Here is a 144,179-nt window from a genome sequence, read left to right as displayed (position 1 = left end):
GGGATAATGTTCAGTTTATCTACAGCTCAGAAACAAAACCCACCCAGCAAATCCTTAATCCCTAAAGTCATTCGGCCACCCCTTAGCACCCACAGACACATACAACAGAGTAGGACTCTGGACATCTGCTCCAGCTCTGGTTATTTGGATCTTTTAAAGTTGTTGCTACTTAATATTGAGTCCTGATAGAGTCTTCCTATAGCAAAAACAAGTCATATGTTATAAGCATGATCCAGATCACCAATTTCTAGCGCACATACGTGTTCACTTTTCTTTCTTTTTGCTCATAATAACTTTAAACCCAATTGCCTTTTTTTTTTTGGACAGGCAGGGTGGACAGTGAGAGACAGAGACAGAGAGAAAGGTCTTCCTTTGCCGTTGGTTCACCCTCCAATGGCTGCCACGGCCAGCACGCTGCGGCCGGCGCACCGCGCTGATCCGATGGCAGGAGCCAGGTACTTCTCCTGGTCTCCCATGGGGTGCAGGGCCCAAGCACTTGAGCCATCCTCCACTGCACTCCCAGGCCACAGGAGAGAGCTGGCCTGGAAGAGGGGCAACCGGGACAGAATCCGGCGCTCCGACTGGGACTAGAACCCGGTATGCCGGCGCCGCTAGGCGGAGGATTAGCCTAGTGAGCCGCGGCGCCGGCCCCCAATTGCCCTTTTTAAGAGTCCTTTTGAGGCCTCACTCCTTCCTGCAAACTATTGAAGATCTCCTAGGGATTATCCCTGCAAAAGGAGTCCGTTCTCTTCCCAGCTCCACACAGAATTCTCTCAGTGCTGCTATGTTCATCACTGCCACATGGTGCCGCTGTGGAACACGGGTTCTGCTGAGTCCAGAGGCCAGCGGTTGACTGCTGGGATTTCACCCTGCTAGTACTGTCATTTCAACAACAAAGTAACAGTTCCTTAGTTCACTCCAGATTTCAGCAACTGTTTTTTAAAGCTATGACAGGTTAGCCAGCCCCCACGGCCTCAGCAAACTGTGTGTCAATTCCTCTCTTTTTCACTCTCCCTCTCCTGTTCTCTTGGATTTCAACAGTATTTGGACTGCATATATGAGTGTACTCCAAAAAATTCACAGAAAATGGAATTAAAACATGCTTATTTTGGTGTGAAAACTTAAAAATCCATGCATAGTGTTTTCATTATATGCATTTTCATCAACTTTTTGAAGACCCCTCATAGGTACAGGTTTCATTTTTTTTTCATTTTTTTTTTGTGCCAAAATGAGTTAACCTTTTAATCTTACTTTCCATGAACTTTTTGAAATACTCTCATATATCTTTCAAGGATATTAAGCTTCCCATATCTTTTCACTTATCACTTCATGCTAATAAAATAGTAACTTTCAGTGATACAGCATCTTCCCATTTCAGAATTCATTCATCATCAACAACCGGTCTAAGAGGGCAGCACTGAAGCCCACAGGAGGGGGGAGTGACTTTCCCAAGGGAATTCTACACAGTAAGGAAAGAGCTGGAATACAGTAGCTGGGGAATCTGTTCTACCTATACGTCAATTATGCAACTAATCTGATGTCTTATGGTTATCTAGATAATCTGTAATTAGGAATGTCTGCATTCTTTTTTTTCTTTTTTTTTTTTTTTTTTTGGTTTTATCCATTGTGTCTCAGGCTTCTTTACTTAAAAACAAAACAATGTGGGGAATAGAATCAAGGGCATCACTGAACTTCACCTTCCCTCCAGTTCCCCCAAAACTCCTAACCCCCCCATTGTGTTTCCAATGCCTTCCTTTGTGAATGAAGAACTGAATCCCCAACGCCCGGCATCATCGCCCCCAGGTTCTCGCTCCCTAGATTCTCCCCTGAGCTCTACCTCCAGGCTCCTGGGAAGGGCAGGCAGCTCCGTTTGAATGCATGGGGAAGCCCAGAGCAGGGACAAGCACAGAGGGGAAGGCTTCGCCCTCAGGGAAAGGGACTGAGGAGTACAGGGTAGTGAGGTGAGGGCTGCCATAGTCTGGGGTACCGAAATGGGACTCCAGTGCCAGAGAAGACACAAGTCCCCCAGAGAAGGGAGATCCAGCAGCCTCAAAATCCTCTCATCAGGTACAGTCAATGTTTGATCGCTTGCCCTTCCAGAGCCGGGTGCAGAACCACACTCGCCCTGCGTCCTTCTCCAGCGTCAGCTGCAGGGCGATGTGGCCGATCGGCTGCAGCGTGGGTTTTGGGTCCTGCAGGAACACGTTCTCCAAGCTGCCCCTCAACGGTTCTCGATACTCGTTCACTTTTCTTAGGGCCTGCAGAGGGTCTCTGCTTTGCAAATCTCCAGAAGGTTCTTGGCGTTGTCGGCCTCTTCCGTCCACTTCGGCCATTGGAGGGTGAACCAGCGGCAGGGGAGGACCTTTCTCTCTGTCTCTCTCTCTCACTGTCCACTCTGCCTGTCAAAAAAAAAAAAAATTAAAAAAAAATCCTTAAAAAAAAATAAAACTAAATCATTATAGGTATATGAAATAAGGAGAAAAATAAAGCTATGTACAGATGAACTTGAAAACAAAATTAAAAGATAAATGTATGGGCCCAATACTGCGGCATATTAGGTAAAGCCTCCAGCTATGGCACCAGCATCCCATATGGGCTCTGGTTCAGCTCCTGGCTGCCCCACTTCTGATCCAGCTTCCTGCTCATGTGCCTGGGAAAGCAGCAGAAGATTGTCCTAGTCCTTGGGCCCCTGCACCCACGTGGGAGACCCTGGAAGAAACTTCTGGCTCCTGGTTTCAGATTGGCCCAGTCCTGGCTGTTGGGGTCATTTAGGGAGTGAATCAGCAGACGGGAGATCTATCGCTCGCTCTCTCTCTCTCTCTCTCTGCCTCTGCCTCTCTGTAATTCTGCCTTTTAAATAAATAAAATAAATCTTTTTTTAAAAAGTGTATTTTGGTGCAAAAAAATTTTGAAATCCATGTGTAGGCTTTTTATCATATGCATTTTCCATCACATTTTTGGAGATCTTTCTTATAGTCTTTTTTTTTTTTAAGATTTATTTTATTTATTTGAAAGAGTTACAGAGAGAGGTAGAGACAGAGAGAGAGGTCTTCCATCCACTGGTTCACTCCCCAGTTGGCCACAACAGCCAGAACTGCGCCGATCCGAGGCCAGGAACCAGGAGCTTCTTCCAGGTCTCCCACGTGGGTACAGGGGCCCAAGGGCTTGGGCTATCTTCTACTGTTTTCCCAGGCCATAGCAGAGAGCTGGATTGGAAGAGGAGCAGCCGAGACTAGAACCAGTGCCCATATGGGGTGCCGACGCTTCAGGCCAGGGCGTAAATTCGCTGCGACACAGCGCTGGCCCCAAGATCTTTCTTACAGTCTTAATAGTCCATGTCTGGTGCCAGCACAGTGGTGTAGTGGTAAAGCCGCTGCCTGGCCTGCAGTGCCGGCATCTCATATGGGGGTCGGTTCAAGTCCTGGCTGCTCCACTTCTGACCCAGCTCTCTGCTATGGCCTGGGAAAACAGTAAAAGATGACCCAAGTACTTGGACCCCTGCACCCACAAGGGAAGACCTGAAGGAAGCTCCTGGTTCCTGGCTTCGGATCGGCGCAGCTCCGGCCGTTGTGGCCAAATGGGGGAGTGAACCACTGGATGGAAGACCTCTCTCTCTCTGCCTCTGCTTCTCTCTGTGTGTAACTCTGACTTTCAAATAAATAAATAAATAAATCTTTAAAAAAAAATAGTCCATGACAGGGTGTTCTGTTTTATTTCTATTTTCTTCCTATTCCTCCTTTTTACCTATTTATTCTCTATGTTGCAAGTTTAGATGTTTAAGCAGCATAAGGTGGAAAAGAAAGAAAAAGAATATTTGCTGGGTGCTTATTATCAACTACCATGTTCCTAGCATAGAATAAATGCTGAACATAATTCATTGAATGAAATGTTAAATCTGATATTCACATTGACATACAAGGCATTTATGATTGCTTCCTTCACAGATGGGGAAAGGTGAAATTACCTTCTCAGTTCACCAAACCAGTAAATGGCCACCCAGTATTTAAATGCAGGTCTTTGATACACTAGAAACCCATGATGGTTTCCTGAGGCTATGCTGCCACTTTGAGAAGTTCAAGGGAGAGTTGTAATACTGGTGCTATAGGCTATTCAAATAGTGTCCAGAAATTTGTGAAGTGATTTAGTTTGTCCATGCCAGTCTAGGGAGGCCTATGTTCGAAATAATTATTGCATTAAGTGTGAGAAGCCCAAAATTGCTGTATTTGAGTTGAACTTCAAAAGCTGACATTTAAGGGGAAAATAAAAAAGTCTATTTTGAGACTTTATTGCTCCCTGCTGTCTTATAAGACTGTAAGTACAGCAAGTCCCATCCATCTGTTTTGTGGTGGTTGCTTGGAGTCAGTCTGTGGCTACTGCGTGACTTGACAACTCTATAGTCACCTCCTAAAAATAGTATTTATTGCTTGATCATAAGCCTGTCTGAAAGAAGTGCCCATATATATTATTGACATGTGATTGTCTGTTGTTTTTATTGCAACTAAGGCACATGCAATATGAAAGGCTTAGCTCACTAACACTCCTTTCGTCCAAATCCCTTCTTAGAGTCTTGAAATCACCTCTTGTTAAATAGTTCTGAGCTCTCATCATCTGCTAGCTCTCTGTCCCCAGTATTAGAGAAGAAATTCTCATTAAGGAATGGAAATCATGCATGTAAAATTTGCTCAGCAAAAAGCTGATTTCAGAAAAGGAGGATCTTTTTAATTTTAGTCTTTCTGAGGTTACAGATGAGTGTTTGTTGGGGTGGCAAAGTGTTCTAGTGGTTTGTACAGCATTTAACCATTAGACCAAATGTCTGCCCCTGTTTCTCAGTTTTAATGTCAAGTCTCCCGCTTTTGTCCTGCCTATCTCAGATGCTCTTCTATCTTTGAATTATCTGAACTGTCAGCTGCAGTTTCTTTTCCCAGCTCTGTCTCTTGGATCCCTGTGTTGAGCATGTGTTTTCCTCATACAGAATAGTTCTGGGACAGGGCATCTTCAGGGCTATAGCACCTGTTCAAGGACAGATCCTAGAGCCAATTAGTTTCCAAACGCCCATGGAAATGTCTCAGTCTTGAAAAAATATGGATAGGCTCCAAATAATATAAGAAAACCAAAAAATTAAAAGCAACAAATGTTCATTGAATTTTTACAAACACAGTCAACTGTACTAACTGACAAATTTAGTAGTAATAACAATTTCATTGCCTCTGAAAATAGTTTGGGACATTGCAATTTCTTAGTTTGAAAGAATTCCTTAGTATACAAAGTGATGGATAAAAAATCATAACCAATCTTAAGTTGAAATCTATTTTTAGTCAATAATTTCAAAAGCAAATTTATAGACATTCTTAAAAATTTATAGCCAAAAGTCATATGTAATGTGGGATGATAGTTTAATATGTTTTACATGATATGAGGTGAAGCCTTTGTAGTAAGGGTACTCTGTGCCTTCAAATAACCCTATAAACCCTTCCCTCTTTGGTTCTGTCTGGTCTTTTCTTTCCCTGGGATGAGCACCCCCACCTCCTGGGCAGGACTCTGTCAGCGGAACATCACTGGACATATCAGTTTCTAGCAGTGACAGTTCGGGCAACTTCATCAGCCTCTCAGTCCTTCCGTTTATTTCCATATGCAGAAATTCCTGGAAGGATTACAGAACAGACTTGAGCAGAGGAAAAGGTTTGAATTCAGGATCTGCGGAAGGCTTAGGAATCTTGAGCATTATGAAACATGGGACAGCTGACTGGGGGGAAGGGTGTACTTAAGAAGATGGTCCACTTTGTTCTTGTGGCAGATCACATTATTGTTCCAGATAGTCCATCTCCTCCCTGTCTGGCAATGATGCATTTCCATCCATTGCATGGTACTTGCAGAGCTGCTGTTTGGCAGAATACACCTTGTGCAACATGGCAGGTTGGCCGTGTGACATGTATCAGCCCTTGGAAATGCAGCGTTGCCACCCACCTCCAAGCGGCAGCTTTAAGGGCAATTCTGTGCTCCTGCTCTTTTCTCTGTGCTTTGGGAATGAGGTCATGTCCCAAGCAGGAACTGCTCCTGGAAGAAGGCAGCTAGTACAAAGCCACAGAAATAGAAACAGAGGTATAGCTGCTAAGGTGTACTTGTGCTAGAAATACTTATTGTTGTAAGAGGAGTGTTTCTATAGGAAAGCTTACGAGGGATTGGAGGAAAACACATAGTCCTTCCTTGATCTAATTTTAAAAGAGCATTTTTTGCATTAGCCATAAAAACAATCAGCATGTGTTACTCTCTCCCGAGTAGTGTTGTACCTTCCTCAGCACTTTAGCAGAACTAAGAAGTTAACACCATATGAATCCTTGTGCTGCCCATATCACATTGCCATGAGGGTCCATTATAGGGTCTCGGGAGTGAAGCCATGGTGATACTTGACTGACCTATAAAATTACATATTTGTACCTAATGACACCTGCAGGGATTTACTGCGGCAGATAATTACAATTATAAGTGTGAAGTATTCTTTTTTTTAAAGATTATTTATTTATTTGAAAGGCAGAGTTACATAGAGGAGAGGCAGAGAGAGAGAGAGAGAGAGAGGTCTTCCACCCACTGATTTACTCCCCAGTTGGCCGCAATGGCCAGAGCTGCGCCGATCCGAAGCCAGGAGCCAGGAGCTTCTTCTGGGTCTTCCACGTGGATGCAGGAATCCCAGAGCTTGGGCCATCTTCTACTGCTTCCCCAGGCCATAGCAGAGAGCTGGATCAGAAGTGGAGCAACTGGGGCTAGAACTGGCGCCCATGTGGGATGCCAACACTTTAGGAGGTGGCTTTAACCACTACACCACAGCGCTGGCCCCTGAAATATTCTTGTTGGCAATTTTGATAGTTAGGAATTCTTTGCAAGGCACTTTCTGTATTCCATAGAAAGCCAACATTATACACAGAAACTCATTTCCCAATGGCTTAATTTAGCACACTACTTATTTCTACATGGTGTGAATTTGTTCTTTCTTTCCGAAGTACCTTGACTTGGAACAACATAACATTTTATTCATTACAGCAAAGTAGCAAGAGCTAGGATTTTGTTTTTTGTTTCTAGTTTATTTTTATTGATTTATTGAATGCTGCTTTTAAATCCTTCATGCAGACAGCCTTCTATCCAACAGTGAGACTTTAAGAAGAAAGATTGTCTTTAGCTTGGAACCTTGAAAAATGTGGCACTGTTCTGAACACTTCTGCCTTATCCCACTGTCTATTTGTGCCTTGCTTTGTCTTATTACATATGATTCATTTACTCATTCAGCAAAGAGTTATTAATTATTTTCTGCTATCTGTCAAGTGTTGTTTAGTACATTAAAGACAGTGGAGAACAAGAGAAATAACATCTTTTTTTTTTTTTTTTTATTTGACCTTCTTAGAAATTCTTAGGAAAGGATCTAACTAAGCAGTTGTAATAGAAAGTCCAAAAGCCATAGGGTAGGGCTGGGCTTAGTGTGACAAGGAGTGCACAGAAGGCCATGTTGTTGGGATAAAGTTTAAAAGAGAAGGGAGTTGGGGCTGATGGAGTCTTGATCACAGGGGCCAATGAATCACGGTGAGGAGTTTGGGTTTTGTTCTAAACATGAGATGTCACAGGTGAACTTCGACAAGGGGATTTCAGAAAGTTTATAGAAAAATGGAATTAAAAGATAAACCTATTTTGCTGCTAACATTTTGAACCATACAAAGTTTTTTCATCATATCCATTTTCTATGAGCTTTTCAAATTCTCTTTGTATTTGAGAAGATTACTCTGGCTATTGAATCTAGAAAGGATAGCCAAGGAGAAAGAAGGAGGCAGATTGTGGGGAGAAGTCCAGAAAAGTGATGTGATGATGTAGACGGGAGTTGTACTACTAGGGAGAAGTGGTCAGATCCAGCGCAGCCATCCCTTGAAATACAGAGGGCCTTGGTTCTGCGTCCCCTAAGATAACCAAGTCACTTACATAAAGTGATGCAGTATTTGCATACAACCTGTGCACATGCTCCCATATACTTTAAATCATCTCCAGATTAATTATAATACCTAGTACAATATAAATCTCATATAAATGCTTGTTGCACTGTATTGTTTATGGATTAGTGACAAGAAAAAAAAGAGGCCGGCACCGGGGCTCACTGGGCTAATCCTCTGCCTGCAGTGCTGGCACACCGGGTTCTAGTCCCAGTCAGGGCGCAAGATTCTATCCCAGTCGCTTTTTTTCCAGTCCAGCTCTCTGCTGTGGCCTGGGAGTGCAGTGGAGGATGGCCCAGATGCCTGGGCCCTGCACCCGCATGGGAGACCAGGAGAAGCATCTGGCTCCTGGCTTCGGATCAGTGCAGTGCGCGGGGCCGCAGCAGTCATTGGAGGGTGAACCAATGGTAAAGGAAGACCTTTCTCTCTGTCTCTCTCTCTCTCACTGTCCACTCTGCCTGTCAAAAAAAAAAAAAAAGAATCTGTATCTGTACATGTTCAGTACAGACACAATTTTATCCTTTCAAACATTTTTGATTTGTGTCACAACCTGGAGATACAGAACCAGCAGATATGGAGGGCTGAGTGATACAGCACTTCCAGACAGGATAGCAATGGGATACAAGTAGAAAAACATGAAGAATGGCACCTCACATATTGTTCTAAATGACTGGAGCAATTGTGGTGCCATTGCCTGACACAGAGAAGACTGGAGAAGAAGCAGATTATTGTGGGGAGGGGTAGGAGATTATATATATATATATAAATTATATATATAAATAATATATATATATATTAACCAATGAAAATGTATCTTAAGACAAATGATCTATTTCTGGAGCTGCTACTGCTCACAGGCTTGTGACCATGAAGGTTGTCACATTTCCTCCTGGGCTGCAAACACTTTCAAGAGCCACCTGGACGCTTAGTAGAGTTTGAGGCCAATGAACTTTGGAAGAAGAGTCTTCTAAAGGCTAAAGACCCAGAAAAACAGGCATATCATTATTGCACTACGCTTGTGGTGAACATGTGTTGTTTGTTTTGGTTTTAATTGCCTGACTCTCATTCTGATAACTGTGCTCAATTGATGTCTCCCACAGGGGTTGGCAAACTATAGTCTATTTTTGGCCAAATCTGGCCAACTCCTGGTTTTCTAAATAATATGTTATTGGTTCATAGCCATGCCAATGGCTGCTGTTGAGCAACAATGGCTGAGTTGAATAGACAGAGACTGTATGATCTCCTAAAAGCTAAAGTATTTACTCTGTGGCCCTTTACAGAAACAGTTTGCCTGTCTTTGTTCCTGTGGAGCAATCATTCCCCAGCTTGGAGCCCAAGTGCTTTGCGCGAAACTGGCTGTGCTTTGGGCTCCAAGGTTTGTCTAGGATAAATAGTCTGCCCACTCCCTTCCACAGGTTTAGGGTCAGTGTTGACCCTGGCTTGTCTAATTTGGGATGAGGGCTGGATCATCTCATACTGGTTCTGAGTCTGGAAGAATGCAGCTCTGGGAGTCCTCAGAGCCACCTGGTGCAGCCAGAGACTGAAGTTAACATGAGAGAGGAGGAAGATCTCCGCAGAGAGGGAGAGGATTAAGTTGTGGTGATGTATTTTGAGCTCCTTTATCTTTCCTGAAGCCAGTGAATCCCTGGACGTTCCCATTACAGTTTCCTTTTCCCTTCTTGTTTAACATGTATTAGTTTGACCTTTAAAAAATCATTTGTTACTGAAGGGAAGCCGATAGACATGAATGGATGTAATGCTGGATATTAATCTATGTGATGTATTGGCTATTGAAATAAATCAAGAAATTCATGCCTTGTGACATCCTATTTTCTATAAATACCAGCTGAAATGGTTCCTTTGACATAAGGTTGCTGCTGGAAGTGAATTTTTATTCTTTTATCCTTGTAAAGGATTTTTCCTCACACAACACTCAGTATTTTTAACATGTTTTGCCTTTTTTCATGGATGTTAGAGGGGGATTATTTCTAATCTACATGTTGTAAGATTTGTGAGAGCAGAACCCACATTTTTCTCGCTTTTGCATATCCCCACCACAAAACACCATGCTTGTCCTACCCTCCTAAATACTAAAATGAAGATAAGGATATGATTGAGTGTGGATAGGAAGCTGTTGAACTTAAAAACTCAAGACAAAGATGAGTCAAAATGAGATAGAATATAAAGATTAAAAGAGAACATTAGCCTTCCTATTCCTTTCAAAATTCTCAAGGAGGAAAGAATATTTAAATTAATGCAAGATTGATATTTTGATTTAGAGTGTACTAAATTCTTTTAATACCTGAATATGAAAATATTGAAATAGTCCAAAATATCTCAAGGCTATGGAATCTGCCTAAAATGTTGCCAAGAAATGGAATTGACAGAATTATCAAAACATGTTAAATGGCTAGAGTTTAAGGGTGGGTGGGAAATGAAACTATTTCCTGAATTTATTCTACTGAATTCAGTCCATTTCATAAATTCTTTGTATAATCTATGCCTAATTGTGTTGACTCTGAATTTTTGACTTTAGAATTTAAATACAAAAATACTAGTTATTTTAAAACGTATTTACATTATTTAGTTTATTAATAACATTAGATTATTTATTAATAACATTATTTAGTTCATTAATAACATCAGATTTGATAGATTTATTTTTAAGAGATTATCCATACATTCATGTGAACATATAATTACATAAGCCACTTAACATATATTTACTGAGAATTTTCCATATATCAGATGAGTTTGTGAACTTAAGAACTTTGGAGCTGAAAGGGAGAGAGATAAAGTAAATTCATAAATGACTAAATCAATGCTTTTAAGTATATCCTTCTGTGATGATGCAAACTCTCTACTGGAGGTCATTAATTTAAGTGAAATAACTTAAGCTGAGAACATTAAGTACCACATGATCCCACTCACATGTGATCTTACAAAACAAGAAAGTGACCTAAAAGTATAATGATTGTTATCAGAAGTGGACAGGCAAGGGAGGAAGGGATTTGGGAAATCGTGAATAATGGGTACTAAGAGATAGATAGCAGGAAGCAGTTCTGAGGTTCTACTGCAACGTAAGATGACTATATATAATGTGATGTATTGTATTTCTCTCAAAAAATAAACTAGAAAATAGGATCTTGAATGTTTTCAGCATAAAGTCACATTGAATGCCCAAAGAGATAAATATTTTTACCCTGATTGGCCATTACACAATGTATACATGTGTGGAAACATCACATGTATAATATGTAGAATTCTTATGTTTGCTAAAGCATTTTTTAAAATAAAATGTTTTATATATTTTCCATCCAATGTGTAAGCCACTACCTACATGTTGTTTTTGAGCATTTGAAATGTTTGCTAGTGTGATAAAGAGCTGCATTTCATTTTATTTACTTTTAATTCATTTACATTCAAGAAGTTAGTGGAAAATGTAATTAAATGATAATGCCTGATGTGTTTGGCCTAGCAATTAAGACTCAGGTTAAAACACCTGCATCTCACTTCAGAGTAATTGAGTTTAAGTCTTAGCTCTGACTTTTTTTTTTTTTTTTTTAAGATTTTGTCGCTCCCCCTCTTCGCGGAGGAACGACACAGGACCCTGCGCTGTTCTTTTGTCTGCTCGGCCCTCCCCGGGTTTGCTGCTGGTTCTTCCCGGGTTGGCTACCGTCCCTTCCACCTCCGTGGAAGGGCGGTTCCCCCTGGCCACTTTCCCCACTTCCACGGGGGAGCGGCACACTGCCGGCCGGCTCTCTGGGGGCTGCACAGGTGTTCCTCTTAGATGTTCCCGGTGCATGTTGTCTCTCTCCTCCTTTATAGTCCTCTTCCGCCAATTCCAACTCTGCTACCCACACGCCGAGTACACTGCTCTCCTCCAATCAGGAGCAGGTCCTACAGTTTATTGGTTGAACTGGAGGCAGCTGTGTAGAAGCTGTTTCTCCCTTCTCAGCGCCATATTGTGGGGGAGCAGATGCATAGAATAAGTCTTAATTCCAGTAACTTAGTCTAGTCCGAGTTGCTCCCAGTTGCTCCCCACAGATTTATTTTCAGAGAGGAAGAGAGAGAGAGAGAGAGAGAGAGAGAGAGAGAGAGAGAGAGAGAAACAGATATGTCTTCCATCTGCTGCTTTCGTTCATCTGCTGGTTTCTTCCACCAGCTAGTTCAGTCTCCAAGTGGATGCAATGGTTGGGGCTGGGCCAGGCCAAAGCCAGGAGCCAGGAGCTTCTTCCCAGTCTCTCAAGTAGGAGCAGGGGCCCAAGTACTTGAGCCATCCTCCACTGCTTTCCTAGGAGCATTTTCAGCAGGCTAGATAGGAAGTGGAGCAGCTTGGACTTGAACAAGTGCCCATATGAGATGCCAGCACTATAGGCAGGAGCTTAACCCACTATGCCACAGCGCCAGCCCCCTGCTCTGGCTCTGGCTCTGGCTCTTGACTCAGACTTCCTGCTAATGTGAGAAGTCTTGAGTCCATGTCATTCATGCGGCAGACCTGGATTGAATTATACAGTTTACATGAATTTAAATGTTTATTTATTCATTTTATTTATTTGGGAGGGAAAGAGAGAGAGAAAGGAAGAGGAAGGGTGAGGGAGAGGGAGAGAGAAATCTTCCATGTACTGACCCACTCCTCCCCATCACCAAATGACCACAAAGGCTAAGGCTGGGCCAGACCAAAGGGAGGAGTGTGGAACTCAATCCAGGTCTCCCACATGAGTGGTAAGGACCCATTCACTAGAGCTATCACTTCCTGCCTTCTAGGAGGCACATGAGCAGGAAGTTAGAACCTGAAGTGGAGCTGAGACTCGAACTCAAACACTTTGATGTGGTAGTGAGCATCCCAGGCAGCATCATAACCACTGCTCCAAATGCCTATTGCTCTGTAAATTTTATAAAGACCCCTGGTTTTTAATAGTCACTTCTTGGGATGGCATGGCTACCACAGACAGCAGAAAGGTAAAACATACCTACAACTGACATAAGTGATATATTGAGTCATAAATGGGACATTTATCAGAGTATATTCTAAAGAAAAGAGTGGGGCCAAGCCTGAAGGAGAGTCAGATACAGGTTCATGGATTCATGGAAGTGGCTTCTGGGAAGGGCTTTAAAGAATAGGTAGAGCTGATTTTTATATAAATGTGTGCATACTTGTATACATTCACATGCACCACAATTTTATGGAGAAATAGAAGTTTTTTGATGCAAAAAATTGAAATTCATGCATAGGTTTTTCATAACAAGCATTTCCCATGGATTTTTCTTTTCATTTTTGTTTGAAAGGCAAAGAGAAAGAGAAAGGGAAAAAGAACGAGGAAGAGAAAGAGAAAGAGAGATTTACTCTCTGCTGGTTCACACCTAAAATGCCTGTGAGAGTTAGGGCAGAGCCAGGCAGAAGCCTGGAGTCATTGACTCCACCCAGCTTTCCCACAAGGCTGGCAGGGACTCTACATTGGCAATGTACTGCCTCCCAGGGTGCACACTGGCAGGAAGCTGGAAACAGAAGTTGACCTAGCACTCTTACCCTTGCACTTCTGTATAGGATGGGAAACCTTTAAGGGAGCTTTTACCGCTGTGCCATGTGTCCACCCCTCCATGGACTTTTTGAAGTTCTTTCACATTATGGAAGGAGCAGGGTAAGAATTTTTTCAGGCAGAAGGTTTAGATGGAAGGACATGACTTGGGAAATATAAGTCCAGTTTGATTTTCACATAAAATGTGTGTACAAGAGTAATGTTAGATTATTTTATTTGAAGAATATTTTGTGGGAGATCTTGAAAGTCATGCTGAAATCATAGTAGTTAAGGAGTCATTACATTTTATGAAACAAAAAAAAAAAAATACATGTGACCAGAGATAGTAATCTAGTGACAATCATTAAGGAGAGTTCCAGTAGAATAGGAAATTTAATTATCAGGCTCATAAATTCTTAATAAACATTAGTGAGATCTATAATAAGAATTACGGAAAAGGAAAGATGGAGAAGGCTTGTAAGAAATTTTCTGACATCAGAGACATGTTGATTTGTAGATAGAGTGGTCACTGAGACTGCTGGTTGCGATACGGACACAGCTTATCAGAGTTCTGGTTCCAGAACCTGCTACTCCACTTCCGATCCAATTTCCTTCTAATGTAATTGGAAAGGCAGTAGAAGGTGGTCACTGCTACTTACATGAAAGACTAGGATGGAGTTCCTAGGTGCTGTCTTCAGCCTGGTCCAGCCCAGGCTGTTGTGGCCATTTGGGGAGTGAACCAGTGGATGGAAATCTCTCTATCTCTATGCATCTCTTCTCTTTCTGTAGCTTAAAAGTAAATAATTCTTAAACAAAGAGTGATTATTCCTTCTTTTTTGTCTAGAAATTTCTGAATCCAGGATGGCTTGCTGTGGTAACTTCCACCTACAGTGAGAAGGCATCTTGGTGCTTGAGAATAAGGTGCAGGTAACAGAGATTGAATCTCAGCTTCATGAAGCCTTCTGAGAAAAAGGAAAGAAGACCTGAGCAGCTTCCATTGTTCGCCAGGCCATTTGAGAGGTTAGAGAAAGGACACAGGTGACAAAACATCCATCCAGGGGGGCTCACGCTGTGGCATAGCGGGTAAAGCCATCGCCTGCAGTGCTCGTATCTCATGTGGGCACCGGTTCGAGTCCTGGATGCTCCACTTCTAGTCCAGCTCTCTACTATGGCCTGAGAAAGCAGTGGAAGATGGCCCTGCACCCACGTGGGAGACCCGAAAGAAGCTCCTGGCTTTGAATCAGCTCAGCTCTGGCTGTTGCAGCCAATTGGGGAGTGAATCAGTGGATGGAAGATCTCTCTCTCTCTCTCTCTCTCTCTCTGCCTCTCCTTCTCTTTCTGTGTAACTCTGACTTTCAAATAAATAAATAAATCTTAAAAAAAAAAACAGTGATGACCTGACCATATAGGAAATGCACAGAGGGAAAGGTGGCAGTCTGGACATCAAGCACTTGAAATTGTCCCTCTGTGGAGCCATAATTGTCCCTCTGTGAAGGATTTCTCAGTAAGAGAATACACTAGAATAAAGTTGAACACCAGCCCAAGGCAACTATCCTGGCATTTATGAAGATTCTTACTAGCAGGAGTCACACCAGCAGCCAGAAGATCCCATGTGAAGCCAACAATGCTTCCTTTCCCATTGACAGGAGAACTGCTGCTGTCATCTCTCCAGGGCCTCCTTCACCCTAGGACTTGAGGTGAAAGAAGAAGGAGGTGAGATTTGGTCACACACCCGCAGGAAATAGGTTAGTGTATGTTACTCCAGAGACACTGTTCATGTCCTCCTGTTAAACACCTTGTTGGCACCACAGCTTTGAAATTCCCATGTTTAGAAAATTAATGAATTTTATTTTTTAGAGCAGTTGCATATGCTCGTGTGTGTGTGTGTGTGTGTGTGTGTATGCATTCATGTATGCCTGTTTATAAGTTAAATGAATGACAGGAATGATAAAAGAATTAGGAAGGAAAATTTAGGAATGTTTTGTTCTTATAAAGTACTTGCTCCTCCCTTAATTTTAAAGTGGACTTCAGTTGGTTCTAATTGTCTATTGAAAATTCTAGGGCAGCCACTAAAAATGGTTTAAAAAAAAGAAAAGAAATACAATTAATAAGCTAAGAAAGGAGAGAAAATTGATTCATATAAAAATATTCAATTAGTAGCAGAAAAGATGAAAAACATGGGCAAGGCAAATAGGAACAAAGAGCAAGATAATCAAATGAAAACAATAAGAAATAAAGTTGTTATTAATTCAACTAGATCAATAACCACTTTAAACATAAATGGTCTAACTACACCAACTAAAAGAGATTTCCAGAGTAGATAAAGAAATAAGCTGCAGTTATCTGTTGTATACAAGAAACCCACTGTAAATAGACTGCACCTTGACAAAACTCCAATTGGGCAGGCTCTGATAAAAGAGCGTCTTTTAAGGACAGGCTCTGTTAAGAACAGATGACAGACGTATTTTAATATAGTTTCCCCACCCCCTGCCCCGACACAGACACACACATACACACCAACCAACCCCACCTTGCTGGAATCGAGAAGGGATTTTTCTCCGTTACTCAGTGTGGGGACCTGGTAGACCCCTAGAAGATATAACTCTCCCAACTGTGCATGTAGGAAGCAGGGAGAGTGCTGTGTGATTATGTCTGTGTCCACTTTTTATATCAATGACCACCTAAATTGAAGGTAAAGTATTTGAATATAGGTGAAAGGGAAGTGGAGTGTTCCTACCTGGGTAACAAGTTGGTTGACACTGTTATTAATAGAAATGCAAGATCACACGGAGAAGCTGGTTTTGAGGGAAATTATGACACTCTCTTAGTGGGGAGAGTAATAAGACCAAAAACCTTTTCCTCCAAAAATAAAAGATGATTCACCTAAGCATGTTTAAACAGAAAAAAAAAAACCCAGAAAACAAAAACAAACAAACAAACAAAAAGTCCTCCACCCAAAAAGCTGTAAATGGTACCCAGACCTAGCTCTCTATTAGATACGCCCAGTGGTGCTTCCTGTCAACATCTCTCTGTGGAGCCTCTCGGCTGCTGCTTCTGGCAAAGACAGCTTCCACTGGTCACTACTTCCAGCGGTGGTTAACATGGGTTTCCATAGCTGCAGCTTCCAGCCGCCACCCCTATTGGCCTGGGTGCTTCCCAACAGCAATATCTCTAGCAGATCTTCCTGCTGGTGAATGCTTCTCCAAGTGGTTATCAGCAGCCCCTGGCATGTCACTGCCTTCTAAAAGGTCTAACTTTAAACTTCCTCAATCCCAAACACCTTCTCAACACAAGCTTCTGGATTCCTTCTGTGGTTGGAGAGAACATTACATTTCCAACACGCCAGTCTTCAATAGGCTCCCTTGAGAAGCGGTTACAATGCCACACTGTTGTTTCAAAGTCCTTTACGTCTCCATTAGCTACTCAATGTGGCTCTGGTAGGAAATTCTCATAGGCAGTGATGCTGGGCTTTAGGCTTCAAGGACTGATGAGTGTTTCTCATCAGCCTTCTTTTCTTTCAGCTGAGCAATTTGTGTATATGTGAGATCACTAAGCAACCAGGTCTGGAAAGATGTAAAAAAAAGACTACCATAACAGATGGCAAAAAATTGACACAGACTCATACGAAAAAGGGTGAAGAGCACCAAGAACTGTCTGAATGAACTCACAATGTGTATAATATTAGTCAGTCCCATTCTTCTTTTTTTTTTTTTTTAAAGATTTATTTATTTGAAAGGCAGAGTTACAGAGAGAGGTAGAGACACAGAGAGAGAGAGGTCTTCCACCCTTTGGTTCACTCCCCAAATGGCTGCAATGGCTGGAGCTGGGCCAATCTGAAGCCAGGAGCCAGGAGCTTCTTCCAGATCTCCCACATGGGTGCAAGGACCCAAGGACGTGGGTCATCTTCTCCTGCTTTCCCAGGCCATAGAAAAGAGTTGGATCTGAAATGGAGCAGCTGGGACTTGAACTGGTGCCCATATGGGATGACAGCGGCGCTTACCTGCTATGCCACAGCACCGACCTCAGTCAGTCCCATTCTTAACAACCTTTCTCACTTCTGTTCAAGGCTGACTACAGAAACTGACTTGTGCGCAGGCAGAGCTGCTGTTCTTGAAGTTGTCTCCCAAGGTTCACCCTAGAAAGCCCATAATTCCTTCCCCAAAATCCAATTCTAGGGAGCTACAGTGTTGTCAGTGACCCCCATGCCTCCCTTCTGTCAGCACATCCTGATATTGAGGCATCTGTGCAAATAGAGTCCTGGGAATTGTCCCTGACCTCTCGGAGCTCCTGAAAATAAATATGCAAACTTGTCTAATAACGTTGAGCTAAAAATTATGAATGATGTAAAATAATCTTCATGATGGGATTTAGCATCTCAAGTTATGTGTAAAATTTAAAAGCAAACAAACACTTTTATTTTTAAAAATAAGAATGTTATAGAGAATATTTCTTAAGCCCATAGATTTAATGTCAGTGCTTGATGATACCTCTCTAGGGAGGGTAAAACAAATACTCAACAAGGATGACACAGATCAGAAAGAATTTAGCTAGGGAGGAATCCAGATTGGGAGGAAAATAAGGAGTTGGACCAACTCTCATTAAAAAAAAAAAAGCCTTCTGGAACAACATAAAAGAACGTTTTGTAAAAAGACTAAAAGAATAACAGCTTATCTTTTATATTTTAAGTGCTAAGGGTTTCAGTTTGAAAGGAGTTCAATCCCAAACATAGAATAAATCATTACAAATTGGATTGAAACATGGAGAATGTTCAACATTGTTAATGATGAATGAAGATTTGTAGGTTCACAATGTGGGTCAAAATTTCTCAATTCCAATTGCTTTTCTGAATTTTGGATACATATGGTTTGTGTTAAATCTGTATTTTCTAGTTAAGTGCCTACCACATCAGCAGTTAAATTGGGATTTTTTTGTGTTTTCTATATTGTTTCTATAAAGATGATGATAGACTTGAAATACAAGATAATGTATACAGGATGATCCTCAATCAATAAGATTTATGGGCCTTGTTATCCTTCTCTTCATCTTTATTACATCTTGGACTACAAGTGCAATCATTGTATATTTGTTTATAGCCCAGCCTTTCCAGGATTTAAATGCCCTAAGTGAAATCTATCAAGCGTGCTTCTTGTATGAAAGTGAGTCTATCAAAGTAAAATTTTCTATTCTAATATCAAACAACTGGGGTTGGTTTAAAATATTTATTTATTCACATGTGAATAAAAATGATTGAAAGTACCCTCCCTTGTTTTAATTCCCTGGTCTCTGACCCAGGATGGTTCATGAACTAGTGTGTCTAATTTTTGGTTTTGTTAGCTTTCGTATTTTTATAAAAACATTTATTTATTTATCTGAAAGGCAGAGAGAGAGAGAGAGAGAGAGAGAGAGAGGCAGGCTGAGGAGAGATCCTTCATCTGTTGGTTCATTTCTCAAATACAGCAGCCAGGGCTGACCCAGGCCAAAACCAGGAGACAGAAACTCAGCCCAGGTGTCCCATGTGGGTCCCAGGGACTTTAGTTATTAAGCTATAATTACCTACTGTTTCCCAGGGTGTGCATTAGCAGGACACAGGATCAGCAGCAAAACTGGGATTTGAACCCAATGACTCTGATATGGCATGCTGGCATCCCAAAGGTCAAATGTCTACCTCCATATGTATATTTTTTAAATGTTAGGTAAAGGCAGAGTGGATAGGGACACTTTCTGTTATTTAGAAAAGTGATTTTTTGGTATATGTTTCTCCTGCTAGTGTCCTGTTGAAATGCATATATGCATAATGTAATGTGTCGATAACCCTGATTGCTGGAGTGGAACACACATAGTCAGGCGCACATTATTTTCCACCTTGGGACTCAAGAAACCATAAAATCCTGTCGTGCTCTTTAATAAAATGATGTTTATTGGGTCCTATTAAATATTCAACGAATATGTGTTTCATAGTTGTTATTCATTAGTTTCAATTTGGAATTATGTTTTAATGAATGGACTCTCTGGGAAGGTAATAAAAAAGAATGCCAAAAGAGATCCATTAAGATTTAAATAAAAATGGACATATATGTGTATCTTGAGGGACTTTCTTTGTACAGGCACTTTTAGCTTTGAGGTTCTACCTTGTTTCTATTGTTTATCTCATTTACTGCACACATGATGTGCTAGTTAATTAGGCAGTGAAACTTGTTAGGTGCACTATGTGTTGCCGTTCAGATATGTAATGTATACATATTAACCATACTGACAAAAAAGTATTAGAATTGGTTGACTTAACGCAAGTCTTAACATGTTGATATTGAGATAAGAATTCTGATTAATAAAGGATACTCTACATTTCTTGCCAACTCTTCTTTTATATCTTTTAATCGCTCAATATAGAAGAAGGGTCTATATGTCTGTTGCTTTGGATCCTATATTTAGATTTGGAACCTGACTTACTATTGTAAGAATATATTTTACTTTGTTCGCTTTATTCTTAGTCCTAGTAATAGTCTGTATATAATCAGTATGACTCATGAGGTAAAGAATAGTTATAAATTTACGGAGAGGGGGCCGGCTCTGTGGTGAAGCAGGTTAAAGCCCTGGCCTAAAGCACTGGCATCCATATGGGCACTGGTTCATGTCCTGGCTGCTCGTCTTCCAATTCAGCTCTCTGCTATGGCCTGGGAAAGCAGCAGAAGATGGCCCAAGTCCTTGGACCCCTGCATCCACGTGGGAGACCTGGAAGAAACTCATGGCTCCTGGCTTCGGATCAGTGCAGCTCTGGCTGTTGCCATCTAGGGAGGGAACCAATAGATGGAAGACCTCTCTCTTTGCCTCTACATCTCTCTGTAACTTTGTCTTTGAAAAAAATAAACTTACAGAGGACAATCTTCCATGATTTTATTTAAGGCATGGGAAATGGGACAAGAGAATGCACGGAATATGCAATGAATATCTGGCTTTCCTCAAGTTTATATTGTGTTGCACATACTTTTAGGCACATGGCCAATTGAAATACAATGGCTTGGTTTTCTAAGCCATTAATTTATGTATTGTGAGCTACCTCCAAAATCATGAAAAACTCTATTTGTTAGTGTTTCTTCCTGGAATATTCTTGGATGTTTTTAAAAGAAGAGATGGCATATTTATTTTAAATGTCTTTTTGATTATAAAATGATGCATATTAATTACCCAAGACATGAAAAATCTAGAAAATCATTAAAAGAATATAAAGTTATCTTGACCTTATCATCATAAGATGAACTATTTGCTAAAACACTTATTCTTTTTAGAAAACATCTCTGGATTGTATTTAAGATTAGGGTACCTCTTCCTAGACAGAAGGAGATTTATAGTGTTCCAAAAATGTAATGAAGTCATCAGAGAAAAATTATACTTTGTTTGTGCAGAATCAGAAGGTGACCTGATCAGCCTCTAACTATCATTGTGAACTAATGAACGTTAGTGTAGTCAACAGGCTAATGCACATCCTTCTTAGCCTTCTTGGAGCTCAGTTGCTTCATCTTTAGTAGAAGTCTCTCTTATTTGTGTCCTGTATCTTTTTGACAGGACCTTAATGGTACTTGTTAACTTTCTTATTATTCAGTCTGAAAAGATGTCCTGGGGCTGGCTCTGCAGGGTAGCAGGTGAAGCCGCTGTCTCATTCCATGTAGACACCAGTTCCAGTCCTGGCTGCTCCACTTTGGACTCAGTTCCCTGCTGTGGCCTGGGAGAGCAGTGGATGATGGCCCACGTCTTGGGCTCTTGCACCCACATGGGAGACCAGAGAGGCTCCTAGCTCCTGGCTTTGGATCGGCCCAGCTCTGAAGACACATTCTTCTTTTTTCCCTTATAACTACCTAATGAAAAGGCTTAGATGGAATGGTTACTCAAAACAATGAACATCCTTTGGCTCAGGTAGCACTCTTGAAATCCAAGTTTCCAATAAAGAAACCAGGGTTGTTGGAGAATGATTGATTCCAAGTCTGGATCAAGAAACACGAAGAGACAGAGATATTTAGGACATCTTTTCCTTTTTTTCCCCAAGATGTATCCATTTATTTGCAAGGCAGAATTACTGAGAGAGAGAGAGAGAGAAAGAGAAAGGGAGAGAGATCTTCCATCCGCTAGTTAACTCTCTAAACGGCCGCAATGGCCTGAGCTGGGCCAGTCCAAAGCCGTGAGCCAGGAGCTTCTTCCAGGTCAAGCATTTGGGCCATCTGCTGCTGCTTTTCCAGGCGCATTAGCAGGGAGCTGGAACGGGAGTAGAGCAGATAGGTCTTGAACCAGTGCCCATATAGGATACTGGTGTCACAGGTAGAGGCTTAACCTGGTATGCCAAAGTGGCAGTCCCCCTGTGTCCTTTTTCTTTTCTTTACTTTTTTTAGGTTTATTTATTTATTTGAAAGTCAGAGTTACACAGAGAGAGAAGGAGAGGGAGAGGGAGAGGGAGAGGGAGAGGGAGAGGGAGAGGGAGAGGGAGAGGGAGAGGGAGAGGGAGAGGGAGAGGGAGAGAGAGATATCTTCCTTCTGCTGGTTCACTCCCCAATTGGCCACAACGGCCAGAGCTGCACCGATCTGAAGCTAGGAGCTAGGAACTTCCTCCAGGTCTCCCACGTGGGTGCAGGAACCCAGGGACTTGGGCCATCTTCTACTGCTTTTCCAGGCCATAGCAGAGAGCTGGATCTGAAGTGGAGCAGCTGAGACTCAAACTGGCACCCATATGGGATGTTGGCAGCTTTACCTGCTACTCCACAGCGCCAACTCCCTGTGTCCTTTTTCTCAAAAAGTCAATTTTGAGGATAAAAGTTCTTTGGCCCATATTATCTTTTCCTTAAATATGTTATTGCATTATTTTCTGTTATTGTTGTAAAAAAATCCAAATCCAATGATGAACTATTGTCCTTTTGCTAATGATTTTCCTTTTGTTCATGTTCTTTATGCCTTTTCCTTTTCTTTAAATTCCATCAATTTTACTAGATTGTCTTACTGTGGTTGATTTTTGTTATGAACATGGAATGCTCTTTCAATAAGTCTTTAAAATAATTTTTATGTAAGTAAAGTTTATTAAATAATAATTTTTTTCCTCAATAATTCATAGTACTTATATATCAGTTTTTTGTGATTGTCTACAGTATTATCACTTTTTCTTGAAACATATTTATTTCTTCTTTTAAAATTTTTTCCCCTTCTCTGTTGTGGTTATTCATTCTTGTGCTCCTTCTGGTTTTATATATTTCCTTTATGTCTAACTTCTTATAGTTTGTCACCATATTTCTGAATTTTGCTAATTCTGATATATGTTGCTGTTTATGCCATTATTTGTTTTCTTATTGTCAAATATACCTAATATAACTTTTTTGAATGCTCTTTTGGAAGAGTGATCATTTTTCTATGTTCTGTGAACATGTATTTCATGAATGCTTTTACTACCTGTGGGGATGCTATTGTGCCCTTTATTTTTTCATTTTTTTTAAATTCAGAGAGCAACTTTTGTGAGATTTGGCTTTGATAATTTCATTTAACTTCAATGACATTCATTTTCCTGAACTTTGTTCTGGTGGGAGGCTTGATTTACATAGGATTTCTAAATTTCTTCTCTTCCTGCAATATTAAAACATGGCCATTTATTTCCTTAGATTTGAATCTCCGTTTGCCTCATTTGTGTATGGATGCTCTCTTTCAATGTCTCCATTATCCCTGATCTATTCAATTTTTATTCCACTCCCAAGTGTGCGGGGGTCCTGTCTTGGAAAACAGCCCTGGCTTGTAAGTTTGTTTGAAGTGGCCAACACCGTGGCCAGTTCCAGCTGCTGTTCTCAAAGTGGCCTCCTCTCTCACTAGCCAACACTTGCTGGCTGCTTTGGAGCTCCCCTGTTTTCAAGAGCCTTGGATAATATCTGGACTCGCTCTGCTTTTTCCCACACACATGCAGACATAGTATAGGCCTTATGGTACTCGATGGTTTGCCCTCATGCATACTTGGGGAAGGGGGTCAGCGAGTTTCCTGATTTTGTTTCAAATATTGCTCTTTGGGTTATGATTTGCAATGTAATCACTCTATTTTTCTAAGGGGACTTAGAAAATCTGAAATCTGTGCTTCTACTACTATTTCCATCCTTCTACAATGCTCCAGTTCCTTTCAGAACAATCAGGCTCGTTTACCATGGTCTTTCATCTTTGCAGCTTGAAGTCAATTGACAGAAAGTAATTGGAGCTAGCAATGTGTTCTGTGTGTGTGTGTGTGTGTGCCTGTGTATCTGGGGTGGGGAGGTTGCTACTATTGACAGCGTTGCTATATACATAGTTAGGTATATCCTAAAACAATGTTTTGACCAGAAATACAGTTCACATTTTGAATACGGAAGTTTTCCCTTTGATTTGTGGCATGGGCACTGTTTGTAGAACTAGTCTTTATTTTTCAGGTGTATTTTTGTCTCTCGGAATGACACTGGCACTACAACATTGCCAGTTACCCTGGGACACGCTGATCTGTCTGCAACTGTTTTTTTCCCTTGGACTTAAGTTGTTCTCCTCACCTGAAAAAAGCAGGGGCTCCTAGTTACCATTTGATTGTTTCTTTTGTCATTCACTTTGGTTCATTTTTCTTTTAGAAGCCTGCATATATTAAATATAATTTCTATAACAGGACTATTGAACAACTTCATTGGATCACTTAGAAGCCACTTGGTAAGCAGGATCCACTGATCTGGAGACTACTACTTATCATTGCTTATCATGGCAACTGAACACAAAACTATCGAAGGAAGACTTACTAGTTGTCCCATTTATTGTAGATTTCATTTTATACTTTTCGGATTTAGCAGGAAGATACCAAACTTCAGAAGCAGACCTACAGTACAGCCTACAAATTAAAAAAAAAATTCACGCATTTTCCATGTGCAAAGTTCATAGACTAGTTTATGATGTGAAGGATTGGAAACATTAACCTACAGTGGTCAGAGAGGCACTAAATGTAGAAGGTGCCCTTGTAGATGATGGAGATAGAAGTCATCTAGAGTGCAGAAAACTATGTATGTACTCCATGTGACGTGCATGCCTTTAAGTCTATGATGCGTAGTTAGTGTGAAGTATGTTTATCAATCCTATTGATTCATCAATTTAAAAAAGATTGGGAATTATCTTAACATAAATGAACCAAGTCCTCTATAGAAAAAATATATACTTTATTTTCAACTAAAAAGGTGCAAACATGTAACTTTTGGTCACACTCTCCAACAAATAAACTGTCCAGAAACAGTCATAGTCAAAGTAGAAACAAATGCTTCCAGGTGGAAAGACTGATCAGCTACAACATAGAGCCACTCATTTTTAAATAAAGGCCATTTGTGCATGAAGTGAGGCTACCACATTTCCTACATAGAAATCAGACTTCCAAGGACATCACTGCCTCACCTTCAGCAAATTGTCTGTTTGGATGGACTGTTACTCTGAACAGAATTTCCACGAGTATCCATTTCATGCTTTGAGTTATCAGACAAGCTTTACGTTCTACTTATGGTGTTCAGAAATTGAGGCTAACATTTGAAATATCAAAGCATTAAAAACAAAACAAAAAGGCACAAACAATTTTAAATTAACTTAGATAACTGTACAAATATATATATATATATACACACACGCACACACAATATTTACAATATCAATAAAAAATTCTGGCTTGTTACAGGCAAATTAAGTTGCCACAAGCTGTCCAGTCTAATAGACAGGATTCTGATTCCTGAACACTCATTTGAATCAGAATGTCAGAGCTGAATCTGCTGTTCCAACTTAAAGAACAACTTGACTCAGTCTCATAATGGCTGCAGAACGCACATCCTAGCTGTCGCTGGAGCTAAAGGCAGGTCAGCGAGCATGCTAAATATTTCCATCTATAATCACACTCCAAATAGCTGGTATATTACTACTTTCAGAGGCCATCTGATCGTCCTAGCTGTTCTATTGGTGCCTCTCTGTGCTCCTAAAGCCACACCTTTGTACACATTCTGGCGCTGTGCGCTAATTTAGTCTCACTGTCAAGTCTAAGCTTTCTTCAAACCAGTGTCTGGGGTTGATAAGAGTATTTGTCTGACATGGCACAATGTTTTGAATTTGGTAGGAATTGTTTCTCCCCCAGTTAGAAAAACGTATTTAAATAGCTTGTGCTACTGAAATCATTTTTTACATAAAAATGAGATGTGAGTCAGTTCAAGTTACAGCCTGATGAATGAGTTCATGTCTCTCACTCTCTGGCTTTATGCCATGTCTCCATACATCTTCCTGTAGTACAGTGACTCAAAGATGTCATTGTCCCCAGGACAGTTGTAATGGCAGGCACAGGTCTTGATGAACATCATGCTCTTCTTCATGAGCTCGCCGTCAGGACACTTGAACTCCACCGGCAGGGTGGTGGTTCGGTGTGGGGTGCAGCATCGGCCATCGGTGCATACTCCGCAGAACTTAGCCCGGTACGTCTTCACGCTGGTGCAGCCAGAGAGCTCAAACTTGACCGGCTTGGAGATTTTGGGGGTACGGATGCACTTCTTGCCCTTCTAAGGAAAACAAGGGGAGAAGAGAAAAGTCAGTGGCGCCACTAGGAAGTGGCATTCTTCTACTCTGAGCTCTGGTCTGTTGTATTTTGAAAAGAGAAAGCTTGTGAAGTGCCAGTTTTCCAAAAATAGCCACGGCCTCTCTTGGAATGCCTTGAATTAACTAACACTATGGAGGGTTTTGTAGCGGAAAATTTGTGGCTCCTATTACACAATCTCTCATTCCAGCCAAACAGCTCCATGGTTAGATATTTTTGGAGATAACGCTCCTATTGCAACAAGGACGGTGAGAGGAGACCTAACTTTGGTGCTACCCACTATCATCGTCCCACGAACACGAGTTAACAGGAAGCGGACAGGTACCTTAATGTTCTCTTCCAGGTCAGCTTCGCAAGGCCTGACCATGCAGAGGCGGCTCTGTTTCTCCAGCCGACAGAAGGCGTTGTCATTGGTAACCCGGGTGGAGATGCCCATCCCGCAGGTCTTGGAACAGGCGCTCCACTCTGTGGTCTGGACCAGGCAGTTGGCTCGCATCATGGTTGGGTCTGGGCCAAATGTGTCTTCCAGTCGGTAGGCTGTGAGAACAGAGCACGCAAACACAAGGTGAAACGCCAGCAGAAGACATTTCCCCTGGCACTTGGCATCCTCAGGACTCAACCTCCCGTGGCCGGGGTAGGGGTGGGGGTGAGGCATCACACTGACTTAGAGGAAGACTCAACTCACCGGCCAGGGCAGGGCCAACCACGGTGTGGTCCTTGGGCTCGTCACACACCCACTCCTCGCAGCATTTCCCGGGCAGCTTGACCCTCCTCGGGAAGGGGCAGTCCGGGCTGGGCAGGCGGACGTCCATGCTGCACAGGGGCACACAGCCCACCGCGCCATCCAGGCAAGTGCACTGGTATTTGCAGCTGCTCTGGAAGGACTCTCCGCTCCGGTACACCGTGCCACCGAAGACGCAGGGAGCTCCATCTTTGGCTGAAGGAGAGGAAGGAAAGCAGGGAGGGGGTGATGCAGAGGTCAGGTACCCGTTCCCAGACTTGTTAACTTATAAACGCGCAGCTGGGATGCAAGTTAGGATCCGGCTGCAGGGGGCGGGCTGCAAGCAGCTGCAGAAAGGGGCTCCAGTCTAGGGGTTTTTAGGTCCAGCGGGCGAGCGAGCGGGTGGGCTTTTGAGGGAGGAAGTGACCGGGCACCGGCGCGGGGGTCTTACCGGTGCACACGCCGATCTTGCGGTTGGCCGGCGAGCCAAAGTCACAGAAGAGTCCCTTGTGCGGGTCGCAGGGGTCGCGCTCCGTGCACAGCTCGCCCAGTTGCTTGGCGCAGACGCGGCAGCAGCCGCAGCCGTCCAGCACGAGGCTCACGCCCGCCGGGCAGCGCGGCGCCGGCGCGGCCGCGCACTGGCACTGTCCGCCGCAGTCCTGGCCGGCGGCCGGCTGCAGGGAGGAAGGGGCGGTCAGCCTGTGCTCGGCTCGGTGCGCACGCCCCCGGCGTCGCCCGGCCCCGAGTCCCTCCCCGGCAGCCGCTGGCTGCGGCGGAGGCTCCCTGAGCTTACCCGGCTGCAGAGGGCGAGGAGGAGCACGAAGGCGAAGCGGAGAGGGCCCACGGCGGCGGCCATGGTCTGGGTGCTGTGGACGGAGCGGGCGGCGGGGCGGAGTGCGCGGCGGCGAAGTGGGCGCGGTGCGCTGGGCCGGAGCCGGGACGCAGGCTGTGGCCGGAGGTGGGTGCCTGGACGTGTCGGGCTGTGGTCTCGGGGGCTGTCGGCCGGGGCGGCTGCCGTCGGGCTGGAGGCGGTCGGTCGCCTGCGGTTGGAGTTGCACTGGCTGCCTCCTCTCAGCGGGGAAGAGTTGTTGTGTGAGGCTGGGGCGGGCGGCCCGAGGCTTTTATACGCTCAGAGCGGCCCCGGCTCGCCAATGAGCTGAATGGAGTCCTACACAAACAGGGACATTCCTCGCATTCCTCCCCACCTTCCTGCCTCATCAACTCACACCGGATTGATCCTGACCCCTTGACACTCAGCATTCCTCCGTCTGAAAAAGCTGGCACACTCCGGCTCGCCAGGAAAAAAAAAAAAGGCGCAGTATTTCCAGCACCAAATAGGATTTTTTTTCCCTCTAGCCTCTTCGCACCACTCCTGATTTATATCACTGAAAACACATCGGCAGTTATTCGATTTTAGACCAGTTCTGTTTCTAAGAGCTTTGCCTCGCGCTCTCCGCTGACATAAATCCCTTTTGAGGAGGTAGGTAGGTAGCTGAAGAGGCAAACGGCAGGGAGTCCTCCCAAAATGCGAAAGGGTTTCCTTTTTACGATTTTTTCTGCAAGAGTTTTCGCTTTAGAAGCTATAGGCCCTTGAAACTCTCCAGAGAGCAGAAAGCCAGGACCTGGCTTTGAACCATGTGAAATCCCCGAGATGTCTACCTGCACAACCCTGAATTTCATCTCCAAAGTGTGGGAATTCCATCCTTTGTCATTGCAGTTGACAGTTTGGTCGCCCAGGGGCAGACAAGAAAGGGAACAAAGGGGGAGTGGGGGTGGGTGGGGGCTCTGTGTATGGATGCGGTGTCCTGGGGGAGATTTCTAGCACTTTTGCTTTGCTTTCTCTTAATACTTGTAGGAGTTGCATTGTTAGGGGTGTGGGGAGGGAAAGGGGATGAATGGACATCAGTGTTTCCAGAAAAATGTGTCTATTGTTACCTCCCAGCAAATGATGATGTGTTGGGAAGTCGCAGGCTCTGGGTGTCAGGATGGGAACACAGCAATGGGAAGAGTGGAACCGACAGCAGGAGGCCAGCAGGAAGCTTGGGTTTCATTGGGGGTATTTTAAACACTGCTGTTCTGGGGTCTTGGAGAAGTGATTTTTCTTGCACTGAAACTTGTAATCTTCAACTGTGCATTAGACTTGGTTTGACTTGAGGTAAAAAAGGCGGTTATGTAACAACAGTGCACCCGGTCATTATATCCGGTTAGAAGAGTGTCTGTGAATAATTATATTTTTAGTGACTCCTTACATATCTATAAACAGGGGTTGTGACTTCTGGTTACCCAAGGAACAGGTAAGCTAATGGGTAAGGTTGGAGCCAGGAAAGAATAGGTTTTGTCCCCCCTGCTTATGTACAGATGTCAAATATGACCCGTAAACTGAAGCATATCTCCAATTTCAAATTGCCATTTAGCTTCCCCAGTGGTCCAGTTAATTCAGTGTGCTTCCATCTAGAATCTGTGATGTTTAGTGGTTGTTTGCTAGTATCTCCAGTTACCATTTTATATAAAGACAGTGATCCTAGGGCCAGGCCATTTTTGTCTTCCCTAATGCCACATGGTATGACACTGGTGTTACCAAGGAGTGCATTCCTCTCAGTTGTTGATACTTCAGGATACAGGTCTAAGTATGCCTGTCTTTGATGGCACCAACTTTAGCAACAATGCATAATAAATTTATATGTTGAATAAAGCCTGTTTAAACTGGGCAAGGTTTTCAAGTTTGAATCCATGGATTAAAAAATAGCCAAGAAAAAAAAAATAACCACTCCAGCTTCAGTGTAGACCACATCATCTGTGCACAATTACCGCCTTAAGCAGCCACATGTTGTACAGTGTAGTTGCATGTCAACAGTGTGAATGACTGGCCAAGGGGGGGCCTGTGGAGCTCTGGAAGAATTTTCATCATTGTTATTTAATGTTCTTTCCAAGCATTCCTCAAAGAGAGAAGGCCTGAGAGTTCCTATTTAAAGAAGGAACATTCCAAATTATGTTAATAACCACGTGTGTATTAAAGGCAACTTGGCCCCCAACTGTTTCTTCCTTGTGGATGATTTTAAAAGTCCAAAATATGTGGGAAGCCACAGTGAAATCTTTCAAGACCTAAACCTCCAATTATTTCTACCACTAATGGTTGGAAAGGTGGGGATTGGATGGGGCAGTGTAGGGATCTGAAGCTTGAGTCTCACCTAGGGTGGGATGTGGGCTCCTTGGCAATTTTTCATGGCTTGCAGCTTGAGATAGGTGGGAGAATGGATGGGGATTTTTGTTTTTTTAATCCTCAGCCGTGTCTGAATGTTGCCATTACCAGCTTCATGCATGCAGGGGGAGACTTTCATTCATGGAAGGAATAAATTGCTGAACTGGGTGACCAGGGTTGTGTTCTTAGAACTGCCATTCACAAAACTTAAGCAAGTCACAAATAGGAGCCATATTATTCCCAAGCTTGCATTTATCAGATGAAGGGGAGAATTTTCTAATTTCATAATGATCAATGAGGGTTGAGTAGATTGATTTCTCAAGGAACTGGTCCTTTATATTCTGGGTCTTTCTTGATTTTCTCTATATACATAGTAGGTGTATTAGCATTCTGCTCTGTTGGTAAGAATTTCAAGACATATTATAAAGAGTTTGAAGGACGATGTGAATTTTATAGTAAAACCAAAGTCTCAAAAACAAGTTCCTGGTTAGTTTCAAGTGAGAGATTTTAATATTGACTAAGAGAAAATAAGCATCTTGAAATATATCAAACATGTGAAATCCCACTAAGAATGTGTTGTGTATTATGTTAGGTTGAGGCTTTATGATCACAACTGTTTTGAAAGGGTTAAAATAGAAGATTATTAGGAGAGTGACACACAGACAGAGATAGATCCCCTCCACCTCTACAGAGAAAGAGAGAATGAATATACGAAATGATATCCAAGACATTCATAGACTCAAAAGTATGTTTTTGTTGTGATACAGACTATCAAGTGCCAGGAAATTCAAAGGGAAATGCTTACACTCTGTCCTTAATTCATGCCATGGAATCTGAATTCTTGTGCTATTATAAATGACTCAGCAAATGTTTGCGTGGGCCTGGGTGGTAAAGTGGAAATAGTGGCTTCTAACTTTGTCCAATTCTGACTTATCCCAACTCTTTTGATTGACAGCAGGTCAGAATTGGGAGAAAAAGGCCTTTGAATGTGTGTGCAGAATGGTAAGATGCACTAATTTTGACTTGTAAGCAAGTGTTGAACTAGCAGATGCTTTTTAGAGGCATCCCAAGCCACCCCCCAAAATGAGGAATTCACTAAGTTGGCTACTGAGTCCTGTTTACCAAGCTAAATAAGGTATGTGTGTGTCTACTCAGGCATCATTTTTACAGGTCGTTTGGTTAAGTCTTGTAAGATGTCAACTGTGGGTGCTCTGCATTCCTTTCCTTCTGTTTTTTGTTGTTTTATCCCCCCTAAAAAAAGATGACTTGATCAGGTATCAGACATTGAGAAAAACTGGCAGGCTTACAGGAAAGTGGCCAGACTTGGAGTGTTTGTGTACTTAAAGAAGGAATCTTGCACATTTTCAACTTTCAGTTGTAGACATTTTCTTATAAGAGCAAGTAGGAGTCAGAGCCAGCCCTCAAAGCGGAAATCAAAGCTCCCAGGGAAACATACCGGAGGAATGTGACTCAGAGCCAAGAGCCATACGCAATGCATGCATAGAGCTGTCAGACTTATAGGAAATCTGGCCGTATATGGGCATCTGGACAGTGAGCGATTTGTCCCTTCGGTGGATCGGCAGTGGGCTTCTAATGTTTCTGATGTGCCTCAAATTCAATCATGTAAATGAATTACACCAAAAAAAAAAAAAAGTGGTATGCCAGAGGCTTTTGAAGATAGTAATAAATATTCTAAAATCTGCAGGGTCCCTGGTTTGGTTTTCATGACCTTCTGTTTGCTTGAGATGAAGGTTAAGGAGAGGGCATACTTGCTGGGAGTTCAGAGCAGGGAAAGAAGTGCGGATGTTTACTATCCAAATTACATTCATTACCTTCATGCTTTTTCCTCCTTATGATTAATTTTCTGGCTTTCTTGGGATATTTCTGATGCAAAGATATTTGTCAGGAGGCAGTCAAGTTCCATGTGGTTTATGGTTTATGTTTGCCTGTTCCTTTCCCTGCTTGCAGATGAATTTGGTGCTGGAGGAGTGAGATAGGAAAAACAAATTTAATTAGATATTTCCTTTATAATTTTCCACTTACATTGTTAATTTAATTAGTGTGTGTGTGTGTGTGTGTGTATATAAATTTCATGTAGAATTCTCTGTTTTCTCTAGCTGACCTTTACTGATTTTAATTGGGGCCTGAGAACATAGTTGCTAGTGCTGGACATGGTGGGTTCTACCACTTTCTCTAGAAATTCACACTCACTATAAGTTAGTAGCCAGGAGTATTTACCACACTTTGTTTTATCATACTGAATGTGAGATCCCTTGATGATACTTAAGGTGATAGTTAAGGGACTGGGAATAAAAGGACTTGCAGGTAACTGTTCTTTAAAATGTGTGATTTGGAGTGATCTATTCAAGAGGGTGGAGGGAGGACTAAGACCAGCTCACTTGTTTTGAAAAATGGGAGTAAATGAATGGACAAATATTTTAAAAGAACTGATGTAAAATACCAAGATCCTTCAACAAGGTCCTGGAAAAAGGGGATTAAAAGATAAGTTTATTTTGTTGCAAAAAATTTTTGAAATCTCTGTACTAAGAGATCTGTACTCTCCTAGCCTTGAATGTGTCCTCAGGGAGTCTGCATAGGGTGGGGGGCTGGGATAGAATAAGCTAGAACCCATTTCATCCTTGGAAAGGTGCCTCTCTAGCCAAGAGACCCGAGGCCACCTTTTACAATGCCAGGGCTTCCTGGCACACTTTTTGAAAACCATTAGAAAGAACCTGGGAAGACAGGCTGTAAAACTGAAGACTAAGTTCCAAACCTGCTAGGTGAGCTCAAGGACAGCCCTTACTCCTCTGAGCTTACAATGTCCACCTGCTCACAGTTGTAGGGCAGCTCAGGGAGACCCTTTTAATGAAACCACTTCCGTAGAAGGCATCAGGGTTTTAAGATCACTCTCTTCTTCCACTCTTCTGTGGCTCTTCCTTACCCTTAAGACTAAGTCCAACTCTGAGTGGCTCTCTGCAGCCCATCGCAGTCTGACTTTGTAACACCGTCATTCTTTACAGGGATTTTAATGTGTGTCTTGCAACAAGATGAGAGAGAATCCAATCCCACTTCTTCATTTTTCACGGTAGATACTCAGAATTGATAGAGGCTAGTGAACCTTTGTTTTATGCCTCTTGCATTTTCTTGCATGTCATCCCATATGATAAGAATATGATAGTGCATTTCTGCTTTAATCATAGCTTTCAGGACACATATAAGAAACCCTATCTGGTTTATTTTTGTCACCACATGACATCTACAGCTTTCATTTCCACTATATCGTTTTCATTTACTTTTTGGGAAGGATGGAATTAGAAAGTTTCAAATAGTTTTTTCCTCAATGAGAAATGTGTGGGCTTCACTAACAAGAATATGGAGTATACATGAGAAAGAAACAACTAAACTGTATCATTGCCTGTGTACACGATATTTTCTGTGGATATACTTCTCAGGAGTCAAGGTAGTGTTCTTTGGCTTAATATGCCAAAGACCTTTATACTGTACATACATTGCTTTGGCAGTTTTGTTTCATGCATTTTTTTTTAATGTGAATTTTGCTACCATGAGACGGACAAGTGAGTTTTCAAATCAAAAGAAAACTGGCAGCCAGTATGCTTCAGTGTGCTGAAAACTAAGTTCACATTGTCTAAAGAGTTTCTAAACCATTTTCCTATGGATGAATTTTTATATAACTATGCTTATGGAAATTATGTTTTGAAATTTGAATGCGTGGATAAAGCTTTTTTGAGTAATGTATCTTATATGTGAAGAAAGTAATTTTCTGTTTATACTCTTGACACCATCAGAGCTGAATTCAAAGTAAACTAATGCTTTGTGTAATTTGACATTAGAATGTACAATGCCAATTTTGTCTGATTAAACATGAATGCTTCTTAGTGCTCTGAGTGCATGGAACAGAAACATGGTTTTGACTGTATCACCTTCTGTGTATGTAGAAATCTTTAATTTATGAACTCCTTTGACATGCACTATTTTTTTTTTAGGTTTTATAACATGAGATACTACCCTCCCCATCTGGAAGGTCATGAAATTGAGGTGCCAGGATGCTACTTATAACATGGGCTTGGCCACAGGTGCAGCAGGAATGTGTGAATCAGTTCTTTGTAAGTGAACAATCTTGCTTTTTCTTCCAAACTTCACTGCTGCTTTTCTTTATATTCCGTACACAGTGTTCAGAGACTACTGTGTGTCCTCAAGGCAGTTATAACAACTATTTGTAAACTCTTTAGAAATTTTTAAAATAATTAAAACTTTTATTATTTGAAAGGCAGAGAGAAGAGAGAGAGAGAGATCTTCATCTACTGGTTCACTCCCCAAATGCAGGCAACAGAGTGGGTTGGGCCAGGCCAAAGCCAGAAGGTAGTCTCTCCTGTGCCATACAAGGACTCAACTAACTGAGCTATCACCTGCTGCCTCCCAGTGTGCACATTACCAGGAAGTTTGTGAAGCAGAGTCAGACCTTGAACCAAGGCACTTTGATTTGGGGTACTGGCTTCCCAAATAGCAGCTGAGCTGCTGCACTAAATATCCCCTTCTTAAACTCCTCAAGAACATACCCCTGAAGGCGTATGGAATGTCTATGGGCTGATTGAGAGTCAATATTATGATGTGATCTGAGAGAAGCATGAATTAGAAAGATAATGTTTACTGATCTGTATTAGGAGAGAGACATGGGTGTAGACAGATTTTTTTTTCTTAGCAATTAAAATTTTTACAATTTTTTGCTGCAGACAGATGTGTTGTTTCTTACCCACAAATGAACTGATGTTGCTATAAAAGGAAAAGTGAATCAAGATGACGGCTATGTTTGGGAGGCTTCCTATCAGGGCGTGCTCTGGGGTGACATCAGCTTCAGCCCACACTGACAGGCTTCAGTCTGACGCTGTGCAGTCTTGTTTAGGTTGAGACTGGGACCAACCACAGACATTGTCAAATCTTCTTGAATAATTGCATCATTCACTGATAAGCTTATGAATAATATTGTGAGAGAGTCTGGGACAAGACATCAGCACTGAAGCAATATCTACACTACATGTAGGTTTTTCATGAGGATCCCTTAGTAAACATGTCCTAGCCTGTTACCAGCATAGTGTTTGTTTAATGAACTGACAGTGCAGTGGATATATTCTGTATTTCCGGCTTGTAGCTTTCACCTTGTCATTAGCCATGGAATGACTTGATGTGAATCATCCTTAGTTTCAGGTTGTTGAAGGAATGTGATCTATATCATAAGTATGCATGGAATAGCCTGACAGTGTTGTCTAGGAATGGCAGGTTCTGAAGGAATTCCCAGTGTAAGTGTGGGGAAGTTAACAGCTATAGGATGAAGTTTCACATAACTATAGACTTACCAGTGCCTGGGAGTATTTCACCGTTATGCAGGTGTATTTTGTCCAAGGGAATCTTTGGTGGTGTTCCCTACATTTTTGATGGCTCTATGCTCCTTTTCCTTGATTGTGTTTGGCCCTGTGGTTTACATATATGGCTGATTGCTGAGGCTCCAGCTGCTCCCTTTCAGCTCAGCAGGTAAACAAGCAATCGGAATTCCGGTCCAGCTTCAGACAGACTTTGAACCAATCTTATTTTGAAGTGGGGCCGGGCACTGCCACGACCCAGTGTATCCTCTGTTGGCTTTCCAGCCATGTCCCTCCCTCACCAGTCAAGCAGGGTTTTCCTGGCCAGCTTCTGAAGTAGCTGCCAGAGTGGGGAGGGGCCCACAGCAGGGGCCTCTCAGACGTTCTTGTTTTATTCCCCAAAGCCTGGCCTTCGTCTAAAGAGGACTCAAGATCTCTGAACTCTAATATTCCTCATCAGCACTTCCAACTTTCCAAGAAGGGAAAACAACCTTACATTGAGCAGAAATGGCCATCTGGAAGCCATTGTGTCTATAGTAAGTGCCAAGGAGAAGAGGAATTCTTAGACTCTGCATGTGAGGACAGGGGGCCACAAGGCTGCAGCACTGCCCCAAGTGCATTGACAGGCACATCACCTGGTGGCCTTCAGAGAAACGTTGCTGGGGTCGTTTTTGCTTGAGGTTCCTCATTTTTCCTGACTGGGTGGTGGTAGGGAAACATGACTGTTGGAGCAGCCCAACTAGCTAAACAAGTGCAGAAAAGCAGAGGAGAGGGAGAGACACCCATAGCTGGGTTTTAAAACAACTTTGATGTCTACATTTCATCAATGAGCCTGATATACTTAACTAAGCAAACTTTTTAGCAATATTAGTTTGATATTCCAGGGTGAAATTTCATAACTTAAAATAAGTTAATTCTATGGTTTACAGAATTTCATAAAATTAGCTATTACTTTGGATTTATTGAGGCCAAACTTTTATCTTGAATTCTAATGTCCTATCAATATATGTAATGATAAATTTATCTGAATATAGAATTTTCTGGGCTTGATATTTCTTTCTCACTGTTTAAAAAAGATTTTTTCCCTCTGTTTCACCACTTAGCTGTGTTATTAAATGCATGGCATTGAGCCAAGTAAACTACTTAGTCTCACTAAATTTCCATTGGTTTTTCTTAACCTGAAGATAATAATAGCACCCAGTTGGTAATATGGTCATAAAATTGATGTGGCAGTTTTCAAGGATTAAATTCCAAGAATCTGGTCAAGAACTTAGAGCAGTGTTCATCACAAAGTAAGCACTCAGTAACTCTTTGCTAAGTAAAGTAAAACTTACTTTATAGTTTACCTTTAAATATTTCCAGATACTAAATTTCTACCTTGGCACATTTGCCCTTAGCCCCAAAGGCTTTCCAAGTCATATGTTATGCAGATTACACTGAAAGAAAAGAGTATTGTGGCTGTTCATCTGGACAGGCTTTTTCTAGCGAGATACATACCATTATTTAACTTGTGAGTGATTTATTTATGAATTGTGAGTCTATCTTTAGGATACTGTATTTCTGTTTTTTTTTTTTTTTTTTTTTTTTTTTTGTCATCAGATTGCCACAGGGGGCAGTAAAAGTTCTTGAAAGAGAGAATACAGTTTAAAGAATTTGGTATCAATTATTATTTAAGGTATCCATATCTAAAGTATCTAAACACATTATATTAATATTCACAAAAATAGAACTAGTTATATATAAATAAGAACTAGGATACTGTTCAATCTTGGTTTAATAGTTTTTGTGATAGTTGCAAAAGCAGTGTCTGGAAAGCATCTGTGTGTGACATGGACATGTGAGTGTATGTGTGTGTATCTGGCATGCGCACACAGGCAGTGTTGACACTGTAGGAGAAAGGAAACATCTAAGTTCCCAGTTTTAGCTATTAAAGTCCTAAAGTGTGTGTGTGTGCGTGTGTGTGAGAGAGAGAGAGAGGGAGAGAGAGAATGCTTGTCTTTAGCTGTATAAGCCACAACCTGATTTTATAATACTGCTAATGGAAATTGTAGCTATTTGTTCTCCCTCTGTGAAGAAAGTGAGACACAACACAAACCCTGAGTAAACCAGCTGGAGGATCTTTGAAGTTGACTAATTTGATTGTGATACCAGCGGGAACTTCTCTAAGGGTATGGGATCATCTCTGTTGATGGTTGACTACCTCTGACTCTCTGCATCTCCCCCAGAAGTCCTCCTTCAGGGCCTCCTGGTCTGTCTCAGTTGACTCACACTCTTCCGGCCTGCCCAGTTTGGCACTTTGTGACCTGGCTCATATTCTTCCATGGCACCTGTGATTGTTAATTTCCTGTGTCAACTTGACTGGGCCATGACATAGGCAGATCTGGGTCTGTGAGAGTGTTTCTGGAAAGAGATTAGCATTTGAAATAATGGGCTGAATAAAACCCAATGCTCTGTCCAGTGTGGGTAGACATCATCCAATCCACTGATGGCCTGACTACAACAAGTAGGTGGAGAAAGGCTGGATTGGCCCTCTCTCTTCCTGGCTGCTTGAGTTGGGACCCCGCCTTCTCTTGTTCTCTGAACTATGGCTTCTAAAGCTTCAGACTGGGATCCACCATTACCTCTTAAGCTCTTATGCCTTCAAGCTGTGTGTTGCTTCTCCTGGGTCTTCAGCTTATAGGTGGCAGATTATTATTAGTCTCTCTGCCACATACCTGTTATCCCAATCCTACACAGATGGCTGTCCAATCTCATTTCTAGGTTACTACTGCTAAGCCTTTGGAAGTTGAGCTAAACCTTGCCATTACATAGAGGGACTCCATCCTTTTTGGTCTTAATTCATCCATATACTCCTGCTGTCTCTCTCTTATTTATCCCCCCACCTTTTTTTTTGTTTTAAAGATTTTATTTATTTATTTATTTTGAAAGTCAGAGTTACAGAGAGGAGAGGCAGAGAGAGAGAGAGGTCTTCCATTTGCTGGTGCACCCCCCAATTGGCTGCAATGGCCGGAGCTGTGCCCTTCTGAAGCCAGGAGCCAGGAGCTTCCTGTGGGTCATCCCACATGGGCACAGTGGCCCAAGGACTGGGCCATCCTCCACTGCCTTCCCAGGCCACAGCAGAGAGCTGGATCAGAAGTGGAGCAGCTGAGACTCGAACTGACACCCACATGGGATGCCGGCACTGCATATGGCAGCCTCACCTGCTATGTCACAGTGCCGGCCCCTCACTTATCCTTTACATCAGTTCTTTGACCTATTTGAGACTTTGTTTTCTTGCCTCTTGCTTTTCTCCTGAACATATAGCTTGGTTTCCTTCTAAGTCCATGGCACAATGTTTGATGTCAACAATCTCTTATTAACATTTCTGTCATTCAGTTTATCAACTTTGGTTTCAAGCCAGCCACATGTCTTAGCTGTTCCTGTACTGTACTACCTTAGTGGTCTTGCGTCTTAACTGGGTCCTTAGTTCTGCAGTTCTGTTTTTTAATTGTTCTGGTCAGTTCTTTGTGTCCATTGGAAACCTTACAGCTTCTCTCCAGGGTCCTATCTTGTCACTACTCCTCTGCCTTTCAGTTAATCTGCCTTTCTACATGAGACCATCAAACATGAGCCCAGCCTTTATCTCCTAAATGATGGGTCCTCAACCTCATGTTCATTCTTCTAGTGAGGACCTGTAGTATTCAATTCTGTAGCAATATGCACCTATTTAAATTCAAAAGTGCAGTTCCTCAGTTGTACTACTCGCATTTCAAGGGCTCAGTAGCTGCATATGAGTACAGCTAGTGGTTATCATACTGGGCACCACAGAGAACCATTCCATTGCTGCAGACCATTTGACTGGACAGGACCAGTTCAGACCTCTGCTTTTCTTTTGATCCAACTTCCCTCTGCCTTCTAAGAAACACTGTTCTCTCTTTACCCCTTACTCTTCCTGCCTTTCAATCTGTTTTCTAATGCCTTCTCAGCACAATCCTCTCATATAAATATTAAAAAAATTACTTCAAACAACCAGAGCAACCTTCCTTTTAGCCTTCACAACCCTCTAGACACTGCTTTTTTCACACTGAAGTTCCTAACACACACACACACACACACACTCCTTGTATTTACTGTCTCCAAATATTCACCTTCTGTCTAATATTTCAATGCACTGTGATAAAGCTCCTGACTCTACCATTGGAAACTGCCACCAAATAACCTCTTCATTGCCAAGTCCAACAGATTCTTTTCAGAACTCATTGAGCTTGATCACTCTGTGGGCATTGTAGTTGAATTGTATGCTTTGTCCATCTCATCTCCTTTAGTCTCTATTGCATATTCATTTCTCTCTACCTACCCCTGTAATACGAGAGACTTCATAGTCTTTTGTCCTTGGTCCTTCTTACTTAATTGCTTTTTAGTGGCCACATTATTGATGGTTCCGTGTTCCCTGTCCTGGACAGAAACTGTTCTGAGTTCATTTGTATTGTTACCAGGACATTAATCTGGACATCTTACACAGATCTTAAAGTAAGCCCTGTCTGCACCAGTCACGTCTGCTCCCTTTATGTGAGTTCCTGCTCTTACTGATGGGAACCACTGGTTTTCCACTCACTTCCTACTGAAGAAGGTGCATTGTCCATCATTCTTATTTCTCTTTCATTCCTTATATTTAGTTGACCATCAAGCTCTTTGAGCTCATCTCTCATTGTATCTCCCAGACATGTCACATCCTTCACATCTTTGCCTACACGTCATTTGTCTTCCTGTTGTTAACTTGTCTTTGGACCTGCCTTACTGCCCTCCTTAGTTCATTCTTTCCATTGCTGCCTGAAGAATCTTTCAATGCAAAGTGCTTCGTTCTTAGTCACTGCTCCAGACTGCCATTTGGCTTCCCTTGCCTCTATGATAAAGCCCTTTGTCTGGTTCCCATCTTCGTTCTTACCTGTCACTAGCCACCACTATCACCTCACTCCTTGTTTTTCACCTTGTGTTTGGCTCCATTCCAATGAGTAACTTACCATGTTATATTATTTCATGTCTTTTTACTGACATAGTTATTCTATTAATTGGAGGAAGTGTGGCATATATTTATACCAAATAAACTTTTTTTAAAAAAATTTACTTGAAAGGTAGAATTACAGACAGGGAGGGACCGAGAGAGAGAGAGAGATGAAGAGATAGATCTTCCATTCCCTGGTCTACTCCCCAGATTGCCAAAAATGCCAGGGCAGGGCCAGGCCAAAGTCAAGATCCAGGAGCTTCCTGCAGGTCTCCCATGTGGGTGGCAGGGGCCCAAGCCCTTGGGCTATCTTCCACTGCTTACCCAAGCTCAGCAGCAGGGAGCTGGATTGGAAGTGAAGCAGCCTGGACTCAAGCTGGCACCCATGGGGGATGCTGGCATTGCTGGCGACTTTACCAATTACACCACAATGGCGGCCCCCCAAATAAAGTTTTATTTTATTTGAGCAAATGCAGTGACACTCACACATATACATGTATACAGTGAAACACATACTTATGGAAATAATTTTTATCATTACTATATGTTTTATAGTTAGTATCTTTTTTTTTTCTTTTTGACAGGCAGAGTGGACAGTGAGAGAGAGAGAGAGACTGAGAGAAAGGTCTTCCTTTTCTGTTGGTTCACCCCCCAATGGCCACTGCGGCCGGCACGCTGTGGCCAGCGCACCGCACTGATCTGAAGCCAGGAGCCAGGTGCTTCTCCTGGTCTCCCATGGGGTGCAGGGCCCAAGGACCTGGGCCATCCTCCACTGCCTTCCCGGGCCACAGCAGAGAGCTGGACTGGAAGAGGAGCAACTGGGACAGAATCCGGCGCCCCGACTGGGACTAGAACCCGGTGTGCCGGTGCCGCAGGCAGAGGATTAGCCTATTGAGCCATGGCGTCAGCCTATTGTAAGTATCTTAATATATATTCCATTGTATTAAAACTTTGATCTTTATCTCTAAGGTTTTTTTTTTTTTTCCATGCTGAACTTAGGTATTGCAGATGAGATCCATCTACACATACATGTGCACACAGATAGTCTTGGAACCAGAAGTGGTCAAGATATGCAACCTGGTAAGCAGCATGGGCAAGTGGTGTGAGGATGTGTGGTTTTGGAGATACTGTGGGAATCTGGGGAGTACCTGTGTTCTAAGAGACCAGTGTGTGGAAATCAAGGATGAAAGTACCATAGTGAGGGGCTGCCATCGTGGTGTAGCGGGTAAAGCTGCTTCTTGCAGCGCCAGCATCCCATTTTGGTGCCAATTCAAGTGCCAGCTGCTCCACTTCTGATCTAGCTCTCTGCTATGGTCTGACAAAGCAGTAGAAGATGTTCCAAGTCCTTGGGCTCCTGCACCCACGTGGGAGACCCTGAGGAAACTCCTGGCTCCTGGTGGCAGATTAACGCAGCTTCGGCCATTGCGGCCATTGGGGGAGTGAACCAGTGGATGGAAAACCTTTCTCTCCATCTCTGCCTTTCTCAACTCTGCCTTTTAAATCAATCAGTCAATCTTTTAAAAAAATAAAAGAAAGTACCATAGTGAAATGCAGAGCAGGTCACAGAGAAGACCTGGGTTCTTCAAGCTGACTCAGGTCTTGCCATGAGGTGGTCCATCTTGCCAATGATCAGTTTCGTGATCCAGTATGTTTTTCTCCCCTTCTTAATAAACAGTTTCTTAATATTGTATCACAAGATGTCATAAACTGATACAGACGTCACCAGCCTGAGAGATGGTTTTACTTCCACATAATATTTTCTGATGCAATTATTCATAGCACTTTTTAATTCAATTACAGTACTAGAATAAAACTGATTTTCCTAGTTTTTGCTTCCCCCTTTTTTTAAGCCTCATGGAATATTTAGAAAATCATAACATTTTTGGGAATTTTGAGGGAGAGTCTTTCTGTAAGCTCTCAAATTTTGGAAGGGAAAGGTTATAGAAATTCTTTTTTGATTTAAAGATATCAAAGATCACAGGGAAGTTTACTGGCAAGTTGCTACTTTTTTAAAGTTTTTAGGTAATTTAAAGTGTTTCTTGGAAGTTGACTTCTGAGTATTTGTGAATAACCTCTCACATAGCATTGAGTATAAACACATGCACCTTTGAATGGATTCCTTATGTAAGTCTGGGAACTAACTTCAACTTTAAAATATTCTATAAATAGTCTATTTTTAAATAAAATTGTATAATTACTAAAGTCTTAGGAACCTTGATGATTTATAGTATGTTTATATCAGGTCATAGGTCAGTATTTTATATTTATTGATTATATAAATCAAAGTTCTGAGGATTATATATTCATACCTGGTAAGTTTATGTTTTTAAGGATACTAGAGGAATACAGTGTTTGTTTTGCTTAAGCCATAATTTGCTAAAGTAAATGATTCTCTAGAATATTGGATAGAAATACTGGTACGTATTTAGGAAAAGTTAGTGATTGACTAACTGCTGCTGATGGAATTTTAAAAATGAATGTGGTTGTCAAAGTTGCCTGACTGTATTTTTTATTTTTAAAAATGTATTTATTTGAAAGTCAGAGTTACAGAGAGAGAGAGGGAGGGAGAGAGAGAGAGAGAGAGAGAGAGAGGTTTTCCATCCATTGGCTTACTACCCAGGTGGCCACAATGGCAAGGGGTGGGTCAGGTGGAAGCGGGGGGGCCAGGAGCTCTATCTGGATCTCCCATGTGGGTGGCAGGGGCCCAAACACTTGGGCCATCTTTTGCTGCTTTCCCAGGTGCATTAGCAGGGAGGTGGATCCCAAATGGAGCAGCCAGGACTCAAACCAGCACCCATATGGGATGCTAGTGTTACAGGCAGTAGCTATACCTGCTGCACAATGCTGGTTCTAAAGTCACCTAACTTCAGACATAATAAGATTTTAGTGTGAAACTCTCAGATTAATAAGTTTATTTAAGTGTCTATATTAAAACTCAACTAGTTATTTATTGTCATTTACTTCCTAAGGAAATAAGTAATTCATAAATATTTTAAGCAGTTGGTATATTTCTACCACTTGTTAAATATGGTGAGTAGTAAAATGTTCCCTGGTTCTTGTTCACGTGGAGGTTGTAATCTGTGTGCAGGAGGAAGGCATCTATGAATCAAAAGTTTAATTGATGACACTTAATTTTGTATGAATTTAGAACAGTTGGGTTAAAGACTTAGGAGGAGACTGGCAGCCTGGATGTCCCAGACATCTGGAATGGTAATTAACAGTCTTGACTCTGGGAATACCTGACTCCTATGGAAGAGAGTAGAAGGGCTGCTTTGATGTGAAACAATATGGGGATGAGTTGTAAGATTTAGGAAGGGACTGCGTTTTAGGAGCCAGATTCCTAATTACTGTTATATTGATGCTGAATATATTACCCTTCACTCAGTCCTCTAATCTTTTGGAATACACACACACACACACATACACACACACACACACTCTCACAATTTGCTTTTTCATAGTTTTCAGTGCTTAGAGAATATTTGGAAGATGATTGCCACTATATAGGATAAAAAAAGACTTAATGCTTGTGTTTTTGTGATTTTTCTGTTCATCCTCTTGCTTTAATAAATACTGTATGTTATTTTTTTCTTTTTACAATTTGCCACATGCCAGGCATGTGAAAAATCCACAAAGCACAGTAAATATGTGTTGAGTTAATGAGGCAGTGATGATATTTCTTCATCTTTTTATGATTTTATCTACAGAGGACATCCAATAGCAATGAAGTATTAAAACATCTTTTTATTCTTGAAGAACAAACAGGTCTAAGAGTTTGACTACAATGTGTTGTGGTGAAGATCTTTTCTGATCACATCTATTAGTTCTATGTGTTTCCTGTAGTTGAACGTTCCTTTCATTCCCCAAATTATGGAAGTTTTCTGTAATTATTTCACTAAAAAGGCCTTCTAATTCAGTCCATCTTTCCATGCCTTTGGGAACTCCTAAGACCGTGTGTTGGGTTGCTTGATAGTACCCCATAAATCTCCGACACTGTTTTTTAGTTTTCTAATTTCTTTTTTTTTTTTTTCTGGTCTGACAGTAAATTTCCAGAAATTTGTCTTCCAACCCAGATATTCTTTGTTCTGCCTCACCAAGTCTGTTGTCAAGGCCTTCCACTGCATTTTTTATTTGATCTATGGCATTCTTCATTTTCAGTATTTCTATTTAAAAATCTCAATTTCATGGGAAAAATTTTTATTCATGTCATGTGTAGATTTCTTTAATTCATGGATTGCTTCTGATTACTTCTAAGTAATCTTATGATCAATTTTCTGTATTACATTTCCGGCATTTCTTCAGTCTCTTCATCTTCACATTCTAGTATTGAAGTGTTGTAGTTCTAGTATTGAAGTGTTCCTTTGGGGTATCATGTTGTCTTCCTTATTCTTTTTTTAAAAGATTTATTTATTTATTTGAAAGACAGAGTTACAGAGAGGGAGAAGCAGAGAGGAGGGAGGTCTTCCAACTGCTGGTTCACTCCCCAAATGGCCACAATGGCTGGAGCTGGGCATCTAAATCCAGGATCCAGGAGCTTCTTCCAGTTCTCCCACATAGGTGCAGGGACCCAAGGACTTAGGCTGTCTTCCACTGCTTTCCCGGGCCATGACAGAGAGCTGGATTAGAAACGGAGCAGCTGGGACTTGAGCTGGTGCCCATGTGGGATGCCAGCACTGCAGGCGGCAACTTTACCCACTACACCACAGCACTGGCCCCTGTCTTCCTTATTCTTTATTCTTGAATTTCTGTGTTTATTTTTAGGCATTTGTGGAGATACTTTTTAAAATTTTTCTCCTGTAATGGCTTTTATCTTTGTACTATGCCTCTGTGACTTAGTGGAGTGTCTGCTTTCAGTGAATAGCCAGAGGTGTGTGCCGGGTGTGGCCTGGGAGCTCTGTGAACAGAGCTCCAGGGTGAGAGGATTGTATAAGGTGGCACCCAAGTTGGGCATGTTAAATCTCTCTTTTTTAATCAAGGGGGAGGTTTGATCATTTCTGTTGACATAGGCTCACACTCACCTCCTCTCCTCCAACCAGTGATTGGGAGCTAGCCCCAGTGGGTATAATATTCATCTGCACTGCTGCAAGAACTACACAAAGGATCTGTACAGTCCTCAGTGTGAGCCCAGTTCCTGCAGCAAAGACTCTCACCCAGGCAATCAGGGAGCCCTGAGTGTGTGGAGCCACCTACAGTGAGTGCACAGAGACACAGCATACCCTGTGTCCTCCCATGCAGCCATAGTGTTTTCACAGTCTGTCCCCGAACACAGGGCTGTCACGGTCATGAGTGCCCAGCCCCCTGTCAATTCTCCCAGTCAGACTCAGGCATCTCCTTTTAGCTGGTTGCTGGGCATGCAGATGCAAACTAACACAGCTGTTACATATTTCCAAAATGGTGTCTGCCCTCTCTCAGGTTGTCTCACAGGATGCCAGTGCTGAGTAGTCAGGGAGAGAGAAATGTGGCTCCCCTCAATTTATGCCCTCTAGATCGGCAAGTACACTCTCCCACTTGGCTCCAAGCCAGACCCACACCAGGGTCTTCCTGCAGCTTTATTGCCCGTGGCTTGGGCTGATGCAGTCTGGTCTCACCTCACTCTCCAAAGCTGGTGCTGAGGCTCTTAGCTCTGCTGGGGTCCTGAGTTGTGTGTGTCTACACCCTCCACATAGATGCACAGTGTCCCTCTAATTTGTGAGGTGTTTTCTGCAGTTTTCTCCCTAATTCTTTCCTGAAATTGCACTCTCTCTACTTTTTTTTTTTTTTAAACTAGCTCCCTCCCTATTCTGCCATCTTGGAATTTTCCTTAAATTGTCTTTTTCTTAAAACAAAAGGTAAGGCATCTGTCCTATAATATAAATAAAATTTAAATGATATTTGCCAATCACTCTATCTTCTGAAGTTTGTTGCTAAATTCCTTTGGTGTGGTTACTCCTCTGGAATTTGTAGAACAAAAAATGATCATACAGGAAGTATTGAGCATTTTATTCTTATCTAATATAGGATAAGTCCCACAAAACAAAGAAAACCATTTCTAAATTAAGTTCAGTTTAGGACTGTTTAATAGAAATTAAAATAGAAATACTACATATAGTTAATCCTTTAATGATAATCACTCCAATGTTATTTGGTGATTAATAATATGATTGATATTCCCTAAAACTCATGTGAGTTTTCATGTAGACAAAATTTGGGATTTTTCCTGTTAAGTTGTAGACTGTTTATTTAAGGACATGTCCAAAGCTACATGACTAGGGAATGGTAGAACTAGGATGAAGTATGGCTCTCTTGATTTTAATTCAGTCTCTATTGCTTTCTTTTCTGATGTCATCCAGCCTTATTTATAGTGCAAAAATATACTCGAAGGAAACGAACATAAATGAAAAAGAGTAAAATGAATACTAACTTATCACTGTTTTTTGTGGCTATCACCATCGTGGTTGGTTTCATTCATAAGGCATCAAGTACCTGTAGTGGCTGCCGACGTACAAAAGTGGGGCACAGTGCATTCCAACATGGGCTCTGGAGACAGATCTCTTGGTCAGCCTTGTTCTACCCCTCACACCCCTGAGAGCTTTGTCTTTCTGAAGAATGAGGAATTGTAGCAGAACCTGTTTTGGGGGATGGGTGTTTTGAATACTGTTGACATATAGACAGATTGAGCATCCCTAATCCAAAACTTCGAAATCCAAAATGTTCCAGCAGCTGAGTCTTTTTGAGCACTGGCATGATGCTACAACGAGGCAGTTCTAGACCTGACATCATAGGATGAATTGCTGTTAAAATGCGAAGTTATTAAGAAATATTGTGTAGGGGGTGGGTGTTTGAGCTTGTGGCCGAGAAGTCAGTTAAGATGCTTGTCTCCCACATCAGAGTGCCTGGACTCAGTGTTTGTCTCCAGCTTCAGACTCCAGCTTGCTACTGATGAGGCAGCTGTGATGACTTAAGTCACTGGGTTCCTGCCACCCATGTGGGAGATCTGGATTGTGTTCCTAGCTCCTGGATTCAGCCGTGCCTAGTCTAGGTTATTTTGGGCATTTTAGGGAGTAAATCAGCAGATGGAAACTTGCTCTTTCTATCTACCTACCTACCTACCTTTCTGTTTTTCTCTTTGTCTCGCTGCCTCTTAAATAAAAATTTAATAAAATATAGAATTGCCATTAGGCTATGTATATAAGATGTTTATGAAACATAAATGAATTCATGTTTAGACTTTGGTTCCATCTCCAAAATGTCTCATCATATATAGTATATGCAAATACTCCAAAATTCTAAGAAAAAAAATCTGAAACAGTTCTGTTCCCAAGCATTTTGGATAAGGTATACTCATACAGTGAGGGCCTTCAGAGTGTTAGGTATTATTATACTTTCTTTAATGATAAAATATTATCAATAAATATTTACTGTCCCTTATTAAAATACTAACAAAAAACAAATATTAAGTGGAAACTTTCTTTTTTTTTTTTTTTAAAGATTTCTTTATTTTTTACTTGAGAGTCAGAGTTACACACAGAGAGGATAGGCAGAGAGAGAAAGAGAGAGGTCTTCCATCCGATGGTTCACTTCACAAATTGGCCGCAATGGCCAGAACTGCACCAGTCCGAAGCCAGGAACTTCTTCCGGGTCTCACACACGGGTGCAAGGGCCCAAGGACTTGGGCCATCTTTTACTGCTTTTCCAGGCCGTAGCAGAGAGCTGGATCGGAAGTGGAGCGGCCGGGACTAGAACCGGTGCCCATATGGGATGCCGGCACTTCAGGCCAGGGCGTTAACCCGCTGTGCCACAGCGCCAGCCCCGGAAGCTTACTTTCTAGAGAGGGGTATCTCTGCTCTAATGATCTTTCTTTTAAATGTTATTTAACCATGTTAAGGATCATTAAATGAGAAACAGGGCAAATATGTTTTAACCTTGTAAAAACTTCATAAACTTCATAATTAGCAGGTTAGTTACTAAATTATTTTGCTTTGAAACAGGATTTATGCAAAAATGTTAAATAAAGTAAGGCATTCTTTTAGATGTGGCATTAGTTCTTAGAAAATAAGCATGGTGATGAATTTAAAACATACATATTAAATATTCACTAAGTATGAGAATTAAATTATGAAGGTCTTAGGAATTTGTGTTTGAAGATCTGTGAAAAGTAAACACCATGAAACTACTTCCATTTGGGACTCGATTGTAAAACTAGATGGTTTCTTTCTTTTTTTTTTTCTCATCTAGTTAAATGTATACATAGAGTATGTCATAGGGTTGGGGAAAAAGTCTTTGGAATCATGTAGTCTTATGCTTTCCAAATGACTGACTATGGGACCTATTGCATAAATGCAGTGCCCAGAAGGCAAGAGGAGTGGCTATGGTTGTTGCAAGGAAGAGGCCTGGATGTGGCCTCAGCATTTCTGCAGCTCTTGGAGCTCTACAGAGTACAGGGTGCCTTCCTCTCCATTTGTGGATGAAGAAGCTGACTGTCTAGGCAGTGGCTGCCTTGCTTAGAGACACAAGTGCCAGACCTGGTCATTGAACAATTACACTCTGTTACGTCTGCTACTTTGTTTCCTCACTATATCCTTCCTGTATAGAATCTATAATTGAGAGCCCTGAAAAATTCAGGTTTTAAGCCGGCGCCGCGGCTCACTAGGCTAATCCTCCGCCTAGCGGCGCCGGCACACCGGGTTCTAGTCCCGGTCGGGGCGCCGGATTCTGTCCCGGTTGCCCCTCTTCCAGGCCAGCCCTCTGCTGTGGCCAGGGAGTGCAGTGGAGGATGGCCCAGGTGCTTGGGCCCTGCACCCCATGGGAGACCAGGAAAAGCACCTGGCTCCTGGCTCCTGCCATCGGATCAGCGCGGTGCGCCGGCCGCAGCGCGCCGGCCATGGCGGCCATTGGAGGGTGAACCAACGGCAAAGGAAGACCTTTCTCTCTGTCTCTCTCTCTCACTGTCCACTCTGCCTGTCAAAAAAAAAAAATAGTTTAGGGGCCAGTGCTGTGGCATAGCAGGTAAAGCTGCCACCTGCATTGCTGGCATCCCATATGGGCACCGGTTCCAGTTCCGGCTGCTCCACTTCTGATCCAGCTCTCTGCTGTGGCCTAGAAAATCAGTGAAAGATGGTCCAAGTCCTTGAGCCCTTGCACCCGTGTGGGAAACCCAGAAGAAGCTCCTGGCTCCTGGCTTCGGATCGGCGCAACCCCAGCTGTTGTGGCCATTTGGGGAGTGAACCAGTGGCTGGAAGACCTCTCTCTCTCTCTCTCTGCCTCTGCCTTTCTGTAACTCTGCCTTTCAAATAAATAAATAAATCTTAAACATTAGTTAATAGTTTAAATTAGCAACTTAATATCTAAAATGCTAATATATATAATGTGGATTACTATTTCAAAATTTAATAGTTATGAATTTTGGATGTTTTGAGCAGCAAGGTGAATTCATCAGAATACGGGATTGCTGCACTGGAATATAGGTCCAAATGGAGCAAAAGGAGAAAAAGAGCACAGAGGTAGCTGATACGCACGCTGACTTCTGGCCTCATTCTTCTCCAGAGGAGAAGCTCTATAAATCAATTCTTGTAGACCATTAGATGCTTTAGAAACGTACCTGTACAAATCTAGTTCCAATACTGATTCAAAGCATTTGAATTTTTAAGGGAAATTAGAAATCTTTTCTCACTTTTATTTTTATGGAAACATTTGCTTCTTTAAAGTAGTGTCTTTGCCAAAATTTGAAAACTGGAAGAGAACTGAATACAAGATTCTACTGGAGAATCTGGATTAAATTTTTTTCCTAAAGGAAATAGCACAGTGTCATAAGAATATATTAATATTTCCATGTTTTAGTTCTCTTTTGTTCTTATTCTGGTTTTCATTTCAAAACTATTTGGATCAGTGGCAGATCCCTGACCTTTCACTTTCTCTTGTTTTCTTTGCTTTCCATTTTTGATCTATGAATACTTATGTACCTTGTCCCTTTACTCCATTAAAAATCCATAAGGTTTTTCATTGCTGGAAAGTTAAGCAGAAATCAGAGTTTTGGATGTAGGTCTTCACAAATGTAGCATGAGACCTGTTTCACCAGCTGCAGTACATCTGTTCTGGGTCTTGAACTCTTTCTCTTGAGACTTCTGTACATTGTCTGCAGAATCACATTGATATCATTGGTGAGCAATACTATATTCTGACAGTAATGGTTTCTTTAATAGAAACACACACAAAGATAGATAGATAGATGGATAACCTTCTTGGCTACTGTAATAGAAATGGATAGAAAGAAGAGAGAGAGAGAAGGCATATTTATAAAGATTAAGGAAAAGTGTGTAGGGCTGGTGTTGTGGTGTAGTAGGAGCCTCCACCTGCAGTGCCAGCATCCTATATGGGTGCTGGTTCGTGTCCCTGCTGTTCCTCTTCCGATCCAATTCTCTGCTATGGCCTGGGAAATCAGTAGAAGATGGCCCAAGTGCTTGGATTCTTGTACCCATGTAAGAGAGCTGGAAGAAGCTCCTGGCTCCTGGCTTTGGATCGGTCCAGCTCCAGCTGTTGGGGACATTTGAATCTGCAGATGGAAGACCTCTCTCTCTGTCTCTTCCTTTCTCTGTCTGTAACTTTACCTCTCAATAAATAGGATCTTTAAAAAAGTGTACAGTATTTCTATCTCTTTCCTAGTTCCTGATTCTCAACTAAACATTCTCATATATTGTGTTTGTATCATAAAACTTTTTCCATTCTATATGTAGGTACTTCTGAGAGTTCATGGAAAAGTGTAGCTAAAAAAGAAGTTTATTTTGGTGTAAGGAATTACTGAAATCATGTATATGAGAGGTCCTCAAACATTTCTTGGCAAATGCATATCATGAAAAAATTATGCCTTGATTTCCTTTTTAATTAAAACCGAAAATAGATAGCATTGAGTTCTCATCAGGTTATAAATTATTTATGATATCTGACAATACCTGCATGACAAATTACAGAGCAGTGGTGACATATATTATGCTGGCAGCTATTTTCCAAAACAGTGTGCATTATCCAGGAAAATGAGGTGCACACCCTATAGTCAGCTTTTAATTTTAGGACATGATATTACATAAACTATATTGTTATGTACACCTGGAGAAATGAATAGAGATGTTTATACAGTAGCATCATTATTAACATGATCAAAGAAAAACTATGCAAATGTTTAATAATAGGAAAATGGTTAAATTACATATGTATGCCTGGATTTCAAAATGTTTTGCGCTCCCCCCCCCAAAAAAAAAAAACCCTCAGAAACGAAGTGTTCTGCACCAGAATGAACTTATCCTTCAATTCCATTTTCTTACAGCATTTTAAAGTACACTTGAATATCCAGAAATGCCTTCTGATCTCGTAGTAATATTCTGTTTCTTCCCTTCACCTGTGCTTTCCACCCCTAACCTCCCCCCAAATTATTGATGATAAAGAAATGACCACTGGACCTCCAATACCACATGAAGCCAATTGCAAATAACTGATTAACCACAACTCTGCCCAATACACTAGTATAATCCGGTTTCCAAGGGTAAGAAAAGTCTAAGTTTGGTCTCTAAATGTCCGCATCACAAGTATCCATGAAGGCACAGCAAGCTGAAGCAAATACTAATTAACCACAGAACTAAAAATATTAAAAAGATTGATTTATTTTATTTGAAAGGCAGTTAGAGAGAGACACACACACACACACACAGAAAGAGAGTGAAAGACAGAGAGAGAGAGAGAGAGAGAGATCATTCATCCGCTGGTTCACTCTACAACTGGCTGTAACATCCAGAGCTGAGACAGATTGAAGCCAAGAGCTTCTTCTGGTCTCCTATGTGGCTAAGGGGCCCAAACACTTAGGCCATCTTCCACTTCTTTCCCAGGTGCATTTGCAGGGAGCTGGATTGGAAGTGGTTTAGCCAGTACTCAAACTAGCACCCACACTGGATGCTGGCATCTCAGGTGACAGCTTTACCTGCTACACCGCAATGCTAGCCCCAAATGCTAAAATATTTTAAAGATGTTTTAATTGCAAAGTGATTTCAGCAGATATTAAGACATTTGACTTTCTCAAAGTTGTGTGATTCACATTTAAACAATGAGGAAACTAGGGGTAAGAAAGGAGAAATGATTCACTCAAGATAACAGCTAGTAAATATTAAAACAAGGACTCATGCTTTAGTACTGCTCAGAATTAACGTGCTCACTTAGGAGGTTTGGATGGCCTGGTAGGAGGGTGCAAGGAACAACATTACTAAAATTCATTCACAGTCTGCAGTTATGACTACGCCTACCTGAAACCCATAATATACTTTGGAATGTCATTTTAGCACTGGTGGAAAAGACATGTTTTGCATTGCAGAAGCATTTTACAATTTCTTTCCTAATTTTACAGACATTCTCCAGTGCCTCCTGGGAAATAGTAATAGACAAAATTTTATAAATTTGTGCTAACTTTAAGAAAAGGGAAATGCATGAGAAACTCAGGAAAATATTCTTAGGAATGTGCAGTAATATTAAGTCCAGATTAGATATTTCCTGCATTAGAAAGGGCTTTGTAGTCACAGTCATTTATATTCTTTGCCAACATGATGGCAAGCACACTGCATAGCCAGAGTGAGTGGTCTTAGTGTCAAGGTCTTGCTCATAGATGATTCTCCATGGGTTTCTCACATTTCTACACGTCTTGTGAACAGAGGCTAAAGTAACTGATGTTATTCCATTCAATCAGTTCAGTAATCAGTGAATAGCCCTGGGAGATGGAGATACTGTCTCCCTTCAGAAGAAAGGGTAGGCATAGTTGATTTGGATTCTCCAAGTTTGGGATCTGTCTTTTGTAATGCTTACTGTATAATATATCATGCTTACTGGTGCTGCCTGTCTGTCTTCATGTTTTCCTATGGGAATTGGTGCTTCAAGAATGGGTGCAAGGAAATGCTGTCAGTGAAAGTCATAAAGTTAGTTGTCCCTGAACCAGAGATGTCCTGTTTCTTCCTGTATTCATAGAAGTATGACAGGCTAGTTTTTAGCTTGCAAACAACCTTTGCAATTCTTGTTTAGCCTAATGCAAAAACAAAAGAATCCATCCATACCCAACACATTCAGAGTCCATACAAATACAGTTTTGTGAGTCTCTTGCATTTATAGGATGATAATTCTGACATTTCACAATGGACCATTGTCTATATATATAGATATATAGTTGGTGAAAAACATTCAGCAAATAATGATACTGTGGACAGTTGGAGGCCTTTCCGATAATTCATTGCTTATCCTATAGTGCTGACTTTAGTCTATGTAAGACCAGGCTTGAGCACCCTGGAAACAGGTCTTCCTTCAGTCTGAGAAACCTCTTTTAATTTCCCTTTTATTGCTCAGCATGTTTGGACATTAACCTCAGTAGGCTAGATTTTGGCCCCAAGTTAGACTTGTAGCTCATCCTTGGATGATAATAATTGTTCTGACTCCTGAGTTTTTATTTTGATGAAACGATAGCACAGCAAACCAGCTCTGATGAAATTTATGTTCATTTAAGGCCGAGACTTTTTTCTATAGAATTCTAGGATAAGTAGGGCTCAGTAGTAAGACAGAAAGTTCTCCAAGCTTGGACTCTTTAAAGCTGACCGTGATTTTCTAAGTTTTAATACTACCTAGTGACCTCGTTTCTGGGGACCCCTTCAGACTTTTTGTTTATGTTGACTCTCTACAGCATTTGGCCCTTAGTTTCGCCCTGCTCACAAGTGCTTCCCTTTTCTTCTGCTATTCTGCCGTGTCTCTTTGAAGCACCTCGGAAGTCATCCAGTTGAATTGCAGAGCTGGCCAACCCTGACGCCTTGCAGCAGCTCAATAAATATTTGTAGAATGATTGAATAAAAATACCAGGTCTTCTGTTGTGCCTTTTGTAGAGTTCTTCAATCTAATGAAAACCCTGATTTCCCCAATTTCCCCAATAAGAAATACATGGAGGCGGTGGTGTTGTGGCGCAGTGGGTTAAGCTACTGCTTGAAATGCAGGCATCCCATGTTAGAGCTGGAGTTGGAGTTGAGCCCTGCCTGTTCTGCTTCTGATCCAGCTTCCCGCTAATGCAACCTGGCAGAGCAGTGGAAGATGAGTCAAGTACTTGGGACCTTGCCATCCACATGGGGGAGACCTGGATGGAGTTCCAGGCCCCTGACTTTGACCTGTCTGAGCCCTGGCCGTTGTGGTCATTTGGGGAGTTAATCAGCCGATGCAAAATCTCTCTCTCTCTTTTTCTCTTTGTCTCTCTGCCACTCTGCCTTTCAAATAAATAAAATAAATCTTTTTTGAACAAAGAATAACATGGAAAGGAGATACATAATCTATAATAATTATGCTACAAGAAATGCAGTAATATTGATCATAATACTAGCATCAGCTGAATGCTTATGATATCCCTAATACTGTGCCAAGCACTTGACATATAGAGGTTTATTTAATCTTCACAAAATTACTGGTGGATTTTCAGCATTTTATAAATAAGTAAATGAGCACAGAGAACTATGTCATTTTCCCAAAGTCACAGAGTGGCAGCATTGAGAGTCTATCGCCTTGTAAGCATCAGAGATATTTGCTAAACATATCATGCAGTTAAAAACAGAAAGTAAAATTTTGCTTTTGAGTAGGGCTGAATGAAGTTGGCCATAAAAATGTCTTCTTTATCCAGGTAACATATTGGTCATCAGGTGAATCACCTGAAAGTTTAGAAGTTCACAGCTACACCTGATGAACTTGACTTTTGTTGAAGGCAACCCTGTGGCATTGTAGCCCAACTCCTCATTTACAATTTTTCACTCCTATCAATTGGATGGTTAGTTAATTCATTCTTTATTCTAAAGATATCTAGTGAGGTGGGCATTTATTCTACATTGGAGTGCCTGGGTTTGAGTCCTGGCCCTGGCCTCTGATTCTAGCAGCCTGCTAGTGCAGCAGTGGAAGGCAGTAGTGATGGCTCAAGCAATTGGATTCCTGCCACTCGTGTGGGAGACCTGGATCGAATTCTCAATTATTGTCTGTGGCCCTGGCTCAGCCTTGGGGTTTTGAGCATATTAGGGAATGAACCCACAGATGGGAGCTCTGTCTGTCTCTCAAAAAAAATTTAAAATATTTACTGAAACCCAACTTGGTGTGTCATATTGTCCCTAAATAATTCTGGCCAAATAAAGAGAATTCGTTTTGGAGGAGAGAGACATCTCTTGTGGCCCTGCCTGAGCCAAGAGTTTTCCCTGCATGTTGTGAGGAAGATAGAGGAGCCAGGAAGATGTGGGATACAGAGTGAGGGACTTGCTATTGACTGCAGGCTCACTCACAAAGGCAGGGACTGAGTCTGTCTTTTACTGTTACTTCTGTACTGAGGGTGATGCCTGACAGTGCATGAACGTGGTTAAATGGATTAAAGCAACAGCCCTCTGGGGTATTCCTTTTTGCCTTAATCATTCTTCTGGAATTTTACTTACTAAGTTGTTGACTGGAATAATTGGACACTGTATATTAGCTTACTATAAATTAAATTAAATGTGTTAGATTAAATGTGACCAGTTTTCGGTTTCTACTCTTTCTTTTTCATTAACCAGAAACTAACCTCACTATTCAACAGATCTCATTTTCTTTGGGATTGAATTTTGGAGATCAGAAAAGTTCTTCTTTTCTTGTTCCCAAGGTTCAGAGAACAATGCCATAGAAAAACTACATATGACTGAACCATGATGTGGAACCATAGGAAATTTACATGTTTAAGAACTTTCAGTCTTTAAACAAACAAAATCAATGCTTATGTTTAATGATGTACTTTATAAAAAAAATTACAGGGCAGGCATTTGGCATGTTGATTAAGACCCTAGCTGTGATACCTGCATCCCAAAGCAGAGTGCCTGGCTTCAAGTCCCCGCTCCACTTCCTAGTTCAGCTTCCTGCTAATGGGCACTCTGTGAAGGAGCAGGTGATGACTCAAGTGGTTGAGTCCCTGCCAATGACATGGGAGACTTAGATTGAGTTCCTGGCTCTTGACTCTGGCTTGATGCAGGCCTGGCTATTGTAGATATTTGGGGAGTGAACCAGAGTAAGGGGGATCTTTGTCTCTCATGTAATCTAATAAAATATTAAAACACTAAAACAACTGAAGTATCCAACAAAGATTAAATAGTTCTCTACAAACATTTCCATTGTACACTCCAGAATGGCTGCTAATTTTTGGCTATCATGGATCCTATTTGTGATTTGTGTTTTTTTTTTTTTTTATCAGAATTCTTACTACTAGATGACCTGCATTACAAAAGCCTGCTTTCCCAGATCCTACTGCTGTGTGAGTATACACTGGATGATTTATTTTATGCAATTTGAGGTTGTGTGTGAGTATCATAAGATTGAGAGGAAACCGTGGAAATTATGGGTTCTTGGTTCACTACTTCAACAAATATTTAATGAGTGCCAACAAAAACAGTATTTACTGCATGCCTGAAAAAACAAATAGACACAGTCCTGGCCTCCTTGGAGTTCATTGTTTATGGTTTGTGTTGTTTGTATTCAAAGAGTTTTGTTAGTGAGTATAAAATTATAGCTGGGAGTTTTGAAGGAGTGTGTATAAGGGCAAGTGTGAGGATGGAGAATTGATCAGGTCACTGGGGTTCTTTCTGAGGAAGTGAGAGCTGAGCCAGACTGAAAAGCAGATGTTAACCTGATGAAAGGGGATCATTGGTGGGAACATGAAGCAATACAGTTCAGTTCAATGAATGTTTATAGATCACCTACCATCTGCCAGATGCTATACTTAAACGCGGGGAATAAAAGATGAATATGACATAGTCTTTGCCCCCGAGTATGTAGCTTGCTGTAAGCATTTCCTTGTCATGTACTTGATAAATCAGGAGAAACTATATATATTTGTTTTGTTTCTGTATAGTCTGAGTTTTGTTGTCTCAGGATTACATCAGCTAAGCAAGTCTTCAAGAAATCAAACTCAGCCTTTTTGCCATAGGGTCCAAGTTTCAAAAGAAAATATACCTGGTTTACTAATTTAAATCCAACAACAGTGTGTCAGGTTGGTCCTGTGGTGTACACATGCCTATCTGTGCCTGCCAATGGCATGGCTCCAAGGAGGGAGCCCAACCACTGTCAAACAAGAGATGTATTATTTCTTTATCTTCTTTTTTTCAACCATTAACAAAGCCTTAGTAACCCAGCCATAAAAGCAAATTATAAACAGACTATATGTGGCCTTCTGTAATCTGATTTCAGATTGTTTAGACTGGAGTGCCAGTTCCTGGGGACACACATGCAACATACATAGATGGTATCAAGGCTGTAAGCCACAGAAGAGGCAAGGACTGTGGAAAAATATAGGTTACCAAAACAATTTTTAGAAAAGAATAAAATAACTGAAACAATGCACACCTTGCCAGATGTTTGCTCCAGCCCCAGGGCATGTCCTTTTTTGCATCACCCACCAAATGCCAGTCAGCATCTCACCCTAGAAGGTTCTGGATCCTTGAGTCATCTTTCTGTTTTGGATTCAGGTTTTGCTCACTTATTCTAGAATTTACTGACTCTTGTACTTCTTGGCTTCCTGCCTTGATCTTGGTGGCAAACTTGAATCGATTCTGAGCAACTTGCTCTATTTTCCTTATCTGGTTCATTGACTAGCAAATCACAGACCCCCAGGTCCTACCCTGACCACTAGGCTGACTGGTCTGCTCCTTTGGCTGGGACTTATAGACCTCCGTGAAGGGATGTTTGAGGATACAGTTCTCCATCTCATTTCATTATTTTCCTACTTTTTACTCTTGTTTTTAGGGACTCATAAATTTCCTTTACAGCTAATTAGCAATACAATATGCTATGAAGCCTCTCTCTTCCTGGCTGCAAATCCTAAATACCTGTTTTCTTTTTTCCCTGTATTTGTATGTTGTTTTGGGAGGGAGAGTGTACTTTATCTTTGGGGTATATTTATTAAGGGCCAAATAATATTTTCAGGTTACAGGAGAGCAGAGTTCCACACTGCATCATTAAGTGACTGTCCAACTTCACACCTTACCATTTGTTATGGTGCAAATGGACAATAGCAATAGCTCCCAAATTCAGTTTTCCTAATGACTATGCTCATTCAATGTTGTACAGATCTAATAGATATATTAGCCAAAGGGTTAGGTATTGGTGGTTCGATTTTATCAGCTAAGAAGGGTTAAAAACTCTATTTAAAAAATTAAATTAGGGACAGCTATATTTAGTGGCCTTTTGGAAAAAAGCAAAATGTAATCATCTATTCAAAATGTATAAAGCTTTTGGGACTTTGCTTTTGAGAATTCCATGTGTGTTCTGTCTTTAACAATTCTACACTCTTCCTGTGAAGTTACTACCAACTCTGTTGAAGGTAGCTGTGATTTTTGCCTAAATTTTCTAAATAAATGTGGTGAATAACATTATCAGACTGTCTGGCAAGTTGTTTGTGCTATCTCATTTCCAGATTATTCTGTGAAAAGGAATTTACATGAGTACCATTTTGCCCATTAAATAACTGTTTTTGCTTATTTTTGCTGGAAATAGTATTAACAATATACTCCAGTAATGATCTAGCCCAAGATGTTCTTGTGTTATTTTGGAGCAAGTTGCAAGTGACTCATAGCACATTGGGCTTCCAAGCTATGGTTAACTGGTGGTCAAGTTAGGAAATTCTGTTCCCATTAATTCTCCTTTTCTTAGCCCAGAACACCTCTCTACTCAGCTTTTTTTTTTTTTTTTTTCTTGTGATGCGTCACACTCATCGTCTCTGCTTGGTGTTTTCAGACCAAAAGTAGAAGCAATGGCATGGCATACAAAGTATTGTTCCTACTGCATTTCCAGCTTAGCTAAAAACAGGATGTACAGGCCGTTGTGTGGAAAAGTCCATTTTTGTGATATTCCCAACCAAAGAGGTTTGCATCAGCTTTTTTTGAGTGTCTGAACTTTTGGCTTCTTACTTACAGTACTCCTTCTAACTTCAGAAATTTAACACACTCTGTGCTGGTGCAGGCCATATTTAGATTATGTTGACATATGAATCAGTTTACTTTTAAATAATTTTTTGTTAAGTTGTACTTGTAGCAAAAAAAGGTACATGAGAAAGTCATACAGGGGCTGGTGCTGTGGTGTAGCGGGTAAAGCTGCTGCCTGCAGTGCCAACATCCATAGGAGCGCCGGTTCAAGTCTTGGCTGCCCCACTTCCAATCCAGCTCTCTGCTATGGCCTGGGAAGGCAATAGAAGATGGCCCAAGTGCTTGGGCCCCTGCCCCCACGTGGGAGACTGGGAAGAAACTCCTGGCTCCTGGCTTCAGATGGGCCCAGCTCTGGCTGTTGCAGCCATTTGAGGAGTGAACCAGTGGATGGAAGACCTCTCTCTTTGCTTCTACCTCTACCTCTCTATAACTCTAGCTTTCAAATAAATAAATAAATCTTTAAAAAAAAGTCATACAAGAGGTAAAAGCCTAATTATGGAAAGGGCCATCATTTTTTTAGTTTCAGAAGTTCACTTACTTATTGGATATTTTATTTAAAATGGGTATAGTATTATAAATGTACTTGTAAAAGTACTCATTAAATGAATGTTTGATAAAAATTGCTATTTAAGGTAAATTTAAAATAAAAATTCTTGGGTGGGTAAAATAGCCTGACAACTCTTTTGGTTGGGAATGTGAGACCCTACTAGAAAATGGGTATGAATTGCTTTGCACTCTAAACATCCACTGATCTTTAGTAGTCCTAGAAGTCAGAGGGTGTTTAAAGTTAGAATTTGATATGTAATATGTATATAACTGATTTATTTATTTATTTGACAGGCAGAGTGGACAGTGAGAGAGAGAGACAGAGAGAAAGGTCTTCCTTTGCCGTTGGTTCACCCTCCAATGGCCGCCGTGGCCGGCGCGCTGCAGCTGGCGCATCGCGCTGATCCGAAGCCAGGAGCCAGGTGCTTATCCTGGTCTCCCATGCGGGTGCAGGGCCCAAGTACTTGGGCCATCCTCCACTGCACTCCCTGGCCACAGCAGAGAGCTGGCCTGGAAGAGGGGCAACTGGGACAGAGTCCGGCGCCCCAACCAGGACTAGAACCCGGTGTGCCGGCGCTGCAAGGCGGAGGATTAGCCTAATGAGCCGCGGCACCGGCCTATAACTGATTTATTTTTCAAGCTTTATTTATTTATTTGAAAGTCAGAGTTACAGAGAGGGAAAGCAAGGAAGAGAGAGATCTTCGACCTGCTGGTTCAGATGGCTGCAATAGCCAGCACTGGGCCAGGCAGAAGCCAGGAGCCAGGAGCTTCATCTGGGTCTCCCATGTGGGTGGCAGTGGCCCAAGCACTTGGGCCATCTTCTACTGCTTTTCCCAGGCCATTAGCAGAGAGCTGGGTCAAAAGTGGAGCAGCTGGGGTATGAACCAGCACCTGCATGGGATGCCAGTTTTTTAAGTGGTGGCTTTACCCACTATACCATAACAATAGCCCTATATGGTATATGTATTTCTAGATCCATTGAGGTAACAAGTGAATTGAATGAATTAGTGAGAGAAGCCAGATAAGGTTACAGTTTTGGGATTCTAGGCAAGTAGAGTGGCTTTGGGCAACTTATTGTGTTATTTTCTAGAACCAGTGAGGGTCTTCATATTTCTTAGTCTCTTTGATATTTTGTGACTGTGTAGATTGACCATAGTGAATTGAATACATTTCATTGTTTCATTTGTTCTCTTCTGATTTAGTCAAGTAGTATAATCCTAAACAGCATTTACCATGGTTTTCAAGCATGATAAACAGTCAAATAAACTATCATTCCAGATTGAATTGTTAAATAAATTCATTTCACTTATCTTTGTAAGACACAAATTGCTACAGATATTTTTTTCATCTTTGGTTTTGTATTAAAGGCAAGTCATCTCAAAGAAGGAAGAAGAGAAAAAAGGAAGATGGGAAAAATAATTTCAAAGTGTATAGAGATAAGAGGAGAATATTCAGAAGAGATTTTAATTCAATATTTGTTGAAGTTCTGAAATGGCTGAATAGTTCATTTTATTCCATGTTTTCTTGCTTCCATTTAGCAGGAATGTACTGGAAAGGATTGGAAATGGCTGTTCTTTCAGTTTTTTATGGTTTAGACTAAAAACAAAGTGCCAGAGTTCTTAAATGTAATCTCCCTTTATGAGATTCCAAGCCTTTGTGCAGACTCAGAAAGTGGACACAGCGTGTAGATTTTTAAAGAGTTCATCAAACTGTATATAACATCTTAAACTTCTAAAATTTTGCTCCTGGTTAGTTGACAATGTAACCTTCCATTCCAGGTCAAACCACATTCCACCTCCCCAAAACCTTTCTCCAAAGCAAGAAAAACAAAGTAAAAGTCAGCTAATGCCTGCTAAAATGCTGCATAAGCCAAACATTTTTCTATTGTGTCTGAATCACATGATATCCATTTTCCTCTTTAATTCTTGGAACAATATCACTCACACTTTAAGATCTTACGTTTCAGAGGTTTTTTTTCTTTCTTTTAGCTCTAGCTGAATAATACTGGATGAGTTAGAAAGTCCTAACAGTGAATTTATAAAGAAAATGTTGACAGAGCTTGGATTCTCATAGTGCTGGTGGGTACCATGATTATAATAATGATTTCCTTTAAAACTCTTCCATTAAATGTTCCAAACAGTGGAATTTGTAGTTTTTCCTTTGGTCCTAAGATCAAAAACATGACCAATTTTACATTTCTAAGGTTGGATAGCATCTATGTTTCCACAATTTCTGTGGGAAAGCAATCCACCCTTTCTCAGTTTTATTAAAAACCACCCTCTTGGCTTCAATATGTGCCATTACAAGCACTTTCATTAGGTCTCATATCTCCTTTTAGGAAATAGGAGTCTGCCTATTGCTTTTTTTCCTATTGGCTTGCAAAGACTACATACAGTAAATGAAAAATGCTTTAAAAATTGAGCATAGGATAGTGTAGTGGTTAAAAGGGTAAATCTGGGAGACAGATTGAGTTCAAACCCTCACTCTCATAATTAGTGGCCGGGTGACTTAGGCAAGTTTTGTAAATCTAAGCCTCTATTCTTTCATCTGTAAAATGTTGATATTAGTAGTGTCCACCCTGGACAGCTTGTGTAAGAATTAAATCAGGTAATAAATGTCAAACATTTAGCTGATGGTTAGCTCCCATCAACTGGCGCCATCATTGGATGTTTTATTTATTTATTTTTTTGAAAGACAAAGTGACAGAGTGAGGGTAAACATGGGGACACTTTCTATCTGCTGGTTTACTCTGTAAATGCCTGCAAGCAAGGGCTGGGATAGACCAAAGCCAGGAGCTAGGAACTCCATCTCGGTCTCCTCTGTGGGTGTCAGGGACCCACGTGCTTGAGCCCTCATCTCCTGCCTCCCAGGATGCATTAGCAAAAGGCTTGATCGGAAGCAGAGTACCAGGACTTGAACCAGAACTCTGGTATGGGGCCGGCGCCGCGGCTCACTAGGCTAATCCTCCGCCTTGCGGCGCCAGCACACAGGGTTCTAGTCCCAGTCGGGGCGCCGGATTCTGTCCCGGTTGCCCCTCTTCCAGGCCAGCTCTCTGCTGTGGCCCAGGGAGTGCAGTGGAGGATGGCCCAAGTCCTTGGGCCCTGCACCCCATGGGAGACCAGGAGAAGTACCTGGCTCCTGCCTTCCAATCAGCGCGGTGCGCCAGCCATGGCGGCCATTGGAGGGTGAACCAAAGGCAAAGGAAGACCTTTCTCTCTGTCTCTCTCTCTCACTGTCCACTCTGCCTGTCAAAAAAAAAAAAAAAAAAAAAAAAAAAAAAAAGAAAAGAAATAAATAACTCTGGTATGAGATACAGGCATCCCAAAGTATGGTCTAATCCACTATGCTGCAATGCCTGCCCCTGGATGTGGGTTTTTATCAAGTGATTTTTTTTTTCTTGAAATTTTGAAATGCCCATATAATTTTTCTCCCTGTGTGTGTTGACTTTTGTAATAAATTTTGAATATTAAATTAGCTTTGTATTTCTTCAGGAAACCTATTTTGCTTGCCTTATTTTACCCTAAGTATGTATCACTGAATTTAATTTGCTTAAAGTTTGGGTATGAGTTTTACATCTGTATTACTGAGACAGATATATATATATATATATATAGATTTATTTTATTTATTTGAAAGAGTTACATAGAAGGAGAGATGGTGAGAGAGAGAGAGAAATATCTTTCATCCTTTGGTTTACTCCCCAAGTGGTCGCAACGGCCCGAGCTGAGCCAGACTGAAGCCAGGCACCAGGAGCCAAGAACCTTTTCTGGGTTTCCCAATGGGTGGCAGGGACCCAAGCAATTGGGCCACCTTCCGCTGCCTTCCCAAGCACATTAGCAGGGAGCTGGATGGAAAGTGGAGCAACTGGGACACAAACTGGCACCCAGATGGGATGCCAGCATTGCAGGCGGTGGCTTCACTTACTATACCACAACACCAGCCCAGATCGATCGGTTTTTATGCTTTTTATATACACTATATCTCCTTCATAGAATTAGATTGGTAATATTTCTTTGTTTTGTTCTCTGTAATACTGTGTGAAATTGGTGTTATTTCTTCTGTAAATGTGTTGCATGTATCATGAATTAATCATCTAGGTCTGAATTTCCAGATTTAATTTCTCCCACAGATACTTTACGATTCGGAGTTTAAATTTTTTTCCTACTGCCTCCCTCCTTCCTTCCCTGCTTTTCTCAGCCCCCTCCTTCTTCTCGGTGTAGAGAGAAAGCCCTTACCAGAACCAAACATCAGCACCCTGCTACAGGCTTTCAGCCTCTGGGACTGTGAGAAATAAATGTCTGCTGTTTAAAGCCCCCGGTTGCTAGCATTTTTGCTATAGCAGCCAAAACTGACTAAGACAGAGTTTACTGCAGATTATACTCTGGGCTACTAGGAAACAAATTGAGAGGTGTTATAGCATGACAAGGGTGTACGGAGCCGTGTGCTATTTCAGAGAAGGTGAACAGGCCAGAAAACCATGTCTACAGATGTAACCTTTGAGTGGAAGGATGAGAGTGAGCGAGGTGTGCAAAAGGCAGAGTATATATGTTGGGGTGGTGAGGTTGTTACTGGCTTGAGGCTCTTTGACTAAACTGTAATAGCGGCCGGCGCCACAGCTCGCTTGGCTAATCCTCCGCCTGGGGTGCTGGCACCCTGGGTTCTAGTCCCAGTTGGGGCGCCAGATTCTGTCCCGGTTGCTCCTCTTCCAGTCCAGCTCTCTGCTGTGGCCCGAGAAGGCAGTGGAGGATGGCCCAAGTGCTTGGGCCCTGCACCTGCATGGGAGACCAGGAGGAAGCGCCTGGCCATTTGGGGGGTGAACCAACGGAAAAGGAAGATCTTTCTCTCTGTCTCCCTCTCTCTCACTGTCTAACTCTGCCTGTCAAAAAAATAAATAAATAAACTGTAATAGCAATTGACGTGTGATCAAACTTTTAACCCAGACAAGGATTACTGGTGACTTAAGCGCAAGCACAAGGGAGACAGCATGGTTGGAAAAGTCCTTAACAGTGCTGTTAGGGGTGGGCAAGGGATGAGGTTGTCATTGGTTATTTTTTTTTTTCTGATTTTTTTTAAAATTTATTTAATGAGCATAAATCATTGGTTATTATAGTTGAGTAGCTTCTTGTTCCAGCTGGCTGAGTGTTCAAGTAGGGTAATCTGTGGTAATGGTCAGGCAAATGCATACATGGCCAGGACCAAACAGGCTTAGTTTTATGATTCAAGTCCTGATTCAGTCCTGTCTCAAGGAGAGGAGCAGGTGCTGATACTGAGAAGTAAGAAAAAGCCAGAAATGGGGATGGGGTGGGGGTGAGGAAGGGAGACTGTGGTGTGGGAGGGGCTTTTGCCTTTCCACGCAGAACCCATTGGGCCATTGTGAGGGAGCGAGTGGAAGGCTTCAGTCAGTGCAGGTGATGAATAGTCTGATGCACATTTGCACATCTACAAAGGTCCTGTTGATTACAGAGGACCAGTTCCAGGCCACTGCAGTGAAGGTAGGACTGACAGAGCTGGCTGATGGATTACATCTGGGAAATAAGGAAAAGTCTAAATTCTAAGTATTTTCAAACTTTTAATTTTGGGTTACCCATAAACTCTAATGGCAACACCTTAACATCTTAATCAAGATTTCCAATTCTTAGCTCAACCCTTCACAAAAGATTAATATTTATCTATTGGGATCAATGTTTCTTGTTTTCTTTTTTATTTATAAAAAAAGGTAATTTTTTTAACAGACAATAATTGTAGCTTGATATTTGCTCTTGGAAGTCTTGTATACGTCCTTTAGTGGAAGGGAAACACCTGCTTTTCCAGTTCACAAAAGAAATATGCAGGAAAGGATATTATGTATCATTTAGATAATAATATAAACAACTTTATTATTATATTATTTATAATAATAATAACAACAACTTTGTTGTTGTCATTGTAATAGAAATTCAAAGATAATAGCAACACCTCTCTTTGTGCTTGCCTCATTTTTCGTATGCCTGTCTGTGAAATGTTACGATCCAAAGAAAAGCAAATGCTTTTTAGGTAACCATATTTAAAATAAGCTTGGTCTGTAGCTAGCACTGACTTAGTGCTGGGGGATCTTGTGGAAATGAAGTTTCTGAAGGTCTGAGAAGGCCCAAGCTTCTGCATTTCTGTGAAGCCCCCAGCTGGTGTGCTGCCCACGTGTGACTAGGAGCAATCTCAACTTTATTCCCCATGGACAACTTCCCTTCTCTTAATCACGTAGGCCTTTTAGTGTTCCAGTGTAATCAGATTGGAGAAACTGACCTATGAGAACTTAGAACATACTTGCTAAGTAGGAAAAAACAAATAGGAAAATATTTGTCCTCTGGAAAGTCTTTATAGATTTACAGTTTGCTTTGTGTCCTTGATCTAAGAACCCCTGGCTTATTGATCGTTGCCTGGTGTGTTCTTTACCCTCATGACTAAGAATCTCATTACATTCCAAATTGTGACTGTTTCCTGAAATATTCCCAGCTGCTTTGAAAATGAACTTTACAACATCCCCAGAAAAAGCCTCGGTGGCCTTTTTTGGGAAATCCACAATGAGATTCCAGATAGCTTTTTAAAAGCATCTGATTTTCAAAACTCCAGAGTTTTGGAGTGTATTTTTTTAGATTGCTTTAACCATAATGATTTTTCTGTGAAAGCATTGGTTTCTCTCATACAGAATTTACATTTTGAAAAGAAAAAAAGCATTTATCAGTTTACACAAGATATCGGGAAAGAAGAGGTTTTAATTCAATAATCTTACCTGGGAATGATATATTTTAACATTTTTTGTTTCAATGAAAATAATTATGTAGGATCTATATGATCAACCAGCTGTAAACCTTAGGGGAGGATCCATCTAAGTAATACATAATTAAGTTGCAAGTGCCCTGATAATTATTTATAAAACTGAGGTCAAAACTATTTAATCAAAACCATGTTTTATACATTTTACTGGTTTATGAATACCCAAGTGTGCCTTTGATATCTTTTTTGTAGCATATTAGAATATGCTAATTCTAAAAAAATTCTGATTACATAATTATTTAAATACCACTCTAGTTGGAATTTACCAAATATTTTTAGCCAAATATATAAATATACTTCAACTGAAAACATGGCTGCAAGATATCCCTTCTGTGACTAGGTTATCATCATTTGTTTCTATGATTTTCCATTTTTTGTCTTATATCTTATTATAAAAATTTATACTATAAAATTTCATGTAAATGTGAATAATTTATGAAGCATATTTTTAAAAGAATATTTGTGAATCATCATCTCTTTAAGAATTTGCAAAACACTTATACATTTTGGTTCTTACTTATCTATTCTGGTTCCTCCCAAGAGGTAACCCGTATGCTGAGTTTTTATGTTTGCCTTTAAAAGAATCATTTTACTGCTTAGCTGTATGAATCTAATAATATATTGTTTAATTCTTTGTTTGTTTATAATCTTGTTATACGTGATAGTGTGTAAGTGCTTCATTATTATTGCTAATATTAAATTTTGTGAATGTGTCAAAATTGGTTCATTCTTTTTGTAAATGGAAATTTGGCTTCCTACTTCTTGTTTTTGTTGTGGCTGTTACTATGAAATGTGTTTCTCTGAATGTTCTAGGACATTTTTATTGGTGCAGAAATAAAGAGATTTTCTAGGTTGTGCATATTTTGGGATGAAATTGCTGGATCATAGGGTATGCAAAGAGTCAACTTCTCAAGAAAATACCGAGTTATTTTTCAACGTATAATATATATTCCCATTAGCAGTGTATAAGAATTCTCATTGACCTATTTCTTGGTTTTGTTAGTTGGCCTACCAGAGAAATAATGTGATTTATCATTGCTATTATAATTCAAGTTACTTGACTACTGCCAGACTTGATAATCTTTTAAAAATGTTTATTGGCCATTTGTTTTTTCCAACCTATGAAATATTCATTCTTTTACTGTTTTTTAAATTGAGTTATTTATATTTGCCTTACTGTGATTCATTGTTACTTTAGAATCTTATTATTTATAGTGTTTAACAGTTTCTAAACAGAGAATACATCTAATTCTATGCAGGTCGAGTACCCCTTACTGGAAATGCTTAGGATCAGAAGTGTTTAGGATTTCAGAGTTCTTTGAATTTTGAAAAGTTGGCATATACTGCAGGGGTGGGACACAAGTCTAAACACAAAACTCCTTTATGTTTTCTATGTACCTTATATGCATGACCTGAAGGTAATTTTATATCATAGTTTTACCAATTTTGTAAATGAAACTAAATTTCATGGTGTGGAATTTTCCACATGTGTGGCATCATCCCAGTGCTCAGTTTGCGATTTTAGAGCGTTTTGGATTTTCAGTTTTCAGATTAGGGATGCCCAGTCTTTGTTAGATGTTGATGTGATCACCTCCAAGAATTGGAAGGGTATCTCACATCAGCATGGCATCCCAATGATAACAGTTGTATAATCATACACAATATATATGTGTGTACACATAATTACACACACACAGACACACATGTATGTAGTTACGTATGTGTATATATATATGTGTGTGTGTGTATATATATATATATATATATATGAAGCAACTCTGTTACTACTGAAGGGCAATAAAGGTGTTGGAAGAAGGGAACAGCACTTGATGAGCTTCACATATTTGAAGCTTTCCACCTGAGGCAGGCTCTAGTCAGCACCATATTTGGGAGTATAATACTTACTGAGCAAGGAACCTGGAGGGAGAGCCTCAAAATCTGCATGTTACTCTGTCGGGATACATGTTCGACCCAGGAAGGGTGTGTGGTAGGTAGTGTTAACTGGTAAGGTTGTAACAGTGATCAGTCCTTGTCTCCCATAGGAGAGAATTCTGGCAACAGATAGAGAGTAGCGGGCAGCAAACTAAGAAAGTTTAATGAAGGTTACACCTGACAGACCAGGCAAGCTGCTCAGCAGAGGACCGAGTGCCTTATCTGTGTGCAGACTGTGGTTGTCATGAATATGGGGTGATTATCTTCCTGTCAATTTCCATCACCTGGGAATGTTATTGGACAGGAACGTCTCTGCGGTGCAGGACCTCCCCTGGAGTGGTATCAGATGGTACTTTTGGTCTACAAATGTCAGGTTGCTTTCACTAAGAATTTCCTGTTCTGTTCTTCTCACATACACGGACTTGTTTCTGTTTTCCTGCCTAACCTAACAGTAGCAGCCACCCAAGGCTGAGCAACTTAGACAGAGATTTCAGAGGCTGGCTACCACAGGGAAAACACAGTTTGGAATTTCAGTTTACCACATTACAAATCAACAAAACTTCAGTGATTTTCAGAGAAGTGTAATATATTCTCTATAGCAATCAGGGAACCAAACAAATTACTAAATATATGAAGAAAACAGGCAAGTGATAACCATTTTCAAGAAGATCCCAAGGAATTGGAATTATCAGTGAAAATTTTAAATCTCTTGCTAAAATTATATAAAAATGTAAAGAAAAATAAGATCACAATGAACCAGTAGATGCAATTTCAGTGGAGAAATAGAAACTATAAAAATGAATCAAATGGAAATTGAACTGAAACATCTTAAAAGGAAAAAAACACCAAACAAAACACTAGATGAGCTTAAGTGCAGATTGAAGATGGTGGAAAAATAGAGCTCATGAACTTGAAGACAGATAATAGGAGTTATTCATTCTAAGTATCAAAAGGAAAAGAGAAAATGTCTTAAAATAAAAATGAATAGAGCCCCTGTCCATTGTAGAAAAATATCAGAAAATCTAACATGGATATAAGTAGAATCTGAAAAGGAAATGCAAGAGAACAGGAGGCAGAAAAAGATTTTAGGAACTAATGAACTAAAACTTCCCAAATTTGTTGAGAAGCACACTTAGTGTTGTTTTGCCAAGTCCTAACAGTTCTATTACCAGAAATATCTCTAAATCCAGCCCGTTTCTCCCAGTCTCCCACTGCCATTCATTTGGATGATGGCAACAACTGTGTCTCTTGTTGCCTAGAGGCCTGCTTCTTCCTATGATAGTTTATTCTCCATGCTGTCACCAGTTGTCTTTCTAACAATCACTCTTTTTAAAAATCAGAGCTGATTATGACTTTACAAATAGGATAATGTCTCAACTCCTTAGGCTGGCCTTCACAATGTGACCCAATCTTCACCTTCTGCCTCAGTTTCCTGATACACTCCTTACATTCCGAGCTTCTCCCCCTAAGCTTCTCCCCATTGAACAAGTCGTTTCATGCCCCTGTGCCACAGCATGGTGGTGCCTTCGTGGTCTTCCCCTCTTCTCCTCTCATCAGACTCCTGTCATGTCTGCAATGGAGCTCCCCCCGCCCCCACCCCCCAGTCAGTCAATCAGAGTTAGGGATATGTCTTGTGTGTTTCCACAGCACATGATAAACATCGCTGTTAGAACATACACGTTGGGAGAGAAAGACGGCACTATGTACTTTGTAGTGCTTGGCACAAAGTCAGTACCAAGTAAGTGCTTGCTGAATAAATAGAATTATCTGGTGTAAGTTGTAAGTATCTTTAGTAGGTTAGATCATAAGAAGCTGCTGATATTAGAGTATCTGATCTACAACCGTGTCAGGTTCTTAGGATTCAACACACACACAAACAGGCACACACACATGTTTAAATGTGTGAATAATGTAAGGCAGAGCTCTGAACTCCGGATGTGTCTGTTAACATTAATCAGGAAGATATATTGAAATATCATTTGGTTCAACCCAGTGCCTTTGGATATGAACATATTCTTATATTAGAGAAGAATCTCAGAGAAATCATTTGTTCCAAATTTTAAAAATTATATATGTATAAACGTAATAGTTTCATTAATTTTCAAATATATTAAGTAAGCACCTGCTGTCTATTCAAGCAATGAAAATTATTGGCTCTTCCTTTCTAACTTAATGTGTGAAGAATTTCAAATACAGAAAAATTATATGGTGAATACTCACAGACTTAATAATTTTATTGAATAAAACCATGGAAAGTTATTATGCCCATAATGTCTGTAGATTCCTGATGTAGAATATGTGGTAATTGTTTTAATTGCAGGCCCACGAAGTGCTGGGAAGGTATAAAACAAAAGACAATGTATATATATTATTTAGCTTGATTTTATTATTCCACATTATATTCATAAATCTTAATATCACTTTGTACTCCATATATTCGTGGAATTATAGATTTTTAACTTACAATATAAAAATATAAATATAGTCCAAATGCTGGAGTGTAGTAATGTGGATTCAATTATAGTTTGTTTCTTTCATTTTTGGGCATTCAGGAAGTTTTCCATAAACCTATTTGGGTTTTTTTGTTTGTTTTGTTTGTTTGTTTGTTTTTTAAGATTATTTATTTGAAAGTCAGAGTTACACAGAGAAAGGAGAGTCAGAGAGAGAGAGAGAGGTCTTCCATCCAATGGTTCACTCCCCAGTTGGCTGCAACGGCAGGAGCTTCTTCTGGGTCTCCCATGTGGGTGCAGGGGCCCAAGGAGTTGGAACTGGACTGGAAGTGGGCAGCAGGAACTCGAACCGGCACCCATTTGGGATACCAGCGCTTCAGGCCAGGGTTTTAACCCACTGCGCCACAGCACCGGCCCCAACAACAAACCTATTTGAATACAGATTTTTATTACTATTTTAAAAGAAAACATTGAACTTTAATTCAAGCTAAGAACAAATATTTCAGCCACATACATTCTAAATTAGTGCTGGACATTGGATTTGATGCCTTAATTTTATATGGAATACAAATTAAGTCAACTCTATGTCTGCCAATCTTCAAAATTAATGATCTCCCAGCTCAGTAATCATGGGGCTGATTGTGAATCACACTCACGCAGTGACATGATCCTCAACTGCAGAATGACTCATCGGTCTTTCTCTGTGTAGGAAGACCTTAAATCTTATAAGTGTTTGTTTCTATATTTTTGACCTATAATCATTTCCTAAATATCTATTGAACTCCTACTATATAATGGGCATCATAGATATAGAAGCATAGCAAATAGAGGCCCAATCTTCAATCTTCTTGGAGTTTAGAATTTCATAGGATAAGCAGATGTGAAAACAATAATTTTTACAAGTGGCCACACAAATAATTTATCATAACTTACTAAGACAATAAAGAAGATGTCACATTATAGTAAATCCCACCAGCTGTCACTAGTTGTTATCCTGGGTTGATGTGAGCATAGACACATCCTAAGAATAAATTCTGTCCCTGTAATGCTTTTACCCACATGTCTAGCATGTTGAAATTCTCACTGATTCTAAGTTTGTAACCTGAAACGCATACTAAAACCTGGCCTTTATTTTTTTCTTTTTCATTAGAGAAATGGTTTTGTTGCTCATTAATGGAGTTTGTAATATCAAAATTAAAAAATAGAAATGTGTCAGCATTTCTGTTTCTGCATAGATCAGGAATGATCCTAACATTCCTTTATGATGCATTTTTGAGCTGCCTCAGGACAGATACTTAAGCACATCCACCCTACAACTGCGTATCATAAGCTCCCCTAAGCAAACCTGCCCAAGCTTTTCAGAATTGTTTTGCTGAGTTATATATAGTTTAGTTAGTGCTGGGGAGAGAACGTCCCAAGTGAATGAGGTCAACAGGGATGCAAAACAGAATGGAAGTGTCTGAAAGTGTTCGTTGCTTCAGGTGGATCATCACTTCTGGTTATGGCTTCCTTCCTTGCTGCAGGTTAAATCTTGGGCAGTTTGCAGTGGATTGGAGGGTTAATCAAGACTGTTGGCAGATCAGAAGCTGTTTTTTTTCAGCTGAAGCTCTGTGCCCCCACCTCCTGTGAACCTGCTTTCTCATGGTTCTGCATATCCCTAGTTAAATCACTGGAGTCATTGGACCAGAGATAGCTGTCGGATCATGGGAGATAGAGTATTTTGTCTTTAGTGGGCAACAAGGCAAGACAACTGTTAGAGGTTGAATTCTCTTCCTCCAAAAGATATGTTGAAGTTTTTAGCCCTTAGGACCTGTGAATGTGACCTTATTTAGAAAGAATCTTTGTAGATGTAATCAAGTTAAGATGAAATCAGAACAGATTAATATGGGCTCTAAGCTAATGACTGATATACAAAAAGGGAAATTTGGAGACAGACACACATAGACAAGGAGGCCCCATGAAGGTGGAGGCAGAGATTGGAGTGGTGTATATTAAGTCATGGTAAACCAAGAATTACCAGTAATCACAAGCAGCCAGAGGAGGCTAGGAAGGATTTACCTCGTAGAGCATTCAGAAGGAAGGCACTACCTAAACCTTGATTTGGAACTCTGACCTTTACAACTGTGAGAGAAACAATTTCTGTTGTTTCAACTCATCAGCCATGTTTTTGACCGTCCTAATGGAACTGATATGCACATCAGTGGAAGATGAATCCTTCAACACTGTAAATGAAGACAAGAAAGTTTTCTGTTTCTACATCTCTTCCAACTCTAAGTAGGAGCGCTTGCTCTCAGCCTCCAGGATGAGTAGCAGTTCAGTCTTAATGTGTAAGGGTTCAAGTACAAGCAAGGCATCTGTCTTGGGATCCAGGCAGGCAGCCCCCAGCATGTCTGGAGCACATTCACAGGCCTTGCAGGACAGAGTCTTCTGCAGGTGCTGCTCACTCCAGATTGTTGTCAGCTGGCCCCACTGCAGATGAAGGCACAGCAGCCCCAGCTCTCACTGCTTGTCCTTTGCAACCAGACATTATCTCCCCAGAATGCTCTTCTTCACGGCTTAATACCCAGGAAGATTTGCGGTGTTGCATCCCAGGTAAGATGAATTATTAATACCTAAGGAGAAAGTATTTTGGAGTACTTTCATACTTTAATGTACATAAATATTCACGTATACACGTATATACCTCTATGAGGGAACTTCAAAACATTTATGGAGAAATGAAAGTTTACTTGGTGTAGGAATTTTGAAATCAGTGCAGTGGTTTTCATAATACTCATTTTTCATGAGTTTTTAGAAGATCCCTTGTGTATATGTTTACTTTAGTCCCCTGTTCAAATACCTTTACTGGCTTCCTATCTGTTGGTGAATAAAATCTAACATAGTCTCTTAGCCTAGTATTCAAAAGCTGCCACGTATAAGGCCTCGTTATTCTCTTCATGTATTCTGTAATCCAGCTGAACTCTGTGTGAACTATTTTCCTTTATTCAAAACCCAGCTCAAGTATCAACTCCCACAAAAAGACCGTCTTCCCTCAGTTCCACACTCTATTTTGAGCTACCGTAGAGCATTAGTTAATACTTCTCTAATCACATTATGCATTGGGTTGTAGATCTTTCTGTATTCATCTGATTCTCTTCCTGGCAGTACCCTAGAATTGGCAGGTGGAAACTTGTTATTATTTTAAAGGAAATTAGTAGCACTATGTATTTGTGAAAACTGAAGGCATGGAATGAGATGCTTCCTGTTTAGAGGGATCTTCATTGGCGCTGTTATCATTGCTGGAGCTAACACGTCTAAAGGGCTTATTCTGTGGTTTTTGTGGGCAATGAGCTGTGCATTCTACATGAAGCGTGTTAAACTCTTTCCCTAGTATGTGCTGAGGATTAACTTATCTTAGAGTCCAGCATGGTGCGTGGCACTAGAGTAGATGCTTCCTAAGTGTTTGTTGAAAGGCAGATCTACAGGGCAAGAGCGTGTAGCGAGACTTTTCATCCTTTTCTCTTGATCTCAATGGATGTGTCATCTTCAAGGAAGTGATTGAATGTGTTAATTAAAAACTACTTCGAGGTAAATCTCTTCCTCTTGGAGTATATTCTAAACTAAGAAGGGCTTCTACAAATTAATATGTGGTAATGAAGAAAAGTATTGAATTATAATCCCAAAATATTTCCTATATATCTGTTTCCATGACACACAAATATCAAATGAGCTCTTCATTTTTTTAAAGTCATAGTTTCATAATACACGAAAGAAAGCATACTGAAAACAATGTTCCAATACAGAATTTAAGCAGTGTTAGGATTTCTCTAATTTTAAGTGAATTTATGGCAAACTAATATATAAAATTCTGACATGTAGCTATGAAAAGTGTTTCTATAATAATTTGCAATTGTATATATTTTTTATTTTTTCAATTTATTTTATTTGAAAGGCAGATTTACAGAGAGAGAGAGGGAGAGATGGAGAGGGAGAGAGATCCTCTATCCCCTGGTTCATTCTCCAGATGGCCACAATGGCTGGAGCTAGGCCAGGCCGAAGCTACAACCCTGGAACTTCCTTCAGGTCTGACAGAAGGTTGCAGGGGCCCAAGCATTTGGATCATCTTCTAAAGCTTCTTCCAGGTGCATTACAGGGAGCTGGATTGGAAGTGGAACATGTAGGAATGGAACCAGCACCCATATGGGATGATGGTGTTGCAGGCAGTGGTTTAACCTACTAAGCCACAAAATTGGCCCATCAATTATATATTAACACAATGGTATAAAGAGCTAAGTATGTATTTTTTAAATAACCTTTATATTTTTACTATCGTGTGCTCACTTGTGAACATATGGAGTTTAATTCAGCTCACATGAGCCCCTGAAAACCAAGTTACCTTTGTGGACTTGGTATTAAATTCAGATGACTGTAAAACAGTTCAGATTCTTTCTTTCTTTCTTTCTTTGTATTTGTTTCCATGAGAAAGTTGAGTCTGATCTATTTTTGGGATTTGGTCCATGAAATTGAACTTGGTGGTTTCAGTTTCACTGTTGTTTTTCTTCTTTTAGGTTAAAAAAAAAAAAAAAAAAAAACAAGAAGCAAAACACAGGAGTCCTGGCTGCCATGACTGACTAGAAATGTGTGAATGCCACTTCTTCTAATTATACACTCTAAGGCCTCTGAGGGTAGGTGCACGATTTGTATTTTCTGGAAATTGTGGGATTTAATTCCCCTAAGCCCATCTAACCTTTACCTCTAAATAACTCACTAACTTCTAATGGCCATTAAAAGGATAACATCATCAAAGTACCTTAAAATTCATCTGCTGAATCTTATTTCTCCTTTTGCTTATAGAGATTTTTCACCATAAGAATCCTACTATTTTCTTCATGTTGTTCCCCATCCTACCATTTGTCTACCTTACAAAGTCTTCAATGTCCCGTTAGTTGAAGAAGGTCTACACAGACTCCTTCACTACTCCTTTGAACCAAACTGGAGGGAAATCATTTGACATTGAGGTTATCTCATGGGAACCTGATGGCCCTTATTCTTTCCATACTCCTCTGAGTTTCTTGGGCATTCTTATTAGTATGGATTAAAGAGGAAATAAATAAAACTTTATTCTCAAGTGTTTCCATTGCTAAAATTACTGAATATTACATATGTAGCCTTGGTGTTGTTAAAAGTTTGGAAGCGTTTGCATCCTTCTGCATGTTCTGTTGCCTTAGGCAATCTTAGGATTATTCTTCTTAGAATTAGAAATACAAATAAAAGAAGACGTGACAAGTAATTAAGATGTTTAATCCGCAAAACTCCAGGTGGTAAATTTACCATCACAGCAGATAGAAGGACCGCAAGCTGACTACCAAAAAATAGCTACCATTACTTTTGCTCCAAAGTTTGTTTTAGAGGTTCAGTAGCATCCACTGAACTTTTCCCCTGACTATCTTAACACGTCTTTTTCGTATTTGAGAGTCTGGCCAGGATTGGAAACAGAGGTGTGAAAGAATTACGAGTGGCTGTTTCTGCAGTGCTTTTGGCTAGAAGTAAAGTAAGCAGGAAATTCTAAAATGTCTTGAGGAAGTTTGTTCTCAAGAAAATTCTGGCTTGAATTTTTTTTTAACTATGAAATTTAGACAGGTTAACATTCAAATAAGAATGGAAACTCACATGATGGATAGCAACCCTGGTTGCAACTCTTCTAACCTCTTCATGCCTGTTGGTTACTTGCTAAGGTTTCAGTGGTATATTCTTTTGCACTTTTTCTCTTCTGGTGGCTACAATTGCCCTATCTGGCAGAACAGTTACATGGTATTACTTCTGTTTTACTGGTCAGGAAATGGAAGCACGCTGTACATAGCAGTTTGTTTTGTTGCTTTGCACAGGGTGTTCCTTTTACCTGATAGGCACTCCTATGTATTTTAAATGCCTTGATCTAGTCATAGATCAAGGTTATTCTGAAATACAGTAGTTCTTAGGTCTGTTCCCAGTAGTGTTTGTGAAGTTTATGAATACAAACACAACTCCTCATTTTATGCATACGTATGTTATGCTTAACTGTGTAGTGATTGTGTGTAGTCTGTATGCCTTCCTAGAATCAAAATATTAAATATATTGTTTGCTGTAAGAAAACCTTGTAAGGAATTATAATTTAAGCTGATTTGAAAGTATAGAGTCAATGAGGTAAATTCCAATTCCTGGAACACTAGTAAGTTTATGATTAAAATGAATAAGGATTTGAACTCCGTTTATATAGTATTATGATACTTACAGCTATGGCAAAAAAAAAAGTTTAAAGTGAATATTATTCACAGAGTTTAACTAAATGAAACTTGCTATCTTATAACCTGGTTTATAAGAGCTCCCTTACATATTATTAATGTGATTGTTTCAAATATATTATTAGTAAGTGCTAGTGGTAATACTACATTTGAGTCAATGTGATGATCCTTTGAAAATATCTGAATATTACCCTTTTTGAATATATATGTCATATAAATTTTACACATTCTTTAAGTATATCAACCCCAAATCCACATGAAAATGCAGACATAGATATCAAGAACATGAGTACACCTTAGAACATTTGCTTAAGAGGAAGATCAGCGTAGAAATAGAACATAGAAATACATAGGGTCTAGTTCAGAACTGCACAACTCAAGAATTGATGTCCACTCTCCTCAGCTATGGCAACAGGCAAAAGCTAGATTGTTTACATACACTGTATTTTAATGTTTGTTTAGAGAATTGTTAAATTCAACATAGTAATACTAACAGAGAAGTATACTTACATAGAATGTTTCATTTTCACAATCTCTACATAACAATTTTAGAAAGTACGATGGTCAATTTTCTGTTAACTTGGCTTTGCACAGGGTGCCCATTATTTCTGTGTGTGTGTGTGTGTGTGTACATTTCTAGTTGAGATCTACATTCGTGTCTGAGAAGTCAGTAAAGTAGATTGGGGAGAGCAGCATCCAATCTGTGGAGTGCCTGAGTAGGTGGAGGAAGAAGGAATTTGACTCTTTTTGCTTATCTGCTTGAGTAAGGACATCTCATCTCATCTTCTATTGCCCTTGGATTGGATTTACACCATGACTCTGCAGTTTCTCAGTCTGCTGGGCTCAGACCAGAATTCTAAAACTGACTTCCTTGAGTCTCCAGCTAGCAGATGGCAGCCTGGTATTTCTCAGCCTCCATCATTGCATGACACTATAAATATGTACTCATGCATTCTGTATATGTGTATACCCCAAACCAATTTTATACACACACACACACACACACAACCAGTTATATATTTGAAATTTGTTCTGCTTCCTTGGAGAACTCTACTATAAGGAAGAACCTACTATTGCAAATAGATGGTAGAAGTTTGATTGTACTGCATCAGGCAGCAGTAAATTTTCTTTCAATGGAGATGGTCAAGCAGATGTTGCATCAGGGTTCCAACACTGGATACAGTCTCACTAGACTCCTTTGGCTGCCCACGTGATTCACTGTGATTGAAGATCTCAACTTCAAGGTAGGATCTCAGAACATTGCATCTGGAAAGTACTTCCAAAATTATTTGGTCTTTTTCACTTTTCGGAAGAGGAGACAAGTCTCAGAGAATGCAACATTGAATAGCCAATATGTTTTAGGGGATTGGTTGACAGGAGACTGTCTTTTTGGTTTTTTCAGAAGCTCATAAAATGAAACTGTATTCTCAGTGACTATCTGCCTATGGGGAAAACTGGAACCAAATGAATGCAGAAAGTCTTTTATTTCAGGTTTATTAACCTTTATCTGATATGCATAGCTCAGAAATAACTTGTTTTGTACATGAATAGTTGAGCACTAACTATATTTTGGGCTTCTACTAATTTTGAAAGATACATGTATATGTGTAGCAACAGGACTATGTCTCATGTGTTTTATAACTAAGAATTTTCTAGTAATAACAAAGGGGAAGGTCAGTAGGGTAGCAAATGAGAGATAAGTACTAAGAATTCTAAGTTAATTTCCCCATTTTTGGGGGATATGAGGCAAGTTAAGTCCAGCTGATAATCACTGGACAGGCACCACGATAGCCATTCAGGTACTGATGTGTTTCCATGATGATTGGTTGTTAGCCGTTACTCCAAGTCTCTTGAGTGCCCAACCTGCCCCGTATCACTGCTCTGTCCCAGACCCCTTCACCTACACCATTTCTTGATGATGCAGTAACTGAAGGGTCACCATCTTCCTTTAGTTGATTGGCTCCTGGAAATCAATTCCTAACCAAAAGGAAAAAAAAATTAAAGATTTATTTATTTATTTGAAAGTCAGTAACACAGAGAGAGGAGAAGCAGAGAGAGAGCGAGAGCGAGAGAGATCTTCCATCCAATGGTTCACTCCCCAGTTGGCCGCAATGGCTGGAGCTGTGCTGATCCTAAGCCTGGAGCCAGGAGCTTCTTCCGGGTCTCCCACATGGGTGCAGGGGCCCAAGGACTTGGGCCATCTTCTACTGCTTTCCCAGGCCATAGCAGAGAGCTGGATCAGAAGAGGAGCAGCTGGGACTCGACCCGGCATCCATATGGGATGCCGGTGCTTCAGGCCAGGGTGTTAACCCGCTGTGGCACAGGGCTGGCCCCGGAAAAAAAAATTATCAAATACACTTGTGTAGGCAGTCTTCAGAACCTGTTCTCACATGTGTTGAGTCATTTGGTCATGATCATAAAGTGTGGGGGGGGGAATAACTCCTTGTTCATCTTTGTCATTCAGTGTGGGGAAATCTTTATGAAGACCTCTTATTAAATATTTGAAGCATCTTTTGTGTCCAAACATATTTACATAATATTCTCCTCATGTGTTCAAAACCACATCATTCCGATACTGGAGGAGGTTTACTGTTTTTAATTTTCTGATGGATTGAAAGGATGGATGATGTTAAAAAGAAGTTTATCTTAGAACCTTGGATATTTTGCATATAAGGTGCTGAAATAAGGAAATAGCCACCACTTACAGAGTTCCTTACTATGTGCCAAACACTGTGTGGGAGTCCTTTACCTGTCACACCTCATTTAATTCTTAGAATATCCCTATGAAATATGTCCTTTTATCCCTCTCTTTTTACACTGAGGAAACTGGAGGTTCAGAACAGCCAAATAACATATAAATAACATCGGTAGCCCACATGCAGTAGAACAAGGATGCAGCCCTTCCTTTCTCTAGGGCAACTGAAATCAGAAGCTGCACTCCGTCTCTGTGTTCTGAGAAGACATTTGGGTCTGCATGTCTTCACAGGCCAGACACTAATCAAAGCCACTGGGTCCAGGTGTGGGGCTGCTCTTTGTTGTCTTTCTTCTTGGGAAAAAGATTCTGAAATACTAGCCTGATTGCTATTGGGAGCATAAAGGCGAAAATTCAATTCGACTTTGATTTAAAGAATGAAGAAAGGTTCTTATTCACTAATCAGCTACATTCCACATCATTTCAATTTGTATGTAAAAACTCTTTCCTTAGTTCTGGGAAACTTTAATTTACTTCTGCCGTGCTGTGGTAGTCATTGAGTAAAACAGATGAAAGTCGGTTTTTCTGGATGTTGTGCTGTTTATTTGTTTTGTATGCACTCTTGCCAGACACCTGGAGGACATGCCTTGGATAGGACTATATGCCAGTTACCTCTGAGGGCACAGCTGCTAGTACTGTTTTACTTAAGATAGGTAACAATGACTGCTATGATAAACTCCAAAATCTCAGTGGGCTGCCTCTGTAAAAGTCTGTCTTACACCAGATCCAAAGTGGATGTTCCTGGCCAGTGAGCAGTCTGCCTTGTGGTTCTTTAGGAATCCAGACTTACTCTGCTATATTTTAGGACCCAGCATCTTCTGCTAGCTCTTCTGTGTCCAGCCAGAAAGTGAGGGCATGGAGGAAATCACATGAGAGTTTTCTTAGTGCTTCAGCCTGAATTGTGGAATAAAATCACACAGGAGGACCCAGCCGTACAACTGGATCCAAGTGCAAGGGGCATGGCAGTGTCATGCGGAGGTACAGGAAGAGTTTTGGTGACCATAGAGCAGGCCCAGCCACTTTTGGGTAGAAGCTACCACCCAAAGCCTGATTCAACAGCGGTTAGCTTTAGCAGTGCTTTATTTAAAGAAATGAGACTTCAGATTCAGAAACAAGAAGTAGGTCACTAAGAAATTCTTTGCCAATGGCGCTGTCTTCAATTTCTTCCAATTTTGTTATAAATGATTTTTCCTCCCAATTTTGAAAAGTGAATGAAACAAATCTAGAGGATGTAATGGACTCTCTTTAAAGAAACATCACATGTGGTTTTTGCCAAGAAGTTCACAGAATGTAGGAATCCTGGTGCCAATAATTAGAGAAAAACACAAGTTGAAAAGTTAACAAAGTGTCATTATCATGCAATTTGATCGTAGAGTACCATTTAACTAAATTTTAAAGATTGTGGAGGGCTGCTTGTTGTTTCTTTCTTCTGTAGAATTTTCTTAGGAAATTTGAGGGTCTTCAAAAAGTTTAAGGAAAATGACATTATGCAAACACTATGCATGGATTTCGAATGTTTTCTGCAGCAGAGTAAACTTAGCTTTTCCATTTCTTCATGAACTTTTTGAGTCATCCAAATATACTTCCAAGAAAAGGTGCTCTACATGTCAGAGCTATGCTGGTATTAGCAACCAGCAGCCTTAACTTGGCAGATGTCCGGAACACAAGTCTAGTAATGAAAGATTTCACTTGGTTCCATTTCTGAAATGAAGATTTTATCAAAGATAGCCAAATGGAAAGTTTTCGCTTCAGATAAATCATGATACAGTTAAAGTGGTAGAATAGTACTGTACCCAGCAATTAAGTGATGGTAACAGGTAAAGGGAGCAAGAATGAGAAGGAGTCCTTGAATTCTGTTGTAAGGACTATGCTTTTCACTTTGACAAAAGGAGCTATTGCAAGGTTTTGAGCAGAGGAGTGACATAACACATTGTGATTTTTTTTTTTTTTTTTTTTTTTGACAGGCAGAGTGGACAGTGAGAGAGAGAGACAGAGAGAAAGGTCTTCCTTTTGCCGTTGGTTCACCCTCCAATGGCCGCCATGGCCGGCGCGCTGCGGCCAGCGCACCGCGCTGATCCGATGGCAGGAGCCAGGAGCCAGGTGCTTTTCCTGGTCTCCCATGGGGTGCAGGGCCCAAGCACCTGGGCCATCCTCCACTGCACTCCCGGGCCACAGCAGAGAGCTGGCCTGGAAGAGAGGCAACCGGGACAGAATCCAGCGCCCCAACCGGGACTAGAACCCGGTGTGCTGGCGCCGCTAGGCGGAGGATTAGCCTAGTGAGCCGCGGCGCCGGCCATAACACATTGTGTTTTAAAAAGGGCCTCTGTCAGCTGTGTTGAGTGGAGAGTGAATAAAGAATGGTACAAATAGGAAGACTAGTTAGGCATTTTTTGCAGTAAGCTAAATGATTGTGATAGGGATGTGGACCCAGGATAATAGCAGGTGAGGTGGTAAATACTGCTTGGTTTCTGGATATATTTCGTAACTAAATCCAGCGGAGCTTCCTGTTGTATTTAAGATGGGAGAGCAAAGGAAGATTACAGGATGAATTGCCCTGAGCCAATAGACAGATAGCGTTGCCATTTACTGTGGTAGAAAAGAGTATGGGAGGCACAATTTTTAGTTGGCTGTGGAGAAACTCAGTTTTTAGCAGTTCAGTTTGTGATACGTATCAACCCACGGTAGGTGTCGAGTGCGCAGCTTGTGAGGGAAGAGGTCAGGGTGGAAATATAAATCTTGGAGTGCTAAGCAAACACAGGATACTAAAGCCATGAGCCTGAATGAAATTACCTAGAGGGCAGGTAACCTCAGAGAACAGCACCTACAATGGGGTCTTGAGGAACTGCCAACTGGGAGAGGTCGTAGACCCAGAAAGGAGACTGAGAAGAAATAGATGGGTCAGGGAAAGTCAGAAAAGTAGTCCCGTCTTAGAGCTGGGTTAAGTGAGGGAGGAAACATGATCTCAGGACATTGCAGTATTTACATCAGATGTTGACAACTGAACAATTAAATGATGAGCAAGGAATGATCGTGGGACCTAGCAGTGTGGAAGTTCTTGGCACTGTTGACCAAAGCAGGTCCTGTGGAGTGGTGATGTGAAATGAGCTGAAGAGAGAATGGCTGGAGAGAATTGGAGGCATCCCCTGTAAATAGTACTCCTGGGGGTTTTGTGACAGCAGGCAGAGGGAAAGGGCAGTACCTTAGGGGATAAGTGGTTTCAAGAGAGGGTTTTGAAAGATGAGAAGAGTAGTGGTTTTATTTACATAATAGTTAGTAGAAGGGGAGGGGAAGAATGAATGATATAGGAAAGAGAAGGGAGATTGGGTAAGAGGGGCTGAGAGTTGGGACACAAGCAGAAGGATTGTGATCAGAAAGGGTCATTGATTAATCCCCTTCAATGGCACTGATGAGACAGAATATATTAGGAATTGAGGTTTAAGAGGAAACATGGAAAAGGTGGAAGACAATCCTTTAGGATAAAGAGTAGGAGACTCTACATGTTAAGAAAATGTGATGGATTGATCCCAGTGTGCTCAAAGGATTCTGAGTCAGACATCTTAAAGGAATAAGCAGAAAATAAAGGGTGGTGAATGCCTGTTTTATAAATGAATGGCAATTAGTCTATTTCCAACTGAGTTTTGCGGGAAAAGGATATTGGACATTTTCCTGAAATTTAAAAGTATTATGAGGCATTTTTGGGAACCGTGGTTTTATGCATTTAGTAGGGGCATGTATACTCATCCGGGAAGGCCAGATTAACATTGACATAGACTTCCGCACAGTATGTGGCAAGACTAAATGAATGGTGTCGGCCAGTAGATCTTGCATTTAAAATATGAGTCTGTGAAGGGAGTGGGACTAGTTGGATAAAATACAGCCCCTAGGGAGAACTGGAGCAGGAGGCCCGTGCATTATGCCTTCCAGACGTGAAACGGGAAGTCAGGTTTTAATAGCTTTGACTTACAAAATTAATACCCTCCAAAGAAAATTCACCTGTTGCCAAATCTAGTGCCAGGCTTTGGATTCTCACAGTACTTTCAAGTCCCTTGTTTGTTTTTGTTTCTTTCTCTTTTTTTCCCTTCTTCTGGCCAGCATCTTCTGACCTTTTAGGCATGACTACCAAAGGGCTTGCCATCTATCTTCTTGATGAATTGTTTAATCAGAAGACCTAGAGAGAGGGACAGAGAGAGAGAGAGAGAGAGAGGAGGAAAGGCTGTAAATATTTCAGTTTGAATTACATGTCTCCTGGCTATGGATTTTCCTAAATTCTTTGTGTACATATAAATACCCTGTTTATGTCTTACAATTTAGCCCACATATTTTGAAATCCAACTCTTGACAACATTCTTTTTTAGTTAGGTAAGGCTGAACGCCAGTTCTCTAAGTAGAAGTTCTGTTGACCTGAGTGCCAAGGACTTATTTTCCTTCCATATACCTTCATTTTTTGAAGTAGATACCTCAAAGCTGCTAAACTTGATCTCTCACACAGTCAGATGTCAGTATTTAGCGAGTGCTGTTGCCACTAATGGTTTTTACACTTGCATTATTTTACAAAATTTACTCTAAAATCTTGTGAATTAAAGTTTCTATTTAATGTTACTAAAACAAAGAGGTAATAAATTTAGACATAATTTTTTTTTCACAGAGAATACTAAAAAATAATCCTGTATTATTCAGAGGAAATAGATTTAAAGATCACTCTCAAGAGCTGGTTGAAAAAAATGTGAAAGGGTTTAGGTATATGAATGTTGAAACGTATTTTGTTTAATCCTTACTATTTGTATTTTAAGGTGATTTGTTCTCTTTATTTACTCCATATTCCTTTGAGTTCTAGTTGAGCTTATGGATGGACAAATTAAGATGTATTATTACCTTTGTTGAAGAATGGCGTTACATTTTTATTCCTAATAATATATAGAATACATTACTCACCGCAGTCCTTCAATAGAGAAATGTGTAAATTAAAAAAAATAAACACTTCCCACAGTCCCACCTGCCAGAGCAACCTTAACAGTTCAACGGTTTGTATCCTCCAGGTTTTTTTCTATGTATGTATATGAGGTACTTTAAAAATGAATTAAAAATTAGAGCTTATTTTGGCACCAGTTTTTTCTGATACATGGAAAATGCATATTATGAAAATTAATATGCATACATTTCAAAACTATTTTTGCACCAAAGTAAGCATTCAGCTTACTGGTAAGATGCAGACGGTGATGCCTGCATCCCATATCAGAGTGCCTGGGTTTGAGTCCTGTTTCCGTTTCAGATTCCAGCATCCTGTTGATGCACACCCTGGGAGGCAACAGATGATGGCTCAACTACTTGAGTTGCTGACACCCACGTGGGAGATCTGTATTGACTTCCTGGCTCCTGGATTTGGCCAGACCTAGTCCCTGCCATTGCAGGCACTTGAGAAGTTAACCAGTGATGGGGAGTTCTATGTATGTATCTATGTCTCTGTTCACTGTCTTTCTCTTTGCTTCTTGAATAAAAAACAAATTAAAAAGCATGTTTTTGGCCAGCGCCGCAGCTCACTAGGCTAATCCTCTGCCTAGCGGTGCCGGCACACCGGGTTCTAGTCCTGCTCGGGGCGCCGGATTCTGTCCTGGTTGCCCCTCTTCCAGGTCAGCTCTCTGCTGTGGCCAGGGAGTGCAGCGGAGGATGGCCCAGGTGCTAGGGCCCTGCACCCCATGGGAGACCAGGATAAGTACCTGGCTCCTGCCATAGGATCAGCGCGGTGCGCCAGCCGCAGCTCGCCGGCTGCAGCGGCCATTGGAGGGTGAACCAACGGCAAAGGAAGACCTTTCTCTCTGTCTCTCTCTCTCTCACTGTCCACTCTGCCTGTCAAAAAAAAAAAAAAAAGGCATGTTTTTGTACAAAAACACTCATATTTTAATTCTGTCTTCCCATGAGCTTTTTGAAGTATCCTTATATGCTTATCTTTATCTTTTAAAGCAGAATGACCTCTAAAATAATAATTTTAGTCTGTATTTTTAATTGTAAATAAATAAGATTTAATTGTAAATAAATAAGAATAACTTCAATATATATTTACCTCATTCATTTTATTATATAATGATATAATATTTGGGCCAATGCTGTGGCACAGTAGGTTAAACCTCTGCCTGTGGTGCCAGCATCCCATATGGGTGCCAGTTCAAGTCCTGGCTGCTCCACTTCTAATCCAGCTCCCTGCTAATGGCGTGGAAAAACAATGGAAGATGTCCCAGGCACTTGGGCCTCTGCTCCCATGTGTGAGACCCAGGGGAAGCTCCTAGCTCCTGGCTTTGGATCAGCCCAGCCCCAGCCATTGTAGCCAATTGGGGAGTGAACCAGTGGACAGAAGACCTTTCTCTCTGTCTCTCCGTTTCTCTGTAACTCTGCCTCTCAAATAAATTTTTTTAAAAAAAGATATATTACTTATTTTCTCATTGGGATTATTTAAGTTTCTCATTTTTGAAAAGATTTATTTATTTATTTATTTGAAAGGCAGAGTTTCAGAGAGCCAGAGGCAGAGAGAGAGAGAGAAGTCTTCCATCCAATGGTTCACTTCCCAGATGGCTGCAATGGCTGGAGCTGCATGGATTCAAAGCCAGGAGCCAGGAGCTTCTTCCCAGTCTCCCACATGGGTGCAGGGGCCCAAGCACCTGGGCCATCTTCTACTGCTTTCCCAGGCCATAGCAGAGAGCTGGATCGGAAGTAGAGCAGCTGGAACTCAAACCAGTGCCCATATGGGATGCTGGCACTGCAGCATTTTACCACTATGCCACAGTGCTGGCCCCAAGTTTCTTATTTTTTTGTTACAAATAATGCTGTTAATCTGGGGGAAATAACATCAGCTATCTCATAGATTTAATGGAATCAATCAGTTCATGTATACATGTAAAGTTTCTAAAAGAATGCCTGACATCTAAATATTTCAAAAATTATGCATTTAATATCTTTTTATTGTCTTATTACAAATGAAAATGCATGTGATAAACTCATAGAAATCAGATTATTCAATTGTTTAGCATTTCCAAATTGCTCTCTAAGGAACAAGTTATAGATCCTTTGTTGGTGAATAAAGAATATTTGTTTTCTCTACACTATTTAAGTTAAACTATCAGTGGAAGTAGCATAGACATATGGAATGGTGCATACATATTATATGGATTGACTCAACATAGTGAAACAAAATATGTAGCCAACCCCCAATCAAGACTGTGTGGGTTTCCATCACTCCATCAGCCTCACTTGATTCCCCACTGGTGCTTATTAGACTCTCCTACTCCACTTTAAGCCCTATCCTATTTGTAGCACCAACCATTCATTTTATCTCCTTTTATGTCTGAGTTCTTTCCCTCAACACTGTGTTTGTATGAGATGATTATTGCTTATCCTTGTTGTTCTAAGTATCCATATTCATTGATCTGTAGGTATTTTATTGTGAGAATATACATACTGTAAATCATTCACTGCTTTTTTATGTGGTTGACCGTTACCCTGTTAAGACTCTTCTACATGCCTTTCAACATATATATATATATATATATATATATGCATATTTCTTTTGGATATTTTCCTCAGTAGAAGTGTTACTTCACTGGGTAAGTGTCCAGTCAACATTGCCAATTTTCCAAAGTAATGGTGCCAATTTATCATAGTGCCAGCAATGGAGGCCAGTACCAGTTGTATATTCTTGCCAATTCTTGGCATTACTTATTTTTAAAATTGTGGTCTTTATGATAGGTGTATAGTGGCAAATCACAGTGATATTTATTTTCCTTATAATTGGTGAGGTTTAACATCTTTCCTGTGGTTATTGATCCTTTGGATGTTCTTTTTTTGTGAAGCAACTTTTCAAATCATTTTCACCTTTAAAAAAAATCAAGTTGTATTTGTTTGTAAGTGTTCTTTATTTTTCTGGATATATATCCTTGCATGTGTATAATATGTTATGATATATGTAACCAGAGATTTTTTTGTCTCTTAATCATGTCTTTAGTAAGTTTTGGGGCAGATGGCCTAAAGGTTAAGACACACAACTTGGGAAGCCCACATCTCATTTTGGAGTGCCTGCATTCAAGTCTGGGCTGGATTCTAGTTTCTCAGGTGATTGGGTCCCTACCACACTGTGAAAAACCTGGATTGAGTTCCTGGCTCCTGGCTTCAGCCTGCCATAATATGGCCCAAGCAGAGGTGGGCATTTGGAGAGAAAATGGGAGTTCTGTCTGTCTTTTTGTGTCTCTTTGCCTTTCAAATGAAATAAATGATTAGTTCTTAATTTTAATAAACTCTTGTTTTTAAAATATTCCTTTATAATTAGTACATTTTGTGTCTTGCTTAAGAGATCTTGGCCTACAGTCATGAAGACATTCTCCTCTGTTTTGTACTAGAGGTTTTATTATTTTGTCTTTCTTCATTGGATTTACAGTCCATCTTTAACTGATTTTATGTGATATGAGAAAGTGGTCAATAGTTGTATTTACTTCTATGGGTGTCCAATTGATTCTGTGCCCTTTATTGAAAAATGCTGTAGGTGGCAAATTGTGGTACAGCAGGTTAAGCCACTGCCTGCAATGCCAGCAATCCCACATGAGTGCTGGTTTGAGTTCAGGCTGCTCCACTTCTGATGTAGCTCCCTGCTAACACACCTCTGAAAGCAGAGGAAGAGGGCTCAAATGTTTGGACCCCTGCCATCCATAGCAGACTTGGATATAGTTCCAGACTCCTGGCTTTGGCCTAGCCCAAGCCCAGTTGTTGGAGCCATCTGGGGTGTGACCAGGGGATGGAAAATAGATCTCTCTCTCTCCCTCTCTCTGCTTTCTCCCCCTCCTCTCTCTTTCTTTGTATAACTATACCTTTCAAATAAATAAAATGAATCTTAAGAATAAAGGACATAAATTATCAAAAACATAAAAGAACTCAAGACATGTTTCTATCTTTTGTAATATAGAAGTTTTATGGTGAAACTAATTTAGTCAAATTAACCAGGCCTTATTGTTACTGCTTTTTCATCCCATATGGGCGTCAGGTTCTAGTCCTGGTTGCTCCTCTTCCAGTCCTGCTCTCTGCTGTGGCCTGGGAGTGCAGTGGAGGATGGTTCAAGTGCTTGGGCCCTGCACCCGCATGGGAGACCAGGAGGAAGCTCCTGGCTTTGGATTGGCGCAGTGCCGGCCACGGCGGCCATTTGGGGAGTGAACCAACAGAAGGAAGACCTTTCTCTCTGTCTCTCTCTCTCACTGTCTCACTCTACCTGTCAAATAAAAAATATATATATAATTTTATTTTGGTACAAACATTGTTGTAATCCATTCATAGTGTTTTCATAGTATCCCTTGCCTTGAGCCTTTTGAAGTATCATCATAAATGCCATGGTTCTTGATGATAGGGACTTGAAATTAGTTGTATCTAATAGCCACATAGTGCATCCAGTAGACACTCAATAAATGCTACTTGAGTGAATGAGTGCAGGACAGTAATTTTTTAATTTTTGAAACAGAGGTTACTAAGAGATCTTTAACAAGATACAAAATAGAGTACAAGTATAAGGAAATGTAGACTTAAAAGTAAACAGTATTCCTTATTAGAAGGTACCTTTGCCCACAAACTCTCTTAGGGGAATGGAATGTAGAAAACTGTTGATGTGTGAATGAGTAGTACTAGCAATGGATGATCTTGCTTTACAAACTGAGTAGGTGGAGGGAGTGCTCCCCAGGGCGGGGGTGGGGGGGGTTTAATGTCTACAAGGAGGCTTGATGACCTTTGAAGTGGGAGGGCTATTCGCTTTTCTTATTCAAATGTGCAGTCAGGCATCTTGATCTGGAACCACTGAGATGAGAGCTATGTCAGAGTGGCAAACCAAGCCAGCCATCAGTGTCGTGCAGTGAAAGCCACGTGTGTTTAAAAGGGTGTGGTGGGCCCCTGGGGAAGGCCAGGCTCTGAGAAGACTCTAAGACCAATGAGCAGAAGGAGGAAAGAGCTGTATTTTTGTTCTACCCCATCAAAGGCCAGTGTTGCTGTTTTCAAGCAAATCAAGATGATTACAGAGGACTTCTTGCTGCGTGGATGTTTGTGTGTGTGTGTGTGTGTGTGCACCAGTAAGGCCTTCTTTTTCAGAGGAAAGATATTTTTATATTTGTTTAATCTGAGATTTTTGATTTCCTCAACTTCCAGTCCAGTTGGAGAGTGACTTTTTTTCCATGTGTCCCCAGACACAGGAGGAGGCCGAGGGAGAGTGACGCAGGCAGGAGCCTGTTGGGCGGCTGGCTGCCCCCCTCCCAGCCTGCCTTCTGGGCCTGGCCTGGTGTGTGGCTGCTGTTTATACCTGCTGAAGTGCTTTCTGTGTTTGAGTTGGCGCTGCCAGCTTACAAGCTAGAGCCCCAGGCTGTTCACGAGGTCTGTCCCAGAGCTTTGAAACCTCTGAGCTGGCGGCTGGGGCGAGAGAATGTCTCTCTCAGTTTTTGGGTGAACTCCATGTTTTTTTCCAAGAGGTTAGATCACTGTCCACAGTGCAGGCTTGCTAGACAGAATGTAACAGTTTCTGCTGGAGACATCCTGAACTTTTAAAGGCAAAAGGCGGAGGTGGAAGTGGGAGAAAAAAAAAAAAAACCAGGGCCAATTTAATAGCTTGAAAATGAACATTTTTATAACTGGTTAACAAAGATTTTTTTTAACTGAACTGGAAAACTTAAGATACCATTTCTTGGGATGGCAAGAGGACATATTTCACAATTCCCAGTACCCTCCCAAGTTATGTTTGAGACCAGACCAGATTAGTCAGTGGTTGTGGAAGGGATATTAGGGGTGATATAATTTTTATGAAAATGTACCTGGACATCTCTTTGGTCCTTTCATCCATCCATAAAAGCTTCTAGAAGACGTGTCTTTTTCACAAGTGGCAAGACTGGGAAAGCTCCGAGGCTGCTCCCTGCCCATAGCTCTTGGCTCTTTCTTCCTGTTGCTATTTATTTACTTATTTATTTATTTTTGTCATAGTAGGAATATCATTGTCAGTTCCTTGCCTAACATTTATGTCCCATAACCCACTTTTATGAGATATCATGATTCATGGGGAGAATTTATTTTTCTTGTCTAAGCTTTAGTGTGGCTAGGATTCTGTATTTTGTTTCTGTCTGTGTCTGTTATGAGTGAACATGGTCTAGATATATAAAATATATCACACCTAAGAAACTAGTAAATTACTAAAATGTTTTATACCAAGGCTCATAGCATCCAAATAAAAAAGTGGACACACTGAAGAATTACGTTTAAAACAGGATATGACTGATACCCTATCTAGTTGATAACAACCATGTTTACAGGAAAACTTAAAAGAGGCCTCATTCGATCCTTTCCTCTGCCACCCCCAATCAAATACAAAGTCTGTGTTCTTATAAATATGCTAAGAGGGGCCGCCATTGTGGCGCAGTGGGTTAAATCCCTGGCCTGAAGCCCCAGCATCCCATATGGGCACCGGTTCGTGTCCCGGCTGCTCCTCTTCCGATCCAGCTCTCTTCTATGGCCTCGGAAAGCAGTAGAAGATGGCCCAAGTCCTTGGGCTCCTGCTCCCACGTGGGAGACCTGGAACAAGCTCCTGACTCCTGGCTTCGGATCAGCGCAGCTCCAGCCATTGCAGTCAATTGGGGAGTGAACCATCAGATGGAAGACGTCTCTCTCTGTCTCTACCTCTCTCTGTAACTCTTTCAAATAAATAAAATAAGTCTTTAAATAAATAAATAAATATACTAAGAATTTTGCCTGTAATGTTTGTCTATGAAGAACATAAAAATGCTTTTGAGTGGGGTAGGTGCCAGTCTTATTTCACCAAGCCAAGGGAAGGAGCCCTTACTCTAGGGCTTCCACATAGGGCAGCATGGGTGAAGAATGAATGGCTTTCCCTGGACTCTTTAAAGAGGTGTGTTTACTATTGGGGCCAACTCAATGGTCTTCTTTTTTTTAAAGTAGCAGCCTCTTTCTACCTCCCTCTATATGTTTCTTTCCCCAGTCTAACTCAGGCCATTCGCTGAAGGATGTATAAATGGACATTTATTTGACCTTGTCCATGAGAGGCAGACATATGTTATCTCAACTCTGATGTGATATATCTGCCCCAACATATGGCATGGCTGTGTTTGTCATTCAAGAAGTTTATTGGTGTAATGTGTGTTCCCTGGTCCTCTTCATGAAAAAATGTTTATACCCGTGGGCATGTCCAGATGGCAGTGAAAGGCCAGCATTCATGAGCGCAGCAGCCAGCAGTGTGTGGTTGCCAAGGTATGCAGGAAAGGCATGTCCTTTGCCACCTCATTGCCTTGTAAAGAAACCATCTCTAAAGAACAGAGTAGCACTCTTGAGGCTAGCGCTCCCTAGTCTTTCAGACTTTGCATGTGGGAGGGCAGAGAGACAACGTGAAATACAAGAGAAGCGTTTTTGTTATTGTTCTGGCAATTTACAAAAGTGTAAGAGTGGTAGGGGAAAGATTTTTGCACACTGGGTCTCAGTAGAAATTTAATCCAGATGTGCTCTGTGCATCCTGAGCATGATGCCCCTTTCAAAGGCTAATTTTGGGGCAACAGGTATGTTGGGTGCCGGGGATGGCCACAGGGACAGCTTATGGGCTCCCAAGCTATGATAGTCAGGTGGTGAATAGGCAGACACTCTGAGTCCCTTGGAATCTGTGGCATTTGTGAGATTGGTTTTTTTTTAGACCCCATTAATGCTGTTGTTGGAATGATGAAATATCTTTTCAACGCATGTTCTCGAGGAGCTGTTGCTGACACTAACAATCCTAGGTGGGAAAAGGTTTCTTATTGGATTAGCTGCAAATACAGGAAAATCTCAGGTACAGCTGCAGCTGTTGTAGCCTGTTGAAGTGTGGATTCTGAAGCCAGCCCATAAAACGGAAGGATGGTGTGGGGCTGCTGATGTGGCACAGCAGGTTAATCTGCCACCTGCAACACTTGCATCCAATAAGTGTGCTGGTTTGAGTCCAGGCTGCTTCACTTCTGATCAGACTCCCTGCTAATGTACCTGGGAAAGTAGTGGATGGTGGCTCAAGTGCTTGTGCCTCAGCCACCCATGTGGGAGACCCAGAAGCAGTTTTTGGCTGGTGGCTTTGGCCTGGCCCACACTGGGCTACGGTAGCCATTTGAGAAGTGAACCTAAAGGCAGAAGATCTCGCTGTCTCTCTCGCCCTCTCTCTGTAACTCTGCCTTTCAAATAAAATGTCTTTTTTTTTAGGTTTTACGTTTTATAGAATTTGGCATGTTGTTATTGCTTAATATTGGATATATCAGGGGTGGGAGAAAGAATTTGGTATGCAGAAAACAGCCTTAAAAATTAGAGGTTCTCAAATTAGAAATGGGGAATGGTTTCTGATAACTGAATTTGTATTTATCTAATTTATGTTGTTATTAAAGAAAAAGAAGCATTCCTAAATATCACAATAGGGATCTTAATGATAGAGGTGTAGTAGCTTGCTTTTGCTGTCACATTGTGTATATTGTTTAGGTATTATTGAAAGGGCATGGGCATGAGAGGGGCTGACATCTGTTACTTTCCAGACTAATAGACTATGATGGGCATACCTGGTTGGATTGGCATGATGCCATACCCATTCTTAACAGTAAATGAGAGATAAAGTAGGTCAGACTAACAAATGGGTGGCCTGGGTTAGAAGAACTTCCACTTGTTCAAGTTCATTCCCTGTAGTTTACTACCAAGCCTAGCAGCCCTATTGGATGTTTTAACAGAGGACACGTGGGAACAGGCTGGTTTTTTGAAACTTCCTGATGTGGCATAGGAGAGGGACAGTGGAGAGTTCAGTGCAGCCTCCCCAGGAACCCACTAGATCAGAAGGGCAATGGCACTGCCCTTGTTTCTTTAATCTCTTGGAATGAGGTTAATGCTGCCTTCTAGTTTTTGTAGCAGGCTGGGAGGGGAGCCTGTTAGTACTCATATATAGTACTGCTATATAAGGGATTGTTGTACCTGAGTGAACATTTTTTTTGAAGATTTATTTTATTATTTGAAAGGCAGAGTTACAGAGAGGGAGAGAGAGACAGAGGTCTTCCATCCACTGGTTTACTGCACAAGTGGCTACAATGGCCAGGACTGAGCCAAGCTGAAGCCAGGAACCCGGAATTTCTTTCGGGTCTCCCATGTGGATGCAGGGGCCCAAGCAGGTGAACCATCTTCCACTGCTTTTCTCAGACCATTAGCAGGGATCTGGATGGGAAGTAGAGCAGCTGGGACTTGAATGACACCCATATGGGACACTGGCATTACAGGTAGCAGTTTTACCTGCTACGCCACAACACCGACCCACCCACCCTACTCCTACTCCAGTTAGCTTATAGTGTTTCCTTCTTATTACCATCTGGTTATCCTATCAACCTTTAGCTACCGTAGATGGTCCACTATAGGAACATATATTAGCCACAAGAGGCTCTGGAAACCAGCAGTTACTTTCTGTATTGAAGAGCTGTCCATTCCTGAGAAATCATATCATGTAGAGCTGAAATCAAGCCTTCATGAGGCCCTAACCCTGGAAGGTTATAAAGAAACTCTCCAGAGTCTGACCACTAATAGCTGTAACAAAGTGGAGTAACGGGGCTGCAAAGAACTGCAAGGGTCAAATAACTGACAGTCTGCCTTTCAGGTGTTGGATTTTAAATCAACCAGAGAAGAGAATTTGCTGTTCATTTCTTAATTTTTACTGAAGGAAATACTACAACATCATCCCCTGAAGGTTGATTCTGTGCTGTGGCCCCTAAAGATGTCTTGTGTTAATTAAAATCCTAGGTTTTCAACTCAAACATATTTGTTATTATTTATTAGATGAGCTTAAGGAGAACAATCTGTTACTCTACACACACAAATTTGGACATGATGCTAAAATTTCTGTCACAGGAATTTACAAAAGTCCCAACCCATTTATATCTATATTTTAGTTCATCCCAATGTTTGGAAATTTGCAACCTATGTAGAAAGAGAATGCTATGTAATAATAATCATAGTAGCAATGGTGTTGCCTGCTTACCTGTGCCAAGTACATTTCTCAGTGCATCCTGTGTATAACTAGTTCACTTATTCCGCTTTGATAACCCTTTTGGTAGGTATCATTTTGCAGAGTAGTAAAAATTGAGCCACACACAAAATGATTAAATTTTCTTTCCACAATTACACTGATAGCAAATGGAAAAGTTAAGATTTAAACCAAACTTGGCTGGAAGGTGTGTGTAGGTGATAATGGCCAATATGTGAAAGCTGAATTGTTCTTTATTAGGTTCTCAACCTTGCCTAGAAGGGTGCTTGAATATATGATGCTGCATTAGCATTCTAATTGTAAAACATTATATTTAAGACATGTGTGTGAAAATAATCTTATCAGATTTCCTCAGCTGTATTTCAGTGTGTTTTTTGATTTTATTGTTTTTGCTTTTGCTTTGAAACAGCATGAAACACAAAAGACATAAAAATCTTATCCTCTAACCACCTCTTGTGAGTTTTGCTTGTCTTTTGTGTTTGTTATTTAACTCCAGGAGAGACAGTGTTACATACTGGTGTGGTTTTAGATGCAAAAAGAAATGTAATAGGGAAGCAAATTCCTTGTGCTAAATTTTCATTTCAGGAACAGAGCAGACTGTGAGAGAAGGAACTGTCTTGGTCATGACTAGGGAGATCAGATGGGAAGGTTCGAGAAAGGGCAGTGTGATGAACAAGGAAGAATCAAGAAATAATTCAACTCAGCTCACATTTCTTTCCTTTCCATTTCTTCTTTCATGTCATCATGAGATTTCCATTTACTTCTTTTTATTTTATTTGAAAGGAGGAGAGAGAGAATGGCACACACACATGCACACACACACACACACACACACACAAAGCAGGGGAGGGGGAGGAGATCTTCAATCCACTGGTTCAATCCCCAAATGTCCACAACAGCCAGCCTTGGTCCTGGCTAAGGCCAGGTGCCAGAAACTTAATCCAGGTTTCCCATGTAAGTGGTTGAGATCCAACTACTTGAATCATCACCTGCTGCCACCCCAGGTGCATATTAACAGGAAGCTGAATCAGAAGTGGAGTAGCCAGGACTCAAACCAGGCACACCAATATGGGATGCAGGCATTCCAAGGTTCAACTTAGTCTTTGCATCAAATGCATGCCCCTCACACCATTACATCTGTCATATATGCTCCACCTTAAAGGGAGAAAGATGAGAATCTGATAAAACTAGAGATGTTAGGGAATCCCCTATAATCCTAGGGAGAATTCTCTATAGACCAAGGGAGAATTTGTGGAAGGAAGTGGTTGGGGCACACAGAAAAGCATTGAGACTGGTTTAGAGAGGGAAGGGAACTGACCGTATGTGACTGCCTGGATATGCTTCCTCTTTTGCTTGAGATCTACTGCAGCTTCCAGAGAGGTGACATTTGGAAATAAGAATCCAAACCCAAATTGCCAAGAAATAGCTTTGGCGGAACACATAAAATACAGTGACCTTCAATACGTTCTATTTTAGCTAGAAGGTAGATAATTTAAGATCCCGGGTCATAGTACATTCACAAGGACTAGACAGTAAGGTCTCTGTAGAAAGGTTAAATAAAAGCTATAGAAAGGCAGATGAGTGGCTTCAAACTCCTGCTTTACATTCAGGGAAATGTCTTACTAAATAGGGAAGTATGATGGTGCTGTTCTATCCCAGAGACAATGCCATTTACCAATCCCCCAAGCCATGATGGAATTCTCTTCTGCTTGATAACATGGGTGGTTTCTACTTTCTCTGCTCTGGAGGATTTATGAAGGCCTTTCTGATTCCCAACTTTAGCATCCTTGGCAGTGGCTTGTGTAGGGGCCAGACTAGACTTGACCAAATGTAGATGAGACCACCATGTTCTGCAAAGTGAAATCAATAAACTTTGTTCATGGGACCCTGAGGGACATTCTCTGTAATTCAGCATTAGAATTGTGACTGAGGGGCTGGCACAGTGGCACAGTGGGTTAGGCTGCTGCCTGTGATGTGTACATCCTGTGTGAGCACTGGTTTGAATCCTGGCTGCTCCACTTCAGATCCAGCTCTCTGCTAATAGGCCTGGGAAAGCAGCAGAAAATGGCCCGTGTGTTTGGGCCCTTACCACTCCCATGGGAGACTCCAGTGGAATTCCAGAGCCCTGGCTTTGGCCTGGCCCAACCTTGGTCATTGTGACTATGTGGGGAGTGAGCCATCAGATGGAACATCTCTCTCTGATCTCTCTCTGTCTCTCCCTCTTTGTAACTCTGCCTTTCAAATAAATAAATAAATTTTTTTAAAAAAAGTTATGACTGAAAAAATGGGAGTAGAGAAACAGAGCAGATATATATTGACTTTATTTATTGACTATGAAGAGCATTGGCTGACAATATTGATTCATAAAAAAAATTGGAAATTTATACCCTGTACCTGCACTCTTGCAATTATAAAAACAAATCTCAGTTTCATGAACTTTTCCAGGATCTCAGATATGATGCTTTATTCATTTCATAAATGGGTTAAAATTTGATCCAGTTTATTCTATGAGGGTTGAAGGCCAGGAAATCTAAGTAAGAATCTGCTATGGTCTACTCATTTCCTTACCTTGTCAATGTGGATGCTCTTGGTCTCCCTCCTGCCTAGGTCAGCAGGGGACCTGGCTTCTTAATACTTCCTTCAAGATGAGGCAGAGGCTGAGAATCTTGCTCCAGAAATCTGATACAGCTATAGATGCTAGAAGGGTGTCATGCTTCTTGCAGTGGAAGCAACATGGCCATTGACTGTGAAAGCTCAGGGTTTTCACACCCAGTCAAGAAGAATTCCTTTTTTGTGATTGGTTCCCTTAGGGGTATAGCAGGTCATGGTGTGGCTATGATTGACTATGTGCAAATTAACCTAACATGTTGATCCTAGAGAGAAATTCTTCAAATTCTGCATTGGATAGTCTTATTCATACAGGGAGAAGCTTGATACATATAAAAATTACTTAACATTAATATGTGATGCCTAAGTAGTACTGTTTTTAGAACTGGGACTTAAATTATGACTCATACATTGAACAGGAAGATGAAGGGAACAGAGTTGGGTCTCTCTATGGTCTAAATAAATGAGTATCTTTTTTTTAAGATTTATTTATTTATTTGAAAGGCAGAGTTACAGAGAGGCAGAGGCCGAGAGAGAGAGAGAGGAGAGAGAGAGAGAAAGAGAGAGGTCTTCCATCTGCAGGTTCACTCACCAAATGGCCACAATGGTCAGAGCTGCGTTGATCTGAAGCCAGGAGCCAGGAGTCTCCCCTGGGTGTTCCACAGCGGTACAGGAGCCCAAGGACTTGGACGATCTTCTACTGCTTTCCCAGGCCATAGCAGAGAGCTGCATCAGAAGTGGAACAGCCAGGACTTGAACCGGTGCCCATATGGTATGGCGGCACTGCAGGTGGTGGCTTTACCTACTATGCTACAGCACTAGCCCCAAGTGAGTATCTTTAAGTTCTGCCTTGTCTAAATAAACATTTAATATCTTTGATTCAGAAATCTGATTAGATAATAGATTGAAGGGTACCAGAAGATCACTTTAGTTCCAGATATAATTTCCTGGAAATTTAGTGTCAGAAATTCACTTTGACTGAGGTTTAAGGGCAAATGGGATATAAAAAATAATGAGTCATGAAAATCAAACAGTTCCCTCCACTTTTCTGCTTATAACTGTGCATTAGTATAAAATAGTGAGTACTGGCATAAAATACAATGTTTTAAAAAATCCTGTCTTTAAAAAATGTATTGGAAAGGGAGAGAGAGAGAGAGAGAGAGAGGGAGGAAGAGAGAGAATCTGCTGGTTCCCATAAGCCTGCAACAGCCTCGGGTAGGCTAGGCAGAAGCCAGAGGCAGGAACTCCATCTGAGTCTCCCGTGTAGGTAGCAAGGATCAAGGTATTTGGGCCATCATCTACTGCCTCCCAGGTACATTAGCAGGAAGCTGGATTGGAAGCAGAGACAGAAATTGATCCCAGGCTCTCTGATACGGGATGAAGTCAGGTATCCCAAGTGATGGCTTAACCTGCTGTAACACAGTGCCTGCCCCTAAAAATATTATCTTTTGAATGTAAGTTGATTTAGAACAAATCTGAGATTTTTCCCAAGTTTGTATAAAATTAAGACTTGCTTAAACAAATAGGGAATACTTGATTAACATCAAAGCTGATTTTTGTCTTTACTGGGAGTCCTGGGTACAAAGGGATAATTTGTAGAATCTGAAGTCCTGTTTAAATATTATTGGCTTAGTAATAATAAAAACTGTTTGCATAGTTTTATAAACTTTCTCAGTTAATTCATGTTATAGTAATTGATCCAAATAAGAAAGAGAATTAAAAAAACTGGGGGAAAGTCTGTTCTAGTTTCCATTCCATCTTTCAAACAAATTTCTCTTTGGCTTTATGGAATTGGTCATTAATAAAGTAACATAATGGGTAGAACATGACAAAATAAATTTTAGTATTTCTCCTTTTATCTCTGGTTTATTTCAGATCAGGCGCTGGAATAATAGCACTGACACTAACCAATAGGTTTTTTAAAAAATATAAAATGGATTGTATTTGAGATTTTATATGCTAATAATGTATTTTTTTGCTAGATTTGTAGATATCCAATTCTGAATGTGGACTGCAAAACAGAATTATATGTTTTGTCCCTTGACAGCAATCCTACCTACTTCCCTTTCTATTTTGATACTTACACACTCAAACATTCTTTTCCTCATTTTCATTTTCAAGGCATTGGTCCAGATGCTTTCCCTTTCAGCACTTCTCTGTTCCATTTAAAATTAAAATGGAGGAAGTACAAAATTTAGGCCAAGGAAATCTTTATCATTTATAAACATAGATAGAAGTGTTTTTTTTTTTTTTAAATCTGTAACCCTTGGAAGATAAAAAAGAGGGATGCTTTTATATCATCCACTTCTGGTCTTCTGTAAAAGTGAAGAGAGCATATTATTATTATTATTATTATTATAGATTTGAAAAGATTTCTCGCAGTGTTTAGGTTACTACTTGGGACACCCACATCCCACATCAGGGTGCCTGGTTTGAGTTCCAACTACTGTGCTTCTGATCCAGCTTCCTATAGTGCATCCTTGGGAGGTAGCAGGAGATGATTCAAGTACTTGAGTCCTTGATACTCATTTGGGAGACCCAGACTGGCTTCCTGGCCCTGGTTTCAGCCTGTCCCAGTCCCGGCTGTTGTGGGCATCTGGGGAGTGAACCAGCAGATGGAAGATCTCTATCTCTGTCTCTCTCTCTCTCTGTAGTGTTTGTATTACTCTGCTTTTCAATAAACTGGAAAAAAATAACAAAAAACTTTAAAATATTTTCTTGTTCCAGAAAATGTTATTTAAGAATATGCAAAGTAACATTGCAATTGAAGCTACATGAAAACACATCATTCAAATATTAAATAAAGAAATTTGTGTTCATTGTATCATTAATAACAATGAATTACTGGTACTAAAACAAGATTTGGTGCCATTATTTTGAATTACTATTTTAATAGATACAAGATGACACTATGATAATAAAGTAGGTTAATTTATGCTAATTAACCAAATTATTTTGGGAACTCCTTAGGAAATTAAGCACCTCCATTAGTTTTCAAGAAAATCTAATGCTGTTCCCTTTTACTACATCTGATAGTTTATCCATTGGGTAATTATATTCCCTGAGCTAATATTTTTATATGAAGGAAAAAAAGTTCACATTTTACCTAATATTGAGCCTGTTTCACAAGTTTTTAGTTTTACTGGTGTTTCATCACAGGAGGAATAGCTCCAGACAAACATGTATGACCTACTGCACCCAAAATGAATTATGGAAAAGGCTACAGTAAAAATCTGACTGTCCAAAGGGAGTAAAACTTTCCAAAAGCAGAAAAACAATTTGAGCAACTGAGTTTCTGAGGTTCTGCTTATGTAATGTAGACTACAGTGTCTAAGAAGGCACATAATCTTTGTTTAAACATAAAACATCTGTCTTATTTATCAAAATGAAGGTAACTTATTGTAGAAAAGCTCTCACAAAAATCTACTATGGAGTCGTTAAGCTCATCAATAACTGATTCAAAGTCTGTGTTTACATGATGTTTATGTGATGACAAACAATGCAATGAAAACAGAAAGCTTGTTTCCCAATTGCTAAGATACATGCTTTTATTTCCCCCCTTGGTTTGCATCAGCAAATTTGCTGTTACTTAAGTTTTTGATTATTATTTTATTTTTTGTGTGAGAGAAACAGGGAGAGTAAGAGCTTCCTGAATGCCCATGGCAGCCAGGACTGGGACAGGGCTGGACTGAGGTTGCAGCCAGGAGCCAGGAACTTAATCCAGTTCTCTCATGTGGATGACAAGAACCCATTACTTGAGCCTTCATTGCTGCCTCTAAGCATTGGCAAGAAGCTAGTCAGGAGCCAGAGCTGGGCAATGAACCCAGGTACTCTAATGTGGGATAAGGCATCTTGGCCATGAGGTGAACATCTTTTCCATTTGTTTTGTTCTTGAGTTCTAACTTTTTTTCATATTAAATCATAGTCAGTTATCAAAATAGATAATTTTGTTTTTTTTTTATGTAATAATAAGATGTATTGCCAATGCCAACTTCTCAGAAAATGCAAATGGATCAAATCTAGTCTTTCGATTCAGAAAGTGAATCATGTATCTTGTTTGAAAAGACATAAATAGTAAGCTTTATTCTAAGTCCTGTGGAATCATTAGTGCTAGTTTTCATAAAATCTTACTTCTTGGCAATGAAAGACCATATTAAAGTTCTTTAATTCTGAAATTTAAAGGGTCTTAAAACCAAGAAAGGTCTTGTTGAAGATGTGAACATTTGATTTGATAATGGAAATAGTTTCCATGTTTTAAAAAAGCCGGGACTCTGAAAGTATGTTTTGAGAATGAGGTCACATTCTTCCCCTTCCCTGGTCAGAAGAGCAAGGAAATCCTCAGCTGCAGTTTCTTGAGTAAGGCAACATAATGCTAGCCATGCCTGAGGGAAGTTGCAAGTAGGGTTGAGGACAGGTTGGTACTAGCCATATTCACTTAGCAGCATCAACATAAAAAGCTGCATATTATGGCGATGTCTTTTGATAAAAAAAATAAACAAATACTACAAAAAGAGTTTGCACTCACATATGAACTTCTATCACATGATAAAGATGTAAACATCATGAAAATAAATAACATATGAATATATATGTGTAAAACTGTATATGTTTTACATTTTGTGATAATATTCACCGAGTGATTAAAGGAAGTACTCTTCTGATTATGATTATAAATTAATAAGCATGTTACTTTTATCCCATTGAAATTAGGTTCTATAATGCTCCACAAAAACAGTTTGTCATTGTCTTTTCAGCACCCATCATTGTTGGTACTTCAATATTTATGGGATCTCTGCATCTCTCCTATAATATGTAAAAATCTGAAAAGGAGGGGCCTATATTCTGCTCACTTTGGGATCCCTATTGCCTGCATACTTCCTGGCATATTGTTGGTTTTTGTTTTTTAAGATTTATTTTATTTATTTGAAAGGAACAATTACAGAGAGAGAGAGACAGAAGGAGGGAATGAGAGGGAGAAATCTTCCATCCTCTGGATCACTTCCCAAATGGCCACAATGGCCAGATCTGAGCCAGATTGACACCAGGAGCTTCCTCTGGGTCTCCCCGATGGTTGCAGGGGTTCTTGGGCCATCATCTGCTGCTTTCCCAAGCGCGTTAGCAGGGAGATGGATCAGAAGTGGAGCACCTGGGACTTGAACTGGTAACCATATGGGATACCTGCTTAGCAGTCAGAGGCTTTTACCCTCTATGTCACAATGACAGCCCCATGTTGGTCTTCTAATACATACTTGCTGAAATAATGGGGGAAGATAAAGAAAGGTTGCAAAACAAATTTACAACACAAGAAGAAATAGTCAATTAGTCTAAGTTTAGATTTTAAAATATTGTTTTCATCCACATAAAAAATAGCACAATAATTAAACTGATGGAGTTAACCAGTGAGATGTGGATTTGATTATTAGTTCCCAATGTATGCCCTTAATTGGTTCATGTAAACATTTCTCTGTAGGAAAACATGCTTCTTTGGTTTTTTAAAAATTTATTCTGAAATATAGAGACAGAGATCTCCCATCGAAATGTTCACAGTGGAACTCAATCCAAGTCTCCTACATGGGTGCAAGGACCCAGGTACTTCAGCCATCACTTGCTGCTCCTCAAGTTCTCATTAGCAGGAAGCTGGAATTGGGAGTGGAGCTGGAACTGGAACCCGGGCATTCCACATGGCATCTGAACCATGCTGTTTCAAATGCCTTCCCTAGTGTTTCTTGGTAATGATGAAAGTTGTGCAAGTTTGTTGGTAAAAACAATAGTACTTACAATGAGTCAAGTTTAGTACACTGGTATAATGAGGATTTCCCTTCCCTACCTCTAGCATTCCATTTCATTGTATTCATTAGCCTCAGAATGAGAAGAACTAACTCAAATTAGCCGGGCTGTTTTCATGGGGATTCTGCCTGAGCCAGAAGCGAATACCTCAGGACACTTCCAGACTGATTTGTATGACACACAAGGCCCAGGTTAGCATCTTATTGTGAAATATTTATCTCGGCCTCTTTACTTATCTACTGCAGAATAACTTTACCTTTTAAGGACATTTCACAACATAGTATAATACCACCTGTATATTAATTTTTAGTTGTTTTAGTATATTACAATATAACAATATAATGTACTAATAATTACCATTTGTAACAAGGCCAGCATATAATTATCATAAATTATGAATGATAGTATCTTCGAAATGAAATTATTATTTTCAAGCTCATATGATAACTTTAAGAGAAAGCAAAACTACTTGCATGAGGAGAAATGAAAATCTTATAAGTACTATGTCAATCATTTTTTAGAAAATGTGTATTTGGGGCCAGCGCTGTGGTGTAGTGGGTAAAGCGGGCATCCTATGTTGGGCGCTGACTTGCATCCCAGCTGTTCCTCTTCCGATCCAGCTCTGCTGTTGCCTGTGAAAGCAGTAGAAAATGGCCCAAGTCCATGGGCCCCTGCACCTGCATGGAGACCTGGAAGAAACTCCAGGCTCCTGGCTTCGGGTCAGCCCAGCTCCAGCCATTGAGGCCATTTGGGGAGTGAACCAGTAGATGGAAGACCTCTCCTCTCTCTCTCTCTCTCTCTCTCTCTCTCTCTGCCTCTGCCTCTCTGTAATGCTGCCTTTCAAATAAATAATCTTTTTAATAAACAAAATGTATATTTCTAAAACACTTCATGGTAATTCAAGACATGTTGTTCTAGTCAAATCTCTTTCAATAAACATTCATTCAGCACCTAACACACAGGAAGGTCAGTACCAAGTACCATATGAGGATACAAAAGAGTGTGGTGCAGTTTTCTGTACAAGAGAAGCAAGAACATAGTTTCCTTTGGTTATGCTCATGATGTGTATAATCTGGAATGTGGCCGAGGCACCTGTGTGAATGGCAGGATGGCGTGTGCAGGAGCCACTTTGCCACAAGTGAACCAAGTGCCCTCAGCTTTGTTGCAGAGGTGTGCACACTGCATATCTTACTGAAACCTTTGTGTGAAAAAAAAATCACTCCTTTTAGTGACTTCCAGCAATGTCAATCTGTGATTGTCAATAGAAAGGATAGCTTGGAGGAAGTTGACAATTTGTGAGCTTTTGTTTATGTGGATTATACTTATCCATAGTTGCCATATTAGAAATCATATTTGAAAACATTTTTAATCTTTCTTTAAAAGTAAACTCATTGTGATATAAATATAATCACATTTTTCTGAAAATAACTATGTTCTCTGGGATTAAAAAAGTGGAAAAAGTGGGATTGCCTTACATTCTAAAAATATTTTAATGTCTGCTGTAAGAGGAGACAGTGCTTTTCTATGTGGTTCTGCAGTTGTGTGTGTGTGTGTGTGTGTTGTGACACTGTACATCATAGGGGCAAATAAACCCTTATCTGTGTTGTTTATAAAAACAATTTTGACTTCACAGAGGCCCTAAAAGGCTCCCAGGGACTGCAAGAAGCCTGCACCTCTGTGTGAGAGATGGCTCTCTCTAGTGTCCCGGGTTCATGGAACAAGTAGAGGCCATACGAGGCAGGCTGTAAGACCGGGCTAAAGCAGGCATGAACAATAACAGCAGAAGAAAGCAATGATTAGATGAGCATACTAAGTAAAACACAAAACACACAAAGTCCACATACTTGGGACGGTGGAGACACAGTTTTCCAACACCTGTGTACTCTTTTCTCCTTCGTGGAGGAAACAGTGTGAAGAGGAGGGATACAGGCTTGCTGCAAAGTGCCCGTGAGGTGCCAGTTGTTAACCTGTAGGAGCTCCCATAGCGATCACAGTTACCTTGGTTTCACACAAAGGTGGGTGCACCTGGGAGAAAGCCGAGAACAAAGCTTCAGGGGACAGACAGGGCAGGTTGCCTTCTGAGAAATGTGTACCAGGTGCACATGGATCTGGTAGCTTGATCTGGGGACTACGTGAAAGGTCAGACCGTGGAGGGGCTCCCAGGGCAGGTTAGGGGGTTTGGCCTTTACACCCCATGGAATAGGGCTGCTGCTGAAATGTGGGCAGAAGAAGAGATCCCATCAGGTCTCATTAGATCGAACTCTGCCTTGTCATCTTTGCCTCACTGATTGCCCAGCTAGTTCTTTCTTTATGAGGTGTGAGGAAGAAAAACTTTAAGACACTTTCTGTGTTCCCAGCCAGGGATGAAAATAAAGTTAGCACTGGTATTTTTGTCCTGCCTCTGGGCAAGCCAAAGGCTGTGATTGGCTAACTCAGTGGTTCCCTCCCTCAGCCTCCCTTGGTGGTAGAGTCCACAGACCCACTGCTGTGTTCAGCTGGGTGATGGATTTAAAAACTCTTATTCAGTGATTTAGGAGCTAGAGTTGTTTCTTCTCCTCCTTCTCCTCCCCCTCTTCTTCCTCCTCCTTCTCCTCCTCCCCCTCCTCTTCCTACTTCTCCTCTTCTTGGAAGTAGTGTTGGATAAGGATAAGGACAAGGACAAGAAGAACTGGGAAAAAAAATAGTTTGCATTCAGTATGTATGAAAATCTCCCATGGTAGGGTGAGGAGATCATTCTAACTTCGCCAGGGCTCCGTTGCAGATCTTTTAGCCAGACCCCAAATAGCAATCCGCCTTAACCATAATTCCTGCATTCGTTTACTTGTGCATTGCTTTTTATTCCTCGTGGTCAGCTTTTAGCCTTTGAAACTCTGTGGTATGCGAATAGCTTTAATACTTCAGGCTTTTTTTGTTTGTAAGTAAGTCATAATTTAACTTTATTTGGAAACCCTCCCAACAGGGGCCTTAGGGGTTGCATCTTTATTCCCTTAAAGGGATGTTGTAAGGATAAAGTGACGTACTATTGGTAAAAGTGTGTTCACTTTTTATAGAGAGAGAGGTGTATGTGTTTTGTCTGTCTTTAACAGTTTTGCGTTTCAAAAGCAGGTTCTACATGATAAGGTTTTTCAGTTGGTTTAGAAGCGTGGGCTGGGTCTGTGTTACACAGAACACACTGAGGGGGCAAGTGTGCTATTTTCACATGGTAATCAGTTATAGATGAAAGAAATATGGCAGGGGCTCCAGACAGGAATGTCATGTCCTAGCCAAAAAATAAAACTACAAAATGAAGGAAAGAATAATTTTCTCTTTATAAATCTTCTTTCTTTCTTCCTTTCTTTCAGTAGGTGGGAATGGAAGTTCTAAGTCTCTGGCAGGTCCTGAGGCAGTAGTGGTGACACGGTGTTCTTGAGAGATGACTCCAGCACTGCAGATCATCAACTGTGATGGCCTTGAAGACATGGCTACAGTTCTCACATGGCTGTGCGTATGGTTAAGGCCAGCTAGTTCTAGCCTGAGAATGCAATCAGAAAGTCAGCTAAGGCCAGAGTATGTAAATTATCCTCTTTATGACTAGAATTTTGTAGGTAGTTTATATTTTGTTATATCTGGGTATATTCTACCAATATATTTTTTTTGACAGGCAGAGTGGGCAGTGAGAGAGAGACAGAGAGAAAGGTCTTCCTTTTTCCGTTGGTTCACCCCACAATGGCCACTGTGGCCGGTGCACCGCACTGATCTGAAGCCAGGAGCCAGGTGTTTCTCCTGGTCTCCCATGCGGGTGCAGGGCCCAAGGACTGCACTCCCAGGCCACAGCAGAGAGCTATACAGGAAGAGGAGCAACCAGGACGGAATCCGGCGCCCCAACCAGGACTAGAACCCGGTGTGCCTGCGCCTCAGTCGGAGGATTGGCCTATTGAGCCGCGGCACCAGCCTACCAATATTTTTTACTTTTTTTTTTAAAGATTTATTTTATTTATCTGAAACGCACAGTTACAGAGAGAGATTTGGAGAGACATGGTGTTGAAAGAGAGAGACAGAATCAGCCCTTAAGGCACGCGGATCTGGCTGAAAAGCCCATGAGAGTATTACAGGCATGGAAAGCCAAGACACTCTGGCAAAAAAAAAAAACAAAAAAAAACACCACCTAAATGAAAGATCTCCACGAGTGAGATCCCAGTGAAAAGAACAGGTCATCAAAGAAGGAGGTACCTTTTTCTGAAGGGAGGAGAGAACTTCCACTTTGACTATGACCTTGTCTAAATATGATCAGAGTTGGTGAACTCAAAAGACTTCCATAGCCTTGGCAACTCATGACAAGAGCCTAGGGTGATTACTGATGCCATAAACAAGAGTGTCAATTTGTTAGGTCAACAACAGGAGTCACTGTGCACTTACTCCTCATGTAGGATCTCTGTCCTTAATGTGCTGTACATTGTGATTTAATGCTATAACTAGTACTTAAACAGTATTTTTCACTTTGTGTTTCTATGTGGGTGCAAACTGTTGAAATCTTTACTTAATATATGCTAAACTGATCTTCTGTATATAAAGAGAATTGAAAATGAATCTTGATGTGAATGGAAGGGGGGAGGGAGAGGGAAAGGGGAAGGTTGCGGGTGGGAGGGAAGTTATGGGGCGGGGAGCCATTGTAATCCATAAGCTGTACTTTGGAAATTTATATTCATTAAATAAAAGTTAAAAAAAAAATGAAAGAGAGAGAGAAAGCGGGGGGCGGGGGGAGAGGAGATCCTCTGGTTCACTCCCCACATTGCCACAACAGCCAGGGCTGGCCCAGACAGAAGCCAGGAGCTGCTTCTGGGTCTCCCCTGTGATTGCAGGGGCCCAAGCATTTGGGCCATCCTCCAATGCTTTCCCAGGTGCATCAGCAGGGAGCCAGATCAGAAGTGGAACAACTGAACTCCACCCATAAGGGATGCCAGTGTAGCAGGTGGCAGTTTTATGCCACAACGCCAGGCCCTTTACTGTCTTTTAAAAAGTGACTTGTGCTATCCTCTGATTTTTATAAAAGCATTACATGTCTTCATTAGAACTTTTTTTTTTTTTTTTTTTTTGGTAAAGCGCATAAATTAGGGGGCCGGCGCCTTGGCGCTCTCTGTTAATCCTCCGCCTGCAGCACCGGCATCTCATATGGGCGCTGGGTTCTAGTTCCAGTTGCTCCTCTTCCAGTCCAGCTCTCTACTGTGGCCCTGGAAGGCAGTGGAGGATGGCCCAGGTGCTTGGGCCCCTGCACTCACATGGGAGACCAGGAGGAAGCACCTGGCTCCTGGCTTCGGATCGGCGCAGCACCAGCCGTAGAGGCCGTTTGGGGAGTGAACCAATGGAAGGAAGACCTTTCTGTCTCTCTTTCTCACTGTCTATAACTCTACCTGTAAAAAAAAGAAAAAAAGCACATAAATTATTTAAAAATTTAAAATCACAACATCCTTATCAGGCAAGAATAGTAGCTTTGACTTCTACAAATAATTCCTTCTAATGTTTTCTGTTCATCTGTATTTTGCCTCTTACCAAATCAGAAAAACATCCTGTGCATATTTCTGTGGGGTGATTTCCTCTCTAATTATACTGTGTGACCCTGCATCATTAAACAGTGTTTGAAAACATTGTAATTAATGACTGTATCATGTTCCATTTTATGCACAGCTGTGTGAGGTGGTATGTGTAGGGGTATCAGATCATAGACAGGGTCAGACTCCCTGGGTCTGAACAGTGGCTCTGCTGACTGACAGCTGGGCGTCTGTGAGCAACTTACTTAATGGCTGTGTTTCTGTTTCCTCGGTTCTAAAATGAGATTAAAATCAAATTCGTAGGGCTCTTTTCAAGATCAACTGAATGTGTTCATCAAATATTTGGAATAGTGTTGGGCTTAAGGTAAGTATTAGACATGATATCATTATCATATAATTATATAATGATATCATTATTAATATGCTGTTCAAAAAGGTTATTTTTCATTTCTATCACTGAAAATTAAGTCTTTTTTCCAGCTGAATATTTCCTCAGAAGTAGAAAAACAGAGACAAGAGAATTTAACATACAATTAAATTGCATTCCCCAAACGTTGCAAAATTCTATCTTCCCACTTCCAACTTAGGAGCTTGTCTATCTCACCACATTGTTGACGGTACTGAGAGTTTTTATTTAAAGCATGTTATACTAATAAACATCAATTTAACTTTACTTCCTTGACAACTATTGTAGAAGTTTTTAAAAAATATATTTTATTATTATACATTTTCACTTGTAAGTTGTCCATTCATTGCCTTTCTCTTATTTATTTGATTTTTTGGTAGAAATCCTTGATACATTAAAATTTCAGTTGGATATCTGTCATATTTTTGGCAACTGCTTTTCCTAAATTTTTGTCTTTATAATTTTGGGGTATGATTTTGTATTTCTTGTATTTTTCAATTTTTTAAGACATATTTGCTGGCACTTAATACATTTTTTCTAGAACCCTTAATCTTAGTAAATCTAAAATTATAAGATTTCCTTACCCATAGAGAGGTAAGACTTTTTTAAAAGGCTTCTTATATATACATAGATGTAGACACAATAAATAATATATATTTAATATTTTATATATTACATATGATATATGGTATGTGTATATGATAATATATCACATGTAATATAAATCATATATATGTGTTATATACTTAAAATGTATTTTATAGTTAATATAAACATTAAACTCTTTAGCCCATCTGGAATATATAGTGTATGTTAACTGTAATTTAAGCTAAAGACTAATGCTATACATTCTCCAAGTAATAACTAACCATTTCCACAGAACTGTTTATTGAATAACCCCTCCTTTCCTTATAACTTTAGAAATCTATTATAATACACTAAATGTTATTTATGAGCCATGTGTTATCTTTCTGATGTGTTTATTTTTCTTCCTGTACCATACTGTTTTATTAGTGTAACATTACATAGTACATTTTAACATCTGTTGGTGCAAGTCAAGGTGCTTCCCATTTGTGTCAGACATTGTAGGCACGGTTTCCTGTGGCAATGATCTTCAGGTGCTAACAAATATTTCTAGAAGAAAGAACTCCATGGTCATCTGGAAGTGTTATGCTACACCCTTAGAGAGACATCTTGCACATTAGCTTGTGGAAGCATCGGAACATCAAAGTTTTAATGCTGTTTCATCCAGGGTTCTCAAAAAAGATGTGAGCACATAGAGATACTTCCTCCTGCTCTTTATTGAGAAGAACTTATGACAGACACAGCATTTTAATGAAACCATAACAATTGTAAACTACTTTATATTAGTAGATAAATGACTAAAAATATAGAATATATCCACTTGAGTCAAGTTATATCTCTCAATAATTTCAAAAGACGTGCTCTTTAGTTCAGTCTTTAAAAATGAAGTAATGAGTTCAGAGTCAAACACAACTTGTGGAGTGGATTCTATTTAGTTCTTTCACAACTTTTGATACTGTTAGATATTTCACACTTGACGCAACTACAAACAATACATAAGTAGAGCTACAGGTGGTTTCATGTTTCAGTGAAACTCAGAGAGTTTCTAGACCTGACTGCTCCACTTCCAGTCCATCTCCCTGCTAATGAGCCAAGAAAAGTATTGAACCCACATAGGAGACCTGGCTCCTGGCTTTATACTGGCCCAACTCCAGCTGTTGCGGCCATCTGGGGAGTGAACCAGTGGATGGAAGTCTCCACTCAAGTCTCCATGTTCTCATTTTGTTTGGATCTCTCTTCTCTCTTACTCTGGTGTCCGTCATGTTTTTCTCTTGCTGGTCCATGGCAGATGAGTCACTGCTGCCAAGTTCTCAGTTTCCCTTACCACTATTTGGCAGTCACCCTTGCTAATTTATCAGTCTCTACGTCTACAACAGTCAAGCTTCAGTTGACTAACTCCTAATTTACTATGAAACATATTTTATGAACTGCTCTTTTTCTTAAAATTTTTTCTCTACTAATTAAATAGACATAGTACTGAGGAGCTTGCTTCATATGTGAAAATACTTTCAACCAAACCCCTTGCTATTAATTAATAACCCCTTGCTATGCATTTCTATGACTTGCTCCAAAATGCCATGACTTCAATCCTGACTCTAGAAGGTTGAGTGTTCCTTAGAGGATTCCCCACCCATGCTCAGGAAACTCTATTACTGTAGAACCGCTTTTAGTCTCCTTCACCCCCTATTCATCTTACTGTAGTAAATAGAGATGAGTCAGTCTACTTGTTGTAATAAGGATACTTAAAATGACAAAGTCTGCATTTCAGAGAACCAGGTTTTATAGTATATGACTTCTCGTTTACATAATGAGGCACTTAAGTGATTTCTGGTGACATCAAGATTGGGACTTGGGAAAAATAAAGCAAATGGCTTTCCACTCTGGGAAATAATTGGTTCTTTTTTTTTTCCTTAAGATTTATTTATTTAGTTGAAAGGCAGAGAGGGAAAAGCAGAGTCAGAGACAGAGAGAGATTTTCCATCCACTGGTTCACTCCCCAAATGGCTGCGACAGCTGGGGTTGAGCTGATCTGAAGCCAGGAGCCAGGAGCTTCTTCCGGGTCTCCCTTGTGGGTACAGGGGCCCAAGGACTTGGGCCATCTTCCAATACTTTTCTTGGCCCATTAGCAAGGAGCTGGACTGGAAGTGGAGCAGCCAGGTCTAGAACTGGTGCCCATATGGGATGCTGGTGCTGCAGGTGGTGGCCTTAACCTGCTATGCCACAGTGTCAGCCCTGGTTGGACTTGCCATAGGAACTAACTGATGAGATCTGGAACATAGATACTGTTGCCTACAGTTTTCAATATTGGGTGAGGATTATGATGTGATTTATTTCAGAAAAGAACACGGTTTAATGTATGAGTTATACATGGGATAAATTCAAGGCTCCATTGCAAGGAATATACAATACCTGCATACCATCTGTACAGTTTGTAAGCTTAATAGATGTTTTACAAATTAGGTGCTCGAAGAATACAATGGTCAGCAAGATAGTATCTCTGCTTATATTTTGGTAGGAAAGACATAAAACAAATGAATAAATAAATAATGGAAACCACAGATAAGGATGACACTGCTCCACAGAGGATGAAAATGAGTTAATAGAAAGTGATTTGTCGAGCTAGTGGATCCAAAAGTGTTCCAAAGCTGAGGCAGCTCGTGTCAAGAGCCTTAGGTGATTACTGATGTCATACATAGAGTTTTAATTGTTAAATAAACAATAAGAGTCACTGTGCCCCAACTTCCCATGCAGGACCTCTGTCCCTAAAGAGTTGTATCATGAGACTTAATAGTCAAACTTGTTCTCAAGAATCACTTCCTTTTAGTGTATTAAATGGGGATATCATTATGTCTCATAAGTTATAGTTATGTCTAAGAGCTCACAAAAGATGTATCATCCTTGGGTTCTTTTTTAAAGACAATTAAGTTTCTAAAAGGAAAGAAGAGGAGGAAGGAAAGGAAAAGAGAAAGGGGGAAAAGCGAAATCACCTTTGAGAAGCAACAACAGAACAGCCCTTGTCTAGACTTTTGAGGAACAGTTCTCTTATTTTTTTTTATTCCGTTCTTCCTTTTTTTCTTTCTTTCTGTTTCTTTTTCTTTCTAGGACTAAACAGAAGAAGGAGGAGGAAGAGGAAGGGGGAATGGGTGGGAGGGTGGGTACAGTGGGAAGAATTGCTATGTTGCTAATGTTGTATTTATGAGATACATTCAAAAAAAGTGATTTGATGGTTATCTAAATTAGGTCATCAGGGAAGACCTCTGTGAAGTGGTGACATTTAATCCAAGATCTGATGACTTTGAAAAAGCCAGTGTCGCTTTGCAGGGAGAAGAACAGGAATAAAGATATTGTGGAAGTTAGAAGTTTGAGCTAAGGATCAGAAAGACAGCTAAAAAGTAAGGAAGGGGCCAGATCTTGCAGGTCTTTCTAGGTTTGGGAAATAAATTGGTATTCTGCTTCTGTTTGGTGGGAAACTTTGGAAATCTTTGGCAAATTTGCATTCTAAGACCTTTATCAGATTCAGGTTTTAGAAGGATCACTTCTGGGACCGGCGCTGTGGCATAGCGAATAAAGCCTCAGCCTGCAGTGCTGGCATCCCGTATGGGTGCCAGTTCAAGACCTGGCTGCTCCTTTTCTGATATAGCTCTCTGCTATGGCCTGGGAAAGCAGTAGAAGATGACCCAAGTCCTTGGGCCCCTGCATCCGTGTGGGAGACCTGGAAGAAGCTCCTGGCTCCTGGCTTCGGAGCAGTGCAGCTCCGGCCGATGCAGCCATCTGGGGAGTGAACCAGCAGATGGAAGACCTCTCTCTCTCTCTCTTTCTCTCTCTCTCTCTCTCTGCCTCTCCTTTTCTCTCTGTGTAACTCAGGCTTTCAAGTAAGTAAATAAATCTTAAAAAAAAAAAGAAGGATCACTTCTGTTGCTGTGTGGGTTACACGAAGAAAAAGTGATAGGAAGGAAATCATTTAGTAGTCTGGTTGTAAGATTCTATGTTTGAAGTAAAAACAATATAAATAAAAATATCCATAGCTAACATTTATTCTGTACTACTATGTTTGAGAGATCTTCAAAAAGTTCATTTAATCAGGCTTGGATTTCAAAATTCATTTGTACCAAAGGCCAACTGGACTCTCCAAAGTAGATCTGAAAACCTGCTCAGCCAAAGTTGATCCTGGTGACTCAGGCTTCAGCATTTTTGTTAAGTAGACATAGAATGTGAAGTGCCTGGAACCATGTATACGTGGGAGGGGTGGATCTATCCTTCTGCACATGCTGTTAGGCTGGGCTGGGCTGATTTGAGTTGTGTGCTGGGTCCAGCTTGGCCTTGTATGCAGTGACATCAATTTGGAACCTTGAAATTGATTGTCAGGGCAGTATATATTTATAACATAGAAATCGGCCAGCAACACAGCTCACTTGGCTAATCCTCCACCTGTAGCGCCGACATCCTATGTGGGTACCGGGTTCTAGTCCCAGTTGCTCCTCTTCCAGTCCAGCTCTCTGCTGTGGCCCAGGAAGGCAGTGGAGGATGGCCCAAGTGCTTGGACCCTGCACCTGCATGGGAGACCAGGAGGGGGCACCTGGCTCCTGGCTTTGGATCGGCGCAGCGCGCCGGCCATAATGGCCATTTCAGGGTGAACCAACGGAAAGAAGACCTTTCTTTCTGTCTCTCTCTCTCTCACTAACTCTGCCTGTCCAAAAAAAAAAAAAAAAAAAAAAAAAAGAAAAAGAAAAGAAAAAAACATAGAAATCATCAAAGACTGCTATCAATCTCTTTTCCACACCACTGGTTGGCACAATTCACAGGTGATTCAATACAATATTAAAATAGCTCATTATTACAGGTGATCCAAGTTTATGTTGCAACTTGATCCTGGGAGCTTTATAGCAGCAGCCTTAACAATTGTTATCCACAGTTGGCACACAGCTAGGTCAGGATAGCAGGCCTCATAATACACTCTACTTCATGTTAAAAATATATGAGAAATGGCAGAAATATGTTACAGCAAGAATTGGTAATTTAATGTTAAATGCAACTGCACAGGATAATGTACATCTGTGGCCACGCAGAACTTGTAAGTTAGCAAGGCAAATAGATTTTTATCACATGTATTGCTTATAAGCTTTGAGGGCTGGTTTGACAAAGGGTATAATACACTGCATTATTATAAAGTTGAATGCCATCTCACTAGTCTAATTGATCAATTTCTGTTCACAATTGATCATAATGATAGGACTAAGAGTCAAAGGGGGCCGGTGCCGCGGCTCACTAGGCTAATCCTCCGCCTTGCGGTGCTGGCATACCGGGTTCTAGTCCTAGTCGGGGCACCGGATTCTGTCCCAGTTGCCCCTCTTCCAGGCCAGCTCTCTGCTGTGGCCAGGGAGTGCAGTGGAGGATGGCCTGAATCCTTGGGCCCTGCACCCCATGGGAGACCAGGATAAGTACCTGGCTCCTGCCATCAGATCAGTGCGGTGCGCCGGCCGCAGCTTGCTGGCCGCGGCGGCCATTGGAGGGTGAACCAACGGCAAAAGGAAGACCTTTCTCTCTGTCTGTCTCTCTCACTGTCCACTCTGCCTGTCAAAATAAATAAATAAATAAATAATAAAAAAATAAAAAGAGTCAAAGGGAACACATAAACAAGACACATAATGATAGGACTAAGAGTCAAAGGGAACACATAAACAAGACTAGTGTTTGCAAATACTAACTGATAGAATAAAAAAAGGAGAGAATGATCCAACATGGGAAGTGGGATACACAGCAGACTCAGAATGGCAGATGTCCTAAACAGCACTCTGGCCTCAGAATCAGCCCTTAAGGCATTCGGATCTGGATGAAAAGCCCATGAGAGTATTTCAGGCATGGAAAGCAAAGACACTCCGGCAAAAAAAAAAAAAAAAAAAAAAAAAACAAAAAAAAAAAAAACAAAAAAAAAAAAACACAACAACCTAAATGAAAGATCTCTGTGAGTGAGATCCCAGTGGAAAGAACAGGTCATCAAAGAAGGAGGTACTTTTCTCTGAAGGGAGGAGAGAACTTACACTTTGACTATGACCTTGTCTAAATATGATCAGAGTCGGTGAACTCAAAAGGCCTCCATAGCCTTGGCAACTCACAAGAGCCTAGGGTGATTTCTGATGCCATAAACAAGAGTGTCAAATTGTTAAGTCAACAACAGGAGTCACTGTGCACTTACTCCTCATGTAGGATCTCTGTCCTTAATGTGCTGTACGTTGTGATTTAATGCTATAACTAGTACTGAAACAGTAGTTTATACTTTGTGTTTCTGTGTGGGTGCAAACTGTTGAAAGCTTTACTTATTATATGCTAAATTGATCTTCTATATATAAAGATAATTGAAAATGAATCTTGATGTGAATGGACAGGGGGAGGGAGCGGGAGAGGGGAGGGGTGCGGGTGGGAGGGAAGTTATGGGGGGGAAAAGCCATTGTAATCCATAAGCTGTACTTTGGAAATTTGTATTCATTAAATAAAAGTTAAAGAAGAATATTTTCACAACAATATGAAAGTTTGTTGCCTTGCCTTAAAAATTTCCAACAAAAGTTCAAGGAAAGCTGGTTACCTGACATGAAAGTATTGTAGAGCCCATGACAACAGATGGATTTGCCCAAAATGGCATTCCAGTTAGAATGTGAGTCTGACATGAAATTGAAACATAGCTTTGAGAGGCAATGTTGAAATGTGGGCACTTATTTGAGTTAAAATATTTGCAGATATTCCCCCCTTCCCTTGAAGTATTTAAAAAAAAGGTCAATAAAAAGCCTTTCATATGATGGCTGTCCGTAGGGTGGGGTAAGCTTTCTGGGGAAATCAAATTGATTTCAAGAATTTTAAAATCTGAACTTCAAACTTGCTGGATTTCCAGCTGGTCTTAGATTTTCCTTCAAATATTTCATTGCACATTGACTCAGCATTCTCAAGAAATCAAAATATGCTAATAAGAGTAACAGGTATGCTATATAAAGTACACCCATCTGGAATTTATTTCATTTTAAAGGCATACCTTCCATGTAATAACAAGTATAATGCACTCTAATGTCATTAAATAAAGCTTTAGAAAATATTATGCTTGAATTCTAATTTGTAATCATTTGGAACTTTCTCTTTTTTCTTCTATGATATGTAAAATTCCTTTTGATAACCAAGACTGTTCCTTTGACATTAAAGAAGATTCAGGTATCTCCGGTCACTCATTTGATACTTAGAAAATTCTTTCTCTTCCCCTCTTTTCTCTATACCCTTCCTTTTGCCCTTTATGGAATGCATGCTACTGAATGCACACATTCTGAGAGCTAAGGCAAGCCCCTGTTCCACACCCTCTTGCCCTTGATATCAACACCAGGGCAAGCTTTTCTCCACCCAGATTCCTTTTTAGCCACAGTAACCATGAGAGTTTCATATCCGTCTTTACCTTTCTTACTTTGGTCTTCAAGCCAGGCATGAGCTATAAATCGAGGTAGAACGTACAGCTGGGTCAATAACGGGTGAGGGGAAACTGAAATAGGTTTCCTATCATTTTTCACAAAGTTTGAAAAACATAATTGGCAATGAGGAGAAAAATAAAACAGGAAGCAGGATTGCACATATAAATTAAATATTTTCACCCCAACCCTTTTTAGATAGCCCAGAGGTATTAAGAGCATGTGTGTTTTGGATGGGCTCGGCAAGCATTCCAGCAGTAAATGGCTTCCTGTTCAGTGTGTTCGAAGTCAGGCTGTCTTCTGGGGCTGGTTTAAAAATATGTGTGAAATATGTACTTTTATTTTGAGCCAAGTCAAATGTTTTTAATCACCCCCACCATACTTGCTTCTTCTCTCTTCCCATCCTGTCATTTCTTGGCCCCCCAGACAGTAAAATATACCCCCAAATGTGTTTTTATTTTTCAAAAGGAAGTTTAATGATTAATTATGAGTTACATGTAAACATATATTATTGCCCTCAAAGGTATTCACCAAGAACCTGGCCAGTGGCATTCCTGGCTGGCATTCTTTAGCATTCATTCGTGGTGAGTAGAAGTCAGAGAAGCATGCAAGGAAACCAAGTATTTGGCTCAAGCACAACAGGGAACCAGTGGATAATTGAGGGTGAGAAATGGTCTATAACTTTTTACTCCAGTGGTGATGAACCTATAATTCCCAAATTGTTTGTGTAATTTTCTATTTCTACCACATCAGTGACAAATATTATTTTGTACTGCATGTTCCTTGTGGATTTTTTTTTTTCATTAGCAAGATCCAATTAGGATGCCTGAAAGGAACATCACATACCTGGGGCCATCATACCTCGCAAGAGAGTATGGGGAGGAAAACTGTAGACTTCTGGTGCAAGCCACAGAGTCCCTCTGCAAACTGCTACTTGATGCTGATAGATTTTAAAAATATCTGTCATGTGATCTGCTGAGAGGAGACCCTCAGATGCTCAAATCGAGCTGTTGAGGAGTCTTCTACATAGGCTACTGAGGCTTTTACAGGAGGCCTTGGCTAGAGGTTTTGTCTCCCCCCTTGCCCCTTTGAGTCTGCTAGAATTCAGGAATGTTCCTAGACAACTCTGTTTACTAATGGTACTAGGTGTTGGAGTTAACCATTTTAATTTTTTAAAATATATTTTGTGTACGAGATTTGTTCTTACTTTTATGTGAATTATATGGCTTGTGTGGAAAGGGGACAAAATCCAACTTTTGCAAATAAATCTCTAAGGATAATTTATGAAAAGAATGTCTCTTGACACACAATTCCAGGTTTTTGGTGTTTGGTGTTTTCAAATCGGTTTAACTCAGCAAACACTTAGTAAATTACTGACTGTGCAAAACTAAATGCTAGGTACTGTTTACAGGATGTTGATGATCTGGAAATCATTCACCTTGACAAAGTCTGACATCCTTTTATTATAAAACTCTCAAAATATAAGACTGGAAGAGAACTTTCTCAACATATTAAAGGGAATTTATTAACAAAAACCAAAATCAACTAACATCATACTCAGTGGTAAAAGACTGAAAACTGTACTCATAACATTAAGAACAGAACAGACTCCCCATCTTCACCACTGCTATTCAACATTGTTCTGGAAATTCTATCCAGAGCAATTAGACAAGAAAAAGAAACAAAAGGATCCATATTGGAAGTGAAATTGTAAAATTGACTTTTTTCAAAGATGACATGATCCTGTATAAAGAAAATCCTAAAGAATCAAGAGTAAAATATTAGAGCTAATAAACAAACTGAGCAAATGTGCAGTTGCCCAATCTTTGACTATAGTTCAATACTTCATCATCCTTACTAAATAAGTCAAATGACTTGTCCTTAAAGCAATGTTGAATGTTTCCAACTGTGATAGAAAGTCTCCTATTATATGATCAAAACTAACTTATTTATTACCCCTGTGTTTAGTTTAATACATGAAATTATCAGGAGACTGTTTTAGCAGGAGGTCAAATTCTAAATACTGATACAACTACTACAAGTTGAGCTTCCCTAATCTGAAAATTCAAAATCTGAAGTGTTTCAGAATCTGAAATATTTTTAAGAATGTATATGAGGGGCAAAGACAGAGAGAGACATAGAGAGAGACAGACACACACACAGAGGCAGAACTCCTATCTGCTTATTCACTTCACAAATGCTAGTAACAGCCAAGCCTGGGCCAAGGCCAAAGGAGGAATCTGGGAACACAATCCAAGTCTCCCACATGGGTGGCAGAAACCCATTTGCTTATATTATCACTTCTGTTTCCAAGGTTCTGCATTGGCAGGAAGCTGGAATCAGGAGTGGGAGCCAGGAATTGAACCCAGGTACGCCCCTGTGGAACATGGGCATCTTAAACCGTAAGTTAAGTGTCCACTCCAAAACACAAAACATTTTGAGCACCAACATGATGTTGCAAGTGGAAAATTCCACACCCAATCTCATGTGACAGGTTGCAGTCTAAATGCAGGCATGTTAAAAATACTGTATAAAATTATCTTCAGCTTGTATATATAAGGTGCCTATGAAAAATAAGTGAATTTATTTAGACTTCAATTCTGTACCCCCAAAATCTCACCATTAATATGCAAATATTCCAAAATCAGAAAAAAATTTGAAATCAGAAACACTGTTGGTCCCAAATAGTATAGATAAAGGATACTCAGTCTGTGGTATGTTAAGCCTCATTATGCCTTGAAATAACTTCAGTCATTGGGCTAGTTATGTCCCCAAAGCAGATAGGACTGAGTGATAAAATAGAAGAATGAGTGAGCATTACCTGTGAAGTAGGATCCAAAGGGAGGGACACACTAAAGGGAGACATTTTAGAAAGGAAACGGGGAAGGGAAGAGAAATCAATAATCAAATGATACTACAGACCATTGTTATGGTTACCATAGTGAGGAGCCACATCTGTTTAAATTTGAGTTAATGACAATGAAATAAAAATTAATTTCCTTAGTTATGGAAGCCCCATTTCAACACTCCAGTTTCCACCTGTGGCCAGGGACTACCATTTTGTATTTTGTAAGAAAAAGGGCACTTAACGGAGAGGAGACCGAATTTATTCAAAGGAAATAAATCTGGCTTCCAAATGCCTGGGGAAGAATGTGGGGTTGCGGTGGGAAGAGACAACAGGATGTGAGACTGAAGTGAGATTCAGGGATAAGAGATAAATTCCACTTTTTTTTTGACAGGCAGAGTGGACAGTGAGAGAGAGAGAGAGAGAGAGAGAGACAGAGAGAAAGTTTTTCTTTTTCCATTGGTTTACCCCCCAATGGCTGCTGCGGCCGGCGCACCGCGCTGATCTGAAGCCAGGAGCCAGGTGCTTCTCCTGGTCTCCCATGCGGGTGCAGGGCCCAAACACTTGGGCCATCCTCCACTGCACTCCTGGGCCAGAGCAGAAAGCTGGACAGGAAGAGGAGCGACTGGGACTAGAACCCGGTGTGCCGGCGCTGCAGGCAGAGGATTAGCCTATTGAGCCGCGGCGCCGGCCGATAAATTCCAATTTTATCTGTCTTTTGGGCAATGACCTAGAATGGCTGAGGTTTCTGTCCTTGTTCCATCAGATATCATGGATTTAGAACATTTTCATCATTGCAGAAAATTTATTTACAGTGCTGTGTTTTGTCTCCATTTTATTCCATTATATATAGTGAATATATATTCTTCTTAAAAGATGGTATCCAACACAATTTTTAATGATAAAGTACTATTTTATTACATTAATCCACTATGCTATTAAGGAACTAATTAATTTCTGCAAAAATAATATTTTGTAACTTTTTGTTATTTTAAACATGACTTTGGTAATAAACAGAAAACAAAAACCCATGACCCATGTAGCAGAGTATTTTCTCTCATCTTCAATTTTTTATTTAGAATAAATTCTTAGAAATAAAATGGCTGACCTTACTAGTTAAAGTGATCAGTTTCAGTTCATAATTGATCATAATGATAGGATAAAGTGTCAAAGGGATCACATAAATAAGACCAGTCTCTGCTAATAATAATTGATAGAATTAAGAAGAAGGGGATGACCAAACATGGGAAGCAGGATACACAGCAGACTCATAGAGTGACAAATGCCCTAAACAGCACTCTGGCCTCAGAATCAGCCCTTAAGGCATTCAGATCTGGCTAAAAAGCCCATGAGAGTATCTCAGGCATGGAAAGCCAAGACACTGTGGTAAAAAATGACCTAAATGAAAGTTCTCTGTCTGTGAGATCCTGGTGGAAAGAACGGGCCAACAAAGAAGGAAGTATCTTTTTCTGAAGGGAGGAGAGAACTTCCACTTTTGATCATGGCCTTGTCTAAATAAGGTCAGAGTTTGTGAACTCAAGAGGCTTCCATAGCCTTGGCAGCTCATGGCAAGAGCCTCAGGTAATTACTGAAGACATAAATAAGAGTGTCAATTGTTAAATCAACAACAGGACTCACTGTGCACTTGCTCCTCATGTAGGACCTCTGTCCTTAATGTGTTATACTATGCAAATTAACGGAAAAACTAATCTTCAAATAGTACTTTATACTTTGTGTGTCTTTGTGGGTGCAAACTGTTGAAATCTTTACTCAGTATAGAGTTGATCTTCTGTATATAAAGATAATTAAAAATGAATCTCAATGAAGAATGGAATGGGAGACAGAGTAGGAGATGGGATTGTTTGTGGGTAGAAGTTATGGGGGAAAAGCTGCTATAATCCAAAAGTTGTACTTTTGAAATTTATGTTTATTAAATAAATGTTTTCTATAAAAAAGAAATAAAATGGCTGGATTAAACACTATAAATATGTTTTTGAGACATTTGATATGTGTTGTCAAATTCCTCTTCCAAAAGTTTATCTATTTACATGCCCTAAGTGTGATAGCAGAGTTGTTTACTTTGAAAGAAAAAGAACTATACCCTCAATACCAAAACTAAAACAAAGCAGAATAGTAGCATAGATACTTCTATGAAGACTAGAACTTCAAATTTGGATAAGAATAGCTGTAACACACCAGGAAAAATAATGATTACCATTCACTCTTATAGTATTACAGTATGACGGGCTTTAACTTGGCACTTTATTAATTCAATTCTCATCATAGTCCTGTGAGTTAAGCACTACTGTTATTATCATCATGTAATTAGACATTAACTCCTGAGGCATCTGAAGTTAGAAGCTTATAGGAGGTCACTCTGCTAATCAACAAAAGCAGGATTTGAATTTAAATGGCTTCTTCCAAGTTGATAAGATTCAACAGTTCATGTCTTTAACCACTCTACCCCATTGCCTCTCAACCATTATATTTATATCCCAGTGGTTTCAACTATTGTAGATTCCTCATCCCCTCCCCACCCAACCTCCAAATATGTAGAAATGCCAACCCCTAGTAGCTTAAAATGTGACCTTATTTATTAAAAAAAAGTCCACAGAAGGAATTAGTTAAGAGGAACTCATATGTGAGTAGGGTGGCTCCTAATCCAATATGTTCAATGTCCTTATGAGAAGATGGCCAAGTGAGAACACAGATAGATGCACAAAGAGGATACTATGTGGTGAGAAAGGCAGAGACTGAAGCTGTGGAGCTGCAATCCAGCCGAATCTGGGAATAGCAATCAATTGTTTGGTACTTTGTTAGAGCATCCCAAGGAGACTAAGGCATCAAGTAAGTTAGATATTCTAGTGTCTGGTAAGATACCCAGTTAGTTCATGAATACGCCTTGCCCACTTACTATTTTGCCCCACTGTCACATTTGTCAGATACCTGTATGGTGCCCAATCACAGGGGCCGACAATCAAAGACATTACATTTGCAATTGCTTCTGTGTATCTTGGAAACAGCACAGAACACCCTGACTGACTCACAAAAGGAACAATTTTTTAATTTTCCAACATTATATTCAATTTCTGGGAAGTTAATAATTGTATATTTTTGTTCACTTGAGTGGGCAGTGATTCACTGGGACAGTATGATCTAGGCTGGGATCATGTAACTGTATTTAGATTTGTCTACCTTGTAGGAAAAGCTGTCGGCTTAGGACAACAGTCACTTATCCATGAATCTGTCCTTTCGTCCTGATTTTTGTTTTCATCCTTTAGTCAGATTACAGTTTACTCAGTTTTGGTAAATCAGTATGCTTCTTAGTTTAAAAGAAAATGTAAATGAAATTTATGGTTCACTCCAAACTCAGAATAAAAAATAAATCTTCACAATGAAAAGGGTTAGAAATTATTTTATCTTGAGTGAATATTTGAAATATGATTTTTTAATTTTCCTTGTATGGTATCAGAAGGGTAGAAGAATCAAAATATAAGGACTCTCCCAGGAGATGTTGCTCTCCAGCCACCTTTTTCTCCACTGTTTGTTTGTATCGCTAACTCATTTGGCTCCCTGTGAATGGCCCAGAACTCTAAAAGCAATGCAATTTTAAAGCTGGCCATTGCTTTCCCTTGGCAGTCATGACTTAAAGAACAAAACTAATGGTAGTTTTTTGTTTTTTGGTTTTTTTTTTTTTTTTTTACAATGCCCTTACGATGCTAATCATTGAGTTAAATATCTTTACACATTGCACTTGAAGTTTATAAAAATTTTAAGATGAATAGCAAAATTGGTATTAATGAGAAATCTGAAGCTTATGTTGTGTTATAAAGTCTAGTAAATGGCATTTTGGGCTTCAAACCAAAAGTGTCTAAACCAGAATGTATTCCACGCTGTATGGTAAGCAATTTCATGGCCCATGTATAGACAGCAAATCACTGGTGGGCCCTGAAAAGGGAAGTAGGTGGATGTCCCAGTGGTGAAAGGACAAAAAAGGAACACGAAGAGCTAACTTTCAGCACCTTATAATTTTCCTTATGGCTTTTCTTGAAATCTTTAATATATGCTGGTCACTAGACATGTGGGACAATGGAGCATGTGAATGAGACTAATTTATATCACTAAGAAGCATAAGAATTAATGCTGGGTTTTATGACTGAACATGAGAAAAATGAAAATAAAATATCTCACCAGCATTTTTATATTAAATACATGCTGAATGGCAAGGTTTAGATACATTAGGTTAAATAAGATATGCTGTTAGAATTTTTTTCAACTGTTTGTTTTTTACTTCTTTTAAGTTGTAAATTGAATATGTGACCCCCATGATGTTGCTATTGGTCATTATTGCTTTAGATGGCCAGATAACCTGGACACCTTGAGCAATTTTAATTTAATTTAAATGGAGGAATTGGTCTGCCCTTTGCAGAAAGCTAAATAGTACAGGAATTCAAAAATAATAATGTTTTTTTCAAAGTAGACAACATACTATTCAGTTTTCAAGATAACTTCATTGTTCAGATTTTAAACCCAATTACTAAAAAATTACAAAAGTGAGATGTGAAAGTTTTAGTTTCGTGGTAGATCATTTGCAAAAACTATACTCATTATTCCCACCCCCTTTTTTGGAGCTACTTTGCAACTCCTCTCAGAGATGGGGTTTATTTCTCTACTCCTTCCATCTGAGCGGCTCTTGTGTATTGCCACTGGTAGAATATGTCAAAAATGATAATCTGCCAAGTCTAGGCTTAGTTAGCAACAGACCCTGAACTTCACCTTGCTGTCATGGAATTTTGCCCAGTCTTTCATGCGAGCAGTCTCCAAGCTGCCTGCATGGGAATGAGTGACCATGTGGAGCTGAGACAAAGTGCTCCAGATGAGATCATCTGTGTAAGTTCTCTGTAGCTGCTATAACGTATAATGATCACACATTTGGGAGCTTAAAATGATCCCAATTTGTCATGTAACAGTGCTATAGGTCAGAAGTCCAACACAGATCTCACTAGACTATAAAATCAGTGTTCCTTCCTGGAGGCTGTGGCGGGGAGAATTCTTTACCTTACCTTTTCTGTCTTCTCTAGGCTGCCTGCATCCCTCGATTTATGGACACTACTCCTGTTTTCAAATCTAGCAGCAGTAGGTGGAATCCTTATCACATCACATCCCTGGGCTCTCTTGATTCCTTTTTGGACTTTTAAGGACTCTTGTTATGCCACTGAGCTCACCCATGTAATAGAAGGAAGTCTTTATTTAAGGTCGACTTATTAGCAACTGCAGTTCCATCTTCAGTTGTAATTGCCCTTTACTGTATCAGGCCCCAGAGATTAAAGTGTGGTCATATTTGGAGGGGGCAGTAACTGCTCTGCCCGTACCACCCCTTGACCAGCGAGCTCCTGACCAACCACAGACTCGTTGCAGATTCTTGGGTGAGTCTAGCTCTGTTCAGAAATGACCAGCTGAACCCAGAGCATGTTGCTGATCCGCAAGAATGGATTATAAATTGGTTAAGAATGTTAAAAAGAAAAGTTCGAGTGACTTTTTTGTGAAACAAAAGAACACTGAGGCAGTCTTTGAAAAGCTCCAAGAAATGTGAACTTAGGTGTGCTCCAAAATCAAATTTCTGAAACCAGCTTGAATATGTGAAGTACTCCATTTTCACTTAACTGTTTCTTAAAAATCATTTTTGCACTTTTTAAAGTTAATTGAGTTATTGTAAGATAAGCTCGGTCTCTCTGCTCAATTATTTGCAGTGTAGAAAATCAGTGTAGACTTTCCCTGTTAACTTTGTCAACCCTGCTCTTAGATGACCTCTGTCCACAAAAGGGAGGCTTAGTCTCCAAGCTCTTGCTCTTTGGAATAAAATACCTTGTGACCTGGGACAGTTTTCCATTAATGGATAAGCAGTATTTTTTTTTAACAACCTCTTGAGCTGTTCAATTATACTTTTATTTCGCTTTTAAGTATGTTCAACGTGAATAAAGTTACAGTTTGCACTGTCTGGTGTGGATCTCATCGTCAGCTGTTGGAGTTTGTTTATCGTGAAGGGAAGGACTTGATATGCTCCACAGTGTGAATTCTGTTTTGGTTGTGAAACTGAAAGGGGAAAATGTCAAAGCAGCTTTCTGTGCAAACATTTTAGTATTCTGAATCAAACCTCAGAGAAACTGGAACTCAAAAAAACTTGCACGTGGAAACTATGACCCACACAGAATAATTTCTAATTGAAGCACATGAGGTTTTTACCTTGTAATGTTTTAGCTATGATCCCAAGATTTCCACTTCAAGTATTTACCAGTGTAATATGCAAGAGCAGTGGGTCAACATCATCAGTTCAACGTCAGAGTCTCATAAAATGGGGCCCATCTGCCCATTAACAGCCTTATGGTGTAAAAGTTCCAGTGCATGTGTGTGTGTTCAGTGGGGTGGGGAGGTGGTGAGTAGTAAGGGGCTCTTCATTAGCAAAAAAAAAAAATGTATTACTAAAGACCTGAGATTGGAAATTGATAAATAAAATCAGTTATCAAGCAACCAAACAAGATTCATACATTCAAAATTGTAGGAAAATAAATGTACCTGCTGTGGTTCCCAGTATAACACTAGATCAGGAAATTGAAGAATAAATAAATAATTACATCATTGAAAATTATGTTTCTTGATTTATTTTGCTGCTTCTTTCCTGTTGGAATGGTTTGAACTTTGTCACCATAAAATCTGTCTGAGCAGGATATTAAAGAATTTACTATTTTTTTCCTATTTTTCTCATTGACAGAAGAATGAGTTTAGACTAACCTAGGGAATTTGGAGATTCTTATACATTGGCTGAATACCAGGGTAGATCTGTTTTCTTAATTTCATTATTACTATGTTTCTGTTGGGAGTCATGTTATTGGCCTCCGGAGGATGTCATAGTGTCTTTTGAGCTGCATATTGGATACAGGCTTCTTGTTTTCTGGCTAAATGTGTGCTCACTGGAAAACTTGTATAGTTTCCACTGCAACCCTGAAAATGCCTGCTAGCACCAATAATGAATACCTGTCACTTTGAGGAAATGTGGGCATTGGGGAACTCTGAACAAAACTATGATTACAGTGTTACTGCCTGACTCCATGAGTTGTGATGAACTAGAACCAGCTCAAGTGACTCACATCAGCACACATGTGTGATGTATCTCCAAGTGTATGTGTGAATATCTGTACTCCCAGAGTACAGAGAATGAGGTGAGAAGAGACATATCTTCCTACTAACAGAAAAAGGCCAATGTGCTTAGTTGGCTTTGTAAAGTATTTTTACAGCACAATTTAAAATAACAACATTGCTTTTATTTAATTAACCTAGTAAGTGCAAATACTAGTATACAAAGACAGGGAGATGAGATGAAGGAATGCATTTATTGAGCTCCTCCTGTGTGTGCACGCCCATTACTCTCATTGTATTTATTGCTGGCAATGAGCAGTATACTGACAGCAAATGGATAAGGAAATGGTTCAGGAACATCAGACCACTTTATATGTGATATCCAGAATCCAAACTCTAATGTGACTCCAAAACATCTGTCAAGAGCACTATACTGGCCGGAGCTGTGGCTCACTTGGCTAATCCTCCACCTGCGGCACCAGCACCCCGGGGTTCTAGTCCCGGTTGGGGCACCAGGTACTAATCCTGGTTTGTTCTTCTTCCAGTGTAGCTCTCTGCTGTGGCCTGGGAGGGCAGTGGAGGATGGCCCAAGTGCTTGGGTCCCTGCACCCGCATGGGATACCAGGAGGAAGCACCTGGCTCCTGGCTTTGGAATGGCACCAGCCATGGCGGCCATTAGGGGAGTGAACCAACGGAAGGAAGACCTTTCTCTCTGTCTTTCTCTCTCACTGTCTAACTCTGCCTGTCAAAAAAAAAAAAAAAAAAAAAAAAAAAAAAAAAAAAAGAGAGAGAGAGAGAGAGAAAAAAAGAAAGAAAAAAAGAAAAGAAAAGAAAAGAAAAGAGCACTATACCATGCAGCCTCTTCACCCCCAAGGAATTCATGGTCTAGGCCAGTTTAATGCCCTGAACATTTGCTGCTTCTCCATTGGCTACTATATAAAGGATTTTACACACAATTGTCAGAACTGATAAAATGAAAAATTGAAAATAAAAATATCTTTATGGAAATCACAGCATTTTTTTTTTTTTTTTTTTTTTTTTTGCCAGGCAGAGTTAGACAGTGAGAGAGAGAGAGAGACAGAGAAAAAGGTCTTTTTTCCCACTGGTCCACCCCCAAAATGGCCACCACAGCCGGGGCGCTGCCCCAATCTGAAGCCAGGAGCCAGGTGCTTCTCCTGGTCTCCCATGCGGGTGCAGGGCCCAAGGACCTGGGCCATCCTCCACTGCACTCCCTAGCCACAGCAGAGAGCTGGACTGGAAGAGGAGCAACCGGACAGAATCCGGCGCCCCAACCGGGACTAGAACCCGGGGTGTCACACCGCAGGTGGAGGATTAGCCAAGTGAGCCCTGGCGCCGGCTGCATTCTCTTAATTGTATTTTAAGAGTTCTATACCTGTTTCTTTTTTGTAATGTTTATCAGGAATTGACTTGTTGAATATAGCAGCAATGAAGATTTTATTACTGTACAGTGTATTTTTGATATTGGTTATTTAAAAAGTATTCTTTAAAAATTTCAAAACATCTTTTTAGGAATAAGACTATAAATATTGTAATTTATAATTTTTTAAAAATTTGAGAAGCAGACTTACAGAGAGAGAGAGAGAGAGAGTGATCTCCCATCTACTGCTTTGTTAGGCAAATGCCTGCAGCACTGGGGCTGGGCCAGGGCCAGGGCCAGGGTTAGGAGCCAGGAACACAATCCAGGTCTCCCTTGTGAGTGGCAGGAACCCAGTTACTCGAGCTTTCTCCACTGCAGGAAGTTTGAGTCAGGAACTGGAGCTGGGAATTGGCCCCAGGCACTCTGATGTGGGACGCAGGCATCTTAACTACTGGTCTAAATTCCATTTATAATATATTTACCCTTTATTTTGGAAATGCAAATACTTGTCCTTGGTATCTCATGTTTTGTCTTTTCAGTAATTCCTTGTGGCAGGCATTAATATCCAAGTATTAAAACGTGAGAATTTTCTGGACAGTAGAGGGCAAGTAACGTACAAGCAGTGGCACTAGGGCCTAACCCAGTGTTACTGTAAGATACAGACTGCTGCCCTGATACCACACGTTTGCTTTCTCAAACGTACACTTGAGTATGGATCCTCGTTTAGGTTATTAAGGATCATTGCTTACATTGATTTGAACTAGAAAATTCAGAAAATGGACAATAGAATGAGAAATGCTGCAGTTTTTTTTTTTTTTTTTTTGAATCTTTAGGTTAGAATAGAAGGAAGAATTTAGAAAACAAAAAGTCACTTTAAATGGGACTATACTATCTATATCACAAGTAGCTATGGGGATGTTACCAGAAAAGAAAAGAGTAAATATTTCAACAGACAATCTTCAGGGCTAACAAATCTAAAACAAAAGCATCATCAATAATACTCCATTTCCCTTTCCTGGCTGGAAAGAGCCACCTGACATGAGTGTTTGAATTATTCTGCAACATTGGGTGATCTGCATTTGGCTCATGGGTAGTGTCAACATCCTTATTGGAGATGCAAACATTCTCACTCTTTGCAGTTGGAACACGGGCACTGTCTGTAACAATTCAGAGAGCATTTCACTTCTTGGTGCCTTTTTCACATGTGCACCGCAGGAATCTTGCACAATTATTTGTATGGAAAAATCTAGTTAGTAACCAAAAGACAGACATGCATACAGGTTATAAACTGTCAATTTTATGTCATGAACAAATGGATTCTGATTCCTTTTGTCACTTTCTAGCTGTGTCCCTGTCATCAAAATACAGGTAAGATTCTTAGGATTAGGTTATTGTAGAAGATGAATAGATGGATACATTTGGAGCACATGGCATTGATGTTTAGAACAGTATAAAACATCAAACAGTCAGTGCTATTAGTATTTATTTACATTGGGTGTAGCATTCTGTTGTCTGATGTTTCCTAAAAAGGAACTAATACCCATATTGAACTCCTGTGAATGACCGCACAAGGCCACGAACAAATCAAGTGGGAGGAAAGCCGGTCTCTAACTAGTAGCTCTGGAACCCTAGTATTTAGGTCTGAGCTGTTGTCTTTGGGCTCTTTAATCTGAGCAACTGGGTGCTTCCCCTGCATAAAACTTCTTTCTCCCAAGGTCATTGCAGAAACAAGAAGACCCTTGAGGCCAGTAACTCGTTATTTATTTTTAAATGTTGTAAAATAAAAATAATAGTGTGAGGCTTTAGCTTGAGCTTCCTTTCTGAAATGACCCTTGACAGGAACTGGAAATAGTTCTTGTCAATGCGGCCATTATCTGTTGTGAGCTAATGGGATGTGGGAGGTACAGCGGAATTTTTGAGTTCTTTGTACACAGGAATAAAATGTTGGTCATTTGGTTAAAATAAGTTATTTTTTTAGAAAGCTTTTATTTGATAAATATAAATTTCATAGGTACAACTTTTGGAATATACCAGTTCTTCCCCCCATACCTGCCCTCCCACCCCCAAACTGTCCCCCTCCTACTCTCTCTCCCATCCCATTCTTCATTAAGATTTATTTTTAATTATCTTTATATACAGAAGATCAACTCTATACTTAGTAAAGATTTCAACAGTTTGCACCCACAAAGACACAAATATATAAAGTACTGTTTGAAGACTAGTTTTACCATTAATTCTCAGAGTACAACTCATTAAGGACAGAAATCCTACGTGTGGAGCAAGTGCACAGTGAGTCCTGTTGTTGATTTAACAATTGACACTCTTATTTATGATGTCAGTGATTACCCAAGGCTCTTGTCATGAGCTGCCAAGGTTATGGAAGCCTTTTGAATGCACAAACTCCGTCAGTATGTAGACAGGGCCATATGCAAAGTGTAAGTTCTCTCCTCCCTTCAGAGAAAAGTACATCCTTCTTTGATGGCCCCTTCCTTTCCACTGGGATCTCATTTCCAGAGATCCTTCATATAGATCATAAAGTAAGTTATTGAATATCAAATCAAAATATGGAAGTCAAAAGAGTTGGCACTTTACTTGAATTTTTTCATTATTTGTTAAGACTGTCTCACTATTTTATAAATAGTGGGAAAATAAATTATAAATAACAAATACATGTTTTGGGGCCTCGTGGAACCCAGGAGGCAATTATAGGCACAGCAGGCAAAGACAAGTTTAATTTATCATTTTTCCCAGGAAAATAAGTGGTCCTCATTCTTGCCTTATCAGGTAAGCAAACTGACAAAATGCTTTAAAAACAATTCAGAATAGTCAGTGCTCCCTTCCACCAGCAGCCTGTGCACAAAGCTCAAATTATTCTTTCCATACCCCAGTGCTTTCTCCTCTTCCTGGGAACAAGGGCATTAAGTGTCCTCAGCATCACTCAGGCCTTACCCTTGGGCAGATCTTTAAAGCAGGACAAATGGCTGGTTCTGCTGGAAAGGAAATATAAACTACTGGGCAAGAATTTGAATGCAGCGATGACAGATAGCTGTAGCAGATCAAGTGTTGATTTCCTCCAGCAATTAAGAGATGATGCAATTTGAGATTATATTGTTTTGTTGCTTCTAGAAATCTACAAAAATTTATATGCCTGTGGCCTGGTGTAAAGGAATTAAAAGAATGAGTAATATCACATGAATTTCTTGCATAAACTTGCTTGAAAAGTTAAAGTGTTTTGGGAATAAATACTGGCTCCTCAGCATGAGAATTGGGGTTTTCTTGCTGTCTCACTCCTACTCATCCAGTCTCTTTGATTGTCTGACTGGCCTTGAACCTTGGACCTCACACCAACAATAATAACACCACTGTGCTACCCAAAAAATGTATGTGCCTGCCTTTGGATTTCACTTTTGTTCAGAATGCCCATGCTCCCTTTGTTTTCTAGACTGATTGATAAATCATCATTTAAAACATGCTTCGAGGACAGCCCTGAATGTATGTTGTGAGAGCTTGCTATATACTTTCAAAATAGCTCTTATTTTTCTGTCATTAGTTCACCACACTATATTGTTCATTTTCAGTTTGATTTTGTGCATCTACAAACCAGTGACTTTGACTTAACTGCTGCAAAGTAGGGACTTGGAAGTGTCTTGTTTTAAAAGCTCCCTGGTAGAGTTGGCGCCGTGGTGTAGTAGGTTAAGCCTCTGACTGCAGCACCAGCATCCCATGTGAGCACTGGTTCAAGTCCCAGCTTGAACCAATTTTGATCCAGCTCCCTGCTGATGCCTGGGAAATTAATGGAAGACGGCCCAAGTGCTTGGGCTCCTGCAGAGCCGCGTGAGAGACTTAGAAGAAGCTCCTGGCTTCAAATCGGATTGGCCCAGCTCCAGTCATTGTGGCCATTTGGAGAGTGAACCAGAGGATGGAAGACCTCTCTTTCCGACTCCCCCCTGCCACCACCCCCAACTCTGCATCTTAAAAAAAAAAAGCAAACCCAAAACAAACAAAAAGCAACAAAAGCCAGAAAACACCCTGGTGATTCTGGTTCACAAACTGGATAAAGACCACTGAACTAGTCCGAATGCTCATAAGGATGGGCCAGTTCACTGCCTGGTTCACAGTCGGCCACATTTTCTAGATCAGTATCAGAAACACAGCAAATGCTCCCGATATATCTGTGGACCAAGTATTTGGGGCAGCGTTGAGTGAGTAAATGAATGAATATGTTAAATTCTCCAGGTATTGCACATGTTAGTAGATTATGTCCTTTTGTTTTCAAAAAGATACAGTTGGCTAGGAATAAGAATCGTTGGAAAAACATACCAAAAATTCTGATATGCTCACTCATACACCTCAAAGATGAAAATATTTTCAGTATTTGTAATGATTTCTTGTTGAGACTCTCTCACGGGGAGGCTTTCTCCCTTTCTTCCTTCTAAATGCAGGCATTTTTCCAAGTGGTATGGCAAATGTTCAGTTGATTGAAGCTTTGAGCAAATTATGTTGAAGTCTGAAGCCTTCTGAGGTCATTCCAGACCGTTTGCCTTCCTCTGTTATGCACTGAGGCAGGAAATGTTTTCTCCTTTTTGAAATGAGCAATTCAAGGGGCTAGTAAAGAATGCAGCCAGTGTGACATGCTATCAGCTCCCTCCAGCTGTTTACCATGGTCTCTTTCGTTCTTAACGGGGACATCAAGTTCTTCTGGTGACTGGTTGTGGTTTTCTACATAAGACAAAATAAACACTTCCTGTAAGGCTTCAGAGGGTAACTTCATTTAAGTCTTATCTTTCATTTTCTTTCTACCAAAGAGGAAAAAATAAGATTTGAGAGAGGGCTTCCATTAACCAGGAAATATGTAGTCAGTTGGTACATTAAAACAATTCTTTTTATGCTGAAAATGGTAACACCCCTTCACCTTAAGTTTCCCCATCTCGCAACATTTAATTTTTCATACTTGTGAGGGGACATGGCCCCCACCCAAGGTCATCTGAGAACAATACTACCTTAGTCACTGACATTCTTAAGGTCTTGTTTAGAAGGGGTTGTTTGGAGCTGTTGTAGTCTGACTTGAGTCATGCTAGACAGTGCCAGAGAGGCTAAAGGATTGGGTTCTTCCCAAAGAAATACTTGTATTATAATACAAGTATCTCCAGCACGAAACAGGCAATTAGTGCCAAGTGCACATGCAGTTTGTCTCAGAATCACTGTCTGGTTAGGGATAGACCATGATCTTTTAATCAAGGTAGGCTTAGGTTGATTTTTTTTCTAATTTGCAAAGTAAATTTTCTTCTGATAGAATTTACGTAAGAAACCACACTAGAGGATGGTGTGATGGTTTAATGGGAATACCATAGTACTTGGAGTCAGATAGACTTCACTTGAAATCCCATTTGCACCATATACTGTGTGAATTGCCTAAGATGCTTAACTTCTTTGTGACTAGGGTTTCTCATCTATGAGACATAGTAGCCTATTCATGGTTGCCATGAAGCTATGGTAGCCTATGCATGGTTGCCATGAAGATGAGAAGTTACGATATATTATGCTCTTGCTCATGGTGGCATCAAGTAGACCCATTTCCTCTCTCATTCCCTTTGCTCTAATACTTGTGAAAAAATTTCATTGACTAACCTGTAAAAATATATCTTCTCTTATCTTCAAGAAATGAAGAATCAGTTGATTTTGTTGGGTACACACTTTCTCTAAAAATATTATATAAAACTATGCTAAGTGCTAACCAAAGAGAAACAGGTAGTTGCCCTCTTAATATACATGTTATAATCAATACTCATAGATAGTAACAATTTGAATAAGGTAGAGTGGGAGATTATAATGGAAAAAATCAATGAATTTTGAATTCAATTACTAAACCTGATCTCAACTCCAACGGTACAATGTGGAGGCTCTCTTTGAAAATGGGAATAATGTCTTCCTTAATTAGGGGGCCGGCACTGTGGTGTAGCATGTAAAGCCATGGTGTAGCAGGTAAAGCTGCTGCCTGCAGTGCTGGCATCCCATATAGGTGCCGGTTTTGAGTTCTGGCTGCTCCACTTCCAATACAGTTTTCTGCTATGGCCTGGGAAAGTAGTAGGAGATGGCCCAAGTCCTTGGGCCCCAGCACCCACGTGGGAGACTCAGAAGAAGCTCCTGTCTCCTGGCTTTGGATTGGCACAGCTCTGGCTGTTGCAGCCATCTGGGGAGTGAACTAGTGAATGGAAGATCTCTCTCTCTGTCTCTGCCTCTGCCTCTCTGTAACTCTGCCTTTTAAATAACTAAATAAATATTTTTTAAAAATAGCATTGGTGGGAAAATCAAATGGTGGGATGTTTGGAGATTTGCATTGAAAGCGTTATAGCCTAACACAATAGTTGCCTAGAAGAAATTGTATTTCTTCTCGTATGTACACAAAACCAAGTATTTTAAGCATGAGGAATAGTATGCACCAGAGGAAAGGAAATATTTTCATGAGCCAGGAAGGAAAATGGAGGTTTTAGTGACAGAATGCAAACTGAGAGCAATTTTGCATTTTTTCAACAGCCCCTGGGAAGCAGTGCTTGGCTGTGTGTCAGCAGTCCAAATGTTTGCTCAATGGAGCAATTAGCTAAGGTCGGGATATAGACCTGGCTGGAAATAGAGTGATCTTCCTTGAATCTTGCATGGCATGCTTGCCAAAAGAACTGTAGTGTATGAAAATATGGATGATGAAACTAAGTACTTAAAGAAAATAGAGATTTGTGGGAACAGCAGTAAAAATGTTGTGTATGTTTGTTTACTTGAATATTACAGTTCATAAAAGTTCTCCTAAGCATCCACTACGAAAACAAATTTATTTGTGTTAAAAAGTTACTCCAATAGGTAATCATTTTCCTGAACCTGAAACAGATTGTTCCATTAGTTGCATGTTTTGTAAACTCATTTAAAAGAAAAAAACCAAAAATCTTCGGACTTTTCTAACTTGGGATTCAACATTTTTTTTGCACTTACATTTTCATTTGGTCAATTTTCTCAAATTATTGGCAAAGTCTTTGGGTAGCCAGTGTGTCTGCGGCTGGTCCTTTTCCCACAATAACTAAATGGTGGAACCAAAACCCGTCTTTTTGCTTCTGTGATTTGCGGACAGAGAGAGAGCAAGCAGTAATGGCCTTTAGGCTCTTTTGTTGAAAAGGAATAACCTCCACACACTGTTGGTGAAAATATTCAGACTTCACACTGTCATATAAATGATAAGCTTTCATTTTCTTATTATAATTCAGAGTCCAAATACAATGAGCCACTCATTTAGGTGATATCTTGGCCGTAGGTATAGCATGTTGTTGTGAATGGTTAGAACATTGAGCACATCATTTTTAAGCACTCATTGGAAGCTAATCAAATAATCAAAGGAATTGCCCAAGAGAGAGTGTTTCAGAGAAGTGCAGTGAGCATAGGGAGCATGCGTGGAAAGTTTGGGGTAGGGGACATCTGTGTAGGTGTGATGATGCTCAAGAGACACCCAGTGGGCATTCCTTCTGGTAGTGTGAGTATGGTGAAGAGTTCGTGGAAGATGGAGATACAGACAAAATAATGGCAGAAAGCAACCATTCTCACTTTTGTCTGAAACAGACCTAGTTTAGAAATCAGATTTCAATATTGCTTTTTTTAATCTGTGTTAGAATTAGTAGATGGACTCTAGTTAAAATAATAGAAGAGACTAGTTAATTATTGTGGCAACAACTGATAGATTTCCTTGTATAATCCTTTCAGTATGGAGCTTTGCATAGTTTATGTGTAGATATTTGAGCTGTTGTACAATTGTTCACCCCCTTGGAGCTTCAGTTTCCTGTTGAGATTTACTCTTTGCCCACTTTAAAACAAAGCTCAACAAGTTAGATAGGAGAACAAAGGACCACGGCAGTTTGTTTACTTCAGAGATGGCTTTGGAGTGTAGGGATCCAAGATTAAGTCACAGCTTATTGAGATGGACCTTGAAGGAAAGACGAGATTTATGACAAGACTGATTTAGATGCAGAGAACAGTATAGGGAAAGGCACTTGAAGTGGGTTAGCATGTTCAGGTTATGCGAGTGCTGTAGTGTGGTATGGTCAGATTACAAAGATAAAGGCAACAGATTGGTGGTAGCTGCAGTCATATTGAATATTTCTGCCTGAATTTAGAGGGGAAGTTGGGCCAGAATACATTTTTTTAATTTTTTTTTTTATTTTTTGACAGGCAGAGTGGACAGTGAGAGAGAGAGACAGAGAGAAAGGTCTTCCTTTGCCATTGGTTCACTCTCCAATGGCCGCTGCGGCCGGCGAGCTGCGGCCGGCACACCGCGCTGATCCGATGGCAGGAGCCAGGTACTTCTCCTGGTCTCCCATGGGGTGCAGGGCCCAAGCACTTGGGCCATCCTCCACTGCACTCCCTGGCCACAGCAGAGAGCTGGCCTGGAAGAGGGGCAACCGGGACAGAATCCGGTGCCCCGACCGGGACTAGAACCCGGTGTGCCGGCGCTGCAAGGTGGAGGATTAGCCTAGTGAGCCACGGCGCCAGTCAGCCAGGATACATTTTAACTAAAGAATTCTTTTAACATTTTATGTATTTATTTATTAGAGAGAGAGAAAGAAGGAGAGAGGGATATGTTCCATCTGCTGACTCACTACGCAGTGGCGGGTACTGGGCTGAGCTGAAGCCAGGAGCAAGGAACTCAAGGTCTCTCATATAGGTGGCAGGAACCTAGTCACTTGAGTTTTCACTGCTGCCTTTGAGGATCTGCAGTAGCGGAAGTTATAATCATGAGCTTGAAATAGGTATCACACCCAGGCATTCCAATATGGGGCACAAGATCTTAACTGTTATTTTAAAACAAATGCTAGGTTAAATGCTCAACACTATAAGATATTTTAAGCATTATTTGTACTTGTTGCTAGTGAAACATGGAAGATCTAGACAAAAAGATGTAAAAATGAATTAAAAGGCACTTAATATTCCTGTCTAAAACATTTCCAATTTTAAACCTCTTTTGCTTTGTGAAGTGGTCTTTTCCACATTAGCTAATGCTACTTTGGAAGCATTTCATAGACTATTTCCCTATTTCATGGTAATATTCCATTTCACATTGATGCTACAGTTTAAATGGATGAATCTATGTATTTTAAAAAGAAAAATCAAAAGAGCATTGTGTTTGAATAAGGCTTAGTGAATTCTTCAGCTTTTCTGTCTAGCTTTGCATTCATATTTGGAAAAGAAACACTTGTCTGACCAAATTGTAGAAAGGAATCAAAATATCAGTCCAGTGAGATCTTCAAATGCCAGCAAATCATCTCACTGACCTGCTCTCTCTTGGCTTCCTCTGTGAGGCATCAGGGCCCCAGAGAGGCTTGCTCACTCCCAGACATACCTTTGTGGCTGCTCAGCAATGACGGGGTTGCCTCCACAGTTAGATACTTCACAGAGTGCATGTGGATTTATCTGTTTCAGACTCGTGGGCTTTTTTCCCTCTCTGGTCTCTTTTCCCTTATGTATAGCCTCAGTTATGCACTAAGATAACATTTTTATTTAGACCCAGAAGCCCATAAGATTGGGAGATGGTATTTTTATAATTCCATGCCAAGAAAACCATATTTAGTGAAACATGAGATTTAGAAAGTTATTTTAGCATCAATGAAATCTCATTACAGACTTCAGAAGAGAATCTAAAGCCCATTCTGCTTCATTCACTCTTGCTGTTCTTTCATGGTAGTTCTTTCTAATGCGGTTTGAAATCAGACAGGCTATTTGATCCAAAGTGTGTATTGCATTATATCCTTTATAGGGAATCTGTATAAATGTAATTGGGCCCTAGAATAATTTGTCATTGCCACCAGGCATGATTCTTGGTGCTTACATGAAAGTATCCATACGGCACCTGTCACAAGGAAAGCCCTCACAATTTTGCTGTTTAATCAGTAGACCAATTTAATATTATTCCAACCAAAACATAAGCAGAAGAGACTGCTATCTAAATACATATTAGGTTTAATGCTGAATAGGAAAAAAATGCATTAGCTTTGCTTCTTAGGACTTTATAGTTATCACAGCATTCAGAATTTGGTTCCTGTGATTCTTTGTTTCCATACATGGGTATCTAAGAGTTCATTCATGACTAAAGGATGGAACAACTTGGAAATGAGATTGGCAAGACAAGATATTTGAATGTTAGGGTCTACAGTCTGTGTTTTCAATATTCTCCCTGTAGCAAAATGAATCATCTTATTTATGTTTTTTTTTCAGTGTCATTCATTTAAAGATTTATTTATTTTATTTGAAAGTCAGAGTTACACAGAGAAAGAAGGAGAGGCAGAGAGAGAGGTCTTGCATCCACTGGTTCACTCCTCAATTGGCCTCAGTGGCTGGAGCTGCACTGATCCGAAGCCAGGAGCCAGGAGCTTCTTCGGGGTCTCGAACACAGGTGCAGGGGCCCAAGGACTGGGGCCATCTTCTATTGCTGGTTTGGAAGTGGAGCAGCTGGGACTCAAACTGGTGCCCATATGGCATGCTGGCACTGCAGGCAGTGGCTTTACCCCCGCCGGTGCCACACCACCGGCTCCTTGATTGTTATTCACATATAAATAAATAAATATTCATAAGGATGATCTGAGCCATATATTGAAAACATGCAACATAAGTGTACAGAAGCCCTATGGAAATCAAACTGTGATGGTTAGTTATAGTTAATAATAAATAGCCAGGGGATTCCAATTCAATCCCATCAAGATTGCATGTACCAATGCCATCTCACTAGTCCAAGTAATCAATTTCAGTTCACAATTGATCACACTGACAGGTCTAAGAGTCAAAGGGATCACACAAACAAGACTAGTGTCTGCGAATACTAATTGATAGAATAAAAAAGGGAGAGAACAATCCAACATAGGAAGTGGGATACACAGCAGACTCATAGAATGGCAGATGTCCTAAACAGCACCCTGGCCTCAGAATCAGCCCTTAAGGCATGCGGATCTGGCTGAAGAGCCCATGAGAATATTTTAGGCATGGAAAGCCAAGACACTCTGGCAAAAAACACACACACACACACACACACAAAAACAAAAACAAAAACAAAAACACCCAAACACACACACACAAAAAAAAACCACACACACACCAAAAAAAAACAAAAAAAACCCAAACAAACCTAAGTGAAAGATCTCTGCTAGTGAGATCCCAGTAGAAAGAACGGGGCATCAAAGAAGGAGGTACCTTTTTCTGAAGGGAGGAGAGAACTTCCACTTTGACTATGACCTTGTCTAAATAAGATCGAATCAGCAAACTCAAGAGGCTTCTATAGCCTTGGAAACTCATGACTAGAGCCTAGGGCGATTTCTGATGCCATAAACAAGAGTGTCAAATTGCTAGGTCAACAACAGGAGTCACTGTGTACTTACTCCTTATGTGAGATCTCTGTCCTTAATGCGTGGTCCAATGTGAATTAATGCTATAACTAGTACTCAAACAGTATTTTACACTTTGTGTTTCTGTGTGGGTGCAAACTGTTGAAATCTTTACTTAATATATACTAAATCAATCTTCTGTATATAAAGATAATTGAAAATGAATCTTGATGTGAATGGAATGGGAGAGGAAGCGGGAGATGGGAGGGTTGCAAGTGGGAGGGAAGTTATGGGGGGGAAAGCCATTGTAATCCATAAACTGTACTTTGGAAATTATATTTACTAAATAGAAGTTTAAAAAAATAACATTAATTTATGTGACTTATTTATAATATAATCTATCTCAATTTTTAATGTTATTTACAGTTACTTGTGGGTGCCAGCTAGCCAAATATTATCCTCAGATCCAAGTGAAATTAGAAAGAAAATTTACCCTGCTTTGCCTTTTAAGAACTCCAAAGATATTTCAGAGAAAATTGGAGATATTAAGAAATTATACAATATTGTTGCTTCTATGCATCGATATGGACAATGATTTGAGGGGACTGAAATAGATGCATTATGCTGTATCTTAATAAGGCTTGAACAACCCCAGTGATTTATTTTTTCTCTTTTTATTCTTTAAATTTTTATTTTTATTTATTTTTTTAAAAATGTAATTAGTTTTTGGGCTGGTACTGTGGCATAGCAGATAAACCTGCCACCTGCAGTGCCAGCATCCCATATGGGTGCTGGTTAGAATCCTAGGTGCTCTACTTTCTACCCAGCTCTCTGCTATGGCATGGAACAGCAGTAGAAGATGCCCAAGTGAAGCAGTGGATGGAAGACCTCTCTCTCTGCTTCTACCTCTCTGTAACTCTGCCTTTCAAGTAAATAAATAAATCCTTTTTTCTTTTCTTTTCCTTTCTCTTTTTTTAAACTTTTATTTAATAAGTATAAATTTCCAAAGTACAAATTTTGGATTATAGAGATTTTCCCCCCCATAACCTCCCTCCAACCCGCAACCATCCCATCTCCCACTCCCTCTCTCATCCCATTCTTCATCAAGATTCATTTTTAATTATCCTTATATACAGATCAACTTAGTATATACTAAATAAAGATTTTAACAGTTTGCACTCACACAGATGTATGAAGTATAAAGTACTGTTTGAGTAGTAGTTTTACCGCTAATTCGCATAGTACAACACATTAAGGACAGAGATCCTACATGAGGAGTAGTTGCACAGTGGCTCCCATTGTTGATTTAACAATTGGTACTTATGTATGACTTCAGTAATCACCCAAGGTTCTTGTCATGAGCTGCCAAGGCTATGGAAGCCTCTTGAGTTCGCCAACACTGATCTTATTTAGACAAGGCCATAGTCAAAGTGGAACTTCTCTCCTCCCTTCAGAGAAAAGTACCTCCTTCTTTGATGGCCTGTTCTTTCCACTGGGATCTCACTCACAGAGATCTTTCATTTAGGTCATTTTTTTTTTGCCACAGTGTCTTGGCTTTCCATGCCTGAGATACTCTCATGGGCTTTTTAGCCAGATCCGAATGCCTTAAGGGCTGATTCTGAGGCCAGAGTGCTGTTTAGGACATCTGCCATTCTACGAGTCTGCTGTGTATCCCGCCTCCCATGTTGTATTGTTCACTCCTTCTTAATTCTATCAGTTATTATTAGCAGACACTAGTCTTGTTTATGTGATCCCTTTGACACTTAATCCTATCATTATGATTAGTTGTGAACTGAAACTGATCACTTTGGCTAGTGAGATGGCATTGATACATGCCACCTTGATGGGATTGAATTGGAATCCCCTGGCACATTTCTAACTCTACCATTAGGGGTAAGTCCTAGTGAGCATGTTGCTGAACTGTACATCTCCTCCCTCTCTTATTCCCACTCTTATATTTAACAGGGATAATCACTTTTGAGTTAAATTTAAACACCTAAGAATAATTGTGTGTTAATTGAAGAGTTCAACCAATGGTATTAAGTAGAACAAAAAAATACTAAAAGGAATAAAGTATTAAGTTGTTCCTCAACAGTCAAAACAAGGGCTGATCAAGACATTGTTTCTCATAGTGTATTATTGAATTATAAACTTTAACCTCAAAAGTCTTCAAACTTTTGAAAATTTTTAAAAAATTATTTTTGTGTTACTTAAATTTGCTTTCTGTTAATTGTGTGTGTGCTTGAGACAATGTGAATTATATAGTAGTAGGTGTGTGCCATCTTGATTATTAGCAGTGGAACAAAACCATGACGACATCACAGCATAAAATAGGCTTTGACCTAAAGTGTACTTCACAGCTGTTTGGACTCTTCAAAAGTCCTGCTATGTTTATAAAGCTTGGTTTTAGCTTCTGCATCACATTGCTCCTGCCTATGGTTATTCATGCAGAACAGAGAACAGTTTGTGTATGTTTATTCCTAGCATCTAAGCAACTTACTGATTCTATTTCTTGTTTTCACCTTTTGTTAACTCAAATTCTTGCAAACCCATTCCAATACAAAGGGAAGGGAAACTGACTTCATGTATTTTCTAGAAATATTACCCTGTCATCCAAAATTATGTCTTAAATGTATAAGTCCTTGTAACAAGTATATTCTACAAAAAATGTATATGGGAACCAAGAATACAGAGTTACTTTTAGTTGGATGTCCATCTCCCTAAAGAACTTGCCTTTTCATTTGGACATGTATTTGTTTTCTCATCTACAACACATCAAGGTCTTTGAAACTCCATAATCCTAACAAATAGGATTCATATCATTAGAATTTTTCCATGTTCAATCTTCTATATATTGGACTTAACTTTTTCATTTTTAGCTCTGAAAAGAATTCAGTAACACACAACACTTGCTACTTGCATTTATCCAAGATTTAGATATCAATCATTAGGATTTAGACTTAAATTTTACTTAAAATTTATTCTAAGTAGAAAAATGACATTGAATGTGTGCAATAGATTATTTTCTTTAAAATTTGTAATTTGAGTTCATCTTCAGAAACGACTCTGTTAGAATTCCTTCACTGCCCAGCGGGGATTGTATGCCTGCAGAGAGGACATTGTTTGCTTCAACCAAGCATCCTGGGATGTTACATACTTCGTAATGCTTTAATTCCTTGCTTTGGGCTTTTCAGACCCCACAGGAAATTTTAAATTTGAACCCTGGACTGGTAGTTTTGAATATCTTTCCCCAAAAGTCTGGATAAAGGATAAGAAGTGTTTTGGCACTTCTGTTTTCTTAGAGATGAATATCTTCAAGACACATTCTCCTGCAGACTACCTAAAGGATCCAACCATATGTCCAGGATCTCCATTTCACTTCACTGTTCTTGCAGGTATCTAAGTTAAAATTTAGTGCTCCCTGAGTTCTTGAGATCAGCCAATGACCTCAGGACAGATTTAATTTCAAACCTCATTTATCTCTCCATTAACTACTTCCTCTTCCTCTTTAAACCCTGGAGATTTTCCTTTGTACTTTCTTGTTCAGAAATGCTCTTTCATTTGGAAAACATTTACTTGATATAATGCACATGCAGAAAAATGTGTAACTGTTAAATGTTCAGCTAGCTCTATGAATTGTAAATTTAACATGCTCTGTCTGAATCGATAACAAGAATATTGTTAGAGCTTCGGCAACCTCTTTAGGTTCTCTAAAGGCATTGCCTGACTCCACCAGGAAAGAGACAATCCTGACTTTTATCTTTATATGTTAATTTTGATCTTGAATTTTAGGTAAATAGAATTATACTATATGAACTTTTTGTCTATGGATTTTTTTGGCACAACATCATATTTGTGAGACTTACCTAGGTATTTGTGTATAGTAAGAGTATTTATTTTATTTCATGAACTGTTTTATATATATATATATATTCATTTACCCATTCTGTTTGATGGTGGGCAATTGCATTGTTTCTATTTAGGGCTATTGAAAGTAGTGCTGCTACGAGCTTTCCTGTTGTATCTCTTAGTGAACACACGTGTTTGTTTTA

General features: G+C 40.3%; 1 protein-coding gene, 1 long non-coding RNA gene and 1 pseudogene across 18 annotated transcripts; 1 reads left to right on the top strand and 2 right to left on the bottom strand.

The window, feature by feature from the left end:
• Nucleotides 1–1,814: 1,814 nt before the first annotated feature.
• On the bottom strand, nucleotides 1,815–20,480 carry LOC103349931 (POU domain, class 5, transcription factor 1 pseudogene; annotated as a pseudogene).
• Nucleotides 20,481–24,644: 4,164 nt separating this feature from the next.
• On the bottom strand, nucleotides 24,645–27,879 carry CCN2 (cellular communication network factor 2). The gene is made up of 5 exons (XM_051854328.3): nucleotides 27,578–27,879; nucleotides 27,236–27,458; nucleotides 26,749–27,000; nucleotides 26,389–26,600; nucleotides 24,645–26,028 (listed from the first exon to the last, which is right to left on the bottom strand). The coding sequence occupies exons 1-5, from the start codon at nucleotides 27,638–27,640 to the stop codon at nucleotides 25,732–25,734; spliced, it is 1,047 nt and encodes a 348-aa protein (XP_051710288.1). The 5' UTR covers nucleotides 27,641–27,879; the 3' UTR covers nucleotides 24,645–25,731.
• A 6,106-nt stretch (nucleotides 27,880–33,985) lies between these two features.
• On the top strand, nucleotides 33,986–113,127 carry LOC103349888 (uncharacterized). Of its 17 annotated transcripts, XR_016233735.1 has the most exons (10): nucleotides 33,986–34,107; nucleotides 40,924–41,253; nucleotides 41,339–41,419; nucleotides 56,568–56,627; nucleotides 74,966–75,694; nucleotides 85,312–85,486; nucleotides 88,033–88,226; nucleotides 106,812–106,950; nucleotides 109,476–110,669; nucleotides 113,089–113,127. It is a non-coding gene; the product is annotated as an uncharacterized LOC103349888 (long non-coding RNA). The 17 variants fall into 17 exon arrangements; XR_016233742.1 differs by lacking the exons at nucleotides 109,476–110,669; nucleotides 113,089–113,127 and having other exon boundaries at nucleotides 86,535–88,226; nucleotides 106,812–107,289; XR_016233739.1 differs by lacking the exons at nucleotides 109,476–110,669; nucleotides 113,089–113,127 and having other exon boundaries at nucleotides 40,928–41,253; nucleotides 106,812–107,247.
• The last annotated feature ends 31,052 nt before the right edge of the window (nucleotides 113,128–144,179 follow it).

Source organism: Oryctolagus cuniculus, chromosome 5 (assembly GCF_051225735.1).
Source record: "Oryctolagus cuniculus isolate XC-2025 breed Fujian yellow rabbit chromosome 5, ASM5122573v1, whole genome shotgun sequence".
NCBI classification, from domain to species: Eukaryota; Metazoa; Chordata; class Mammalia; order Lagomorpha; family Leporidae; genus Oryctolagus; species Oryctolagus cuniculus.
The sequence above is the reverse complement of the archived record's forward strand: the minus strand, read 5'-3'. Positions and strand labels throughout refer to the sequence as shown.

Coding starts and splice junctions, on each gene's coding strand:
- CCN2 (XM_051854328.3), bottom strand. CDS start 27,640: ATGGCCGCCGCCGTGGGCCCTCTCCGCTTCGCCTTCGTGCTCCTCCTC. Junction 27,001..27,235: donor CAAGATCGGCGTGTGCACCG/GTAAGACCCCCG, acceptor CCTCTCCTTCAG/CCAAAGATGGAGCTCCCTGC. Junction 26,029..26,388: donor ACCTGGAAGAGAACATTAAG/GTACCTGTCCGC, acceptor TGTTTTCCTTAG/AAGGGCAAGAAGTGCATCCG.